Genomic DNA, 113,106 nt, shown 5'->3' on the forward strand with positions numbered 1-113,106 from the left:
TAAAAACGCAGGAATATGTGTTACTATGTATTTTTTCCGCTGCAGCATGGCCACACCGCACAGCAGTTGGCGCTGCCCACACTCCGTCGGCTGACCACGGTCAGAGGGCGGCTTCTCCAGCCTCTGGCCCCCGTGGCGCCCGCTCCCGAGCCACAGCCCGCTCCCCCGTGAGCCTGCGGCCTCTCCTCCCACGCCCTGAGCTCACAGGCATCCACCGCAGCCACACCAGGAGGGAAATGGTGCCGCCGTGCCTGGGCTGACCGGAGGGAGAGGGCGCCGCGGGGAAGGCTCTCTCCTGGAGGCGGGCTGCTGGACTCAGCAAGAGCCCCTGACGCTGAGACGCGCCGGGCCGGCGTCACTGGTCCAGCTCGTTTTCGTTCTGCAGCGTCTTCATCGCCAGCCCCCACAGCGTCATGCTGGAGAAGAACTGGCCTTCCGAGTTCCTGCAGGCCGTGGCCGCTGCCCGGCCGCCCGGGGGGTCGCCGCAGTGGTTGTCCAAAACAGCCAGAGAGGAGCGGACTGCGGCCACGCCGTCGGCTGGCGGCGGCCCAGCGCTGGCGGAAGTGTCTGTGGCCGCGTAAGCAAAGGCCTGGTGCTGCACGGGTGGTCCCGGCGCCTTAGCGAGTTTGCCAGGGTCCAGACCGAGCTTCTCCCGGCCGCTGGCTCCGTGAGGCTGGGTCGAGGGCCGGAACTTACAGCAGGAGCCGGCAGGGTGGCCGTCTAGCTCCGCCACCGAGTCTTCCACCGGGGCGCCAGGAAGCTTGGCAGACGCGGGTACCACAGGCACAGACGCGTCTTGGGAAAACGAGTCGGACAGCGGGGCCCTGTCGAGGTCGGAGGTCTCGAAGGCGTGCGCGAGCTCCTGCAGCGCGTCCGGGCCCTCGTCGTCGTCGGGCCGGCAGTGCATCCGCCGGTGCCGCCGCAGCACGGCTGAGCGGGTGAAGCACTTGTCACAGATCTCACACGTGTACGGCTTCTCCCCGGTGTGAGTGCGGACGTGCCTGCGGAGGTCCCCGGAGCCCCCGAAACACTTCCCTGGACAGAGGAAGAGGGGCCTTTTCAGGAGCGGTGTCGGGAGGACCCCCGCCCCTCCCAGAACGCGGAGGAGCTTGCGTTGATGGGGCGGAGTCGGGCCCGCCACCACCCACTCACTCTGGAAGCGCCCCCCCCCCCCCCCCCTGCAGCCTCGTGGCTTGGGCGTCTCCGTGGGACTCCGCCTCCTTGCACAGGAGCACCTGGCCAGGTGAGCCGGCTGCCCGCCCTGCCGGCCCTGGGGCCGGGAAAGCTGGCCAGTTTCATTTACATCTTTGCAAATCCAGCACAGCCACTCTCCCACGTAGAAACAGCTTTTCTGAAGGCACTTGTGTGTTCAGCTGTGAACATAACTTTACACATATTTCTCCTGGCTCTGTTTCCTCTCTCTGTGGGTATGGCGGAGGCAGGAGACATCTCCACGATTGGAGAGGTAAGGGGAGCGGAGGGGAAAACCCGTCAGTGACTTTACGGAAGTCACGATGTGTTTATGAAGCAGTGAGAACGGCCCAGTTTCTGCACATACACGTAGTTCACGCCCCCTCACTGTGCATCAGTCATTTGAGCCCTCCGCTCTCCAGCCCTGGTCAGCACGGTGGGCTAGCCAAACAGCACAGCCCGTGGGGCCTGCAGTCCCCGGGAGCATGGAACGGGAGTGTTTCCACCAGGACAAGGGACACGGTGGCCGGAGGGCTGACCTGGAGCCCCTCTACATCCAGTGTTAAGTGGACTGGAAGAGTGTCCACTGAGACCCCAACAGAGGGTCTCAGAGGAAACTGCTGCGACACTGTGGGCTGGAGGAAAACAGCGGGAAGGGCATGAGATGCCAGGGAGGGGGCGGGGAGAGGGGAGGAGAGAAAGGCTATAAACATGCAAAGCCCAGAACGTGAGGCCATCTTAAAAATGGAACCTGTCCTTTGAACTTAAGGAAGTGAAAACACACCCACACATAAAGCTGTACACGAGTGTTCGCTGTAGATCTGCTAAGTGAAGGAAGTCAGCTACAAAACACCACGCGGGGTGTGACTCCCTTCCCAGGAAACGTCTGGAGTAGGCGACCCCCAGAGACGGAGCGAGGCTGATGGTCAGCCTGGGCAGGGGTGCGAATGGGGGGGATGCCAGTGAGTGCGGCATTTCTCTGGGGCCACGGGTGCTCTGTGACCTGCGGGGAAGGCTGCACAGCTCTGCACCGGGCACACGCCCTCTGAATGGCTCACTCTACACGGGCGCGTGTTATGGCACGGGGCTTCTACTTCAATGAAGCTGTGCCTGGCCATCTGGACCTGCCACGCAGGAACACCCTTGCACTCCCTCCCGCCCCAGCTGACAGCGAGGTGGGGAAGGGGTGGAGGCGGACGGTGGGTGGGGAGAGAAGGTCCTGCTTTGCCCTCTCCTGCAGGGCCCTCGGCCTGCAGCAGGTCCCCGCTGGGGAGCGAAGGGACAATGTAATCTGGAGTCAGGTGGATGGTGGTAACGACGATGTGGGACTGACACTGTGCAGCAGCCACTAGATACTGCATTTGTGACAGACAGTGACACAGTTCTGCTTCTTGAGAGTGACCGGAACAGTCACGGAGCTGCCTGCATCTGGACCCGGGAGACCTGCACGCACTGAGTGGGGACAGAAACAAAGTCGTTCTGCGGTCGCACCGGGCCCCGCCCTGCTCAGGTCCCCATGATGACCGGAACCAGCCACACTGAACAGTCCCCCATTCCAGGCTTCCCACAGCTGGCCTCGGAGCATTCCCCGCATTTGTTCCCTTTGTACACGGTCAGGTACTCCTTGTCACAGATGTGTCACAGGTGTGCAAACACACACGTCCCCAGATCGTCAGAGGCCGGAACATGCTGCGATCACGGGTTTCGTGGTCTGCACAATCAAGGACCTGGACACGGAGGGCTGTCGGCTTTCCCTCTCCGCCCTGGATGACTCCACTGACCTGTCACATGCCCATGGGAATGACCTTCGCCCCGTAACACTCGATCCCAAGAGGCCCTCCCTGTCGACCCCGGCGTGAGCTCTGATGCTGCAGAGGCCAGACCAGCTGGCTGGCTGCCCCCCCGCCCTACTCCCCGGGCGCTGCGCTCGGGCACCGGCTGCTGCACACCACACCCCCCCATACTCGCCACCGTCCACACCCCCGGCCCCGGCCCAGGAGCACAGCCCTGGGGCCCTGTCTCAGTCATCTGGAACCTGGAGCATCTCAGCGGAGTTCCGGACACCCGGGACACTCAGGGAATGTCTGGGACATGTGAACACAGGAAGGGGAGAGGAGACCACGTGAGACGCCAAAGAAACAGCAGGGCCACCAGTGTACCCGAGAGGGAGGGACGCCGACCCGCGACGCCGGCACAGCCCAGCGCCGAGGCCGGCAGACACCCACCGCAGGCCGCGCAGCTGTAGGGCCGCTCCCCGGTGTGCCGGACGCGGTGCTTCACCAGCTTCCTCTGCATGTTGAAGGACTTCCCGCACTCGTCGCAGGTGAACACCTTCTCGGCCGTGTGCGTCTTCTTGTGCTCCTTCAGGTTGCTGAAGTTGCTGAACCCTGGGGGGGCCGGCACAGGGGTCAGCGGGGGCCGCGGCGCTCCGGCCGGGCCCCCTCGCACACGGGGAGGACAACGTGCAGCCATACCTCGGCCGCAGATGTCGCACAGGTGCGGCTTCTCCCCGGAGTGAATGACGATGTGGCGCTGCACGTCCCCGGAGGCCGCGAACCTGTAACGCAACGTGGAGACGCGGTCAGAGCCCTTCCTCGCCGCCACCGCCGCGTGTCCTCCTGATGCGGGCCGGGCCCACACTGACCTCTTGCCGCAGACTTCGCAGATGTACGGCTTCTCCCCAGAATGCCGACGCAAGTGAGTCTGCAGGTTACCTGCCTGCAAAACAGGAGAACAAAAGCACACCAATAATGAAAGGGTTTTTAAAAAAGTTACACGCATTCAAACGGAGAACTGACAGATCCGCCAGGTTCCCGTCCAACTGCCAAAGCAAGACTCGATGCGCATGCCTCGGAAGGAGCCTCAGCGAGACGAAGGGCCGCCCGGTCCCAGTGTGGGGGGGTCCCCGCCTGGCGTCTGCTGGCCCCGGCTGGCTCTCGACTGTGCTCCCGGGCCAGGGCTGCCTGTGAGCCCCCGCCAGCCCCACCGCAGGCCTGCCCTGTGCGGCTTCTCTCTTACAGGGGGCAGCACACAGTACCGGCTGGTGGGCGTCACTGAGCTTGTACTGTAAACAGACCTTGATGTATCATTTGAAATATTTCTGAAGTTGGACGATCTATATGCAAGGATCACTTGGGGGAAAGGTAGCACTTGCACGTGGTTATTTCATGTTAATTGTTTAGTCCTAAAAACATGCTTTTGTTCATAAAGGCAAGACACTTCTGAACAGCATTTCCTCCGCAGTACCAAGCTGTCCTGCCTGACCGGCTTGAGGTTTTGCCCTGTGTGCAAAAATGCAAATCGGGAGTCACGAGAGTCCTCAGCTGCAGGGACTCCATGTCCCTGACTCTGGCAGTCGCAGGACTTTAGGAAGATCAACTCATTTAAATGGAGGTCACAGAATGGACTTCCAAGTACTGATCGATAGGAAATCAATGTTAAATTGCCTAAAGCAGTGAACTTGAGACTTGCAAGTGCCTCCGAGAATGAAACCGCTCCTGTCTAATGCTTCGCATTAGGGTTTGGAGACAACGTCTTCCCTGCTGTAATTTAAGTTAATAGTCTCAATCTGTCATACCCGTTTGATTTTTATAGTGTTCCATTAAAAAACCACACACTGAATTGAGCAAATGTACCCAAGTGTAGTAAAGCACAGGCATTACGCACAAAATAAGCCAAAAGCAGGGAGACTGAACAGCAGTGCCCAACCAACACACCTGGCTATATAAATTTGCAAACTGTGTTTTCAATAAAATGCAAAGATAGTTCATGGCTCTGGGTCTGAATGAAGATGGGTCTGAAGTCCATGTGTGGGCGGAAACGTATGGGAATGAAAAGTGTGGCCTGGGTTTCCTGTCACGACGTGGAAGATCCTGTGTGTCCATCGGACTCTGGGAAACTCTGCATTCGATGTCACCTTTCAGAATACAGTGCACAGTATCCGGCACAAATAACACCCCCTTTCATTACCAAATCTTTTATCACAAACCACACGCATGTAATTCCGTAAGGTAACAATGTCACACACTCAAGCACACCCTATGACATTACAGGTGAAATGTTCAAATTAAAACTATAAATTATTACACCTGTGTCATTACCCTACCAACCACACTCCAGCAGGCCTTACTTCTGCCAGCTCCTGTATATGGTTTAGACAAAAAAAAACCCTCAGGCTTATTTTAGGTAGCCAAAAAGAAAGAACTTGGCAAAATATTGGGAAGTGTTTTGATAGAACAGCTGTGAACCACATAGTTAACAGAGCAACAAGTGTCAGTAGCAATATGCATGTGGTTTGTGGCCTTCACACGCCCCGCCCCCCCAGCATCCCCAGTCACCGGTACTGAAACCTCTGTTCCCTGGGCCGAAAGCGGACATTTGGACACAGCGGCCGTGGCTCCGGTCACACGGCTGGGCCGGGAGCTAGCGCTGGTCTGTGCGGGTCTGAGGGCCGCCCCACCTGAGGGGAGACACGGAGCGCGCGTGCGTTTCTGTGCGTGAACTAGCTTGTGCTCGACTGTCAGTGCAATGACGAGGCACGCTGCCCCCGGGACAACGGGGTACGGCACGCTGGGATCACGACAACGCACCGCTGGCGGCTTTCCATCAGCCACTCCCGACTTTCAGGAGAGCTCACCGGTCACACAGCAGCTCAGATGCCACCACCTGCTCAACCGGTCAGTCGGACCCCTTGTTCCAAGTCCTGCTGTAGAGACTGTGCCTCACGAGGGGGATTCGGCCTCCGAGTCAGCCCTGAGCGGCGCTGCCCGTCTCCCTTCAGAGTGAAGCACAGCCGTGACGTGTCTTCCGCGCAGTGTAATCGGACGGGCTTCTGCTCAACGCTACAGCGAGCAGTAGTAAAAACTTTATAGTGTTTCCGTAACTATTTAATAGTGGTCATAAGTAATGGAAATAGTGATCTTTCCCCACATAGAGGAGCACATATCAGTTTCATATATGATATAAAAGTAGGTTAAATAATGGAAAAATTCTGGCAAAAAAGTCCAATCATGCATTCAGATCATTTATACCAAATTACATGGCAAACAGGGCCCAGACTGTTTAACCTTTACTAACCTTTACTTGTGTTTTGGTTTTGGTAAACTTGGCTTTGCTCTAGTTATGTGCTAAGTTCACAGATCAGGCCCTAGGGGTTGCTCATATCGTTGGATCCATGAAGAGCTCTAGCAAGCGGCAGGAACAACAGTGGCCGTCAAGGACTAAGACGCCACTTTGAACCACGGCTGACCTGACTGACCACCGCCACGTCCGCACACAGCAGCACGGCTCGCGCGGCACAGACGGGCAGATCTGGCAGGGGAGTCAGCCCCGCCGACAGCGGGCCGCAGACCCTAGCCGAGGTGGGTGTGCCGACGGCCCGGCCCGGCCGCTGCGGAGCAGACTGGCTGCACCGCAGAGTGTCGGCGGCAGGAAGGGGCCCTCTTCCTAAGCACATGCACTGTCACACAAGGGTGCGGGTGTCAGAGTTTTGAACAGACACACTGCACTGTAGAAAAGGACTCGGATTCGCTGAGTGATTTTTAGAATGCTCGGAGCCCCTTCTAGCGTGCCCTGGAACAGCAGTGCCCGAACAGGGGCGGACCAAGCGCGTCACTCTCTACCGGAGCGCCCTGCTGACGGCAGCTGACTGTCCGTACGGACCAGCCAGTCAGGAAGTCACAGAACTTTAGAGATAACAGGGGTCCCAGATCTCACAAGTCACCTAGTTCGGTTTTAGGACTTCAGGGTTTCACAAAGTGATAAAAAGGGAAAAACCTGGCGATTAACACTCGAGTCACCTACACAAAAATGATCGTCACACTGATAAAGGGCATTTGACACCAGAAGTGTGGGAACTGCCCTAGAAGAGCTGAAAATTGTGTAACGTGGGAAAAGTTCATCAAACTACGGTCCTCTTATTTTTGCATGTTCACCATGGATGGAATGAAACTTTGTCGCCTCTGGCGTGTGGCCACATCAGTGCCCGGGGACCACTGATCTAGGCAGCCTCCCAGAGGGGGCTGTGGCCCTGAACAGGGACCCTGCAGCCACACGCTCCTGGACGGCTCAGTGGGCGGGGGCCGCTGAGCCTCCCGACACCTGCCTTGCCACCCAGCTGCTTCCCGGAGAGGCACGCGCTCTGCTCCTCCCCCGCAGACAGCTGAACGCACCCAGTGCGCTCCAGACCGTCACTCACACCACCGCAGCCTCCTTCTGGGGCGGCGCCCGACGTCCAGCTTCCGCTCCGCACAGGAGACCCCTCGCTCCCAGGGGAGACTGGTTCTCACTCTCCAGTGGGCCTCCCACTTCCTCCCTGAGACCCGGGCAGGCAGAGTCCAGGATTCAGTCATACGTACGTACGTACTGCTGAGGCCTGATCTAGGATTATAGCAGTTTCCTAAAGCCAATGTCTAATACTGCTTGCTGATTAATCATTAACATTGTGGTTGACTTTTTTTCAAACTAACCCTGCTAAATACTAAATGGAGCAAACAGCAAAAAGGATCAATTCTCACTGATAAACCTATTTTCTAACGTTCGAATCTTCCAGAAGGGAAACCATTTACAAAGTCACTTCTCCCAAGCAAATGCTCTGGCCCTGCTCGGGACCCTCCCAGTCTGCCGCAAGCCCAGACCCGTATCCCAGGTCGTTATGAGAAGCAGTGCTGGCTCGAGGGGCAGGGCGGCCGGTGGGCATCCCTCACTGAGCCTCTCTACGTAAACGACGCAGCCGCTCTCCTGGCCTGCAAGGCCAGACTTCCAAGCTTATCCAATGCCTCCTTGTCTTCGAGGCCGCCCTAAGCAGTCCCTCGACCTGCTTCGTGTCCCCACCACCACAAACAACACGCCGTTCGCGCACAGAGGACCGCCCTCTCTTCCACATGCTGTTCCCTGCCCAGCCCCGTCACGGGGCTTCTGAAGTCTCACTGTGCTGCACGGTGTACACGTCTGCCCCTTCCTCTGGGCTCCGTGAAGCCTCCCTCATCTCTGCCCCCCGCCCAGAGCTCCCTGGGCACGGGAGGCTTGCAACGGACACATATGGAATGAAGTCTTTGTCCACAAAAATCTCATCATTTCACTATGAAATAAAACAACCTGCATCTGAAAACTGGAACTACACATAACTCTATATCCATAAAAATCTGATAAAAATACAGACACCAGCAGAGAAAATGATTTCTGTCATGCCCACCAGACAGACTGCCAGGGGAGGACTCAAGAGGGAAGGGCAGGATGAGGTCTACGGCGTGGGCCTCGGCCCTACTGCGCACCGAAACCCGCCCCCCGCCGCCCGGGCAGACAGAGCCGGAGTGGCTGAGGGCCGCCGGGCACGACGCCAGGGGAGAAGGCTGGGGCAGGACGAGAGGTGCCTGGACGTCTGCGTGCACCTCACAGGGTCAGCGACAGGAGCTGCGGAAGGGGTCCAAGCAGGAAGGGGACAGAACTGAAACGATCCGAGCTTGAATGAACAGAGGGCTTGCCAGTCCATTTTCTCACTTACCCCTAAACCACTCCCCTGACATAGCATTACCCTCACTTTAAGGATGACTAAAGTGAGGCCGACGCAGCTGTGGCTGCTAATAGTCGCCGGTCACTCTCCCGGGTCTCGGCTGCCCCACCGCACGGAAGCGGCGAGAGTGACCGGCGTGCGGGGCTGCGAGCGCAGACGGACTGACGAGGAGAGAGGAGGTGCTGGCGACGGGGCAGGGCATGGCGTTTCCTGGGCGCCAAGCGTGGGCCGGGCTCTAAGCACTTGATCTTATCAACCCATTCGCTCCTCACACTCGGGCCAGTGGGGTCAGCCCTTGTTCCACAGATGAGGAAACGGAAATGCCAAGAGGCGGGTAGCCTGGCCGAGGTCACAGAGCAAGCCACTGGCAGGGTTCGGATCCAGGCTGTCGGGCGCTGGAGCCCAGCTCTGAACCCCAGGAGAGGCTGATAGGGAGGAGCCCCAACCAGAACGGCAGCCAGAGGAACCATCACTCCGTCCAAGCACCGGACTTCCTGCACACCTAGCGGGTGCCCGGCACGTCCCTGGACGGTAAATGAGACACGGCCTCGCTGTGACCAATGACCTGAAGGGAGAGGATGAGACTTGCTGAACCACCGCACGCAGGGCACAGGCGACTGAAAGCTGTTAGGATCGCGGGTCTGGCTCCGTGGGGGAGGCGGCAAAGATGGCGCTGCTCTGGCTGTTGCCGTGGCTCAGCGGGGCCCACCTCCCGACTCTCACCAGACCAGCGGTGTCTGGTCCCGATCAAGGCCCAGCCCGACATCCTTTCCCCAGGAGAACAGCCTGCACGTGCTGCTGCCACAGGATGTACCCGCCGTGTGTCAGAGCAGCCGTGTGTCAGAGCAGCCATGTCAGAGCAGCCGTGTGTCAGAGCAGCTGTGCAGGGGCTGTGCCCTGGCAGGACTGTGCCCCCGGGCCCCACGAGCAGCCGCTGTCTCATTCACCTCTGGAACTGACCATGGGGCCCGGTATGGGGGGAGCGCAGTTTCCTTCCGTCTCAGGAGGAAAAAGCTGTTCCCACAGGCCTGCATCCAGAATTTTCTCTAGAACAGTCCATCTCTAGGTTCCTTTGGGTCTCGCACCCAGATCAGCACAATGCCCACTGGAGGGCACGGTGAGTGTCGACTGCAAGGCGAGAATGAATGCAGCTGTCTTAACGGAGGTCAGCGAAAGACAGCAAAAGCAGGGAATGAAAATTGGTCTGTTTCTAACGCCCTAATATTTATATCACCCCAGCAAGAACTAGAGGACACCCGTCTGCACGTGGCCCGGCACAGTCTGCAGCCTCAGGCAGAGTGCTACATGGTCTGCTTCACTCACGAGACAACACGCTGGGACTGGACCCGCTGCGGGGTGGACGGGGTGAGTGCGGGAGTTCTCACACTCACAGAAAACGGTATTACCCCCCCCCCCCCCCCCCGTGAGCCAGAAATTTGTTTTCTTGAAAATCATCTTCTCCCGCTAGAGTCTGAAGTCTTTTGAATCACAGACACCCTCAGAGGCTTCTCTCACAACCCCCAAGCATGTCTTATTCGTACTAAAAACCAACCCTGGGTTTCAGGGTCCCAATTATTAACAATAAATAAAAGTATTCCCACCTGAGAGAAATGTTTCCCACAAATGTTACATTCAAAAGGTTTCTCACCTAAAACAAAACAGAAAGTAACTTGTAAGATCAGTCACACTATTTGCACAGCATAGTTTCCTGTTTACAGTGTTTAGATCACCCGTGAACGGCCATTGGCAGCAGAGACTGCGCAGGGGAGACCCTGCACCGTGGAGAGCAGAGCAGGAACGCAGGAGTCCCCACGCCCCCTTCCCCGTCCCTCTTGTCCTTGGGCGGGAAGCAGAGGTGACGACTCACCTCTAAAACATCAAACTGTTCTCCAAATACAAACCTGTATCTGACTTACGTTGAAGTCAGACTGACTTATTTGCAGTCAGACCCTGCCTAGGTTTTGGAGTCTTTCCCTTCAGTTGTGAGTCAAATGTGAGTTTTCTCACCGAATGGCACGACCCCATTCCCGGGTCCTCTGGCCCGACCCCTCACTTCACCTTGAATTCCCCCCAGAGCCAGGGCCTCGTTCACACCGCACTCGGTGCAGATCCACGACAGCCCCAGACAGGGAGGGACCTCCTGACGGTGGGTCACGGAACAGCCCCTCACCCTGCCTTTTAGCCTTGGCTGAACACACTAACAGTCCGGGAGCAAGGTAACACCGTGCGAGCCACCTCTGGCTTTAGGAACTCTGAATGATTACATTCTCGTATGGATCAGACTGTAGAGAATGGGACTCTACTACAAAGAAATCACAACAGTTACGAATCGTCTCTAGAAAACGATCGGTTTAATAATATGCCTCGAGGTACCACCTTTAATCTGGATAACGCTAATAAACAAAATTGGAAGACCAAGAGCCTTCCATTTCCCCCTTCCCCTCAAACAAGTGGTTTCATTAAGATTCTCTTTAAAAAATAACCACCTGTGACTTCCTACTGCACTGCTGGGGCGTGCAGGTCTCTGGGCTCCCGCTGGGATACTTCTACTGGGTTGGCCGAAAAGTCCCTCACGCTTTTCCATAAAATAAAAGACACATTTTTCATTTTCACCAGTAACTCTATGGATCTGGATATTTTGAGTATGCTGGCTCTCTCCCACTGTTGGCCTCTGGTGGCGAAAGGCCAGTGCTGCTGCTAAACATCTTCCAATGCATAGACAGCCCCACGGCAAAGGGTTATTTGGCCACATGTCAATAGTTCCAAGAAACTTTGCAAACCACTTTTGACGTGTTTGATCCGTCACTGCACCTTCTCCGCACACTGCACAGATCTTTTTTGCGCCTCACTGGCTTTTTGACCTTTCTTAAAATAATGAAGTATAATATGCTGAAAATTTTGTGTTTTCTTCTATCTTCAATGTTAAAATGGCTACACAAAAATTCACCAGTGTTGATATTTTTTTAAATGTACGTCGATATGACAACTGTCACAATACAATTTAATAAAATTGTTTCAAATAAAGTTGAAGACAACTAAGCGCTACTAGAGCCAATTTATGGAAAAACACAAACATTTGGTCAAATTTTATGTTTTCCCCTGAAACTATTTAATGGCTTCCTCAAGGATGGGTGGGCAGAAAGCTTTTGACTCTAAATAATTATAGTTACATTAATCCTGTATTTGGGGGCCACATTTATGCCTGAAATTACTGGATAATAGATAATGTTAAGTTAAAGCGCCCCTTATGAGATCTGGGAATATGAGGAAAGAGACCACCGACCATAAGACCCCTGAGTGACCAGGAGTAACGCCCCACTCCAGTGGCCATCCCACTGTTCGCTCTCAGCAGCCCTCCACACTGAGGCCCTGAGAGCTGCGGTCTGTGTGGCCGTACCTGTGAGCATGGTCCACGTGAGAAATGAAAACCGGGCGGCTCCTAACACACGACTAGACACCGCCTTGGCCACCAGAGTGATGACAGCCATTGGCCAACTCCACTGACCACTTGCGGGAGGAGGAGGAGGAAGAGGCAAGCGACACCCTGCACCGCGATGGAGACAGCTCTGGCCTCACAGAGCCCTGGAAGCGTGTCCCCGATCCTCGGTCGAGGACTGCTGCCCTCTCAACAGAGGACTGAGGCTCAGGTGAACGCCTTCGCCGTGATGCACGACTATTGTCACCCAAAGATCTTCTCACACGATCAATAATTTTTATTTCCTTCAAAACTAAATGGGTCTCTCAAACCACAATTATAGTGATCATTAAGCTCTAAGAAATTTAAAGCTAATAGAATGACCCAAATTAAGTTTTTTTCAGGGCAGAACTGAGTCCGTGATACTGCCTTCACACGGAGCACACTTCTGAACTACTAGTGACGATACTGGTGGTGCTCTACACGCAAACACACCACAAAGGGCTTTCGCAAACACTGACCAAGCCTCTCACCGTGCGCGGAGGCAGTAAACACCCAGGCCCACCAGGCACCAGAGCGACAACAGTGTCACACCAGTAACTGCAGTTACGCAAGCACCGTAAAAGCAGTTCTTCTGGAAGCACCTTGGGAAGCCTATTACTTCTCTTGCCTATGAGGTAACTGGCGTTCATTTGTAATGTGCATTAGAGTCCTCATGTTTGAATGTAGGGAAAAAAGTTACACATATTGTATAATGGAATGTATATATGCTGTATAACACTTAAAAAAAATCTTTGTGCAAGGGAAACATCGATCGATTGCCTCTGGAAAGTCCCCACCTGGGGACCTGGCCTGTAGCCCAGGCATGTGCCCAACTGGGAATCCAATTGGCAACCTTTCCATCTACAGGCCAGTACTCGGCCCACTGAGCCACACCAGCCAGGGCCACTTTTTAGAAAGCTTTTAGAAAAAACATACTTTTTGGAAAGGCGAGGGAGGAGGTATGACTCAAGGTAATAAAACTTTGAAAAGTCAATGTTCAAAAAAGAAGAACTTCCATTTGAAAATATCAAATGGTTAAAACTGATCCTTATTAAAAAGTTTACTACCTTCCCAGCCAGGGTACATTCCTGGGTTGCAGGCCATAACCCCCAGCAACCGCACATTGATGTTTCTCTCTATCTCTCTGCCTCTATCTCTATCTCCCTCCCTTCCCTCTCTAAAAATAAATAAATAAAATCTTAAAAAAAATAAAGTTTACTACCTCCTACCTCCCAAATCACAATTTAAAAAATCTGATATTCAAATTACTCTACAGAGAACTTTTAGAATTACTCAAACTAAATTATTTTAGTCTGAATTAACCTATGTTATGCTTTTAAAGAATAAACTTAAAATAAAGGAATAAACAATCTAATTCTAAAGAGACAACTAAACTATAGCTTATCTGTTTCAGCACTTGAAAATTTCAATACATAAAAATAATATATTATACGTCTTTAGAGATGGAAAGTTTATCATATAAAAACATAATGAAGCCCTGACTGGTGTGGCCGTTGGTTGGTTGGCCGTTGTTCTGCAAACTGAAAGGTCGCTGGTTCACTCCCGGTCAGGGCGCATGTCTGGGCCGCGGGTCTGGTCCCCAGCAGGGGCGTGTGCGAGAGGCAACCATGAGAGGCAGCGGATCAATGTTTCTCTCACAGTGATGTTTCTCTTCCTCTCTAACCCTAACAACTCTCCCTTACCCTGTCTTTCTTGTTCCCTTCCTCTTCCTCTAAATAAATAAAACCTTAAAAAACACAATGTAATAAAAATAAAAAATGTGACATCTTTTAAAACTGGCTCTATAAAAGCATCTCTAGAACTTTAAGAGTCACCACCAAAAATGTCAATGACGTCATCAAGCGATAGCAAAACTTCTTACAAAAAAGAGGGGCAGGCCATGGTGTGTGGTCGTCTGCATCCTGTCCTTCCCTTTGCCTGCGGGTACTGAATCAGTGTACCTGTATGAGACCGTTTGTGAAGCTCCAAATTGCTCGGGTGTTTAAAAGGTTTCCCACACAAGTCGCATGCGTATTGTCTCTGGGACTGCAGCATCTGGGACTGGTCTTCCAGCGCCACAAGCTCTCGAGGCCTCTCTTCAGTTTCATTCATGCAACTGAAATTCTCGGAGCTGACCAGTTCTTCGCTGCCTCTGTCTTCAGCACTCCGACTGCTGGCCTTCTCGCCAGTGCTTTCGCTAGCAGGGTCCATCCTCTTTGCTACACCCTCATCCGACTCGGGTGCAGAGGTTTGCTCTGCAGATTTCTGTGACTTCAGGAAATTGAGCTTCCTAAGGTGAATGGCCTTTTTGAGCCTCATCTGCTTGGTGGGCTGCTGGAACGTGTCCTCTGGCGCAGGGCCCGGGGCAGGTTCACTCAGGGGCTGGGCCAGGAAGTGGGCGGGTAAGTGCTCTGAGGACGGCATGGCACATGGCAGGGCACAGTCGGAATGGCTCGCTGCAGGAGGCTGGATTTCCTCGGCTGTCGGGTCCGGGGACGGGCTGACGGTGAAAGGCTGCTCGACTGTCCTCTCGTGGCTGGGACAAGTGGCTTGTCTGTAGTACTGCTTGCTGTACAAGTTCCTGAGTTTGTGGTAGTAACTCGGCTGTTTGAACGGCAGCTCTGTGCAGCTGCCGTCTAAAGCTTCGGGGGCTTGTTTGGCTGCTGCACCTGCAGGGCGGTGAAGGAGAACGGGCGGCGGAGCCCGAGAGTGCGGCCCGTCCAAGGCCTCGCCGTGCGGGGGGCCGTCTGCCGCGCACCCCTGCAGTGAGTGAGGGGAGTAGTGCTCGCCCACGACGCAGCTGGCGTCAGCAGCCAGAGTGCTCTGCGGGGAGAACGCACCGTCACAAGGCGTGCCAGGGGGCTGCTCCCCGGCGGCTGACTTCAAAAACGTGTGGCACAGATTGAGGACGTTCTGGACCTGCAGACACTGCGCTATGTCCAGCATCACCTGCACGTTGTCCTGGGTGAGATCCAGGTGAGACGTGTACATGAAGTCCAGGATCTGCCCGATGCCGCTCACATTTTTAATGTCCAGGTGGAAGACATCGTTCTTCTGGCCCGAGGAGTTCTGGAAGAGGCTCCTGGGAACAGAAGAGACATCTGTTTACAGGACAGCAGTTCACACTGCTGGTACTTTTTCTTATAAATAAATAACACTCATGTCAGTATTCAAAATCACTATCCTTTTATAAATGCCAGGATTTTAAAATTAAGTATGCGTTAACCTTTTTTAAAAATTGGCAAGGCATCCAATAAAGCAATTCAGATCAATGAAATTAGTGTGTTGAATGCCCAAAGTTCCAAGTAGATCTCAAAGTAAAATTCTGCAACATACTCGCGGCTCTTTTTTCAGCCGTAATTACCATAATGGGTATTAATTACCCATAGAGTGCAGAAAACTAAAGGACACGCATTTTTAACTGTTTCACGTTTAGTCTGACAAATCACGTATTTTGGGCCATAAAACACATATAATATTTCCATATCTAAGTGCCTTAAAAATCTAAAACTAAAAAATGGCTGTACTAAACCAACCCTTGATACACACTTTTTTATCTTAAATTTTAATTGTGGCAAAACATGCCTAATCTTAAACCCTGAAGTGCGTGGGCAACCATCACCCCTATCCACGCCTACAACCTCTTCGTCACCCAGAGTCCCTGTCCCCACGAGGCGCTAACTCCTACTCTCCCTCCCCTCCGCCCCGGCAGCCACCGGTCCACTCTCCGTCTCCGTGGAGGCGGCTGCTCCAGGACCCTGACCCGTGCCCATGCTGCCCTCGTCGCTCCTCGGGCCGTCAGAGGCTGTCTGTGAGCCGGCCCGAAGGCCTTAAACCAGCAGTGAGGAGAGCCCGAGGAGGCCCCGAGGGGAGAGGCACCCTGCCATGAAGGCCACACGCTCTCCTCTGGGCACCAGGCAGACCTGCCGTGAAGGAGCCTGTGCCGTGTAAACGCCACACTGGGTCAGGTAGACTGTCCTCAATGCTGCTGAAGACGTTTTACAGGCGCAGTCACCTGCTTCCCCAGACAGCCTCCGATTCTGCTTTTTCTTAAGGAAAGTACGAGTTAGAAGCGGGGCTGGGAAGACACCACACCGTCAATGTATCACAACACTCAAACCCAAGGGCCCTGGGCGGACGGGGAGAAAGGCGGAGCCTGGCTCTCGCCCAAGGACGGAACGTGCCGCCCGCCTCGGTGCGCTGTGTCCTTACGGCACACGCTGCGGCTGAGCTCTGGCCTGGTGACTCGGGTGACTGAGCAGGGACTGAAGCCTGTTCCGTGGGCTGTCACCAGAGCGGTGCGCATTCCAGGGGAAAAGGTACTGGACACGAGCTCCAGTGCTCACAGAGAGCTGAATCCAGCTCCTCAGGACATGTGCGGAGGGCACTTAACTGGAAGTTAAAAATGAAACACTGTTGCCTGACGTTCCCATTCACAAGCAGATCTTTCATGTGGGCAAATATGATTACGGGGGTCAGCCAACGGGGTGGGAAACTGTTCTTAGTCAAATGAGAAACAAAAAGTAAAATGTTTTCATTTAAAAAAAAAACAGTACATAGGCTGTTTCCCCTCTCTGATTTCTCATCACAGAAAAGTTTTTACCAGAAATTTTATTCCTCAATCTTTTCATCCTGAAGGGATACAAAGTATATATAAAAGACTGACACGAATTAGAATGATTAACATCGAAGTACTAAAACGCGTTCAATCACCCCAAGTAGATGTATTTTTGTTCAGAGGCCCTGTCGCTCTGAGGGCGCTGTAAACACGAGAGCGAACCACCCACAGTGCTGGGCGCGGAACTCACGATACGTGGATGACGTGTTACAGGGCTGTGACCTGAAGCCTGCGTACTTTCATCAGTCCACGTCACCCCATAAACTCAGTGAAGGAAACCCCACAAGGCACCACAAAAGAAGAGGAGAGTGAGGTCCAAGGAGCAAGTAAAGCTGGGTGAAAGCGCCCCCGCCCGAGAAGCGCCCCTTCCGCGCAGTGAGGACAGCGCCCGCCGCACCTGAAGCACTGGCTGAAGGCCGCCAGGACGTTCTTGTGTGCTTTGAAGCAGACGCCCCTCACCACCAGCGTGCAGTCGCAGAGCAGGCCCTGGATGCGCTGCTCGTGCAGCTGCTGCAGCAGGTGGCAGCCGTGAGCGGCCACGGGGTCCATGCTCCCGCGCAGGACACCTGCAACGAAGAGTGCAGACGAAACTGTGGGTCTCGTGGCAACGTGGGCACTAAAGGGCGCCTAACCCCCGGACTGATCTGAGGCTCACTGCCACAGTTCCCTGCCACAGCAGTTTACAAACAAACAGGCGAGCAAACAGAAGCAGTTTCTGAAGCATCTCGATCAGTGCTGTTCAACAGAACCACCTGCAATGACAACAGTGTCCCATACCCGCACTGTCAGCCACACGTGGCCACTGAGCACTTGGAATGTGGCTTGTGCAATCAAGGAACTGAACTTTTAACTTAATTTAATTTATGCTTAAACAGTCCTATATATAAACACTTATGGGTTGGAAGAAAGCCAACTGGAAAAGATCAACTCAGCATGTGCTGAGCACTGGTACGAGGGCACGGAGCTGGAAGTTGGGGGAAGCCTGGAGCTTGGGGGGAGGGAGGGGCGAGGGAGAGAAGAGGGTCATGTAGGGCCTTGTGGGCCCTTCCAAGAACCCTGAATGAGATGGGAAGTCATTATGTGGATACAGAGAGTTCATCACCCACCATCTATTACCTGGCTGACCGCCGGGTGCCAGGTCCTGGGGTGACAACAACGCACAGAGCACATCAGGTCCCCGCCCCCGAGAAGCTTCAGTTGTAGGGCTGGGAGCACGCCCACAAGCACACGACACCCAGCCAAACACAATGGTCTGAGCTGGACACCTGCACACACGGGCGATTGACAACATGGGCTCCGCTGGCCAGGAGCTCCGTGCAGTAAGAGACGGTGCACGGCAGGGGAACACGGCACACCTCCTTGTACCGTGCTTCACCAGGCTGCGCTCCACGGGCGCTGCATGTTCTATGAACCGGAGGCAGGCAAGGCCCTCCTCCACCAGCAACAAGACTGCTGCTCACTTTACTGCGGTGGCCTGGACTCAAACCCACAGTGTCCCCGAGGTGTGCCTGCAGTGGGGAGAAACGGAGTCAGACAGGGGTCAGACTGTGGAGGTTAATATGGCAGTTTGCTGCACCAAAAACCTAAGAAGTCACTATCCGCTTTGTTTTCATTTTCAGTGCAAAGCCATTACTGAAAAATGTCACTAAACCAAGAGGCCCAAATCTAAGCTTTTTAACAGGGCCCCTTCTTCTTCTTCTGTTGTTGTTGTTATTATTATTATTGTTGCTGCTGCCTTACGCCCCATGACTCCGAGATGTGCCAGCTCCACCAAAACAAACAGGTGGTGTTCTCGGCCTGGGCTGGAGCCCTGGCCCACTCTCCCTTGCCATGTGACTCTGGGCAAACGACTTCCCCATGCCCTACTCTCCTCATCCCCTCTCACAGGCTCCTGAGATGAACGCGAGAACCCAGGAGAACACCGAGAACAGCAACGGGCAGATGTAAGCACTCAGCAAATGCCGCTGGTAAGGAACGCCTGGGCAGCCTGTTAAAAATGCAGGCTCCTGGACACCGTCCCAGGGCTTTGTTCCGCTGACCTAGCAGGCGGCCCAGGCATCTGCACTACAAGCACCTGGGGATTCTGAAGCAGGTAGACTGGGGACCCTGGCCTCGCTCTCTCCCCCAAAAGCCTCTGGTTCTGGTAATTCCTGTCCTGGAAGAACTTTACTTCCTTTGGACTCTCCCGCCTTCCCCATCAGGGCCAGCCGAGCTGTCACTGACCCTGGGAAGCCTTTTCTGCCATTCATAACACGCTCCCTCTTCCCCACTGTGCCTCCCCCAGTCCGACTCCGGGGCACCCCGCTAGGATCTCACAGCCCCCCATACACACTGCCATAGGGGTGCTTGTTGTTGTGTTCTGCTGCCTCTCTCTCTGACTCTGCTGTGAGCTCTGCGGGCACCACCTCACTCCTCTTGCCCGGCACACAGAACACGCTCAGCCAGGAAACCCATGCTGGCTAACCGCTGCTGATAACGAGTGGTGGGCAGTGGTTTCATCCACGTCTTCTGACCCCTCCGCATTCCCCGGAAGAGTTCTCCTACATCCTCTGCACTCTCTCCATTCTCACCACACCTGTCTCCCTCGCTCACAGAAATGACCGGGACTTCACAAGGGGGCTGAGCTGACGGATAGATAACCCGACACAACCGGAGTGCCTTCCGTTTCCTTTGTTTCACATTTCCCACTGCCCTCCCCCAGCCCCTCCAGCTTCACGGGATGAGGCGTGCCCCCTCCTTTCCACAGCAAACTCCCTGCTCCCTACTGCCTCCCCAGGGTTTTGCTCGTCCCCTCCTCCCCCTTCTCACTGCTTCCCTCTGCCCTGCACTGGTTCACTGGATTTTACAAACACACCAGGATCACCCCACGCTGAAACAGAACAAGACAGCACAACACAACACACCGACTAGGTACAACTATTCACCTCAGCCTCTCATACAGTTTCTTTTTAGCAGAGTCGGGGAGAGAGGATGAGAGAGGCAAGGAAACATGGATGTGAGAGAGAAACGTCGACTGGTTGCCTTTAGTGGATGCCCCGACCGGGGACCAAACCCGCAACCCAGGCATGTGCTCTGACCGGGGAACTGAAGCAATGATGCTTCGGTTTGTGGTACGGCACCCAACCGAGTGAGCCACACGGGCCAGGGCACCCCTCATCACTTTCGAAAGAGCAGTCTACACATCCCGCTCCACTCAGGACTCCCTGCTGACCTTGCAGCCTTGCCGCCATCCCCACTGTGCTGAGGCAGGCTTGCCCACACTGTTCTGTCCCCCGCTGCATCCGCCACAGCCTTCCCGCAGCAGGTGCAAGTGCGGTCCGCCCACCCCCTCCGAAGTCCTCCATCCCCAGCACACATCTGCTCCTGTCACTGCAGCCCTGACCCGCTCTGCTTCTTCCTCTGCGAGACCCCCAAAGGTCAACGTCCCTTAACACTCCGCGCCTGCTCTTCCCCTTCATAAGCACATCTGTTCTGGGCCTTCATCTGTTCTAGGCAGACAAGCCCTAAACTTGAAACTTTAGTTCCGAACACCAGTCCTGAGTGTCCAGCTGTCTGCTAAGCATCTCTACCTGTATGCCCCTCAACTGAGAATCTCTGAAACGTATCCCCCCATCGCCTCACCCTCAGCCCCACACCTTTTCTGACCCCCCATTTCTCTATGGGAGCTCAGTTTCTGGGGTGTGGGGTTTGGTGATGGCACGACCTCCTGGCTCGGGTTGGGGTGGGATTCAGCAGCGGTGTCCCCAGCACCAGGAGTTCACAGTCACCGGAAAGGAGAGCAGGGGAAGGGAAGCATTCCGACAGGCGGCGGGGCGCTGTCCCCAGTGCTGAATCCTCCGAGCCCCAAACAGCCTGAGGACGGAGTAAGTTACCTGCGCCACCTTACTGGCTACCCGAACAGAAGAGGTCTTTTGGTTTGTCGTTACCAGCTATCGTTTACTGACTGCCCACCACAGGCTGGGCACTGTGCTCAGCATGGTGTCTACATTACAGTGCTGTAAGACCCTCCATATTACCACTTCACAAGGAAATTAAGAACGAGGGAGTTTACAGTCTGGTGTGGCTCAGCGGACTGAGGGCCGGCCTGCGAGCCGGAGGGTCACCAGTCTGATGCCTGGGTCGCAGGCCAGGTCCCCAGTGGAGGTGTGCGTGAGGCAGCCAGCCGAAGTGTCTTTCACACAGCAATGTTTCTCTCTCTCTTTCTCCTACCTTCTCCCTTTCTCTGAAAATAAGTAAAATCTTTTTTAAAAAGCCAGGATTTAAATAAATCCTGCTTCCTAAACCCTGCAGTCTATGCTTTAAGCTATGCTATCTCCCATGAGAAAAAAAATGTTGGAAAACACAAACAAAACCTTCCTCCACAGACTTAAGTGGCAAAATGCAGCAAATATTCTCTACCTGCATTAGACATTTTCAGCTATATAAGAGTGATAAAGGGAAAGATTCTTTGGAATGACCCTTAGAGTCATGATGACATGCAAAGTTACGAATCATTCCAAAATTTACTTTGACAATAAAGAGTATGACTAATCTGTATTTTCTAGTGTAATTCTCTAATTGCTTCATGACATTAATCCTGTAAGTCCCTTATGAAAAAGCCTCTAGAAAAACATTGGCTACTTATGTTTCTTATGTGTCCTATGCATAACAAGTGTAAATAATAATGCACATAACTAATACAAGTAACAATAACAAATACGTACCAAATGTTTCCCAAACGCTATCAGACACTGTTCTAAACCTTTTACACGTTAACTCACTTAATTACGGAACGACGGTAAGACAGGTGCAGCTATGAATCTCATTTCCTAGATGAGGACAACGAGACAAGGATGAGAGGCGCCTGGCAGACCACAGACGGCCACAACTTCTCTGATGCTCCCCCCAGAGGGAAGAGGGCCGGTCTCCCCCCCTCGAATCTGGGTGGCCTCTGCCACACTCAGCAGAACAGGTGAGAGCAAGGGCCCATCCCCGGGCCGGGGCGGCGGTGCAGCTGTAAGACGCCCGTGAGGAGAACACACGAAGGGGGAGAAGGGTTCTGCGAGCCCAGCCGACCAGCCATCCTTCTCAGGCACCAGATAGGGCAGCAAAGCCACCGTAAACTCCCCAGACCAGCCCCGCCACAAGCGACACCAGTCTCAGCTGACACCACAGGGAGCTGAAGAACTGCCCAGCACAGCCCTGCCTGAATTCCGGGCCCATACCAATGTGAGGTAAAATAAACCAGTTCAAGTCACTAAGTTTAGGGTAATTTGCTGCACAGCGATAGATAACCTGACCAGGTACAGAGAGGATGGTCACAGGGTTAATAAGTAACAGGTGATCAATATGGGGCAAAGCTGTAATTTAAACCCAGGAAATCTGACCTGAAAGCCCACAGCTTAACTCCTACTCCGGGGTGTGTGTGACAGATCAAAGGCCTTCCCTGGATCACACCGGCTGCCTCTGCACTCTGCTGCTAGCCTGAGTGTGCAGGTGGCCCACACACAAGCACACACTTGAGGACCAGCGCACACAACACCGGGCGCTGTGCTGTGACACAGGAGCACGGCGCTCCCTCCCGCCTTCGCGGCGAAGTCCCTCTGTGACAAGGAGCAGGCTCTCCTTGGTGAGAACATGGACATCTGTCTTACTGCTCAGTGCATCTCTCCTACCGAGACGAGGCCCTGGACACAGCAGGTGCTCGATACACAGTTTCTGGATTGCTGTGCAGGCTTCAGTTCTTTCATCTGCAAAAATGAAGGGGTCCCCCACTGGGTTAATCTCTCAAGTTTCTTCCTGTTCTAAATGCTAAAACTCTATACTGAGAACGTGATGGGGGGAGACGAACTGAACCGCACAGTCAGTCAACCGATGTAAGGAAAGGGAAAGGTGAGAAGAGAGAACGAGAAGAACACAAGAGGAAGCTCGGGCAGATGGAGACGAAGGTGGCTGCTACAGGGACAGGAGCCGGGACGGAGTTTCACCCCACAGAGATGGCTCCCGGAGACAAGGCCCTTCTGTTTGGTAGGACGGCCGACCCACCAGCCAGAAGAATGGTCTTGTGGAGGGTTGCCCGGTGGGGCCATTAACTGAGAACTCCCCCAGGGTCCACTGCCCTGCGCCCCCCCGCCCCCCCCCATTGCCTCACAGCGCCCTGCCTTCCTCTTTGGCCGCCATGCTTTTCAAGTGGCGCATTCCCGCCCTTCACTCCAACTCCAACGACAAAGGTCCTGGCTCTAAGCAAACCAGCCTGGAGTCCTGTCCTAGCTCCACACGACTCCACAATGCTGCATGGGCCAGTTCAGTTAAGCCAGTGTTGCGGGCCTACTATGTGCAGGACAGCGGCGTGAGGATGGAAAGCTGATAAACCGAACGGGGTGCACTCCGGGACCTCCACAGGCCACGTCTCAGTGTTCACTGAACTTCGCAAAGTGTCCACTCTGCACCGGGCACCGAGGGCACAACGGGGAACCACTGGGACACGGTCCTCCACGCCTCGGGGCAGAGTCTGTCTAGCGGGAGACGAAAGTGTAGACACCGCAGGGAGGAAGCACGAAGCTAACTTGGGGCAGGAGGGCTGGGGAGGCTTCCTTGAGGGAGAGGCGTCCCGAGAAACCTGGAGACCCTCTGGCTGTGCCAGAGGGGGGGGGACGGGAGCTCACCCCAGCCACCAAGGGAGGCGCAGGAGACGCTGCAGCAGCGAGCGCAGACAAGGAGGCGCCCACCCGCGCGCCCTGCCTCCAAACCTCCTGGCCGCCCTGCCCCTTCTCCAGGGGACTGTCCCCCTCCTGGTCCATCCCAGCGAACTCCTGCCCTGGGCTGACACGCGTCCCCCCCAAATTCCTGTGCTGACTCCCCAGGACCTCACAACGTGGCTATGCCTCTAAAGGGGTGATTAAGTTAAAACCCAATCCAGTGACGCCAAAACCCGAACCCAGTCTGACTGCTGCCCTTCTGAGAAGAGGACCTCGGACGCTGAGACCGCGGGGACGCTCGTGCAGAGGAAGGGCCCCGCGAGGACGCAGCGGGAAGGCGGCGCCCACGGGCCAGGAGGGGCCGCCCGGGGGGAGACAACCACACGGCCGACCCCTCGGTCTCGGACTTCTCCCTTGCAGAACTGGGAGCAAATGAGCGGCCGCGGTGCAGGCCGGCCAGTGCGCGGCGTTTCGCCAGGGCAGCCGGAGCAGGGGCGCGCGCACCCCCTGCTCAGGCCCAGCACGGCTCCCCGCAGAGCGAAGCCCACACACGCCCCCTCGGGGGCCGGCTCTCACCCCGCTGCGCTCACCCCACCCCCCCGACCCCGCGCAAACGCCGGTCACTCACCCACGTCCCGAACGCCGGGTGCCCGCCGCGGTGGGCCCGACTCGGCGGCAGGCCCCGGGCCGGGCGCCTGACTCCCGCCTGCCCCTGCGAGCACCGGACCAGGCAGGGGCCGCTACCGTCCTCCCCCGCAGGAGGGGCGGGCCCCGGGGCTCACCGGGTCCTGGACCGAGCGGGGCTCCGCGCTCAGCGACAGGGAGACCGGGAGGCCCGGCAGACGGGAGCCGAGAGCCGGAAGCGCAGGGCGGCGGGGCCCGAGCCGGAGGCCGGGTGGGGTTTCCAGGCCGAGGGGGCTAGGCGAGGGCGAAGGCCCCGCTGCAGGGGCCGGATCGGGTGTTCGTGTCCCCAAGCCGGAGCTCGGCGCCGCCTCTGGTTAACGCCGCACGACCCGGCGGCTCTCCGCCACCCTCGGGGTGTCCCGGGAGGCGGGGGCGGGGGCGGCGGCGGCGGCGGCGGGTCCCAGCCCCGTCCGGCCCTCAGGCGCCGGCCCCCACTCGGGGCCGCTCCCGCGGCGCGGGACCCGCACACCCTCGCCAGGCCAGTCTCCGGGCCCGGCGGGCACCTTACCCCCGGACGCCGCTCTCCGACCCGCCGCCGTCTGGTCACCCGCGGCCCTCAGCGGAGCTCGCGGAGCTCGGCCGGCGGCGGAACCGGCCGGACAACGCCCCCTCGGCCGGCCGGGCCCGCCCCCTCGCTTCCGCAACGTCACTTCCGCCGGCGCGCTGTGTGGTCGCCGTGCGCGTGCGCGCGGGCAGCTGAGAAACGAATTTTGCGCCGCGAAGCTGTGCCGGGAGGTGGTGGCTGCGCTGGGTCGGCGGTCGCGGCGACTCCACGTGCTCCCCGCGGCCGGTTTCAACCGTTGGCGGACGCGGGCTGAAGGGTGAGGAGCGGCGGCTCAGAGGTCCGACCCGGGAGGCTGGGCTAGAGCGGGAGGAGGGGAGGGCGGCGGGGCTGATGCCTGCGTTTCCACCGAGCGGGTCCCTCTGCTTGTCGCACATGGAAGGAGAAAATCCATTCAGATCTGTTTGTGCTCTGGGTAGGTGAAAGGAGTTCTGGACTTAGAGTGACCAGTTCTTCTCGATTTTAAAATGGAAAGGTTCTTGTGCAGGAAATCCTCCCTGTCCTGGGCGAAGCAGGACAGTGGGTCACCGCCGGGCTGCAGTGCTGGGGACAGGGCTCTCGTTTTCTCTGGGACTTGGGGAGCTCGGTCCTTGCGGAGGAGGCCTGAGGGCATGGGGGTTGGTTGAGAGCACGGACTTAGGGGCACGTGTGAGTCCAGGCTTGCCACCAACCGGACGTGTGACCACCTTAACGTTTTTGTGCCTCAGTTTCCTCGACTCTCCAAGGGGAATGATGCAGAACCTAAGTCAGGACTGTCGTGAGGGTTACAGGAGCACAGATGTGTTAACCACCTATGACAGGGCTTGGCACATAGTAAGTGCTCAATAAAAGTCAGGATGCTCCTACCGTTGGGGAGACAGGTGGGGGAAGGAAGTGGACTGTATTTGCAAGGCTGACCTTCCTGCAGAGAGGCCCCACTTGGGACTGGTTCACACAGCACCCCTGTCCCCACGTCTAGCATAGAGCCTGGCCGGTGGCTGGCTTCCTCAGAGGGTTGTTCAACCAGAGAAGGGATGTTGTTTAAGACATAGGGGCTGAGGTCGGGTTGACTTCTCCCAGCCTTAGTTTGCTCATCTGTTAAGTGGAGATGGATGTACTATCTTCTCGCGGGGTTTGCAGAGCGCAAGGGGGTGGTCCTGTGTGAATGCACGTCAGAGCCTCCCGGGTTTAGGTGGGATGGTGGACCCGTGTGTCCTTCCCTGCAGAGTACCTATGGTTTCTTGGAACTGTACCACTGAAGGAAAGGGCTGGTCTGGTTGGCCTGACCCCTTGTTTCATAGGGGAGAACTGGAAGTTCAGTGACTACCTTGTGGTCAGAGTGCTCACCGGGGACTGTGCCGACATTGCCAGCCTGGCCTGTCAGATGGACTCTTTGGGTGGTCGTGGTGGTGATGGGGTTTAGATCTGTGTGTATATGTGCTTGAGAATGTTCTAAGAATAGTGAATGCAATTTTTGTAAGAAAAAAAACATAGAGGGAGGGAGGCAAAAAAAATCACTCCAAATCCCAGTCCTGGAACTAAACCTGGGGGTCATGTTCTCAGGGAACATGGCGCTAGGGTAGCACCCCTGGTGGGGCGCCAGAGGAGACCGGAGTGAGTTTTTGAAGATGGGTTGAAGGTTCTATTTGAAGAAGAATGGGGTTGGGTGGGCACTGGGTGTCATAACATTGATGTGCAGATTCATAGGGTACAGGACATTCTACCATCGGGTAAGGACGAAGCTTCCATATTGTGCCTCTTATTTAACCTTTGGCACAGTGCTCTAAGACTCATTTATAGGTAAACGGATTCCAGTTAGGGTACCTTGAGGTGGTTTAGTTTGCAGTTGATAGATGTGGGCTCCAGCTCAGATCTTCCGGCCCGGCATCCAGGCCCAGTTCAACAGAACGTGGCTACTGTCTTTATAAGTTCCTCACAGTTCCCAGCCCCCCACTGATTCTGTCTCTGCCCCTCAACTGAGCATCACTTTCCAGAACCTGACATCCTCCTCCGCTGGGACACAGGTGGTTTGGCACAGTGTGGGCTGGCCTGAGAATTAAGACGTGGGTCCTCATGTTTTCAAATGGAAGCTCACTTGTACAGCCTTTGAGTTTTTCTGGATGAGGGGCTCAAGATCCTAGATGCCAAGTCACGGCCAGGGACACGACAAGTCAAGACGGGAGGCAGGGCGGGAGCTTCAGCGTGCCGCCTGGCTGTCGGGCTGCCCCTGCCACGGAGCGTGCCTCCAGGCAGGTCGCCTGCCCTCGCCGAGTGTGGGTGCCTGTGTGGTCAGACCTCTTCGGGGGTGTCAGTGCAGTTGTGGTCCTAGGTGTAGAATGGTTCTGTGGACAGCTAATGCTCATGTTCTGTCCGTCTTCATCCTTTCCTCGGGTTAGGGCGAGTGGTGAGAACTCAGCAAATTGATCAGACAGCTGGCAGCTCATGCAGAGGACCCAGCTGACTTTGGGGGCGGGCACCTGGGTGTACCTGCATCCCAGTGCACACTTGGCATCCAGCCAGGGTCTGCCGAATGGAACCACAGTGACTTACTCGGGACTGGAACCCGCATGTGCTCTCTGCCAGTCTGGAAACACTGCTTTCTGTTCACCATTCCCTGCTCTCACATGCCCGCATCTCTGGGAGGGAGGACCCACGGAATCTCTGTGCCTCATGGGGACCCAGCCTTGGGCACCGAGACTGAGGAGCCAGGGAGGGAAATGGGGGCTCTGATTTAGGTTCAGCCCCTAAAGAACGCCGTCTCTTTACACTTGGGGCCGAACGCCGAATGACGCCGGAGCCCAGCGGACGGTGTCCTGAGCCTGCAGGTAGCACGCTTCCAGCCCTCCTCTGGTCCAAAGGGGAGATGTCACACGTTTCCACACACATCATCTGGAGGTTTAATTGTTTACATTTCTTTCACATTTAGTCTCGTGAAATTTTAATAAGTTTAATTTTTTGTTTTAGGCAATGCTTGCTATCTTCACTTGGAGGGACTGATGTCACGTGGTGTGTTTTTGTAAGTTTTGTTGCATTTGCACTTCTGAGATGGTTAAGCCTGCACTAAGACTTGGAATGCCTCTCTGCTGTGCATTTAGGATGGTTTTCAGCTTACTGTTCTTTGCGGCCCACCCCCCAGACAGACACACACACACACACACACACACACACACGTTTCCCCAGGGGGCTGGGTCAGCTGTGAGGCCCAATCAGGGTGACCCTCAGCTGGTGCGGGGTAGCCTCTGGGCTCTGAATACGTGATCAGTGAGCTCCTCACGGGCCTTGCTTATCTCATCAGCCAGCAGGCAGCCGCGTGTTCCGTTTGGCATCAAGGGTAAAGTCGCACGCAGGCTGTGAAGCCTGCGGCAGGCACTGAGGGACCGAGTCCGACTCCCTGGGCACGCTGCCCTTTCCGAGTGGGAAAGACAGTGCGCCCACTTCTACACGTGGATGTTTGCTGTATGAGACTGAATGAAAGGGTTGGGGGCGCCTTTCCTGTGGACATGAGGTCAAATTCCAGCCCTCGCCTAGCTGATGTTGACACTCTGCGGGTAATCCCTGGAGGGGTGACGTGTCCTGCACAGATATTCCCACATCTTCTTTGTCAACATCGCTGGCTCCTGTCAGTCCGTACGTCTTGTTTCCGCCTGCCCTTCCCAGGCCTTTCATTCCAGACCTCCTGTGGCAGCCGAGTCTCCCCAGGGGGTCTCGAAGCTTGCTGACGCCGCCGCCTCTTCCCTCGTCCCCCTCACCCAGGAAACAGAGTAAACTTGAACGAGGAAGGCCAGGAAGCTCTAGGGCCCAGGGGTGTCCAGCCTGTGGCCCGCGGGCCACATGCAGCCCAGGTTGACTGTGAACGTGGCCCAACACAAACCGTAAATCACTTAAAACACTCTGAGATTTTCTTTCTTTGTGATTGTGTGTTGCAGCGTATTTAATGTGTGGCCCAAGACAACTCCTACTCCAGTGTGGCCCAGAGACCCCAGCAGGTTGGAAACCCCTGCCTAGGCCATGGCCTAACCCTGAGGGCATATTTGTCATTGTGGAATTGCATCACCAACGTACTTAGCACATTCTTCAGCAGATAATGTGACTTCCCGCAGCTGCTTCTGCTGTGTGTGTGCGCGGCGGCACGCCCTCTGTGTCTTGGTGACGCGTTGACGGTCGGCCCTTGCTCTCGTACCAAAGTGCCCCCTCCCCCGGTGTATTTTTCATCGTGCTGCTGGCTCTTGGTTCAGCCTTCGTTGCCCCTGAGAGGCCAGTCAGCCACTGTCCTTGCTGCCCGTCACTGACTGAGCACCCTCCTGCCCTGTGCAGAATGCCAAGCTTGGAGGGAGCTGGGTCGTGGTTCCCGTGGGGCCCACCCCCCAGGACTTGCGCCAGCCTCACCCACCTTCGCCGCACCCAGGGCGGGAGACGGCGTGGTTGCTGCACGCCCAGAGCACACAGACGTGTTGCTTTCCTTCGGATTCTGTGCGAGGCTGTGGTCGACCGCACGCCCTTCCTCGCTCACCTACCCTGATGGCGAGTGGGGGTGCGGGGGGCCTGGGCCAGGGCCTGCGTTTGCACACAGCCCAGCAGGCAGGCTCCTGTCCAGCAATGCTCTGAAGGGCCAGAGGCCCCCACGAGACACCGGCTGGGCCTTCGTAACCCAGGAGCTGCAGCAGGACATGCATTTCCATTCAAGGCCGAGTGGCCGGGAGCAGCCCTGGTCTCTGCCCTGCCTGGGCGTGAGCTCTCCGGCAGTGACCCGGAGGGAGTGGTTCAGGCACAAGCCTGCTCTGGGCACCGAGGGGCCCTCGTCTGTGCCGAAGGGCTTGGGGGTGAAGTCTCACCTGAAGCAGACTGCCCCAGTTTCCTTGATCCTTGCCCCAGTTTCCTGGGTGAGCAAACGAGTGCTGGGTCAGACAGTTCTGGTGGTTTTGCTGTGACACTTATTTTACTATAAAACAATACTCTTTAAGAATCTAGTGATTAAAAGGTTACATAAGCATGGAAAGTTACTGTGACTTCTGTCACACTTTAGACAAATCTGCATTTATTTATTTATTTATTTTAGCACAGTAGCAGCCCGGTGGGTTTTTAAACGGTGCTTATGTATCTGTGCGGCCCTGTGTAATGCCGACCCCGTGCTGGGCACAGGTGGGTCTGTGCGCCCGCCCGTAACTCAGCCCCCGGCAGGGAGGACAGCCGCAGCGGCCCCCGTTTACTGCGCCGGCAGGAGCCCACGGAGGAGGCCCCTCACCTGTTCCCTCTCCGCTGGGCCCGAGGGCACGGCCTCCTGTGTTCGCACCTGAGGGCACACGGTAAAGCCTGCACGGAAGTTGCTCGTGCTCACAGGGATTGTGGGCGGGGCGCTTCTGTACTTTCTAAAGCGCCCTCATCCGCCTCATTGTGTCCTTGTTGGGTCCGTATTTGGGGGCCTGAAATGCTTTGCAGTACTCGCCTAAGGTGAGAGAGAGATTGGTGGGAGGTGGAGAAAGGAGAGAGAGAGTTACTAGAAAAGGTAAGATATTTCACTTAATGCCCCCCTAACTTGTCATGTTCGGAGCCTGCTACCATGTTTCAATCCTGGTCCTGCTACTGTGTGACCCTGGGCAAGTCACCTGCTCGCCCTGTGCTTCCGTAGCTCGTGTAGACGGAGCGATAGTCCCCCCTCGGGTGTTGCTGTGAGGATTCCCGTTAACGTGGGTGGAGCTCTGAGAGGCCCAGAGTGGAGAGCGAGCCCCCCCACAGATGGCAGGCATCGGTGTCGTGGTCGGTCACAGTTTTGCTCCCGTGGTGGCAGCGGTGTGTGGAGATCGCTGACCGGCTCGGACTCTGTTGTTTGTAGTTACCTTCGTGTGAAGTTCCAGTTGGAAGGTTAGCCGTGTGATTGTTTATTGAGAATGAACGTTTCACATTACAATGATAATTATCTCTTTTTTCCTTTATTTTTAATTTCTCTTAGGACAGGACTCACAGTCTCTCTCGCATAGAGCCTATCGCGGCGCTCAGCGAAACATGGTGTTTTTCACCTGCAACGCGTGCGGCGAGTCCGTGAAGAAGGCGCAGGTGGAGAAGCACCTGGCCGTGTGCCGCGGCTGCGAGTGCCTCTCCTGCATCGACTGCGGCGCCGACTTCTGGTGAGTCCCGCGGGGCTCGCGTGGGCCCGGCGCGGGCCCGGGCTGGTCTGAGGGGCCGTTTGCACCGAGTTGTGGAAAACAGGCATGCTGGAAGGAAGACAGACATTGTGGAAAAGGTGGGAGTGGGTGCAGGACCGTTCGCCCTGGGTGGACGAGTTAAGGAGAAGACGGGAGGAGGGGAGCTGTGGCGGTGCGGCGGGAGTGCCTGACCCTGCCGTGCGGCCGTTTCATCAGCCCGTCTCCAGAGCCTGGGCAGGGGCCGCCGAGTAAGGCTTCGGGGACCGGAGCCCCGCCCGGACTGGAGAGAGGGCTCACACGCCAGAAAAGGGGGGCCCTGCTTCACAGTGGGGGGGGTCTGAGAGGGGAGGCCAGGCCCTGCCAGGAGATCAGAGGTGGGAAGGGGCTCCTACTCCCGGAGTGTCTCCGATGCTTCCACTCGGGGTGGGGGGCAGGGCAGACCCTGCGTGTCCACCCACGGTATCTTCAGGGGGCGTGTCCTCAGGAGGGCGTCTGCGGCTGGCTGACTCCGCCGCCTCACCCCCGCAGCCTCAGAGGCTCCAGTGAAGGGGCGGCTGTGCTGCCTGTGCCCGCTGTCCTCTGCGGCGTTTGGGTGCTGTTTGCCAACAGCGCATTTTACTTTTATGCTAGAGCAGTGATAGTTTAAAAAAAAAACATTTGAAAACTGCTGCAGTCCTTGTTCGTACCTAATGCTAGGAAGAAGCTTGATATGGAACACAGGTGAAACTGGGGTCTTTCTCACTGGGGGTTTTGCCCCTGACCTTGTCCCACACATTTCCCTGGAGGCCCACACAACCTCCAAAAGACTGAGACAGAATTGAGATTTTCTCTCTTCCCAAGACTCTGAGATCCAGAACTTTTAATGATCTAACACCATTTCTTTTTTTAAAAATTATTTTTATTGAGGTATAATTAATATAACGTTATATTAGTTTCATGTGTATGTTATGATTCAATATCTGTATACATTGCAAAAGTGGTCACAAAGTCTGGTTGACACCCGTCCCCGTGCATAGCCACAGAAAGTTTTTTCTCTTGTGACGGGGCCTCGCAGCTCTAATCCCTCGGCCACTTGCAGACACGCAGCCTTACCAACTGTGTAGGCGCCATGCTGTGCGGGGCACCCTCGTGCCTTTTCAACCCGGTTTAACTTTTTATTGTTTGTATTGAGGTGTATTGATGTGCAACATTCCTTTAGTTCTGGTACCACATTTTATACCAGCTTTTAACTTACATTCCAACTAATTATTGATTGCCAGCTATGTTACCTGGCAGTCTTACAGGTCTTGCAACTTAAGACACAGCCACCTGTTGCAGAGGATTTTTTTAATTCAGTGTGGAGGCACTTACCACTAACAAGTACTGCTCATCAGTGTGGTTGAAGGCATTAGGGTGTAAAGCGGGTGGGGAGTTTGGAGGCGGGTGCCGCTGTGGCGGGTTTGGCGGAGGGAAGCCGTGGCGGAGCAGCGGGTCGTGAGCAGAGTGAGGGAAGGGCAGGGGGCGGCAGGCGGGCCGGTGAGGAGCAGCACCCGGCTAGCACGCGACAGCCTCCGCTCTGGGTGTCATCTGACGGCGGGACCTCTGTCACCTCACAGGGGCGATGACTATAAAAGCCACGTGAAATGCATAAGTGAAGATCAGAAGTACGGTGGCAAAGGCTATGAGGGTAAAACCCACAAAGGCGACCTCAAACAGCAGGCGTGGATTCAGGTAAGGTCTGGTGCATCTAGTAGCGCCACCTGTCACCTTCCACGTTTCTCCGCAGCCTGGGACACCGAGAGGGAGCGCATTGTCCGTGCCGACTGGAGCCGGAAACAGCGCGTCTTAGCGTAGACCACGGTTGGGCAGCTGAGCCTGGCAGAAGAGTTCTGTGTTTCTCTGTTGATGATTGCAGTGTCGTTTGTCTTTAATTCGTATGGTTTGTAGATTTCATGCAAAAATATTTTAGAATTCTCACTAGCAAGTCTTCCAGTCCACGAACATTTCCATTTATTTGTGTCTTCTTTTTCCGGCAGTGTTTTGTAGTTTTCAATAGATGTCTTTCATGAACTCCTTGGTTCTGTTTGTGCCTGAGCAGTTTATTCATGCTCTTGTGAATGGGATTGTTTTCTGAATTTCTGTTGCAGGTTGTTATTTTGTACAAATGCTCCTTGACCCTTGAGGGTCAGTTCTGCAGGTCTGCTGACCTTGCTCCATGGGTCCAAAGGTTCTTTGTGCGGAGTCTTCAGGGTGCCCCACACGTGGGAAGGACCGTGTTGGCTGCGAACAGAAATCATTTCCCTTTTTTCTGATTTGGATGCCTTTTATTTCTTTGTCTTACCTGACGGCCCTGGCTAGGATCTCTGATACTAATATGTGGAGTTTGTAAGCATAGACATTAATACAGAATCTGGACTTGAAATGTGAATTCTGTAGCCGTGGCTACAAGACACTGATGTATCAGTTTATTGCTTTTGTTTTATTTTCCTTTTTTTCCAGAAAGTTAATGAATTAATAAAAAGACCCAATGTCAGCCCCAAAGTGAGAGAACTTTTAGAGCAAATTAGTGGTTTTGACAACATCCCCAGGAAAAAGGCAAAATTTCAGGTACGTGGTTGACGGGGCTTCCCTGGCCGGCGGGGACGGGCCCGCCAGTGACAGCCTGTGGGCCCTGTGGGATGGGGTGCACGTTCTCGTATGTCTCTCTGTTCCTTGTAGAACTGGATGAAGAACAGTTTAAAGGTTCACAATGAGTCGGTCCTGGAGCAGGTGTGGGATATCTTTTCTGAAGCTTCCAGCAGCGTAAGTCCGATCTCATTTCCGAGTCTCAGTGTGGCAGAGTGCTTAGGAACGATGCAGTGGGAATGTCTTCGTTTTGGAGGTCAAGACCGCCTTCTTTTTCAGAGAGCCTCTGCGGGCCTTCGTTTATGGGAAGGAGTAAACTGAGTGCCTTGCAGAGAAGAGTTCCTTATTGTGCGCAGAAAGGTATTTTACCTCAATGTTTGGTGGCGGTGGCGGCCCGCATGGAGTGATTGACTTAGAGGTCAGGCAGCGGGCACATTGGAGGGGACAGGAGCTCTGGGTGTCTGACAGACCTGGGCTGAGTCCCTGCTGCTCCCTGCCAAACGTTCGGTCTTGGGCACGTTAATTAACGTCTCTGAGCCGCAGTTTCCTGCACTTTAAAAAGTGGATCGTCATATTCATTCATTCATTCATTCGTTCGTTCGTTCAGTACTGACTGAGTGCCTGATCCGTGCCAGGACGTGAACAAACCACAAACCACCTCGTGTGGTGAGAGTGCCGTGAAGGGAGGCAAACAAGGCGGGGCCACGGAGTGAGCGGGGGGTCTGTTAGGAAAGGGGAACAGGGTCCCAAGGGCCCCTCGATGTGCTGCAGTTTTGAAACAGGTGAGACCTCGGGAGTGTTCCCCCTGGTGCCCAGCCCTCAGCCGGCACTCGGCACTCGGTGAGCGTCTCTCTCTCCCCTCCTCGGAGGGAGGATGCCCCGGGGTCCGGCGGTCCGCCGCCTGCCGGTCAGAGTGGGTCTGTGGGTGAGTTCCCAGGTGCGGGCGCGCCTGCGGAGAGTGCTGGTGTGCCGTCCTGCAGCCGCACTGTGGGTTACATTGTTGACTTGATTTTTTTTTCACATGAATTCAGTCGCACTCTCTTCCTGTTTGGATCTTACATCCTGTTTGGAGACTTGTATCAGTAGTAGTTTAAAAAACAGTGGGTCTGGCTGGTCTTTTATTCTGGTCACGTTGTTAGGAGTTGATTTGCTTTACATACAGAGAATATTTAAATGATGTATTTATTTTGTAAAGGATTTTATTTATTTATTTTTAGAGAAAGGGGAAGGGAGAGAGAGAAATATCAATGTGTGGTTGCCTCTTGTGCACCCCCTACTGGGGACCTGACATGGCCTGTGACCAAGGCATGTTCCCTGACTGGGAACTGAACCTGTGACCCTTTGGTTTGCAGGCTGGCATTCACTCACTCCACTGAGCCATACCAGCCAGGGCTAGAGAGAATATTTTAGACAGCAAATTGAGATATCTAGCATTTGTCTCAAAATATCAGATTGGCCCTTGAAACCCTATAACCAATCATTTAATTGGCCTTTATATGGCACCTATTTTGGAAAGGTTATTTCCATTGCTTTTACTAAGAATCAAAGATTTGAAATGATTTAGTTCAATTACAGAGTTGTTTTTTTTCTTTAAAGTTCTTGCAATCTCCCTTTTGAAGCGGTGGACTTTGTGAGACTGCAGTGCAGTGGTCAGCGAGGGGCTCGGGGTGAGCCCTCACGTGTTGTCGAGTTGCCTGTGCCCTGTGGCCTCCGCGGCGAGTCCCCGTGCCTGGCGCGGAGCGTGGGTCCTGAGGCCCCCTTCGCGCTCGCGCCAGTGCGTGTGTGTGGCGTCAGCCCTCCCTCTGCTCTGTGCCGGGCTGTGGGGGGCAGCCTTCTCTGCCCTGCCGGTTGCTTTCTGCACCAGCACCGCCGGCACCTGGTCCGGGCCCCCAGGCCTGCCTCGTGCAGCTGCGTCCGAGAGGGGGCGACAGACAACTGCGTCAGGTCGCCGGGACGGGATTGAAGGCGGGAGGGTCAGGGAGCCCAGGAGGGTGCTCGGGTGGGTAGGAGTCGGCGAAGGTGGAGGGGGGGGAGGCCATGGTGGAGGAGACCCCGGAGTGGAGTAGAGGGAGATGGGGAATGGATTCACCACTCCCTGTGGAGTGGCTGCTGGTGGGGTAGAAGCATGTCCCTGCCTCCCTCGCTCTCCCTTCCCTCCTGCAGGGGTGGGTGGGGAGGCAGGGCACCAGCTAGAGACTTGTTCTGACCTGGGTGGACAGTGGGCCGAGGTCTGTGGCCCTTGGTGGTTATAATAACTGACACGCAATGAGAACAACATCGTGGGGTAGATGGGAAGCTTCTTTGCCCCCTTCTTCCTCCTGAGTCTGTTCTGGACTCCTTCTCTGCTTCCCCCGCACACACCTGGTCTGCTTTATCTCCCTGAGCTGCAGCTGAGAAAGCCCCACCCCTTTAGTTCACACCTGTTTCCTAGATGCTGCGCCTTCCGCCAGCGGCTGTGCGCCGGTGTCAGAGCGAGGCCTGCCTGCGCGGTGTTCTCGTACTCGAGTTAAAGCCGGTCTTTCTGCATCTGGTCCACCTTGAGGGGCAGTGGCTCCCTGCTTGGGACCTAGTCTCTGGAGTGGGGGACGGAGGTGACTGGTTGGGGCCAGCTGGCTGGTCACTTACAGGGACGAAAGCTGGGTGAGGGCTGCGGGAGCATCAGTGCAGTGACTCCCTGGAGCTGCTGCTGCCACTGACGCAGCTGGCCCTGCCGCCAGGCGTCCCTGGGCCCACGGCAGTTCCACCGGCGTCCCGGCCCGTGAGCAGGGCCAGCGTAGTGGCGCCCAGCGCATCCTGAGACCAGGAGTGCAGTGGGCACTGGGCCGAGCTGTGCCGAAGTCATTTTTAGAGGCAGGATGCGTGTGCTGATTGAGTGAGGGCGTGCGTGCAGTAGGCGGGAAGGTGCTCTCACCCAGGCCGTGTAGCTGCCCAGTTTCCGTGACGACGAGGCTCCGCCTCCGTCTGGCATGTGGTGGTTCACAGAGCCCTTCACGTGCTTCAGCCCGGTGAGCCGAGCGCCCTCGGCACTGGGCCCGTGACGTTTCTCTTCTCGTTTTATTTGCACACCAGCTGTATGAGAAGGGGTCGCTACCTTCACTGTACAGACTGGGAGACAGGTGTGGACAGATGAATGACTTGCCCTAGTCATTGTCAGAGCTGGGACTTGAACCCAGGTCTGCAGACACATAAACCTTCTGGTTTCTGCCACACATAAATACTCCCCTTTCGTTGAAAACAAGGTGAACAGTGAGCCAAAAATGACGGTCTGTGAAGCGATCTAAGGGTTCCCCCCTCTCCCAGGGGAATGGACAGGTTTGTGGCGTGCAGAGAGGGCATGGACGTGGGCAGTCCCCCCCAGTCTGTGTGTTTCTGCCGCGTGCTAACTGCGGGGTGGTCGCGGCTCTAAGTGGTAAGTAGTGAAGACGGTCTTTTCGTGGAACAGGGTGAGCAGTAGATACACTCAGTGAGTGAACAGGTGTGCCTGGAATGAGTACTTACCGTGTTTCTCGGTTTTGCTTAATAATAAGGAACCAGTCAGTAAAGGGCACGATCAACAGCCACTCAACCAAGCGGCAAAGCCGCCTGCAGAAGTCTCCACCAGGGCGGCACCTTCCAAAGCACATGACACCGCGGAAGGGCAAGTAGAGGCGAAGAAAAATAAGAGAGAAAGGAAGGAGGAGCGGCAGAAGAGCAGGAAAAAAGAAAAGAAAGAACTAAAATTAGAAAACCACCAAGAGAATTCGAAGAGCCAGAAGACTAAAAAGCGAAAAATGAGACAGGAGGCGGAGCCAGAGGCCGGAGCAGGGGATGCCCCCGAGGCTGCCGGCCCCGTGGGGAAGAAGGGCCACAGGAAGAAGAACAAGGGCCAGCGCGCGGAGGACGGGGCAGCGGATGGAGCCTCGGACCAGGCCCAGGCCCGTCCCGGAAAGAGGAAGCGGAAGCTCTCCGAAGGTGCGTGGTTAGCTCATGCTGTGAGGCTTGTTAAAAACTAGTGCTGTGGACTTGGGGTGTGTAAGATCTGGTAGACCTTGCGTTTCTTTCAAACCAGGTAAGACAAAGAGCATAAGCTTTGGGGTCAGGCCAAGCTGGGCTCTCAGCTCCCCGTGCGCCCCCACCCTAGAGGAGAAACCCCACGTGCTGGGGTGCCCGGGGGGCCAGCGCAGGGATGGATGGGTGTGCAGCTGATGTCATAATCTCTCTTTTTTAAAAACCCTTGTTTAGTTGAAGCAGATTCCAAGAAGAAAAAGATAAAGCTCCCAGGACATTCTGAGGGCGGAGAACCAGAAAACCACGAAGCTACTCCTGCAAAAGGTACCGCTTCTGGCTCCAGGCGGGTGGGCCGGTTCGCCGGAGCCCCATCCCGCCCGCCGACAGCTGTGGTTCAGTTCCTGGTCGGGGCACTGACCTGGGTTGCAGGTCCTATTGCCGGTCAGGGCACACGGGGAGGTGACCAGTCAGTGTTTCTCTCTCAGATCTCTCTCTCCCTCCTTCCCTTCCTCTCTTTTCCATACCACCTCTGGCCCTCACCCCCAGAAGAAGATTAAAACTAAGGAAGGTATGGCTTCCGTCATTTGGAAAGCTCTGTGCTCTTTAGGTTGGGGGAGGGGACAGTGAACCAGGGCCTTTTGGCAGGTCATGCCCTCCAGAGGCGTGTGGGAGAATTTGAAGCTAAGGTGTGACCCCACAGTCACGGATGAGAACCGTGCGCGTCACGCCTGCCGTGTCTGTCGTGCTGTGAGGATAGGGGAGAGCAGCCGGGCCCGGGAAGAAGCGTGATCTCTGGAACTGACAAGAAGCCCAGCACTGCTCTCCGAGACCCGCCTCCCTTCCCTCCTTCCTTCCAGCCAGACCTGGCTGCTCCCCTTCTTATCTCAGGGTTCGTCCCTGGTGTCCCCTTGCTTGGAACCCCGTGGCCACCCCTCTTCCTCAGCCAGAGCGTGTACTTGTCAGAACCCAGGCCCTGGCCTTTAAGGCTCCCGTTCAGAGCAGCCCCTTCCACAAAGCGGCCCCTGTTCCTCAGGCCCGAAGCTCCCCGGGTCCTGCCGGTTCGGAAGAGATGCAAGGACTCAGGGGGAATTGAGGCTTTGTTAGTGCAGGTTCCATGACTGCCCACCCCAGTCGGGTTAGGTCTCTGAGCTCGGAACCCAGCCTCCAACTTCCTGTATGTACACGAGGCTTTTACAAAACGGTTTTGAGGTCATTGCAGATTCTCCTGAAACTGTAGGGTGAGTCTTAGCCCACAGCAGTGGTATCTGGGGCTGTCCTCTCGCGTCCTAAGTGACGCTCCGTTGCGCATCTCCGGCGCGTTGTGCTTCGCTCCCTGGTCTTGGTGGTGCTCAGCCTCGCTGAGGTCCTTCAGCGCAGCTGTGTCTGTTTACGGGGATCGGTAGCGGTGACAGTGTTTGTGACACTTGAGTGACCTGCTCGCTTGGAGAACAGGGACGGTGAAGGGTGGCCGGGCTTGCGGGCCATGTGCCCATGCAGGACCGGCTCCCGTCCCGGGAGGAGATGGATGTGCGGAGGTCATTTCTTCACCCTCCTGGTAGCGGGTAGCATGACAGAACAGAATGTCTTACATGTTGTTCTTTGTACTGCAGGTAAATTCAACTGGAAGGGGACGATTAAAGCAATTCTGAAGCAGGCACCAGACAATGAAATAGCAATCAAAAAATTAAGGAAAAAGGTATGGCCCGTGAACCCAGATACATAAGCTGGGGAGAATGAGTTCTTTATTTTAACATGTACAGTGTTTAGAACTACCTAGAATACTGTGAACTTGCGTGTGTGCGTCTCAGCGGCTTCCACGTTGCTCTGGCCATCCGTCTGGGCTGGTGGGGCCGGGACACCCGAGCCCTGTGACCCCTCTGCAGCCGGAGCAGGGTCTGTGTTCCTTGGAGATTGTTCTAGATGGTTTGCTGACTTGTGATCTCTCCAGAGCAACGGTTTCTTCTCTGTTTTTAACTCTGCATCGACGTGTGGCCCACTGGCAGCCAGCCAGGTGCTCGCACACGCGCGGCTGCCTGGGTTTTTACAGGCAGAGCCCGTGGGACCGGCACTGGGCCTCTTGCTTCTCGCTGCTGCCCCCTCTGGGTTGGAGGGAGAGCGCGTGAGGCCGGTTCCGGGACGGGAACCCTCGTCTGACAGCTGTTCTCCCCCGTGAAGGTTTTGGCTCAGTATCACGCGGTGGCAGATGAACGGCACCGGTCCGAAGAGGAGCTCCTGGTCATCCTCAATAAGAAAATCAGCAAGAACCCCACCTTCAAGTTACTGAAGGACAAGGTCAAGCTTCTGAAATGAACATTTTTATATTTATAAATTGAGTATATTCTGTTGATTTCTCCTTTTCACTGCTGTTTGTAAAACATGTAATGAATAATAACAACTTACGTTTTGCTTTCCTAACCTGGACTTTTAAGTTAAGAAGAATATATATTTTTGGTAGAACTTTTATGAGAAAATAAACTATATTGTCCAAAATACTAAATCTGTGCTGGTGAAAGTAATTAATAGACTCCTGTGTGGAAAGTATTTTTAAATGTCACAAGTCAAAAAATCCCCCCTCCTTTGCTCAGACTAAAACGTATTTGTTTTGACTACACCCTTTCTGCGAGAGGTTATTTGTGGGTGTGTCAGTGTTGGTGAGTGGTGTGTTCGAATCACAGAGGTCCTGCAGGCGCGTGTGCACAGCTGTTGTGCGGGGTGACCCTTCCCTGGCCCGGGGCGCTGCTCTTGGAGGGGGGTGTCCACTCTGCAGAGCCCCCGGTCTCTCAGCCGAAGACGGATGTGTCAGCAACCAGACCCAGGTGTGGCTCCAGTCCCCTGGCCGGACTGCAGTGCATTCAGAGACGCCGCTCCAAGGCCTAGCCTGCTGTGCCGGAGAGCTGTGCTGTGCCGCTTTCCCTATCTGAATAGGTTTGGGCCACAAGTCCCTTAAAGGTGGAATTGCCCTTTTATGCAGTGCTGGCTTGTAGTCAGCACCTCATCCTGCAGGGGTGAGCAGGAATAGGACGTGGGTGCTCTTGGAACCTCTGCTCGGGGTGGGCCCGAGGAGCCAGCTGCTGCCCTGCACGTGCCGGCCGAGCCCAGCAGCTCTGTGGTCAGTCCCGATTGGAGCCGTGCCGCTGGGGAGTGACGGGCGGGCTCCAGGGGCACAGTGTCCAGGTGGGTGAAGGCCGAGGCCTCCAAGCCAGGCCTGCCGTCAGGCCCTGGCTGGTCCCTGGACGGCTAACCTCTCTGAAGCTTGCCTGTTCCACCTGGACGGGGGATGGAGGTCCCCCACCGAGGGGTGAGGGAACGCACTAGTGTGTGTAGAGTACACAGCACCGTCCCTGAAACCTGGCGGAGACGAGTTCAGGGGTTACCGCTGCCGTCTTCAGTGACAGTGCTCAAGAGCTGTGGACACTCCGTAAACTGGTGGAGGGAGTCCTGACCCAGAGCGTGTGGTCAGGGACGAGGGCAGAGCCCACTGGGACTCCAGAGGCCAGTCCAGGACGTGCTTCCACCCCTGTGCACAGTGGGGTGCGGGCCACCCCCTAAGGGTCACATTGACTGACAACACCTTAGCTTTGCGAGATTTGTGTTGATCATATTTTTTGGTCAGTTTTACTGTGATGCTGTAAGGCAAAATCTGGCAAAAGGAAGGGTCATACACTGATAGGGTCCTCATTTCTGTCACCCCTGCCAGCCACGGTCCTCAAGGCTTCAAACGTGCCGGCAGCACAGGGCACACACGGGGTCGGCTGCACAGGAAAGTTAGCGCAGCAACTGCACGTTGGGGCTGGAGGTGGTGGCCTCTCGGTTCCCAATGAGGACGAGGATGAGGATGAGGAAGCAAGGCCAGGGGACAGTTCCGATGGGCAGTCTCCGGAGGTCTCTGCTGGAAGCGGCAGCTGGAGGCAGGAGGAGCCCAGGGGCTCTGGCCGCAGAGCAGGACCCGCAGCCACCCCGGTCTGGCACAGGGACTGCCCTTGGGCTCTGGCAGCTGGCCGCCCCTCGCAGACTCGAACGCACAGCACTGGAGCTCCGGGGGTTTGGGAGCTGGTCCGGCGGTGCTTGGGGCAGGCTTGACCACTCCATCTTCATCTAAGGTGAACGTGAGATTGAACTCTTCCACATTCCGCCTCTCCCAGCGCAGGTCTAGTGGGCCTGGCGCTTGGGTGTCTCCAGATCTGCCAGAGACCCATCTGACACCCACCCTGGTTTTCTCACCTGCCACCTTTCCGGCATCCCTGGCATTGGTCACTGTGCCCTGGCCATTGTCCGTGATGCTGCTCACAGGCAGGATTGGGGGACAGTGGGCTGCATGTTGCCTTCCAAGTGATGAAGACGCGTGACAGGCTGGGGCCTTCATGTCAGGTGCGCCCAGCGTTTTGCAGTCCAGTGTGGCAACCGAGGCTCAGAACGGGGAGGCCATGCAGGAGTGAGCCCTGGGCCACCTTCCCTCCGACCAGCTGTGACGACCAGACTCGGGCTGATGGCAGAAGTCCAAGAATGCAGCTCCTGAGGGCAGAGGGCGTCTGCCCGGAGGGCTCTCTGTGCCAGTGCTGGGGGGGCGAGAGGGTACCCTAACACCAGATCTTCTAGCCTCGTCAGAGCCCTGATGCAGGGATCCAGAAGGTGCCCCCCCCGCCCCACAGCCATGCAGTCTGCTCTCTGTTGCCATTGCCAGTCTTGAGAGGCAGGGGTTTTCTCCCTCCTGTTTTGTTTGTTTGTCTGTTTGTTTTAACTTGAGGCCTGTAAGTGTCCTCAAGAGCTGTTTGTGGTACCGGGGATGACGTTCAGGGGGCACTTAGAGCCCCAGGGACGCTCTGCATGCAGGGCTCTGCCCTCCAGGGACCTTGGGAAGCCTGGGTCTTCCTGAGGCTGGCCGGGGAATTTCCCCACCGGCTCTCTTCAAGACGTGCGTGGGTGCGTGTCTGCCTCTGCGATTTCAGGGCATCTAGACGAGCCATGTGCGGCGGCTTCTAAGGAAGGATGCAGATTCTTACTGGCATAAGAGCTTGCATTTCTCTACTGTCGCCTGGCCTGCCCTGAGCCCTCAGCTGGGGAGAGCAAACAGATTTTATCTGACCCATCACTCTAGTCAATCAACACTGATTATCCGGCTGTTCTTCGGGATTTGGAGGCCCTGCTCCCGCTCTTAGGAAGGGGAAGACGTGCCGTGATCGATTAGCAATGTCTGCCAGGGCCTGGGTGGGAAACGGCCAACGGGGCAGCCAAGTCACCGTGTAGTCCCTTCCTGGCTTCCCCCCGACCTGGCGGTCCAGCACTGGGGGGCCAGCACTCAGCACGAATGAGCCTGCACGCAGACTTTTCTGCAGCTTGGGTCCTGAGAGGCTCTGCATCAGCAGAGGCCGCGTGCAGCCTGGCAGCTCCGAGGCCAAGTCCACCTGGGCTCCAACCCCAGCTCCACTCTGCTAGCTGTGAGGTTACGGGCAGAGACCTGCGCGGGGACCAGCCTTTCAACTCCCAGAAAACGAGGTACTCACTCTGCAATTAAACTATCAAGCAGCCAGTTTAATCACTTACATCCAGGGGATAAATGAAAGCTTCCTCAGATGCCATAATAAAAAAAGTCTGTGCCTCAGTTTCCTCGTGTGCAAAATGGTAATCGCGATAGTCACTGCATCATACGGTTGCTATGAGGATTAAGTAGTTGCCACACCAGGGGTAGGGTGCTCCGAGAAGGACGGCCATTGTTTGCAGCATCATCAAACCCCGCCCCCTTCTGTAGCCTAAGCTCCTCCCCCTGGCACCAGCCCACCGCTTCCTGGCTGTAGTGCCCAGACCTGGGCTGCTCTGCGGGCACTGACCACGTGCACCGCAGGACTGCCTTTCCCACTGCCGAGACTCCACTTCCCTGGCCACGACGTCCTCGTAGTTCCCTTCTGCGGAGGGCTTCCTCTGTGCAAGGCGCGGCGCCAAGCCCCTTCCTTACACACACCGCGCGCGCCCTCCCGCAGCTCCGGGAGGGTGATGTCATCGTGCCGGTTTCCTGGGTGAGGCAGCGCAGAGCGCTGACGCGACTCGCCCCCGGGTCACACGGGAAGCAGTAGCATCAGGGTTTGAACTCGGGTGTCTCCTTGGTAACTTGGGTTTCTCCTCTTGGCCTTTGATCAGGACCTCCATCCTTGTTTCCACTTTCTTACCACTGATGATTTTTAGACCATTATTATGGAGATACTCCAGGTAGAGCTTTTAAAGAAAAATGGCCGACGCGAGGATTCCAAGTACGGTCCACGATGGGTCATGTGACCAGGAAGCCCTTTTCAAGGTTTCATCCAACATGAGATAGTTCGAATCATACACTAACCGACACGGCAGAGCCCGTGGTTGGTGCACGTGCTGCGGCCTCTCCTGCCCACTGCCCAGGGGGTGCCGGGCAGATCGGGGCGTCTTCCTTTTGGAGCTGGTTTGAACAGAGCAGTCAAAGCCTTTAAAATGCTTAGGTCCGTTCACGGAGCACCCCCAACTGCACAGCTTTGGCAGTGAGGTGGCGCTGTGTAGAGACACATTTCATTGCATTGTCACATAATGGAAGGCTTGCTTCTTAGAACGAAGGGTGGTATCCCAGGTGAGATACATTAACGTTTACGAGCACTTTCCATACGGCAGGTGCTTTTCTAAGGGCTTTACCTGTGTGAACTCACTTCTGGAGGGACCCACAGTCCAGCCGGGGACCACTGGGGCAGCCACGGGGCACAGTGACAGACAGGGCTGCTTTGGTCTGGCCCCAGGGTTGCAAGTAGCAGAAAACAAGTCAAGTTGGCACTGATTTTTTTTTAGACAACCCTTTTTTGCGGGGGGGGGGGGGGGGGGACTGAGAAATCTGTGCGGACTCAACAATGGAGTAACCACAGGTAAGGTGAATTGAGAGCTTTCTCTGGGCCATGCTTGTTATCAGAACTTTACATATGTTAATGTAATTTTGACATAGTCCTGTGGGGTAGGTGCTATTCTTAACCCTGTTTGGCAAGCGAGGAAACTAAGGCAAAGGAGAAGATAGGAGGCCTTCCCAAGGCTGAAAGGGCCAGTAATGACAGAGCCACCAGGCAGCCAGCCCCCGCGCTCACCTCCTCACCTAAGTGAATTAGAGCTTGGCTGGGTTCAGGAGTTGAGACGACGCTACTGAGACCTCTTGGCTTGGCTCGCATCCCAAAGCTTCCTTCCTGGTGGGCTCCCTCCCTGACTCCATGGTGGCAGCCCCAAGCCCACACGGACCTCACGCCCCACCAACAGCTCACCAGTCCTGGGGGCTGACAGATCTGGGTACAGCCCGGAGCCCTCTCCTAGCCTCCTGAGAACTCTGTGGGGCTACTGCAGAAAGCAGGAGAAGCGGTTTCTCAGAGGAAGGGACGCTGGGCAGACACACGTGTGGCCACACGGCCAGCTAAGGCCTTGTGGGATCCCTGTGGGGTCCGGGGCCACAGTGCAGACCAGGCAGTGGAGCTCCTGTTACGTGCCAGCTGTTTGCAAGGCGCCAGGGAGATGCCGAGACATGGTGGTGGCCCCCGTTGACTAAGGAGAGAAGCGGCAAAGGAAAACTGCAGCAGCGAGTAACTGGAGCCCGAGGGGAAGGGAACACCTGACTGAGAGGCGAGCAGGAGCTGGAAGGCCTGGCGAGCCCTGCTAACTAGTAATGAATAGTAACTACATACTGAGTTCACATACTGTGTAGTTACTATTGAACACAGACTGTGTTCACATACTTGAACACATACTGGGTGCCAGGCACTATGCTAAGCAACTGGGATACATTTATCTTCACTCCGGTACCTGCTGTGTCATAGATGAAGAAATGAAAACTTTTAGAACAATGAAGCAACTTGCCCAAGACCCCACAGTGATGGAGCCCCATTGAATAGTCTAAAACTGTGCTAGAGTTAAGCATGCTGCTAAGGGGAGGCCAGCCAAGGTCACAGTCCAGTTCATCACCACCACCAGCACCCACCCTGCACCTCCCCCGCCAAGTAGTCCACACTGCATTTGAGAATGTCTTGGTGGCTAGCACGCAGATATCATGTATCTGTCATGAAGGCGCACAGAGCACACATTTAAGAACTTGAAGACGTAGTCATTAGACACTGGATTTTTCCCAGCCTGCTTTTAAGTATCATCAGTATGGTATTCAAGTAGTGCCCTTTAAAATACCAAGGGAAAAAATGCTGGACAGTTTCCAGAGCCAAATACAAAGACCCTGAAACCACCAAAGGGGAAACCGGATCTGACTGGAACATACTACGTGTGGAGACCCTGGGATTGCTGCAGTGTTCTGGGAATATTCAGTTACAGGGGAGACCCAGCACTGACCTTTTTGGAAGGACCTCCTTGCAAAAATACAGTCTTCTGTTGATTGTTTTCTGTTGAGACAATTAACAGAAGACTGTATTTGATAGGAGGAATTCACTTCCTGTTAACAAGCCTTCTGACCCTATACAAGAGAGAGAGAGAAGAAAGGAGGGCACAGACCCCAGATGGCTTTGAAGGGATGAACTGTGGTTCTTTAGGAGTCTGAAAAGAAAAAACAAAACAGAACAAGAAAGAGGAGGTATTGTGTAGAAAGGCCATATGATCCAACCCGCTGTTAAATCCTTTGCTCCAGTGGGTTGGCTAGAAAGGCTGAAGAAATGACAGAAACCAACCACTAGACACTTGACATTCTTACTACATTTCTTCTGCAAATACCCATGACATAGAAGATCTAAAGAGCGCCAACTGAGCAAGTTAAATTTTACTTTCTGGGTGGCTTTCTGGGCTGCCCACTTCTGTATCTGACACACTTCAAGCCACTGCCCCTGCTCCCCACACCTCCCCCGCAGAATGCACAGGCCTTTATTCTGTGCTGGAGTAACCCTATATACAGTGTTTCCATACATTGTATTGAAATCATCTCCTCCACAAGATTCTAACTTCACTCCTTCCTTGGCATTTTTAGCAGATGCAGCTGTTTGGGGAATGTCTGTTGACTTAAGAAAATGCTTCCATACATTCATAAATACCCGAACATACTGTAGTACAGCTCTGAGGTCATCTTTGGTCCAGGAGCTCCTCAAGTGTAACATCGCATCTTCTTCATCTTTCCGTTGTCTAGCACAGTGCCTAACAGTTCCAAGCAAACAGTAGGTGCTCAGTAAACGTCTGAATGGTTAAGCACACTCAACACAGGACACGGTAGGAGTGTGATAGGATTCTTGATACAGAAAACCTTGTGAGTTAGTGACACAGTGTTTTTCGATTTATGAGCATGAGTGAGGGGAGATGGCAGTTTTCTGGGAAAGTATAAATTTAGGGCCCACATTCCCAGCTGGTGAAATTGCTCAGAAGTTGGAAAAAGGGTGCTAACAGGAACAATACACAGATGCTTCGCACTTAAACCCCGCAACAAATCGAGGAGGCAGGTATAATGCCCGGGGTGCAGAAGAGGAAAGGCCCGGAGAGGTTTATTTCTTGCTCAAGTCCACCCGAATGGTCGGTCAATGCCAGGCCTGAGGCTCAACAGCTGGTGCCCACGGTCCTTTCCTCCTCCGAGGTCTCGCTGGGGAGAAGTGAGAAAGAAGCCGGGGGCTGGGAGTCGAGGCCCGCACGAGGGTACTCCTCAGCTTTGGGCACCTGCGGAGGCAGAGAGCACAGCGAGGCAGGCGGCATCCGTAATGTCGGTGCTCCGGAAAAATGGGATATTTTCGGCCGTGAGAGGATCATCATTTTGAAACAAATCATTTAGCGGATCTGAGGGCGCTGATTGCGAAGCCAACTCTGCCCTAGACTCTCACCAACTGAAACCTTAGAAGCAATACCCTCTCCGGCGCTCACAGAAAGAAACCCGTCCATCCGGAAGTCGATACCGGCGGTTCCGGGGGTTGACGTCACTTCCGTCGCGTTTCCTAGGACGCCAAGATGGACGCCAAGATGGACGCCCTCCGGGCCCGGGAGCAGTTACGGAGACGATACCTGTTCGCGCTCGACGCCGAGGCGTCGCTGGACGGCGAAGGCTTCGCCAGGCAGGGTGAGGCGCTCTTGCGGGCGCGCCTCGAAGCGCGCCGAGGTTCGCGGGGCCGAGGCGCCCCGAAACAGCCGGCTTTGCGGGTCTCCCGCAGCCCTGCCGGGTCAGGAGGGGCGGGTTTCGTTTGTCGAGGCTTACCAGTAGTTTGCAAGGAGGCTATTGAGTGTCCTAAAAGATCCTTAGAGATCACGTAGTCCCGCGCATCTTCATCCCAGGCAGCGCTTTAGGATCCCCAGAAATGACGATCTAACCCCATTAAAAATACTCACCGGTTCTATTTCTAAGAATAGGCCAAACATACTTGTACGGGTAACCCAGGACGTATGAGCCAAGTGTCTCACCTCAGCATTGCTGGTAATAGCCGACAGCTGCCTGAAGACTCGCAGGCAGGTAGACTTTTGTCTACCGACGTGGGTGATTTTCAAAGGGCGGCTCAGAACAGTGGTGGTATGTCGCCCTTTGGATACAGACGGGTCTGGGATGCTGTGCGCTGTGTGTTTTCCTGTAGATGCGGAGAGCGTAGAAGAACCCAGAAGGGGATACTGGCGGTTGCTTCTGGGCAGGGGAACTGGGAGAGGTGGATTTCATTTTAGACCTTCTTGCCCTGTATGTTGTAAACCATTTGCATTTAATACCTTTCTAAAACAGAAAACATGTCCAGGCATTCTGGGTTATAAAATTTGAGGGTATTATCTCCCGGAATTTGTATTAGGAACAGGCTTCTTAGGAATCCTAAAGGTTGAGAGCCTCCAATGTATACCAGGGGCATGTCAGTCACCTGGGAGCTTGACCCAGCCCCGGCTGCAGGCTCTTTCATATTGGGCCCCAGGACTAGATCCAGCATGCCCTCTCCACTTTTGAGCTGCCTTAACAGCTGTGTTTGTTTAAAATAAATAGTTATGAGTAGTATTTTTGGAAAATCACAGGTCCATTTTGTGCTCTAACATTTGCCTTTTGCATTTGCCTTAATAGGACTGATTACTTTCCTAAATGAAACATGAAACATAATGTTAAAATTCTTACACTACCAGATGTCATCATTCTTTCTGAAAGACTGAATATGTAAATTTGATTTCAAAATTCATGGAGAGGAAAAAGGTTGACTATATAGAACATGTTTTATAGTGCATGCCTAGTAATTATTTCTGCAAATATAAGGTCATATTGGTGGTTTCACAGAAAAAATTAATGCTATGCTGGGAGAGAATCTGGTTTTTAGAAAGCCCTAGAAAATTTTCTTTCTTGGCTTAAAACAGGTTCATTTGTCCCCAGGAACTTGTGGTAATTTGATAAGTAGAAATCTCCCTTACTTGCAGGAGCCTCTGCAGCTGTTGAGAAAAAGCAGAAACCTCTTCCAAGACTTAACATCCATTCTGGGTTTTGGATATTGGCCTCCATTGTTGTGACCTATTATGCTGACTTCTTTAAAACTATTAAAGAAAACTTTCACACCAGTAGGTAAGAAAATGTTGCTGGTTCATACGTTAAACACCCTTGTCTTATTTTTCATGTTTTATTTTGTCCGTTGAAGTCTTCAAACGCTTAGCAGGTACCTGGTGTCTGCTAGGCCCGGCGCTGGGAGGTGCTCATGATAGCTAGGTGAGTCAGCGCATGCTCGGGGCGTGTGCCGCAGAGTGGGTGAGACGGGAGTTACTTCCTTGTGCCTTTCAGCACAGGTGTGTTGTTGGATGGGAAAGGTGGTAAATGAGAGAAGGCAGTCACGGGAGGAGAAAGTAGAGACGGAGGTCTTTGCAAAGATAAAGCTCAGGAGCTCTAGGAGGAGGGACTGAGAACTGTGGTGTGGAGAGGTCTCTGAAGGCCCCTCAAAAGGAGAGTGGAAATACTTGACCTGGAGAGAAAGGACATCAGTGGCATAAGGGGCTTGAAGCGCTGTCCTGGGCATGATTTCCTTTTCGCAGCTGTTTGTGCGTAAACACCGTCAGTACGTCTGAAGCACGCCGCAGTGCCCTGATTGGCCCCGAGTCACAAAGCTGGTCATGCCAGAGCTGAATTCAGACTCGGGTGTTCAAGATTGTGTTCCTAACCACTGCATCCTGCCTCCCACAGTTCTCTAGTCCAGAGTTGCATCATCATAAAAGCGATCTAGAACCTTGCCATTGTTGGACGTCCACTCAGTACCTGTGAACTTGATGACAGTTCCAGCGCCCTGTGCCCCCTCTGTCTACTACATGGAATGCCAGTCTTCTCCCCATGGAGAAGCAAATGATAAATGGGGGTATTGGGTGGAGTTGGGGGACTGGCTGGGAAAGGGACTCTGTTCCCCGAACCTGGCCTCCTCCCATGACCAGCAGGGGCCAGAAGGAAGAGGTCAGTGGGGTCACACACACTGAGTTGGGTCTTGGGTACAATTGGAAGCGAGAAGGAAGACATTGCCTCTTGGAGGATCATTGGAAATCTTCCAAAAATGTGAGGGCTTCACTTAGCAATCTTTTATGAGAGACACCATGAACTAACCATCTTCCAAATTGACTTTCAGCATTCTAAGAAACCCTACCTGGAGGAGTTAACAGTGCCTGTTATTACTGTCACACTCAAAAGTTCAGAAACAAACAGAAAGCCGCTCTCTTTCCTGTATTCTTAAAGAAAACGTGTCTCCATAACCAGGGGTCTGTTTTGCCTGGTTGGTGTATGAAAGTACATACGCACACCTGTATCTAAAGTCGCACTTTTCTGTCCTGCCGTGGGTCCCAGGCTCATCCCTTCTCCCCTTGTCTCCCAGGAGGTGGAGACTTTCTGAGGTCGGGGATCGCGGAGCTGTGGGTCCCTGTGTTCCTTTTTTCAATTGTTGCGCTCGCAGAAATGGAGTTTTAGGCGGTCAGTGAAAACCTGTATGGTGTCTGCTGATTCGCTAAGCGCCGTCAACCCTGACATCGTCTTTGTCTCCACAGCTGGTTCCTCGTTGGGGGCGCCCTGCTGCTTCTCAGCCTGTCCATTGCGCTCTTCTGCATTCTCTACCTGGAGTGGTACCGCGGGATCGGGGACTACGATGCCCAGTACCCGGCCCTGATACCCCTCACGACCGCTGCCTTTATCGCAGCGGGGATCTGGTGAGTTCACGGGGACATGGCTGACAGGAGCAGAAATTCTGTTGCTCGGGCGCTGTTGTACGTGGTGCGAATTTCAGAGCAAAAAAAGGAATAACGGGAAAATAGTTCCCCTGTCATTTCTAGTCTCTGGTTCCCCTTTTCAGTAATACCTTTCTTCGTGTGTTCAGTTATTTAAAACACAAATGGTGAACTCGAACAATTTAAAAACAGAGCCAAAACCTCCCCAACAAATGGTGACAATGCTATATATGCATATATTCTGCAACTTGCTTTTTAAATCATCTTCACTGTGAAGCATAATGCACACAGAAAGTAGGAAAAACGAAATCTCACAACTGAGTGAACCATGAAAGGGGCTTTGAGGTAACTGCCCCCACCCCGGGGCTAGAAGGAGACTCAGGCCCACCCCCCACAGCCCCTTTCTCCCTCCGCAGCCGCTGCCCCACCCGTCTGGCCACAGGAAAACGCCACCCCGGCCTCAGTGCCGATTGCTTCCTTTTGCATCTCTTGCATACTCTATTTTTGTTTGGTTTGTGTTTGTAAACTATATAGAAATGTATTTTTACATATTCTTTTTTTTAAAACTTTATTTATTTATTTTTAGAGAGGGGGAAGGGAGGGAGACAAAGAGGGAGAGAGACATCAAGGTGCGGTTGCCTCCTGCACGCCCCCAACCAGGGACCTGGCTTGCAACCCAGGCACGTGCCCTGACTAGGGATGGAACTGGTGACCCTTTGGTTCATAGGCTGGCATTCAATCCACTGAGCCACACCAGCCAGGGCTACATATTCTTTTATGTTTGCTCTTTCTGTGTTGCATTATGTGTGATTTATCCATGTTGTTACGCATAACAGTTACTCATTACTGTTTAGCAGTCCAGCCTATAGCCGATTCCCAGTGCATTTTTTCTACTGTTGATAGCGTTTAGATTGCTTCCAGTTTGGTGGTGGTATTAACAATGCTATTGAGAACATGCTAGTATATGTCTCTTACGCACAGGCGCACGTTTCTGTTTAGTGTGTGTGTGTGTGTGTGTGTGTGTGTGTACATACACACATTCTCCCATACTGGTGCACCTCAGTTTTTGGTAGTTGCGTAGTCAGCGCTGCGTGGACATCACTAGCTCAGCCAGCTTCCTGTCGTTGGGCTTACAGTTGGTTTTATTCTTTTATTCCTACAACGTAAAAACACCAAAATCAGTATCCTTTTTTGTTAGTTCATAGGCACTCAGTGAAATGTCTATGAAAGTGTACTTGCTCACTGAAGAGAAATCTGTTAATTACAGAAAGTGCAGAGGAAATAAATCCCACGGTGCCACCAGTCCGGGAGAAAAGCCACTCTCCATGCACAGGGAGTTCTCACTCAGTGTCGCCTTCAGGTTCTTGATTTTGGAAAAGGCATGTACTTTTGTACATACTCCGTTTAAATCTGTTTTTTAATGACTTTCTGTAGTTGAAGTTGAAGGGTGGTTGACGTGGTACGTTGGGACGTGGCTGTCATTAACCCTCCAGGAATGTGGGTCGACAGGTGTGTTAATTTGCATTTTCTTGTAAGGCCCCTGTCGCCCTCAGAAATGTCATTTTATTCTTCAGAAGAGGATAATTATAGCTATTTGAAGGTCCTGCTTACTAAAGCATTACATATTAAAATCCATAACTACCTGAAGCGTTGAATTGACGATCGTCTTCCCTCGTTAACTTCTGCTCTTCTAAGTTCGGCCCACAAAACCCCGGCACGCCCGGAAGGTGTTGGTTCTTCCCCTGGTGACAGGGGTGGTGCTTCCCTCCGTGGGAAATGCGATAGAAAGTCACGGATGGTCACTTTTTCCCTCCTGGTGCTGCCAGGGAAATGCCTTTACCATCTTGTTACCGCGACCGTTTGTGCGTGAGGCCAGGCTGTGGCCATTTCAGTCCGTGTCCCACTGGAGACACCGGCTTTCAGAGGCTCCAGTCCCTAGGAAGCCAGCTCTCATTAGAGGACCGTTAGTGATCCCAGTTCCAAGTCCTTTTGGGAGAGATTGTGATACTTCCGATGTTTGAGAAATCACATCTCTGAGAAAATATACATATAATGTTGTTGGCCAAATGAACTGTCCCAAACTGAGTAAAAAAGTGAGTTCTTTAAATCTGGATTCTGTTATAAAATATACAAAGAAGGATGACTCCCGCCCCCCCCCGCCCAAAAAACCCCTGGAATTTATTTATAAAAAAGTATGTACATATTCTTGTAAGAATGCTTAAATGTCAGTCACCTTCAAAAAGTGCTCTCCATTTGATGCAATGCACCTATCGAGACGTTTTTCCACTGCTCAGAACAGTTTCTGAACTTGTCAGTTTTGATGCCTTTTAGAGCTTCTGCCGTTTTTTTGTTTTACTTCTTCCACACTGGCAAAACATTTCCCTTTGAGGACTTTCTCATGTAGGGAAACAAACAAACAAAAATCGTTCAGGTGAGACCAGATGAATAGGGGGGTGGGGCATGGAGGTCGTGCGAGTCTGGTCAGAAACTGCTGAACACTCAGGGCGGTATGGGCGGGTGCGTGAGTCACCTGTCGTGAAACGGGCAGACGCATGGAAAGAGTCTTCAGAAAAACTCACTGAAGCTGAACGCAGCCTCTCACAACGATGCCAGCTGGTACGTGGATACGGCTGGGTTCCTAGAACACTCACCCAGCGGAGGAAGCCCGCCCCACAAGGGGCCCGCCCTCCAGAAGATAGTTCTGAGGGGGGTTTTGGTTGCCCCCTCACACGTGGGTGGATTCCAGCAGGAGTTGTCAGCCGTGTGTTTTTTGACTTTTCCTTTCAGCTTCAACATCGCTTTATGGCCCGTGTGGTCATTTTTCACTCCGCCGCTGCTGTTCACCCAGTTTATGGGAGTTGTGATGTTGATCTCACTCCTCGGGTGACTTGGAAAGGTAAGGTCTCTGGGATGGTGGTGCTAATTCTGGGCCCCTTCGGGAAGGGCCTTCAGACAGTTCCAGGTGGCGCAGCAGTAGCAGAGGGCCTGTGACCTCGCTCCCCCGTGTTTGCACCGGAGCTGTTCGCCCCCTGAATGCAGATCGCAGGGACCGAGACCCCTCCCTCCCTCCCTCCCTCCGGTGCTCGAGTGCGGACTGCCCGGTGGAGGTGGCACGCCGCCCTGCGAAGGCCTGGCGAGTGCAGTGCCCAATGTAAATGAGTTCGCAGAGTAGACCCTTTTCTTTTTTACTGCAGTCAGCTTACATACGAGTGAGTATTGGCTAGATAGTCCTTAAGGATTGGAATTTGGGGAAAGTAAGGAATTTTACCCATTTGGGGGAAGAAATTCTGTCATGTTCTAACTCTTCTGGCTGCATCATCAAAATCTGGTGGACATGGTGTGAGCCTTTTCCCTCCAGTCAGTGGTGGAACTCCCGCCTCCCCACAGGCCCCGCCCCCTCCCCGGCCTGCCGCTCTGCGCAGGCCTGTTTGCTGAGTGTCGTGTAACTCATTTGTTCACGCCGTGTAGGTCGAAAGTGCTCACTCTGTGTGCTTGGGGGCGTGGTGGGAAAGACAGAGGTGGTCTCCGCCTTCACGTCGCTAGCAGCAGCACGTGGTTTATGCTCACACGCTGGTTTTGGGGGGGGGGGGGGGGGGGGGGACTGCGTCCAGCGAAGTGAGAGTTAATACGCTGAGAAAGTCGCTGGGGCGGGAAGGCAAACCGGCATTCCAGCTAACAGACCGCACGCCCTCCCCTCGGAGCCCTACAGGGAAGCTCCTGTGAGCACAGTGGAGGAGAAGGATGTCACCCGGTGCCGCCAGGCTGAAGAGCTGCTGGCGCACTCGTGACCTTGCTGCCGCGTGGGGCCCCCTGCGCACACGCGCCTGCAGAGGGGCCGCCAGGCTCTCAGTGCGCCCCTCACCCCGTCCGCGGGTGTCCCCACAAGCACCTGCCCTCGGCTGGCCACGGCTCCTGCTTCTCCCCCTCCCCCGGGTGCACCCTCGTAACAGGGCCGAGTTTTTGCACGTGTGGGGGGCTTTTGACCTAGTGCTGACGTGGATTTGTGGTTGGTGGCGGGGAGACAGGTGGTGTCGTGGGCTTTTTAGCATTGTATCCAATGACGCAGTATGCATTATCTCACGTGGGGCATAAATGCCGGCTTTCTTTCAGGTTCAAGGGCAGGAGTATGTGAAGTGGATGATCAAGCATCCAGCTAGCTGAAAGCATCCCAAACGTGGAAGAGCTACAGTGTCTTTTTGCACCTTGAAGTGAGTGGCTTTCTGGGAAAAATGGCCACTTCATCGAATCGTGGTTGAAATCGAAGTAAACTATCTCTTTTGAGCTTTCTCAAACCCAAGTGATGATTGGCTCCTCACTCCGTGGGGGAGGGGCGGCCGTCTGTTTGGAGGGCAGCTGGGTGCGCGCCTGCGCCTTCCACGGGTCTCAGCGCGCAGCCCAGGCCCCGCCTTTCTGGTGCCTCCTCTGGCGGGAGGGCCAGCGGGGCGTGTCCTATGCATTGCCTTGTGCATTCCTGGTGATAACACTTTAGGTCTTATCATCGTGTAAATGATGGGTCTTAGCATGTCTAACACATGAACTTTGAGTGATTTTAGGTATGTATGATTGTTCCTGAACATTTAAATAAAATATTTTTGTAGCTTTCTTCTGGGTCTGGTGAGTACACACACTCTGGCATGGTTTCTGTGTTCAGCTACTGGCGCTTCGAATCAGCCGTGGGAACGCGGCCTCTTTTCACAGCAGGCCACCCTGCTCCTCAGAGACCGCGTGAGGACAGTGTTCGCGCTTCCACGCGCAAATGTGTTCACCCGGAACCCACACGCCGGGAGCGTGGTGGCACAGAAAGTACCGGTGTCGGTTCTCCTCCCCGTGAAGCGGGGGGTCCGGCCTTCCGGCGTCTCTGCGCCACACTGGAAGAAGAAGGGTTGTTGTGGGCCACATGTTAGCTGCATTGCGACACGTAATCACAAAAACAGTCGATGATTTTGTGTTGGGTCACAGTCACAGCCATCCTGAGCCGCGTGCGGCCCACGGGACTCTTAGTAAAAGGGGCTCCCAGACATGATCTGATTCAGTCCCCGCTCCTGTCCGGCTCGGGTCACACCCTGCGCCTCCAGCTGGGAAGTGGGGGCAGTAGGGGTAATGCTGATGAGACGCCTGCTGCGGGCCTGGCACACAGTAGGTGCCCACTCGGTGAAGGCAGTGGAGAGGGAAAGAGAGAGCAGACCCGGAGCGGGAGCGGGCAGGCCCGGTCGGCACACAGGACCCAGCCCAGTTCGTGTGCACCTGCACATGAGGGTGTGGGGAGAGTTGCATTTAAAGGCAAGGGCAGGGGCAGGCAGGAGTCAGCCAGAGATGTGGTGGTGGGAGGGGGTGGGCAGTGCCAGGCCGAGGCTGCGGACCCTGGCAGGCAGGGTTACAAAGCGCTAGTTCAAACCCATAGCAGGGAACTGGGGTGGGGCCAAAGGTCAGTGCCCAGTGATGACGCCCACAAATTCTGTACCTGTCTGCCTGTCTGGGTAGGTTATGCAAAGGGACAGTTATCCGTGGACAGGTCCTGCAGAGGAATAGACTATGCGTCCATTCGTCCACCTGTCCACCTGTATATCTGTCCGTCTACCGCTCTGTCCTTTCTCACTAGGCACTTTCACTGCTCAGATAGAAATCCAAGACCAGGATTTCCTGACTAATACAGCTTGTTAAGATCCAGTTAGCCAAATGCCGATACTGCGGTCACCTAGGATGGTCAGGTGACTCTCTTCCTTAAAAAGAGACCTTTTGATACATCTTCAAACAGGATCATGGCTGGCCCTTATTTCTGTTAAATAGCCATTCTACAGGTTACTTACGGGCCTTTTCCTAGTATTTTAACTTTTCAGTAAATAAAAACAGTGTCAAGCAGTAATGCTATTGCTTCCAAACAAGCACCCACTCCTAAGAATAATAACTAAAGCAAGGGTCAGTGGTCAGTTGCAAACCCTTCCCATGGAAGTCACACAGACAGTGGGAGATGTGTACTCTCAGAGCCACCAGGTTTTGAACCCGGCTGGCACCTGAGTTGCTCAGGCCCTAAGTGACCGGTGCGTAAGTTCAGTTCAGTGCCTGACAGGTAGTAGGTGCTCAGTAAACAACGAAGTGTCTCAGGTACGGTGTGTTTGGCAGGCGCTTCCCAAAGTGCATCACATGTATCGTGTAGGAGCTCACTGTATCCTCGTAGACACGGGTTAAAATGGTTACTATTAAGAGCTCCGTTTTACAGCTGCTGACATGGAGGCCTGGTGGGGCTCAGTGACTTGTCCCGCGCCACACAGCGGTAAGGGACGGAGGTGGGAATCAAAGCTCCCAGCCGGCTTCAGAACCCACCCGCTGAACCACCACCCAGTACTGCCTTCCCCCCAAAACTCCACGTGGGCTGGAGCTGGTTTGTGAAACAGGCAGCGCACGTGAATGTGGGTGGTAAAACCGCCAAGTGGACTGAACGCAGAGGGCATTGCTACGGCAGCCTGGGCGTTCACGGAGCCCCTGCCGCCTGCAGGCACGCAGCTCTCCCTCTCCCGCTCCCTCCCAGGTTCCTGTGGCACCGGGCGCAGGCTCTCTGCCGCACCCTGTCCCCAGGTCTGACCCCATACCTGGCACGTGGGCAGGGCTCAGCACACAGTTCTCCGTGGATTGGAAACAATGCTGGGTGCTAGAGAGAACAATGATTCAGATGTAATTCTTGCCTTTAGGGAGCTCAGAATTGAAAAACAGTTAAAACTTGATTAGGATGCAGGTCATAGAGGGATGGGGAGGTGGACCAGCCTGCAGGGGGCCACCTCAAGCCCCAGAAACGTGTGGTCTCACGACTGTCAAGACCAGAAGTCCAGGGCCACGCTGTCGGTCAGGCTGGTTCCTTCTGAGGGCTGTGAGGGGGCGCTCTGTTTCAGGCCTGGCTCCTGCTCCTGGCAGGCTCAGGGGCCCCTCGGGTCACAGATGGCATCTCCCTGTGTCTTCACATCACCTTCATGTCAACTGTGTCTGTCTTCGAATGTCCCCTTGAAAGGACACAGTCCTGTTGGGTCCGGGCCCACCCCCACGGCCTCCACCTGATCATTTGCAAAGACTTTGTTTCCAAATGACATCACACACACCAGTGCTGGGGGCAGGGACTTCAACATCTTTAGGGGGGGGGCGACTGTTCACATTTACTGAATACCTACTATGTGCTGGCCACCCCTGTTCCATGTCCTGGACAATACAGCCGTGGGCAGAACCGGCCACATCCTCCTCCTGGCAGTGGGAGAGGCAGGCCACAGGTGTGTGCACGGTGCAGGTGAGGACGTGTGCTACAAGGAATGCAAATAAGGTGAGGGGCCAGAGCACGGGGGACAGGACGGGCCACGGGGTCCTGCACCCTCACTGGTCTCCGGAGGAGGTGAGGTCTCCTCGCTCATTCACACGGCATCCGCCCGTTTGTGCACCTGGCGACCCTCGGGTGTGTTTACTGAGCGTCCACCTGTGTGTCTCGGGGGACATCAAGGTGATGCACACGGTCCCTGGCCACCACTTCCTCGTCACCCCCATTTCCGTGCACATGCTGCATCCTCTCTCTGGAACAACCTCCCACCCTCTGGCCCCACCCTGCCCCATGTCGCCTGGCCAGCTCCTCCTCCATGCTACAAAGACAGCAAGTGCAGGCACCCCCTCCTCCAGGAAGTCCTCACCCTCCCTGGCAGACTGGGGACTCACCCACGCATCTCCTCCAGGCAGCCCTGCCCACAGGGGCTGCTTGCGCCGTCTCATCCGGAGCCACGGGCTCCCAAGGCGGGGCAGACAGAGCCTCACACGGATGCTCTCCCGCTTCCCAGGGAGCACCGGCCTGCTGAGTGTGCCTCCACCGGGCGTCAGCCCTTCACTGACTGCCCAGGGCCTAGAACAGGGCCTGGCAGACGACCCGGAAGTGAAGAAACGCTGACCCCATGTGGGCACGGATGAAGTGAAAAGTGCAGGCCAGGTCCCCTGGTGCACTGCCTCCTGGCCCCGGGCTGCCCAGCAGCCAGGAACCTCTGGCAGTCAGCACGGACTATGTAATTTGCTGCATCCACTGCAGAATCAAAGCACGGGTCCCCTGCTCAGAAACCAAGCATTTCGGGATAGCAAAAACAAAGTGTTAAGCCAAGGGGAGAGGGTGTCTCCTGCACGCAGAGCCTGGCCTTGCCACCCAGGTGGCTGCCCACGAAGCTGCCGGTTCCTTCCCCAGCACCTCCCAGCTCATGCACCAGCTCTTAGGACACTCGCAGAAACCTCCCAGGCCCTCCCCTTAGCGGCATCTCAGCGGGCACTCAGGAGAACGGCTTCCAGCAGGCTGGGGACTGAGGGAGAGGCTCTGAGGGAGAACCCGGGGCACCCCACCCCGCAGGTGCAGAAGCAGCTCCTCATGCCCTTGCAGGAGGGAGGGAGGGAGGGAGGGAGAGCATCTCTGTTCTTGGGAAGTGGCTCTTGTCTTGGTCGCATCTGGGCATCTCCCAGCAGACACGCAAGCACAGCAGACACACACAGACACAAAAAGACACGCCCTCCCCTATTCATATAGATCTAGGGACAAGCGACGCGCCTTGAAGACAGCCGGCCAGACAGAGACGCACAGAGAAAACGTACCGCAAGGACAGACAGACTGACAGGCGGAAACAGTGCACGGACGCTCCTAGGCTCACCTGGACCTCCGCACGCGCGGTCCGAAACCCAGACGCGCGGGTACAGCCCCGGAGAGGGCACGCCCCCGCGGAGCCGGGGCGCAGGCCTCGGCCGCAGCCACGCCCCCCGCGCCCACTCCTGCTGCGGCTCAAGGCGACCCCCGCGCAGCCCCCAGTCCAGGAGCCGGCGGGAGGCACCTCTCGCTACCCGGGGCTTCCCGGGACACCGGGCCGGGGCCCTGGGACGGGAGGAGGAAGACGTAGGGGCGTCGGGGAAGGGAATGGGGCTGGGGACAGCGGGCGGATCCTGGCACCCAAGGACCGAGCAGGAGGACGCGCGGGCGTCAGGGCAGGGCTGGCTGCGGTCTGAAGCCTCAGGGGCGGGGCGCGGCCCGCGGGGATCGTGGAGGGCGTGGGAAGGCTGCCTGGGGCACCGCAAGGTGAGGAGAAGCAGGCAGTGCTGATCCGGAGCGCAACACAGCCGGGGTCAGCCCGGGTCAGCCGGGTGGGGGCGGTAGTACTGGGTGGGTACCTTGGCCGAGGGCAGACGGACGGGAGAGGGGAAAGCCGGCATCGGAGGGGCATCCGAAGAGGGGAGCTAATTGGGAGAGGGCGTGGGGGCAAGGGCCGAGTCAGGGGCAGCAGGTGGGAGCCAGCCCGGGACTAGACTCCCCGTGGGCCACTCAACGATGCCCGAGGACCAGGGGGCGCCTGCCTCTCCCCTGGAGGCGCGGAGCTCCCCGGACAGAAGTTCGCCGGCGCCCGCAGCCAGCCCGCAGCCCCAGATTCTGGCCCCGGGGTCCCCTGTCCCCCGGCGGGGCGCCGTCCGCGCCAGCGTCCCGCAGAAGCTGGCCGAGGCGCTGAGCAGCCAGTACGGGCTGAACGTGTTCGTGGCGGGGCTGCTGCTCCTGCTGGCCTGGGCCGTGCACGCCTCGGGCGTGGGCAAGAGCGACCTGCTGTGCGTGCTGACCGCGCTCATGCTGCTGCAGCTGCTCTGGATGCTGTGGTACGTGGGCCGCAGCGCCGCGCACCGCCGCCTCACCCGGCCCAAGGACACGCACGCCGGCGCGCGCTGGCTCCGCGGTGAGTCCCGAGCGGCCGGGCCGTCTTCCACCGCCTCTTTCCCGGCTCTCCCCTCCTGCCCTCGGTTCTTTCTCTTCCACCCCTAAACCCGCAAGCGGACGGGAGCCTCCTCTCTCTGCGCTGCGGCCAGTCCACACCTCGCCTTGGCTCGCCGCCCTGCGGGGGTTCCACTGACCCCCGCATGGAGCCCGTATTCCCTATCTCGGCGCCCCAGGCCTTCCGAGATCTGGCCCCAGACGGCCTCCTTAGTTGTATCCCCTCGCCCTGCGCTCCAGTCAAGGCTTTTCGCTCCCGTCAGAGTTATTTCGTGTTTCCTTGACTTTGCATATTCTGTTCCTCCCTCCCCAGAGTGCCTTTCACCTGCTCTGCTTTCCGAAACTGGGCTCGGCCCCTCCCCCCAACCCCTCCCCCACCCTCCCTGGTGATGGTTCCCAGCCAGGGTAGACTCTGCTGTACTTGTTGACGCTTCTGTCCCCTCTGCCAGAGGGGAGGTCTGTGACGCTGCCGCCTTGGGGCCTGGCTCCTAGCAGGTGTTAAGACAATGCGGTTGAGATGAATGAAGACCTGAACGAGCAGGTCAACAATGGTCAGGCAGTGGGGGGTAGGCGCCTGTGCTAGGTGCTCACAACATGCCGGATTGAAACATCGTGAGGACAGGGACCCACCCCATCCCCTCAGGGTGCTTCCACCCGTGGAAGGGCGCTGGGCAGACACAGGTCAGAGGGAGGAGGCAGCGGGTGGCGGAGAAGGCCGTTGTTTGAGAAACCTTCCTGGGAGAGGCCAGGTGCAGATGCGGCTCGCGCCTCCGTGCCACTCATGTTTAAACTGGAACTTAAAGTCTCGCTTAGAGTGTGGCCTTCACTCTCCTTGCATGGCCTCGAGCAGGCCCCTTAGTCTGCCCACCCACGAGTAGGGTGCGGGAATCACGCTTAGCGGGACCCATGATGGCCGTGCACAGGTGGGCGCCCAGCACATTCTCCTCTCCTTCCCGCCCGCATTCCCTCCGCGTGCCTGCCCCTGTGCCGCCTTCGCCCCCTGCCCGCCCCGAGGGTCACCCCGGCTCTGTGGCGGGCTCTCTCGGTGCTTGCCCATTTCTGTCCTGTGTCACGACTTGCTGGGTGTGAGGCTTGTTGCCCGGATGTGATTTGAGGTTTCTTAGGCTCAGGGGCCATGCCCAGTTCATCTCGCCTTTGGAGAAAACAGGGCGCAGCTCCAGGACGGCCCAGACACCCCCTCTGGAGCGGTCGTTTCGGGGAGGCCCATGGTCTTGTGAGTCTGTGAGTGGCAGATGTCCAGTCCCGCGTCAAACAGACGGAAAGAAAATGTGTTTATTGACTTACACAGGCCAGAGCAATGTTAGAAGCCCCCTGGGCTTCCTGGAGGGGAAGGATCCTTTCTTTGTCCTTCCCTCCCTCCCTGCCTCCCCCCTCCTTCCGTTCTTCCTCCCCTTCTTTTTCCCTTCTTCCTCCTCATCCATTTCTTCCTTTCTCCTTCAGCCTCCCCCCACCTCCCCTCGCCCTCTCTCCTCCCTTCCTTCCTCTGTCCCCTGTTTTTTCTTCACTTTCTCCCTCCTTCCTGGAAGGCTCCACGCACCGGGGCCTGAATAGGTGGGTGAATGGTGTGGCCATTTGTGAAGACTGGGAAGCCGGGGGGGGGGGGAGCGGCGTGGGGATGCAGGGTTCAGGCTGCCGTCCGAGATACCTGCCGGGCACCAGGTCGTGGCAGAACGTGCGAGGCAGTAGAGAGAGGGCACGTAGTCAGCGTTCACCAAACGGTGGCTGTTTAGACACTCAGCAGGTTGGGCCATGGACATGGTGCTGGCCGTGGAAGGCATGACTTGCAGTCTCGACTCTGTCACTGTCACCTTTCTGAGTCCCAGTTTCTTCATCAGCAGAATAAGAATCCTGACTGTGTCTCAGGGAGGGGTGTTTGCAAAGCACCGTCCATCCCTCGAAATAAGCTGTGGCTCATCAGAGAAGCAAGAGGCCAATTATCCCCAAAGAATGTCAGGATGTCCTGGCTGGTGTAGCTCAGTGGATTGAGCACGGGCTGCGAACCAAAGTGTCGCAGGTTCGATTCCCAGCCAGGGTACATACATGCCTGGGTTGCAGGCCACGGCCCCCAGCAACCACACATTGATGTTTCTCTCTCTCTCTCTCTCTCTCTCCCCCTCCCTTCTCTCTCTAAAAATAAATAAATAAATCTTTTTAAAAAAACCTCCTTTTAAAAAAAAAGAATGTTGGGATGCCATGGTGTCAGGGGACGTGCCTCCTGCCCTGGCGGAGACTGAGGTTTTCCTGGACTCCCGGCTGGAAAGACAGGTCTCATTCAGCTCTGCCCTGGCTTCTGGGACGGGCTTAGAAGTCTGCGGCTCTGAGAAGGAGCCGCCCTGTGGAATTCTGGGCTCGGAGGGTTTTGGAGAAGGGTTTGCGGTCGTGGTGTGGGTCGTGGGCTTTGCTCAGAGCCGGAACCATTCTGCCCCACCTGCTGGGTAGTGAGCCGGTGACGACCTCTGTGGGCTGGGCGCAAGGTGGTGTCAGGAGGCTCCGGCTGGAATAAGTCACCAAGATTTATTTGAGGGTCTCAGAGTTTTCGAACTCAGAACGCAGGCAGGCAAAAACCCAGAGGTGTTCCAAAGAAGGAAGGCAGGTTCGCAGCTCTCGAAGGAAAAGTCAGGTCCTTGAGAATAACCGGTCCTGCGCTGTTAGCCCTGGAGGCGGCACGGGGCGGCTGTCAGTTGGGATGCCAGGTGGTTTGGAGGTGGGTGGGTGGTGGGAGGTCGGGTTGCCTCCTGAGTCCTTGATGGGGGGGCTACCTGAAGGTGTAGTGTGGACACACAACAGAGCCCTGGCCAGGTAGCTCAGTGGTTGGAGCATCGCCCTGATAGACCAGTGTTTTGGGCTTGATCCCCGGTCAGGGCACCTACAGGAGTCAGCCAGTGAGCACATGGATAATTAAAACGAGACACAGCGGACTGGTGTACATACATCCTGGAATTAATGCAACACTGGGGAGTTCAAAAGTTTCATTTCTCAGGCTACGTAAGACAACAAAAAGAATTGTTTCTTCATCCCTCACCGTTCATATGGCTAATATTTTAGCAGCTTGATTAAAAGGACTCCGTTTTACACGTGCCCTATCTTCACTCTTTTCACACTTCCTTTGGAACAACAACAAAAAAAATCGACCTGTTTTTAACACTGTGGTAGACACGGTGGGTTAGGAATCCAGCTCCTCTGTTTGCCAAGAGGCCGATTTCTTTTGCAACAAACAACAGTCGCCCGGACTCCTCCCGCCAGCCCGGCGCGTGTGGTGAAGGAAAGCCACCAAAGAGCCGCTTCACCCCCGTAACACGCAGGCCCCGTTTCTGCTCTGCTTCCAGTCTCCTGGAGGACGGCGGCGGTAAAGGCCGCCTTTTCTTTCCGCTTGTTGCTGTCCCGTCTCAGGCCCACAGAAGTGTTATGGACACAAAGTTACGGGAATGCCCACGACCAGAATAACGGCTGCGTTTGTTGCACGCCTTTGGCGTGCCGCCGCCTTGGGAGCGCTGGCCCACTTATTCGTCACGGCGGCTCCCGCTTTGTGCGCGGTCAGCTGTTCACACAGAGCTTTTTTCTTAGAATGGGGCACGCCCCCGCGCGCCGCACAGGGGCTCTCTGTGCAGCTGCCGCCCGGCGGGTCGTGGGCTGCGCAGATCACTCCGCCCACCGTCCCGCAGGGCCCCGGAAGCCGCGGGGCAGAGTGCACTGCCTATAGGTCAGCCTGCGTGGTGGCCTTGTGCGCTGTGGCGATGGAGGAGGAACACAGAGTCTGTCTCCATGGGTGAGAAGGTGCAGGTGGCTGAAGGAGCTGTGTCTGGGTGTAGGTGGGAAGAGGAGCAGAGCGTGGGGGGGCATGGTGGCAGAGACCAGGTGGAGGGACAGGGGATTGGGGGGCGGGGCGCGGACAAAGGCTGCAGGACACAAAGACGCAGCAGTCCCTGCGCTCAGGGAGCCCGCAGCCTGGCTGCGCAGCCAGGACGGGTGAGAAACTGCTCGGCAGGCATCCGGGCAGATGCAGCAAGTTCACGGACGCCGGCCTGGGCTCCACTTTGTTTTTTCTCCTGAGAGCGCATGCTCATTTTACTGAGACAGCCTAGCCCTGCTCCGCCCCTCCCCCCTGTTTCCTCCGCTGCAGCAAGCCCGACGTCAGTGTGTCCCGGCCACGATCGGTTCTCTTTTTCGAAAAGAGCTTGGTTGAGACATGGTCAATATAGGCTCTACGATTCGCCCCTGTAGAGCACACTGTGACTCAATGGCTTTTAGTTTATTCACAGTTACGGGCGACCATCCATCACCACGGCCAATTTCGGAACATTCTCGTCATCTCAAAAGGTACCCTCGTCATCTCGGCTGTACCCTTCAGCCGACGCCCCCATACCTCCGTTCCCCACGAGCCCCAGGCAACCACGGATCTACTTTTGTTCCCTGGAGTCGCCTGGTCTGCACATTTCCTGTGCATGGAATCATAGGACGTGCCACCTTAGTGACTAGCGTGGTGGTTTCGATCTCATGCAGTTCCCGAGGAGGGTGTCGTCACCCCCGTTTACCAGACCCGGAGCTGAAAGGGCTTCCGAAGGCGGGTGGAGGCCCCCCACCCCGGCAGTATTCGAGCAGAGTGGGAAAGGGGCGGGTGGCATGGTATTAACAGGTGACAGAGAGGGCTCGGCCCCCTCCTTTCATCTCGCTCTGTCTTCTCCGTGCACAGAAGGCTCTTTGGAACTTGCAGGGAGCGAGACAGAAGGGCACTGAGCCCCGCGGCATGGAGACGTCTGCAGTGGCTGAGCACACACTGGGGTCTGGTTCTGTTCAGCCGCCTGGACTGAGCTCCCGTCCCGTGGGATGCCAGGCGCGGGCTGGGCCGTGGTGGTGGTGGCAGATGATCCCGCAGGGCCCTGCACCCAAGGAGAAGGCGTGGATGACGCAGACGGTGTGGGGCAGCCCAGGCAGGGCGTGGGAGACCCTGGCTTCCGGCTCTGGGTCCTCCCACTTCCTCTCTAGTCCAATGAGATAAGACCTTTGGAAGTGGCTTGCGTCGTGTCCTCCTTTTGCTCCTGTTGTCCCCGGGACCCTTCTCTTTACCAGGAGACCTCCGGAAGGTTTTCCACCTCTGCTTCCCGCCCAGTCCGACTCCAGTTTACCCGGCATCACAGGTCTTTGCAGAGCGTGTGAACCACGCATTTCTGGACAGTTTATCTCCCTCCACGGGGGTTGGATGTCTCCTGTCCTGTTTTCTCTCCTGTTAGCTTGCCGGTCTATCTCCTGGACCCTCCGTGCATCCGTCTTTCTCCCCCCTCTGTCCCTCCCTCCCTCCTTCCTTTCCCTCCTTCTCTCCCTCCATTGTATATCCATCCGTAGCTACTAGTTGTTTGGTTAAAGCCCTTGGTCAGGTGCGTTACGTGGGTGAAATTTTTCTCTGACCCCGAGTCCTTTCTGACCACCCATTGTCAACCTCGACCCTCTCCCTTGCTCCGCCTTCTTCGTGGACTTAGCACTTGCTGACTCCTCTCTAGCGATTTGTGTGTTTTTCTGCCTTCCCCACTGGAACGGGAAACTCACTGAAGGCAGCTACTTTCTTTCACGGGCCCTTTTCTAGCCCCAGTGCAGGTGCCTGTGCTTGGACCCTAGTTGGTGCTCGACAAATGGGTGTTGAACGAATTATATTTTGCCTGTCTTCAAATACCCTTCTAAGCCCTGGCTGGCGTAGCTCAGTGGATTGAGCGCGGGCTTGCGAACCAAAGTGTCACAGGTTCGATTTCCAGCCAGGGTACATGCCTGGGTTGCAGGCTATAACCCCCAGCAACCGCACAGTGATGTTTCTCTCTCTATCTCTATCTCCCTCACTTCCCTCTCCAAACATAAATAAATAAAATAAAAAAAAAATACCCTTCTGTCTTTGGCCCAGACAAGTGGGTGACACCTTGGCTGGGAATGGGTTCTCGAGCGGCAGTCCCTTCCTTGCCGGGGACTCTAGCTGCTCCTTCTAGGGCTTCTGGTGTCCCAGGCTGCGGACAAGAAGTCGGCTGCCAGCTCACCCCTCTGTATCCTGTGCACACCCCGACTGACGCAATATTATACCCGTGTTTGTTTCCCTGGGAATCTTGTTGGCGAACCTTGGAGCCCCTGGCAAATGACTCCTGCACAAGGGGAGTCTCCGAAATATATATTTGTTGTGTCACTATATGTGGATGAATGAGTCCACGGGCGGTGGGTGGAGGAAGGAAGAAAGGGCTTCGAGAGTATGAGTGGGTGCCCAGTGTATCTGCCACGGCCCTTGCAATGTCACTGACAGAGACCAGTGGTTATCCAGGTGGGCTCCCAGACCGACAGAGTCAGCCCTACCTGGCAACTTATTAGAGATGCAAATTCGGGGGCTCCGCCTCACACCCGGGGGTGGAGCCCTGCTCTCCCAGTGTTTTGACAAGACGAGGGGCTGATTCTGATGCCTGATCCCCCGTGAGAACCACAGCTGTGGACCAGTCTCACTCTGTAGATGGGAAAGCTGAGGGTGGGAGCAGGGAGGCGACTCGCCGGAGCTCCCTGGACCGGTGCCTGGGTCCCCGCAGCTCCAGCCTGTGACCCTGCCACTGCAACCACCTGCCTCGCCTCCTCTTGCTGTGTCTCTTTGTAACCAGCACGAACCACGCCTTTGTCCGGCGATTTCAAAGCCCGGGGATTGAATCTCCCCTCTTACAAAGATTCTGCTTTCACTGGGGGTTTTCCAGGATTTAAAAAAAAATGTGACTTAAAGCTATTTCTATAAGACTTTGAGGGAAGGCCCGGAGCCAGGTGATTGCATTACCGTGCACAGGAGGCCTCTGGGCGGGGCTGAAAGGTTATAGCTTGCTGTTCTGGCCCCGCCCTTCGCTCTCCCACGCCGTGAACCCTGTCACTCGCGATCCAGCTTCCTCCCACTCCTGGGAGAGACCGTGTAATCAGCGGTCCGTGCTGGCCCAGAAGGGGGATCAGGAAGTTTGACGTGGATCAAGTCCCCATTCTTGCTATTTTTTCCTCTGTTACAAGCTTATGTATTTTGTGCCTTCCTTTTCAGTCTTTTTCTTATATGCATATTTTTGGTTTGTATTTATTTTGTGGCCCAAACCGTGCTGGATAGACCACTCAAGGAAGTTTCCTTTTTCATGGCACGCACTAAAGACTCTCTCTACGGCATTCCTATAGAGCCCTAACCTCTCGTTTGAAAAATAAGCTGTCTGCTCTAGAAAAGTTTCAGACTTACAGAAGAGCCGCATAGACAGTGCAGTGGGTTCCTGCACACCTATATGCCCCCCCGCCCCCCCAGCCCCCCGCCTTTGTTCTGCGGAGGACAGGATTTCAGGGCTGGAGACCTGAGATTTCGGAGCAGAACAGTGACTCTTACATTGACGGGTTTTGGGGGGTGGGGCGGGGAGGAGCGTCTGGAGGCGTCCGGTGCATCAGCCGGTCTGTTGCGTATGTATCGTGTGTCAGACCCTGGGACATGCAGGGGTGGGCACAGTGACAGACGGGACACCATACTGCCTTCTAGCTTCAGCTTATTAGGCCAAGGGTAGAATTTATCATATGCATTATTTTTAATTGCGGTAAAATATACATGACAAAACTTACCAACTGGATCATGTTTAAGTGTTGGATTTAGGAGTGTAAGTACATTCACACTGTGCAGTTAATCTCCAGAATTCTTTCATCTCGCAAAGCCCTGCACTCACTAAGCCACGGCTCCCCACTCCCTCTGCGCCCCAGCCACTGGCCACCACCACCATGCTGCTTTCTGTCTCTCTGAATTTAACCACTTCAGGGAACCGCGTACCAGGGGAGTCACACAGTTTTCGTCTTTGTGACTGGCTTGCTTCACTCGGCATAATGTCCCCAGGGTCATCTGTGTTGTTGCCTGTGTCAGAATGGCCTTCCCCCTCGAGGATGGACCTACCACATGGGTGGACCACCTTCGGTTTATCCACCCATTCATCTGTCGTTGGGCACGTGGTGTGCTTCCACCTCTTGGCTGTCGTGAATGATGCCGCGTGAATGCGAGTGCAGAAACAGCCCTTCGCATCCCCGCTTTCAGTCCTCTTAGGTGTGCACCCAGGAGTGGAATTGCTGGATCACCTGGAAATACTAGTTTTATACACTATTTCCCACAGCGTCTGCACTGTTGTACATTCACGTCAAAAGCGCACAAGGGTTCCAATTTCTCCACGTCATTGCCGACCTTGTTATCCCCCACCCCTACCCCGTGTGTGTGTGTGTGTGTCTCTCTCTCTATCTCTCTCTCTCTCTCTCTCTGCTAGCAGTCACCTTGCATGGGAGCTGGTTTTCATTTGCATTTCCCTCCTGGTTAGTGATGTTGAGCATCTTTTCATGAGTTAATTAGCCACTCGTTTTCTTTGGAGAAACATCTACTCAAGTCCTTTGCTCCATTCTTAATTGGGTTGTATTTTAAATTGTATTTTTAAGATAGATGCTGGGTACTAACACTTTATCGGATATGATTGTTAAATACTTGATGGCGTCCTCTGATGGACGAGGTATTTTTTTATTTTGATACAGTTCAATGTGTCTGTTTTTATTTTTGCTGCCGGTGCTTCTGGTGCCACAGCCCATAAATGATCGCCAAGCCCAACATTGTAAAGATTCCCCTCCCCCACCCCGCGCCTTGTCCTGAGAGTGTCACAGCGTTAGGTTTTGAGTTCAGGTCTCCGGTTCCTTTTGAGTTAACGTTTGCATGCAGTGAAAGGGGCGGGTCCAGCTGGTCCCTCTGCAGGTGGAGGTCCGGTTTCCCCATCGTCATAGGTTGTTGAGACGACTGTCTCTCTCCATCCAATGGCCCGGTCATCCTCGTCGGAAATCACGTGACCACCCACGTGAGGGTTTAAAGTGACCTGCTTTGAAGTGGTCTCAGGAAACAGCGATGCTGACGTGTCCCCCCGCCCCCCCTGCTCCCTCCATCCAGGCAGCATCGCGCTGTTTGCTTTCATCACCGTCATCCTGGGAGGCCTGAAGGTCGGCTACTTCATTGGATTTTCCGCGTGCCTCTCGGTCACCGAAGGAGTGTTCCCGGTCACACACACGGTCCACACGCTGGTGCAGGTAGGCCACGCGGTGTTTGTTTGTGCAGCCAGGGGCCCGAGGGGCCCGGGTGGGATCAGTGGGGCAGCCTGGGGGAGCCTCCCTCCGCCTCTGTGACCAGGCTCCGTTCTTGTGAAACTGGCGCCCGCGTCCCTTGGCTGTCGCCGTGGGAACCATGCAAGGCAGAGCTTGTGCATTGAGGAGTTGAGGAGTCGGAAATCCTGCCCAGCCAGCCTCCCCCAGGAGAGGCCGGGGCCCTTCCGACCTGGGCGTTTCATTGATCTGCGTAATGATTCACACTCCTTACAGGTCGCCCACGGAAAGCCTACGGTTTAGTGGTTTGGGGTATTCGTGGGCATGTGCAGCTGTCCCCACATCCAGTTTTGAACAATCTCATCGCCCCCGGAAGGAACTCTCAGCGGCCACGGTCACACCTGGGGGCCGTGGAAATCCTTGTATTTTGTTTGCCTCCTTGTGGGCTAAAAGCTTTTGGAAACGTGCGAGAGGTTCTTTCTCCGCATCAGTCAACCCGGTGTGGCTCAGAAGTGTAGGCAGTGAAGGCCGTGTAAACGTATAGCTTCGAGCCAGAGAAGTGCCACGTTGGAGAGGAGCTCGGAGGGGCCCTCGTGTGCCCTGCATCCTAAGCAGAAGCCCCTGGTGACGGCTGTCAGAGGCCGGGTCCCTGTGACTCTGATAGTAAAAGCAGTGATTAAGATTTCTAAAGAAATTTCGGGCCTCAAAGTGCCGTTCCTCTGTCCCTTCCTGTGGCACATCCACAAGGCCAGGTGTGGGACCACCCTGCTCACTTCCCAGGAAGGGGCTGGGGGCGCCGAGGACCAATGACTTGCCCAAAGTGACAGCCACGTCACAGTGATGATTCTCCTTCTCCATGCACGTTACCCTGTGAGACCGTGAACTTGGCCCAGGGATGCTGTCATCGCTCAGAAGATTTCTGGGCTCCCAGTTGAAGAGTGTCCTTCAGGACTGAGTTTCCACCTGCAGAATGCCAACACCACCAGTTCGAAACGCTTTCGTCCAGAGCGGTCTCCAGTTTGGACACGCCCATGACGTCACATGCTTCTTGGGACTGAGCACGTCTCACGAGGGAAGCTCTCTGAGAGGGTGGGCCGGACATGTGCGACATTGGCCTGGCCCTGGGTGCTGGTGGGATAGGGCTTCCTGGGGACCAGTGTGAAGGGGTCACCTCCCGAACCTCAGAATGTGGCTATAGGTGGAGAGAGGGTCTTGACAGAGGCAATTTAGGCTAAATGTGGTCATAGGGGTGGCCCCTGACCAAGTGTGGCTGGTGTCCCTATCAGAAGAGAAGACTGGGACACAGACACACACAGAGGGATGACCAGGAGAGGACCCTGGAGGAAGATGGCCACTACGCACCAAGGAGAGAGGCCTCAGAAGGCCCCCGCCTGCCAACCTTGATCTCGGACTTCTGGCCTCTAGGACTGTGAGAAAATAGATTTCTGTTGAAGCCACCTGGGCTGTGCTGCCATGTTATGGAAACCCCAGAAATGTGGGAGTTCACCGGCTGTTCATCCTGGGGCATCAAGTTCCCTCACGACAGTCTCAGAGTGATGCCCCTGACATTTGGGAAGCCCTCCTGAGACCGGAAAGAGCTTCCTTCTCCCCTCCCTCCCCCTTCCTTTCCTCCCTCCCTCCCTCCCCCTTCCTTTCCTCCCTCCCTCCCTCCCCCTTCCTTTCCTCCCTCCCTCCCTCCCCCTTCCTTTCCTCCCTCCCTCCCTCCCCCTTCCTTTCCTCCCTCCCTCCTTCCCCCTTCCCTTCCTCCCTGCCTTCTCTCCTCCTTCCCCCTCACAAAAGCAGCAGTCAGGTAGCTGTCTAGCTTAGAGTTCAGTGATAATTACGAATTGACTTAACTGTTTCACTGTTGTTTTAAATTGTCAGAAATTTCAAGAGTCATGCCCTGAATGTTTTTCCTAAGCAGGATAGTCAACCTCAAGGAAAACAGTGTGGAAGAGATAGCATGCATAAATGTTTTTTTTCCTTTTGTGCCATCTGATTTTCTTTTTAGAGCACTGAATAGCAAAATGAAGATTAAAAAGACAAGTTGGTAAAGTGCCCACCCGTGTTTGGCACAGAACAGATGCTAGGCATGCGCTCATTTCTTTTCTTTTTTTTTAAGATTTTATTTATTTATTTTCAGAGAGGGAAGGGAGGGAGAAAGAGAGAGAGATAGAAACATCAATGCACGGTTGCTGGGGGCCGTGGCCTGCAACCTAGGTATGTGGCCTGACTGGGAATCGAACCTGCGACACTTTGGTTCGCAGCCCACGCTCAATCCACCGAGCTACGCCAGCCAGGGCTGCACGCGCTCGTTTCTAAAAGGAGGCCCAGGCCCTGGCGGGAGCTCAGTCAGGCCCGGTAGGTGGCTGCCGCGGAGCGAGCTGGCTGTCGGCAACGCTCGCTGGAAATGCACCCGCTCCAGCCGCTGCTCCACGCAGTTGACCGGGGTCATCTCATTGAATCCCCCACCACACCCTCCGAGGGGGTTCGGACTCACCCCCGCTTCGCAGGTGGGAAGACACACGCAGGAAGGTCCCCGACTCGCCAAGGTCAGGGTTTGCGCACAGGTCCAGCCAGCCCACTCAGCCTCTCCCCTGTATCTGCCAGTGGCCGTGTGGCCAGGGGACGGACAGCGGATGGAATGGACTGAAAGGACCAGCCCGGTGGAGTCTGTCCCACATTTGAAGGGCTCAGCCTTTGGTGCCCAGCCACTGGCCTAGTAACTAACTGTTCGGAGGGCGGCATAGCAGGTTACCGGGGGTGACGACAGGCAGGCTGCCGGTCCCCAGAGACCCTAAGTCATCACGACCCCGTTTCCCCCTAAACCCGAGGGCACCCCTCTGATGCTCACAGCCGTGCTCCGTGACCCCTGTCCCCACCAGGGAGTGGCACTGCCACCCCAGATGAGCACAGGGACTTGCCATTCTTGGGGTGGGAGGTCACGGATGCCCCCAGCATTCACCGCACCTTTTCCTTACGTTTTAGAGTTTCGGACACGTGCGGAGACAGCGCCAGTTTCCCACTGATGCATCTTTCTCTTCTTCCCTGTTTCCGTCCAGGTGTATTTCCTGTGGGTGCACGCAAAGGACATCATCCAGTCCTTCAAAACCCTGGAAAGGTAAAGACCACGGCTCCTCGCTTTACGTGCTGGATGTGGCGTTCCTTTAGAGCAAACGAAACCCATCAGTGCCGTCCTGCTTGGGCTGCACGTAGGAGGCCAGCTCTCCCCTGCATCCCGACAAGCAGATCCTCCCTCCGCGCATGCCCAGAGAGGCGGCCCGCTGACCAGCAGTCCCTTCCTGGGGACAGCCCTGGAAGGGTGGTGATGTGGGTCTGAATTTTGGCTCCACCTCCTTAGACACTTCCCCTTCATGACCCTCGGTGTTCCTCACCGGTGAACTGGAGAAGGTGGCAAAGCCCGAGTCCCCGGGCTGAGTGAGGCCGTGGCTGCAGCGCCAGCGCCTTGCACATGCGCGGAAGCGCTCAGTAAGGGTCGGGTCCGGTAACAGGCGGGTCCTCCCTGCTCTCCAGGGAGAGCGTCCCTGGGAGGGCGGGGCGGATAAAGCAGGTGTTGTTATCATGTAGGAGAGCCTCTGTGCACACACACGGGTGGATGTAGGCAATGGCATTTGCTTTATTCAGAGACCCCTCGTCACGTACGTGGTCAGTGCGGGACGGAAAACTCCCCCAGCCCTGCTAATTCAAAAGATTGATCTATGTGTGACGGCTGGACGGAACTATTTTAATAGACTATTGAAGTAGAAGAAACTCACACCAACCTCATTACGCACAAAGGATGGGCTCCAACAGGCGGCTAGGCACTTAGGGAGCCCCTACTGTGCGCCGGGCCTGCCGCGCGCACTGTTGGGACATCCCGGGGGGGCCTGCGGCTCAGCCCCTGGAGTCGTGCGCTGACTGGCAGCCTGCGTTATCCCCTGTGCGGCCCCACGCGGTGGCCTTGGCTGTGATCTTTCACACAAGAGCCCCACCTCCTGCAGGGGGCGGAGCAAGGGAGGGAGGGAGGGGAGGGGCAAAAGTGGGAGGGGAATGGGTAAGTGAGGCCACATGCACAAGTTAGGGACAAAGGAGTCTGGGCCCCAGGGACCCAGAGAAGATGGCTTTATTGGTCCCTTCAGGCAGGACAAAGACCCCCTCCCACCCTCACCTTTAATCCCTTTGTGGCTCTGTGGGGGTAACTATGGTAACTCCGGGGAGGCAGCAGGTTCCAGCAGGTGAGGGGCCTTCCCCCTGCTCCGTGTCCCAGCCCCAGTTTGTCCTGGCTCTTCTGCGGGGGAGGGAGGAAGGCGAGGGTGCCCCCTGCCGTCCCCTCCGCTGGCAGGCTGGGCTCTGCCCAGGGCTCGAGAACACCTGGGATTTGGTTCCAGGTCGTGGGTTTGGCTTCGTCTACTCCACAGTTATCCTCTGAAAAGTGTGCTATATTATTTCCCTGATAAAACTGGGAGGGTTAGAGTAGAATTTAAAATCACCATGGTGCCACTGTTATGGACCAAAGGCACGTGTCCCTCAGGGCGTGGGTCGGAGCCCTGCACCCCAGCCTTCTGTGCTTGGAGGTGCGACCTTTGGGAGGGGATTTGGTGAGGATGAGGTCATGAGAGTGGGGCCCCCACGGAGGACTTAGTGTCATTATACATAGAAGGGGAGGGGGCACCAGAGCTCCCTCTGTGTCCGTGCGCCCCGAGGAAAGGCCTCGTGAGCACAGGGGGAGAAGGTGACCGTCTGCAGGCGAGGGCAGAGCCCTCACAGGAGCCAGCCCGGCCGGCACCTTGGCCCTGGACTTCCAGCCCCTGGAACTGTGAGAAGGACACGCCTGTTGTTTTGTTGTAGCAGCCGGAGCTGACTGGGGCAGCCACTACCCAGAGGTTACCGCTGGGGACGTCTGGGTCCGTGTCCTGCCAGTCTTTTTTCCCTCGAGAATAGATACATCTTGTTCCTTTCTTCTTTTTACAGACGTGGTCCTGCTCCTCTTGCTCTGCTTCTTCGTTTCAGTTCGCTGCCAACCTTCCCTCCTTCCCCCACCCCTGTCAGCCTTTCTTGACCCCATGACCTTACTGACTGCTCAGCACGCCACTGCCATAGGTCACCTAATCGCCACCCCGAGGTGCCGGCCAGCTTGGTCGTAATGGTGTCACAGACTGGGGGCTGCAGCAGCAGAAACTCATCATGTCACAGGTCTGGAGGCTGGAAGGCCAAGGTGAAGGTGCCAGCAGGGTTGGTTTCCGATGAGGCTCCTCTTGGTGGCTGGCAAATGGCCACCTTCTCCTGGCATCTCCACACGGCCTTTGTTCTAGGCAGGGAGAGAGACAGAGGGGGCAGAACGCTGGTGTCTCTTCTTCTTCCAAGGACACCGGTCCTGTTGAATCAGGGCCCCTCCTTGTGACCTCACTTCACCTTAAGGGCCTCCTTCGAGGCCTCGTCTCCAAGTGCAGTCCCATTAGGGCTTCACCGTGTGAACTTGGAGGGACACCATCCATCACACCTGTAGTTGGACCACTAATCTTTCTGAATGGCCGGTCATTATTACAAACAGGGCTGGGACGAACATCTCCAGTCAGAGGTATTTCTGAACGTCCCTGGTGATTTGCGTGGGTCCAGTCCCTGGAGGCGGGATCGTTGGGGAAAAGGCGGGGTGTGTTTGGCAAATGCGTGCTGAGCCCCCGTCTGGCCCCGGGCACTTGTGGCTGGAGACAATGAACTTCCCCGCCCACCGAGCGTGTTCTTTCATGCGTGTTACGTAGGAGGTCCTCCCTCACGGTCGTCCTGTTGGTTACGGACCGTAGGGGTGGTCGCAATCCCATGCAGCAGATGAGGAAACTGAGGCTCAGACGGTGAAACAAGTCCAAGGTCAGGCAGCCCAGCCTGCCTGTGCCTCGCTGGGCGGGACCTGAATGTTGACCGCCACTTCCAGGGCGGCACAGCGACTTCAGGGGCGGCCGGTTTGCTGGGCGAAGCCTTTCTCTTGGCTGTAGTCACTTATTTAACCGCAGCCTCAGGACACTTGGGTCCGTTCCCCTCCGAGCAGAAGGGGGTCTTTGTGTTTGCTTCCTGGACCTGGGCTGTCCTGGACAGCAGCCGCCAGCCGCTAGCCGCCAGCTGCACACAGGCGGCTGCAGGGCACTTGGACTGCGGCCGGTTCAGACCGAGATGTGCTGGGACTGTACACCACACGACGCCTTAGGGACCAGCATGGCCAACAGAACATGAACTACCTCCGGAGGACTTTTTTGGTATTATATGATGACATCATAGTATCTTAGATGTATGGGGTTTAACAAGATACTGTTAACATTATTTTCACTTGTTCCTTTCTGCTGGTGTTTCATGTGGCCGCTAGGAAGCGGAGAACTACACGTGTGGGTCTTGGACTGTCTGTGTTTGGACAGTGCTGCTCTAGGCCGTGCACCCAGGCGTGGAGCCCCAGGGGCCTCCATCCGAGGGGCTCTGGGGGGCAGGACACAGTCCCGCTCGGCCTGGCTCGTGCAGTGCCTGGAAACAGTCTCTGCCTGCCTCTGGGTCTTGTCCCTAAACTGGACAGTAAGTGGCTTGAACCCGGGACGCATGCGGCGTGAGGTACCCTGTTTTGCTTGAAGGGCCAAGTGTTACACATTTTCGAGTTACTTTTCACCTGTAGGGGTAGGTTCAGACTTTCCTAGAAACAGTGGAGGATTTGGCAATGCCACGTGGGTGTGGTGACGGAGAGCTACAGCGGAGTGGGAGTTGTGCCTCTAGCGGCTCCTTGTCCTCCCCGTTTGCCACAGTCCTCACCACTCCCTGATGCCACCCTATACCTGCTTTCTCCATCGACATGTCTGGCCAAGCCCTGAAGGCTCAGGAACCTGCCCAACCTGGATTTACTGTCTTCTTCTAGTTGTTCGAAACAGTGTCCCACGACCCCGTACTCTAAGTACATGTATGGACTTTGTCCCGATCCAAGAATTCCTCTTTCTGCTTGCAATTGTTTTCTCCCCCCAAGGGTGAGGTGGGTGGAACAGTCGTTTTGAAAGTGGAGCTGAAAATACAAATTGAGGTCAGAAATGGCTCCCGGAAGCCTTCCCTTTTCTGTGGTCTGGGGTTACTGGGCCCAGGCATGGGAAGGGCAGCCTGGCATGAGGAAATGCCGTTCTCCCCGGGCTTGGAGGACAGTTCCCGGATCAAACCTGTAGGAGGGTGGTCACTTGCGGGGAGCTCACAGGCAGGACAGTCTGCAGCCACGGGTGGCCCCCTCGTGCCCTCCTCGGGCTCAGTGGGTCTGGACTTGGAGAGCCGCCACTGGGACCAGGAAAGGGGAGAAGAAAGGGGAGCTGTGTGCATTATGAGGAAAAGAAAGCCAGCCAGCCTGCGGCAATGGCATTGTGTGCGTTTGTGAAAGACTCCACACAATGCCTCCCAGACACTCCCGCGGAGGCTGGCCACAGTCTATAGCAACTTGGCAAGGGAGGGGCCCACAGGTGGGCAAACACTGGCCCAGGAACCGCTGGGAGGCTGCTTCCTTCCCCGGCGGTGCCCGGACAATGCGCAGCTGGCAAAGGAAGCAAGGATTTGCCTGCAGGGGAGTAGGCTGGGGTGAAAACGGAGAGGAGAGACAAGGTCAGGGTTGAGGACCCATGTGCACCGTTTTCCTGCAGACCGATCATGGACAAGGGTGTTTTCCATTGGACAGGGAGGGGGCGTGTTTCCTCTGGGCCTCTGCTCTCCTACTGAGGAGCGATCAGTTGCAAGGAATGCCCCTCAAAGCTCCAGTATTTGCTGCACCTGCTACAGGCAAGGCCCGTTGTTAACTACCCTGGCAGCTACCAACGTGCATAGGTCTTAAACCAGCCGGCAGGGGGAGACTTCGCAGGTTTTGAAACGTGCAGTGACCCCCTTGGAACCATATTCCCTACATATCGCCCCTCTGTTCCCCAGAGTCCAGGGTCCACCTTCCACCTCACCCCTTTTCTTCTTCAGGAGGCCACATGGCATGGAGGCGAGGGCAGGACCCTGGGGTTAGACTAACACAGCCCTGCCACTTACTAACTCTTCCAACCCCCCATCACTGCTTCCTCTATCCGGGACCATGGCCTCACTTCTGAGTCTGTCCGAGACTGCAGAAGCTCAACAATGTCACAGAACAGACATTTTGTGTTTGCACCCTGCCATCCTCAGGGGCTTAGGGTTTCATCCCATACTGGTTGCTTCATAGTCACATTATAGCTGTCAATGCTCCAGCATTCATGCCTGCATCCAAGGCTGGAAAAAAAGGAAGAATGACAGTATGCTGGCTTTTCCTTTTCTTATCTCATTCATTAAGAAAGCAAAGGCTTCTCGGTACCTCATGTCCCACTGGCCACAGTGGCCACACCTAGCTGCAAGGGATGCCAGACAGCAAGTCTCTGGCTTGACTCTGTGTCTTTCAAGGTAAGCAGCAAGGCAGAAGGGGTGAGGATGGTTTTCGGGTTGGCCAACCGATGGTAAGGGCACACCCAACTGTCCAGATTTCCAGCGTAGCCCTTTCCTCATTCCTTCATTGATCTCTTCCTTTCCAGAAGACAAGATTTCGGGTATGGTGGGGTTGGTTGCCTGCTTTAAACAAATTTTCATCCTGGGTCCCTGATTTCCAGATCCAGTTTCTTTTCGTCCCATAGACAATGAGTTTGAATACTGGCACGTTCAAGGTTAAGGCAGAATGCCACAACCGTGGTTTTGATAGTCCCCACGCAACTGCCCTTCCCAGCCAGAGGACCCACCTGGGGACTGAGCTGCCAGATGAATGAAACCAGGATCGTGACTGAGAAGGAGGCGTGTGTGTGTGTGTGTGTGTGTGTGTTGTGTGTGTGTGCGTGCAGTGCCTCTGTCTCGCCTCACGGGGCTGGGAGCTCGCCAGGGCTGCTCGGGAGCCGAGACCTCATGTTTTCCAGGTTTGGAGTCATCCACTCGGTGTTCACCAACCTGCTTCTGTGGGCCAACAGTGTCCTCAATGAGTCAAAGCACCAGCTGAACGAGCACAAGGAGCGGCTCATCACCCTGGGCTTTGGGAACATCACGATAGGTGAGTGGTGGGGGGCGCCCTGCCACCACGCTGGAGCATCCTGGGGACGCAGGGACCGACTGGAGCAGTCAGAGGTGAGGGCGCGGGTCCCAAAGAGCCGCAGAGGCCCTCTGGCTCAGCGCGGGCCAGACAGTCTGCTGCTGCCGAAGGCCTGTGAAAGCACCCCCCCCCCCCCCGTGCCATAAGTAGGGTGTGCCGGGCATAATTACAGGTTCCTTCCGTGACTCGGGGGCTTGTCGTACCCCAGAGTTCTCATCAGGATCACCCTTTGCTCGGCCCCGGGTTAGCACGGAAATGAACGTCTTCTTTGTTTACAACTATGCAAGATTGACAGTTGTTTCTGACTGGGCTTCATTAAGCCCTTATTAAACCAGTTCTTTCTCCTCAAAGTATAGCTTTTAAGAATCCCTCGGCATCTAATGGTAGGTTTTGCTCAGTTGGTTTCAGTTCATCTGACGTTTTCATTTAACTCTACTCTGCTGATCAGGTCGGCCCCGTGTGAGAGCCTTTAGCTCTAAGCTTCCCATTTTCCTCCAAAGTCCTTGGGCACGGGTGACCTGTCCCTTCTCCACTGGGACACTGGGGTTGAGAGGAGTGTCGGGTAGGGGACAGCACAACGTCCTGGGAACTGGATGTCCCGGGTTTGTGTCTTATTCCCATCCCATGTGAGCTGTGTGGCCTTTGGAAGCCATTCAACCTCTCTGATCCTCCCTTCCAAAGTGAGGGCACCCTCACCACGTGCTGTCAAAGGGCCCCTCCAGGCTCACTGCGCCACGCATCTACACCAGCCGTGGCGTGGGCGTGATGCAACCGGCGCCCACACTCATTTCCTCAGCCCCCCAGCCAGCAGCCCCCTCTCAGGAGGGCCCTGCTCTCTTCCGGCCTCATTGCCTCGCTGGTATCAATGGCAGCAACGACAATGACAACTATAACAGAAACAAAGTTTGGTTAAGCACCTGCTGAGTGCCTGGACTGTTCTAGGCGCTTGGCCGTGTGCGGCTCACTAATTCTTGCCCCTATGCTCCGAGGTAGGCAGGGCGGACCTTGTGGGTGGACGAAGCCGTTCGGTCCCAGGGAAGTTAAGCAACTGGCCCAGGACCACACCATGAGTAAGCAGTCAGGCCGGGATTTGGACCCTCGCAGTCTGGCCCCAGATACCTCTGTGAAAGAGGGGTTCAGGCAGTTTTTAGAGAGGACCCCGTCAGCTCTAACACTCTGTGAGCCTGAACCCGTCCTCCCCGTTTCTTCCCTGGTATCTGTGTTGTACCACATTGCCTCTCGGAGAAGGGCAGTGTTCCACGAAAGTGGAGGGCGTGAATGCTCCCCCAGAGCTTCTCCATCTGATTTGATACATAATAGGTGTGTGTCGTAAGTCACAACAATGACAAAATGCGTGGAAATAGATCCACAGGGATACCTACCCAGAAGCTCAGTTGAAGGCAGTTGCCATTTGGCTGTTTCTTTGTAGTGTGCTCTTTATTTATTTATAGTTGAGATCACACGGAATGTATTTAAGCTTTATGTGGACTACAACCTATGGTAAGAAACAAACTTTACACTGTAACCCAAATGCACACACACCTGTACGTGCACACACACACATGTACTGTGGAGTAGTAATATTTCAGAGACACTCTGAAAGTTCTAATGTACTTACTTCCATTCATTCTGCCTTATTCTATCCCATTACAACTCTATTCTGTTAAAAAACTGGTGGCTACTTTCTAAATTGATTTTACAATGGAATGCTGGATTGTGATATGCAGTAAAAATATTGGACATAGGATTTGTTCTTACGTTTTCTCACCATTATTGTAACATGATTATTTTCCTGTATCGCTGAAGCACCCCTTAATTAACTCCCACTCCTTTGTACAGATGTACCAGAATCCACTCAATGTCTAAATTGTTGCACATGGAGGTATCTCTCTCTCTCACGCACACGCACACACACATACACACACACTTTACGAAAAGCACAATATTAAGTGTTAATTTTATCTCAACAAAGCAGGGGAAAGGTACACATAAATGTGTCCTTTACTGAAAAAAAAAATAGCAAAGAAAAATCAGCTGCCACTTTTCCTCCCAGAGGTGACCACTGTTCATATTTTCGCTTACGTCTTCCCAGACATTTCCGTGTCTGTCTGTCTGTCTCTCCACCATCTGCAAATCTGTAATTTACAAGCACGGAGTGGTGCTCTGCCCCTTTGGCAACAAGCTGCTTTGGTTCAACAGTGTCTTGTTCACATTGTTGTATGTCGATAAGTACATTTCTGCCTACCACACCCTTTACAATGCTTTATAATGTAATAGTCCAATGTGTGCACAGAATATGACTCATGTAATTAATTCTCTTTTGGCCTTATTGGTGGCTGTCCATTTAGCCACGATGTTAACCATGATAGCAGCCATGAAATAAAGCTCTTAATTCTATGGGAAAAGCCAAGCGTGAGCCCACAGTGAAAATATGTCTTTGTGCTTCTCCGTGTGCCCGCGGCCCGCCTCCCCGCCCCAGTGCTGGACGACCACACGCCTCCGTGCAACTGCAGCCCCCCCGCCCTCTGCGCAGCCATCTCCCACGGCGTCTACTACCTCTACCCCTTCAACATCGAGTACCAGATCCTGGCTTCCACGATGCTCTACGTCCTGTGGAAGAACATCGGGCGCAGAGTGGACGGTCGTCGGCACCCGAAGATACGGTTCAAGTTTCGCGGGCTCACGGCGGGCTCAGCCCTGGGCCTGGCCGCCCTGGCCGCCACGATCGGGGTGGTGGCAGTGTACCTCATCCAGATCGGGCGCTCCAGAACCAAGAGCGAGTCGGCGCTCACCATGTTCTACCTGTGCGCCACCACCCTGCTGGCGCTCATGGGGGCCGCGGGCCTGGTCGGGATCCGGATCTACCGGCTCAGCGAGCAGTCGCTGGATGAGTCCAAGAACCCGGCCCGCAGGCTGGACGCGGACCTCTTGGTGGCCACCGCCTCGGGCTCCTGGCTGCTCTCCTGGGGCTCCCTCCTGGCCATGCTCTGCGCCAAGGCCCGCCCTGCCTACACCTGGTACAACCTGCCCTACTCCGTCCTGGTCATCGTCGAGAAATACATCCAGAACCTTTTCATCATCGAGTCCACCTACCGAGAGCCTGGGGAGCTCTCCGACGACATCAGGACCCTGCGGGTGGTCACCGTCTGCAACGGCAGCGACGCACCCCTGGCTTCTTCCGGCCTCAAGGGCGGAGCTGCAGCTGGGAAGGATGTGGCTCCCCGGGACGGCCGGATGCCACCTGCAGCCGATGGAAGTATGTGCCTGAGAGAAGGCAGTGGCGAAGGGGACGCGGGGCCGAGCTGGGAAGGGGCCCGGGGCCCGGCCGGCCGGCAGCATTTCCTGCAGGGTAACGTCAAGAGGAGCATCTTGAGGAATGTCGCAGCCTTCTTGTTCCTCTGCAACATTTCGGTAATCTGCACCAAGTTACTTACTGTTTAAACACATCAGTGAATGTATTTAGTTTTGCCCTTTTCCAATAAGGAATGGAGGCAGGTTGTAATCAAAATAAGTTGCTGTAAGGTTGAAAAACGAGGTCGGAATGCAGGCCCATAGTCTACATGCCCATATACTGAATATCTGTCATGCACTGGGAGCTGGGGTGGGGGCTAAAGATTACAGGTGAGAAGGTGTAACCTCTTTCCTCAGAAAGGTCACAGTATGGTGGTGGAGGGAGAAAGAATGCAGTACAGCAAGTATGGCAAGTGCTGGGGCAGGGTGTGCGCAGGGAGTAATAGGAGCAGGGGTGCAGGGAGGGGCTTGGACGAGTAGGGGCTGGAGGGGAGGCCCAGTGCTGATAAGAAGTGCTCCTTGCTGCAAAGTGTGGAAAGCTTGACCAGCAGTATCCTTAGTCTTTGAGACAAGAATTCTGGAGGTGGGCTCCTGGGGTTGCCTGGTCATCTGGGATCCAGGCGCTGTTCACCTTTCTACCTGACCCTGTTGGGTGTGGTGCTTGTTGCCATGTGGTCACATAATGGCTGCAGCGGCACCGGGCATCACGTCTGGTCTGAAGACAGGAAGGAGGAGGAAATAACTGGTGCCAGGCAGTGTCTTCTGCGTGGCCGCTCTGAGCTGCAAGGGAGGCTGGGGGCTGGGTGGTTTGCCCTCCTGCGTCTGTGCTGGAAGGCAGCGAGGTAAAGGGGAGCTGCGGTTAGTCACTTGATACCATCCGCTTCAGCCTCGAGGAACGGTTGGAAGCGCTCCAGGTAGTCAGGGCCAGGAAAAGCCTTTTGGGCAGAGGGCACAGAATGTGCAAAGCCACAGAGGCGAAAGAACACATGGCCCAGCTGGGGAGCACCGACTAGTTTAGCCTGAATCCCACACATGTGACACACAGCAGCAGGGTGAGAACTAGGACGGAGTGTCCATCAGGGGATCGGCTCCGTAAGCCCGGCCGAGTGTGGTCTGCATGCTGGGCGCCCTTTCGTTTCGTGTTTTGGAGGCATGCCCCATGTGCGGGCAGGATGGGGGGAAGCGAGACCAGAGGCAGGAGCCTGGGTCAGAGGCCCCTGCAGCTGCCAGAGAGGAAACGGCAAGAGCCTGAACCAGGGCAGTGGTGGCGGGGCTGGAGAGACGACGGAGGAATGCACAGCATCGTGCGTGGTTGGGTTTCGATCTGGAGAGCGTGGGAGGGTGCAGGGCTTGGCGAAAAGGAGGGGAAGCCGCCATCGGCGCCCCACAGGCCTCTGCGGTGACTGGCTGCTGGAGGGGGCGGAGCCTGCTCTCCTCGCTGTCATTGCTCTGCTCTGCAGAGCTGCCGCCGTCGCCGGCATGCTCTCTACCCTTTTCCGATCCTGCAAAACCGAGGTTCTGTCTTCAGAAAGCAGCCCTCTGTCCCCCCCACCCCAGCCACCAGCCTCCTTTCGGCCTCTGAGGTCAGTGACTCCGTGCAGCTCACGTCGGTGGGACCACACGGGACTCGCCGCTTTGTGACTGGCTCATGTACTTAGCGCCGTGCCCAGCAGGGTCCTCCCCGCTGGAACACGTGAAGGGAGGGAGGTGTCTGGAATGATGCCCCCATTCTGACTTGGGCTCCTGGGGAGCTGCTGGTGCCATTGATGGGGGGACTGGGGACCCTGCAGGGGCGGCAGGCTCGGGAGGGGCTGCAGGCGGAGGAAGATGGGAGCTTAGCGCTGGACCCGTTCCGGCGTGAGACATCCAGTGGGCGTGGCCAACGGGCAGCTGTTTGGGTTTCCTGCTGCCGAGTAACCGATGATCCCAAATGTGTGAGCGCACGGCAGCCACTTTGTTGTGTCTTAGGACCTTGTGGGTCGGGAGTTCCGGCAGGGCTTGGCTGGGAAACACTCCAGGTCCTGCTGGTGTCCACCGAAGCTGGTGGAATGGCTAGGCTAGAGGCCCGAGATCTGGTGCCTTGGGTGGGGGTGGGGAAAGGCTGCACTCCGCCTGGACCCCCGGCCGGGGCATCTGCCCGTAGACTCTCCAGCAGGCGGTCTCGGGGAAGGTGCACTTCTTACGCGGTGGCCCAGGGCCCCAGAGCCAACCCTCTAGGAGACTGGGGTGCCAGTCTCTGAGGCCTGGGTGTGGACATTGCCCAGCATCAGTTCTGCCATATTTGGTGGCTCGAGCAGTGACAGGGTCCATGACATCCGAGGGAAGGGAGGTGGACGCGTTTCCCTCTGGGGTGAGGAGCACATTGAGGCCTACGTGACGGCAGATAGAAAGATCTGGGCTTCAGGAACGAGGCCCGGTGGTCTCCCCTTCCTTTCTCCACGTCCCTCCCTTCCTCCCTCCCTCCTGCTGAGTGCCTGCTGGGGGCCAGGCACAGCTGTGGCTGATGGCATAAGGACTAGTCAGAGACGGGGCCACAGAGCTCACAGCCCAGACCTGCGTGGCCGGGGTCTCCCAGCACCGTTTTACAGAATGGCGGGTGTGGCAGACAGGCAACCTCTCGGCAGGCTGACACGGTGGGCCTGGGCACACAGAGCGAGTCCCTGCCCAGACTGGTTAGGTCAAGGAGGGCATCCTGGGAGTGGGTGGTGTCTCGGTGTTAACAGGAGAAACCCAGTTCTTCTTGCCAGTGCAGCAAAGACTTACAGAGGAGCAAGACTGTTAACCAGCAGACAAAGTTTATTGGTGCTGAGTTCTAGTGGGAGAGCAAAAGGAAGGGTGGAAAGAGCCGGTGGCCAGAGGCTGAGTGGTCAAGGGCCCCCCTTGTGGCACAAGGGCGAAGAGAGAGTCCTTTGTTCTGGGGACTTACCCAGTGGGCGGGAAGGGGTGAGGGAGGGACACATTGATTGACAGGTAAAGATGGTGCCTGCTTTCCCCCGGGAGACGTGACCGCCCAAACACAGGCGTGCATGGGGGTCTGTTAGCCCGAATCCTTCTTTGCTCCAGACCCCATTTGTTCGTTTTGTGTAGGAGACGTGAAGGAAAGCAATTAAGCAAAGCTGTTTCATGTGCTTTTTCTTTGGGCACTGTGGGCCCCCGCCCCTTCCCCTCCCAGGCCTTGGGGTGAATAATACACGGTCTCAAAGTTTCCTTTTCCCAGCTGGTGGAGACGGCACACACAGACTTCCAAGGGCTTCCCCCACCACCCCCTGCACTATCATGGTTTTGCTTGTGTTGTTCGGATGCTTGGCAGCCCTGGCGGACCAGGCTCAGGACCGCTCAGTCAGTGCGTGAGACAGGTCTCCCTCCTCCTCCCTGCCTTGGTTTTCCTATGTATCCTACCTAAGTGCTCAAAGGCGTTGCCTGGCAACCAGGATGCTAGCCGCTGGCCAGCCAGAGCAGTGCAGTCTCAGAGTCCTTCCTGTGCTGTCCCCTGTGTCATCAGGACTCGGAGGAGGCAGGATTTAGTAGAGGGAAGCCGGGGCGTCCCTGCTAGGGGACGAGGCAGGAGCCGAGCCCTGGAGACGCGGGACAGACAGGCACCCTTGGGGACTGTACACAGCCTCTGGTGCAGAGGCTGCTCATCGCTGTGACAGGTGTGACCCAGTCTCCCTGTCCAGGAGGGCCCCTGGGATCTGTCGGGGCCTCCCAGGCGGTAGCACGGACGGTCTCCCTTCTCTTACAGCTGTGGATCCCGCCCGCCTTCGGCTGCCGCCCCGAGTACGACAACGGACTGGAGGAAACCGTCTTTGGCTTTGAACCCTGGATCATTGTGGTCAACCTGGCCATGCCCTTCTCTATTTTCTACCGCATGCACGCAGCTGCCTCCCTCTTTGAGGTCTATTGTAAGATATAGTCCCGTCCACGCCCGAGGCCGGGAGTGAGCTGACGAGAGGACTCCCGGGGGCCGCCTGGGGACGAGTGGCCGGGCTGGGCAAACACGGTCTCACCAGTGTGAGGAGGCCTGCCCTTTGTCCGCGGCGCTCGGGTTTCCTGTGTGCTAGCATCGCCCGTCCCCCCTGGACGCATGTGGACAAGTTAGGTCGGACTCAGTGCGGGGGCTGAACTCCCTCCCGGTGAGTTAGTTCTCGTCAAACCAACCCAATGATTTTATCTCCTTCTACCTGGAGTCCTCTGGTTTGGAAGAGTGTGATCCCAGTTTGGAAAATTTTTTTTTTACCCAGTTTGCTTTTCATAAAAAGCCTTTTCTGTGCTCAGTTTATCGTGTTACTGCACTCGGACTCTGACCCCTCGCGTGGGCTAATCACCCCTAGATTGTATCCTGCCCAGAGCTGGCGAATGTGGATGTGATCCCATGTGGTGTATACAGCACTCTCTGAGTGTGTTTCCTTTCTGAACGGTTATTGTTATTATTTGGGTGGAAATGGGTGCATAGATCAATATAGAGACATATTTCCTACCTGTGGTTTTGGAACATTTTTTTTGTTTGTGGGCATTTTGGAGTTTTAAAAAATATGCATTTTACTCTTTTACTCCTCTCTCTCTGATCGTAAGTGCATACATGCTTTCTGCAGAAAACGTGGACATTCCAGAAGAGTAGAGAGAACAGACTCTCCCAGGATGCCAGCAGTGAACCACCTTCTGACATCCTGGTGCATCTTCGTTCAGCCGCGTGGTGTGTGCGCCCGGGTCTCTCCGTCCTGGTTGTGCTTACACTCGCCAGGGGCGAGGAGACCGCACCGGATTGTGTGGGTTCCCCCCACTCAGCAGCAAACTGCCATCAACCCGCCTCCCACGTTGCTATACCTTCTTTGTAAATATCATTTTAATGCGGTATTGTAGTCTACCGAGTGAACGTGTCATCGTTAACTTGGCTTCCTGTCGTTGGCTTTAGAGCGCCTCTCACTTCTTGTTTTTTTGTGAGTGGCCCTGTGCAAGTCAGCCGTGTTTGTAGAGCACTTTCCGTACTGAGAACTGCTTCTGTGAGAGGCGCCCTTGAGGTCAGCATGCCTGTACGAAAGGCCGGAAATATTTTAGAGCCTCTTAAGGAATGTTGGCACTTGGGAGGCCTTTGTATAGGTTTTTTATAGTCACTCTAACATCATAATAAAGTTAGTTTACTTACTAGAAATACTAATCGTTTTTTATCTGAGTGTTTCTCCTCCCTGCCCCCCCCCCGCCCCGCCCTGACAGCATAGGCAATGAGACATTGAGAAACACTGAATTTGTACATGACTAAAACACTTCATGTTCATTTTAGGTAAAAACCTAAAAAAATGGGCAGATAGATGAAAAACAAAGTCGAGCATCACCCTGCATCTCTTCCGTGTAAGGTAGTGTGGCTTGCTCCCCAGGAGAAAGAGGGTGACGTTGGCAGACATTTCCCATGGCCACCACTAGGGGGTGCTACTGAAATGCGGCTGAAGATCTACCACGCACAGGCGCGCCCCTACCACAGAGAATTGATCTGGCCCCAAATGTTGAAAGTGCCGAGACTGAGAAATTGCTGTTAATTTTGGGTACCTAGGTACCTGCTAGTACACACACACATACAGACGAATGGATTGTTTATATATACACTGGATTTGCATGTAACCTGCCTTTTCCCCCCCTTACTACACCAGCGTGCTCCTTAACTATATTAAGGTCCCGGGGACATGGATTCTGACACTTCTGTGTGCATAAGACTCATCTAGAGAGCTGTTAGGATCGCTGCCCTCCCACCCATAAGTTCAGCTTCCAAGGGGCCTGAGTGAGACCGGACCTCGACTCCTCTCCCCGTGAGCTCTCCATTGCAGGGGCCGATGCCCCGGGCACCCAGCCTGTCAGGAAAACCTCGCACTCAAGTGTTGCAGGTTTGATTCCCAGTCAGGGCACGTGCCTGGGTTGCAGGCCATGACCCCCAGCAACCACACATTGATGTTTCTCTCTCTCTCTCCCTCCCTTCCCTCTCTAAAAATAAATAAATAAAATCTTTTAAAAACCCCCTAAACCTCGCACTCACCTGCAGCGACCTGGCCAGAAGGAGCCTGTGCATCTGGCAGTCTGAGCTCATCCATCCCCCACCTGCCGTCAAGCCAGGATCCACCCTGTGTTTTTTGGGTACCAGGAGGGGCAAGGGTGTTGCAGGTGGACACCCAGGGCCACGACCAGCCCCGGGGGCCCCCGGGTGTGCATGAGAAAAGGCACCCTTCCCACAGGACATGTCACACACCCTTGGACTAACCCCTACCAGCACCCCCTCCGAGCCCACGCCTGGCAGCCGCTGGGACTCCTTGTCTCTCCACTGAAAGCGTCAGCCATTAAAGCCAGCCGGAGCAATTCCTGCCGCCTGACCTCACCGCATGACCCTTGCACCCCAGGGCCTGCCTCTAGGGAGGCCCAGCTCCGTGCTGGCCTGGGCAGGTCAGCGTCCCTACCAGTCCCGAGCCTCTGGACAGCACCATTGGGTATCTTTAAAACTCGTTGCCTTTCCTCTCTGTTGTCTTTAAAAGAAAGCCAGCGTGGTAAAAACACCCATCAAACAATCACTTGAGGATATGCACACAGAACAGCCCAACAGCTGACAGAAGATTTCATTTTTCACCCAGTTATAAAATGTTGCACGTGGCTTGCAGAAAACAGCCCGGGTTTCTGCCCTGAAGGTACGAAGCTTTGCTGTGGAAGAGCAGGGCCAGCAGGGGGCGCTGGTGCCCGTCCTTCTGAGTCCTCACCTGAGCTTTCAGGTCAAACGAGGCCCAGTGGTGGTGGACCTGAGGGTAACCCATGGGGGAGGGGTGCCCTGTGTCGGGCTGCATTCCGGCCACGGCTCTGGACCCCTGTAGTGGGAGTCGGAGATGGCCGTCCCCGCTTCCAGGTGAGGGCGGACAGGATTCCGAGCTCCCACAGGAAAGCTGAGATCAGCCAGGATGGTCCCCCCACCTGCCCCCAGGCCTCCCCCTGCTGACTCCCTGTGCGGTGGCATCCTCACCCCCTCTGGAGGCTCTGGAGGAACCTGGTGGCTGCTGGAATCCCCAGCTGGAGGCTGGGGTGGACTTGGTGCCCACCCTAGGGGCAGCTGGCAGGGAGGGCCCTTCCGCAGGGTGTGATGGGGAGTGACTGTGACATTAGCCCCGCTCAGGGCAGGCCCTGGGGGGCCACGGGGTGGGGACAGGAGAAGGACACCTGCCTGCAGGGTTTTCATGCTGCAAAGGGATGGAGATTCTGCTGTGGCGTTTCAGCCACATGAATAACAGACGAAACAGCGCAACACAGGTAATAATGCTAGCTGTCTAAAACATGTAAAGTAAATCAGGTCACCGCTAACATCCCTGTAATGGCTGCCTGTTGCTTTTGGAAGGAAGTGTTCCACCGGGATCTTCATGATCCGGCCTCTGGTGCTTCGTCGTCTCCTCATGCCCATCCCTTCCTATGCCCCCCCTTCCCCAGGCTCCCCCCACGGGCACGGCTGCTGCAGCCATGCGTGCCTCCCTTCACTGTCTTGAGGACGCCGAACTCTTCGGCACCCCAGGACCTTTGCATGTGCTACTTTCTCTCGGGAATGTGATTCTGTGGCCCCTTGAAACAGATCTGTCCCTTTCTCATCCTTTAGGCCATGGGGAGTGGCCCCTGCACAGCGAGGCGAGCCCCTGTCATCTGTATAAACGTGCTCATTGTTATGCTTCCCCGTGGCCCCCATTGCCAGAGTTTGTTTGTCTGTGCTCATCCCTCCCGGAGAGCACTCTCTGCCTTGTGAAGGTGGGGACTTTGCCTCTTCCTCTCCCAGGCCCTCACCACACGGGTCGCGTGAACACGGGTCGCTGTCCTCCCAACACCACCAGACTGGTGCAGGGCGTGGGGACACGCCAGGGACACGTGAGCACCATGATAGGGGTGCTTCCTGGGCGGTTTTTAGGACCTGGGCAGGGGCTCTGCCTGCTTCTCCATTCTCCTTTCACCCCCATTCACCTTTAAGGCACGAGGTGGCCCTTTAAGGCTCATCGGTAACCGAGTTCGGAAGAGCATGAATCAGGATGTCCGCCCCTCTGCTCGCCCTGGATCATGACGAGGGGAGCAGTGGGAGCCAGCTCTGCAGAGGCTTGCAGGGGGGCCATGCCCCTCCCCCCGAGGCAGGGAGGAACCAGCCGCCATTGGCTCCTTCCCGCAGTGACAGAAAGTGGAGACCTGTCCACAGAAAGCGCCCACATGGCTCTGGCAGGCGTTTCTGGAACTCCAGTTTCGGGTAATGGGTCTAAGCAGAGCATAACCAACCCACTCCACCTTTGCCGGAGGTGGTTTTAGAGGTGGGCACGGGAATAGTTCTAGACCAGGTGTTGAGAAACTGTGGCCCCTGAGCCAAGAACGGCTTTCACATCTTTAGAACATTGGGGAATAAAAATCACAGCAGAGATATCATACGCTGCAAAGATGAAATATGGCCCATAAAACCTATATTGTTTGCTCTTTGGCTTTTTATAGAAAACGGTTGCTGCTCTGACAGGGGGAGGTAAGGAGGGCCTCTGTCTGCCGGGGAGCCCGGGAGGGTTTTGAACGAGACCAGGTCTGCCTGTCTTCCTGCCAGAACCTGGTGATGGGATGCAGCCGAGCCCGTGGGAGGCGAGCGGTGGCTCCCAAGGGTGCCCTTGCCCTGACGCCTGCAACCTGTGACTCCGTCTGTCGCCTTCCGTGGCAGGAGGACTCTGCAGATGTGATTGAGCCCAGGATCTGGAAGGGGAGAGATTCTCCTGGATTGTCTGGGTGGGTCCCATGTCACCCAAGTGTCCTTGGGGAAGGAAGGCACAGGGGTGGGCAGTGTGACCACAGAGGCAGAGATGGGAGTGGTGCGGCCACAGGCCGGGGAATGCCAGTAGGTGCCAGGAGCCAGTGGAGGCGGGGCTCAGGTTCTCCCCGCATCCCCACTCTCTGCGGATGGCCCTGCAAACACCTTGATTTATGGCAAGTTCAGTAAGACTCATTTTGGACTTGGCACCTCCAGAACAGTAAGGTAAATTTGAGTGGTTTTCAGCCATTGAAACAAACTATACAAACTTTTTTTTTAATAAAGAATCTTTTATATATTTTTAAAGATTTTATTTATTTATTTTTAGAGAGGGAAGGGAGGGAGATAGAGAGAGAGAGAGACAGAGAAACTTCAATGTGCAGTTGCTGGGGGTTATGGCCTGCAACCCAGGCATGTACCCTGGCTGGGAATCGAACCTGGGACACTTTGGTTCCCAGCCCGCGCTCAATCCACTGAGCTACGCCAGCCAGGGCAAACTATACAAACTTCATCTCGGCTCCCTCTGCTGTTCCCCACTCCCACCCCACCGCCCTGCTTCAAGTCACTGCCATCTCCTGATGGGTCGTTGCTCCGACTCATCTGCTGCCCTGCCCCCCCCCAAGCCCCTCCTACCTCTGCTGTGGCTAGAGTGGCATTTGAGAAAGGCGAGTGTGCTCATGTCCCCTTCCCTGCTCTGCCCCGCCAGTGGCTTCTCCTTGCTGATGGGACGGAGGACAGAATCTGACCTCGGCCCCTGGGGTCCTGCGTGGCCCTTCTCATCCACCTCTGCGGCCTCACCCCCCGATCACCCTGTGCTTCCCCTTCCTCTGGGCACCTTGCACCGACCAGCTTCTCCGTGCTGCTCATGCCGTGCTCCTTTCCTCCGGCCCCAGGGCCTTGGCCCCAGCTGCGCCTGCTTCCTTCCGCCCTCCATCTCCCTCTGAACAGGTGTCTCAGGGAAGCCGCACTGGCCTGCAGGGCAGGCCCCCCGTGCCTGTGAGGAGCTCTCACGACACCACCGAGCTCTCCTCCAAGGAGGCTGCTCTTCCTTTCAACCACGCAGATACCTGTGAAGTGGCCTGAGGAGCAGTCGTTCTAATTTTTCTTTCTTTTTTTTTTTTTTTTTTTGCTGCTGTTGTTGATGTGAAATTTTTTTAAATGATTTAAAAATTTTATTTTTAGAGAGGGAATGGAGGGAGAAAGAGAGAGAAACATCCATGTGTGGTTGCTGGGGGTCATGGCCTGCAACCCAGGGATGTACCCTGACTGGGACTCGAACCTGCGATGCTTTGGTTCACAGCCCACACTCAATCCACTGAGCTACGCCAGCCAGGTTAATGTTTCTTTTTTTTTTTTTTTAAGTTGAATTCTTTTTTTTTTTTTTTTTTTTTAGATTTTTATTTATTTATTTTTAGAAAGGGAAGGGAGGGAGAGAGAGAGAGAGAAACATCAATGTGCGGCTGCTGGGGGTCATGGCCTGCAACCCAGGAATGTACCCTGGCTGGGAATCGAACCTGGGACACTTTGGTTCCCAGCCCGCGCTCAATCCACTGAGCTATGCCAGCCAGGTTAATGTTTCTTTTGTTTTTACCACTTAACTGGAAGCCTCAAGAGGGCGAGACAATGTCTGCTTCCTTCCCCAAGTGCGTCCCCACTGCACGCAGGGGAAGAACTCCACCCAAGGTCCTCGCTGAGCGAATGAATGAATAGGTGGGGAGTTAAAGGCCTTCTGAGATAAAAAAGGGGAGCTGAGAAATGGTGTCAGTACCATGGAAAGCTCGGTCAAAACACACGAATTCATTTACTCTTTGGCTGTGTGGGTTAAAAGTGATCCACCCATATTTTGCTGTGTATAATGCCCACCCATGTTTTTGGTCCAAACTTTCAGGGGGAAAAAAATCTTTTAATTTCTGAATTCAACTTTTATTTATTTATATTTAGATACTTGTTTTTTTTTTGTATTATATAGGCATTTTAGCATTTATTTTTGGACATATCATGGTACAAGAAATTTTATATAAGAAATACAAAACAAAAGGTATGAGGTACAAGAAATTTCATGTACCGGTAACAATTGATGATATTTATGCATCATAGAAGGCCACGGACTCTTCATCACTGTCAACTTCAGAAATTATTGCATTAGCCCTGGCTGGTGTAACTAAGTGGATTGAGCTCGGGCTTTGAACCAAAGTGTCGCAGGTTCGATTCCCAGTCAGGGCACATGCATGGGTTGCAGGCCATGGCCCCCAGCAACCACACATTGATGTTTCTCTCTTTCTCCCTCCCTTCCCTCTCTAAAAATAAATAAATAAATAAATGAAATCTTTAAAAAAGTTATTGCTTTTAACACACAAACATAAATAAAAGAATTAAAAGCGCTTCTATAGATACGGAATTAGTACTTATTTTTCCCTCAAAAATGTGGTCAAAAAGGTGCACCTTATACACAGCAAAATGCTTGGTTTTGGAAAGGCTCTGCCCCCTGCGGCCGCCTTCCCCCCGCGCTCCACCCTAACCGAGCTCTGGAGGGACATGGTGGTCTCCGCAGGGGGGCAGAGGTCTGCAGAGTGGCGGGACCGCCCGGGGACACAGACCGTGACCTCCGGGGGTGGGTGCCGCGTCTTCACCCCCAGGATTCCGACCGTGGGCTGGGGCTCGGCCGGCGCAGGAATGCGCCGGGACTAACTACCGCACGCCCTGTCCCCCGCCTTCCTGCGGCGACTCCTTCGCTCGCTGAGAAACCCCTGCTTTCGGTTGGAGACCAAGGCACCCCGTCTCAGGGCATGAATCACGTTTGTTTAAGCCCAGCCCGGGCGTTCTGGGTGCCCTTTTGCCTCGGACTCCAAACGGTTTACAGCCGGCCTGCAGCCAGGCCCGGCTGTGTGATTCACTTCTGGCTCGGGAGACATAGGTCCTCCGGAGGTTTTCCTCCCCGGTGACAGGCGAGACACGCCTGAAGAAAAGTCCCCGTGACGTAGCTCTCCCTCACTGTGCTCCTAGAGGTTGAACTTCGCCATGGTGACCGGGACTGTGACGGCCATCCCGTGACCGTGGGGCTCCAAGGGCACAGAGCCACAACGTGGGTGAAGGCAGAGCATTTGGGTGGACAGAGGGCAGAGTGGGAAGAACCCGGGTCCTCAGTCACATGGCTGAGTGTTTGCGCCCCGCCCCCTTGCCTGCTCCCTCTTAAGATCTTAATTAATTGTTTTCCTTGCAGATGCCACGAGCAGGGGGGTGTTCTGGTCCAGCTGAATGCATTCCTAATCAATACATGTATTTAAAGTTTCTCTTACTCTACCCAGCTGGCGTAGCTCAGTGGCTTGAGCGCGGGCTGTGAACCAAAGTGTCACAGGTTCGATTCCCAGTCAGGGCACATTCCTGGGTTGCAGGCCCTGACCCGTAGCAACTGCACATTAATGTTTCTCTCTCTCTCTTTCTTTCTCCCTCCAGTCCCTCTCTAAAAATAAACAAATAAAATCTTTAAAAAATTTTTCTTTTATTCTGAAGTCATGTCAAACTCAGAGAAGATTCGTATGACAAAGAACTGTGGCTCCTGCCCTGCACCCCAGTTAAGAGCAAGCCCAGGGGACCCCCGGCGTGGGAATGAGAACCATGAGCCACCAGAACCCGACCCACCATCCGGGGCGAAGCTTTCCCAGCCGACCGCAGGCCGCCAGAGAGAACCGACGTCTGCTTGTTTACGCCGTTAAGACCGTGGGGGGGGGCTGTTTGCTACTCAGGATCGCGGTAACCAAGCCGGCGGGCTGACACCGACTTCCTGTTTCCGAAATACAGCGTGCCACTTATTTATAATATCTCTGCATAGTGTCCCTGTTAGCATTTAAACGCTTCCCAGTTTCAACGACAGCTGACATCCGGTATTATTTTGTCCTGGTTTCAGGTGTACAGCATGGTGGTTGGGCAGTGATGCAGTTCGCACGGTGGCCCTCGTGACAACTCAGGTACCCCCCCCCCCCCCCCCGGCACCATTACTGCAGTGTGACAGCATTACTGGCTATGCTCCCTGTGCTGCACTTGACGGCCCTGTGACTGTTTCCTGACCACCCATCTGTCCTTCTTCACCCCTTTGCCTTCTTCACCCGCTCCTCCCACGCCCCCCCTTCAATGTCACCATTTCTGAGATAAGGAGACTCAGGCTCAGAGAGGTTAAGAAACTTGCTCGAGGTCGTCCCAGAGCTAGTGAGCCAGAGAGGAGGGATTCGAACCCAGGACCGTCTGACGTGCAAGCCCGCCCTCCTTCCTCCATCCACCCACCAGTGCTGACTTCTGGCTGAGTGATCTCATCCTGCCCGAAGGGGCTGCCTTTCGCTTCCCGTGTTTCCGTGTCTGGGAGAGGGCGGGGACCCAGGCCCTGACCTTTGGGTCTGGAGAGGCCTCAGCCCTGTGTGTGGGCGGGAGGCAGCTTCCCCGGCCGCAGGGATGGGTGCTGACGGAGCGCCGGCGCTATCTGTCTGGGCTCCGATAAGCCACGCCAAGTGTGTCAGCGGGGCCGTGCCCGGCCAGCCGCGAGCCAGGCCTGCCTCGGGGTGGGCTGGCCTGCCCTCTGTCCATAGCGGCCGGGGTAGGAGCGGCTGCTGACCCTGCTGTGGTCTCTGGACTGAACCACGGGTCTCGGGAAAACAAATCCTGTGAACCCCTATCTTCAGAAGAAAAAGGATCAATGAGTTTAGATAGAAGCATATTTGGATCAGGAAACCGTGGTGTGCTAAGAAGTTCCTAGAAAATCCTCAGAGTGTGATGTTGCAGGAGCTGAACTCGAGTGAGGATCCCTCCCTCCGAGGAAGGGCAGGGTTCTGGCCGGGATCAGATAAGAGCCACAGAGTTTATGGTGAGCGGAGTTGATTAGCCGTCCCGGAGGAGCCGGCAGAGTCCGAGCTGACCGAGGCCGGGCTCAGGGGTTGGCTGGAGGCACTCCTTGGTGTTCAGCTGATTGCTCTGCCCAGCTCTTCCCAGAAGTGCGGAGAAGAGCCTGGGGCAGAAGGGGCAGCCCGCGCTTGCACTAGACCGTCGTCCCCAGCAGACCGGCTGCGGCAGGAGACCCGCCCGGGACAGAGGAGGAGGGGGTGTGAGCCGCAGCTACCTGCTGGCTGTGCGTTGTTGCCTCTGGGTGTGCCTAAGGTCTTACCGATACAGAGAAGACCTGGGATGACAGAGGAAGAGTCCCAGGGTTCTGAGGATCTAGCCTTTCACACACGCAGCCTCACGCCTCTGAGCCTTTGCACATGCTGTTCCACTGTGCAGCTTCCCCCTTGCTGCCCACCCGAGACAGACAGCCGCCCCACCCCAGACAGCCACCCCACCCCGCCGTTCTCACGCCACCACCTGGCTCACACACCTTGCTTATTTTTTGTGCTAGGCAGGGCTTTTTCAGTCCCAGGTGAGGAGGGAAACTCCACTCAGACACATGTTAGCCAAAAGGCAGTTTACTGGCTTTTGTACCTGCAGGGACCAGGCTGTGCCCGGAGCCAGAGGTTCAATACCGCGCTTTTCTCTCCGAATGAGACCCAGTTCCTTGATGGAAGAAGTTCAGCGTCGAGAGGACCCGACGGCCATGCGTGGCAACGAATGGCAACAGCACAGCGTCACAATCGCTGCGAGAGTAGGCAACACCGGGGTCCCCGGGGCACAGGACCTACTTGGTCCAGAGGGTCGGGTGGGCCCCTGGTCTCTGCTTGCCGGCACACCGGCTTCCTCCCCTCCTCGCGTCACTTCCACCCGGAGCGTTAAGTCTTGGAGCCTCTCTCCGCACTTGGCTCCTTCTGCTCCTTGTTACCAAGGCAAACATGGCCTCTTCCTCCTGGGACCGCTCATTCCTCCTGCAGCCTCTCCGGTCCAAAGACGCGTCCACTTTCTGACTCCCCATCCCAGAGCCGGGGCAGAAGCCTCCTTGGAGGGCAGCCCCGGCAGAGAGGGGCACAGGTGCAGCCGGGGGAAGGGCAGAGGCTTGGAGCCCCCCCCCACCGCCTGTAGAGGGCCTACGTGGGTCTCCTCATACCTGCCTGCTAAACCGCTGTGATGAACCCATTTTGCAGGTGAGGAAACAGAGGCCCGAAGATATCATGTAACTCGCCCAAGATCCCTGTTCCTGCCGGCCATGCCGTTCCCTCTCTGTTTTCCCGCTTGTCCACTTCACCGTGATTCTGACCCAAAGAGGGACTTCCCCAGGGAAGCGCTCCTTACAGATCTCCCCCGGGGCCATCCCTCGTGATGCTCTGTGTACCGCTTCTTCCTAGCACGCGGAACCACGGTCAGTATCTCTGGACAGTCCTCAGGTCAAAGTCTGTCTCCGGCGCTAGACGGTGACCTCGACGAGGGAAAGGACAGCACACATATTTTTATGCACTCTCGCGTGTCCCGTGACCAAAACAGCCTTTGGGACACAACCGGTGCTCAGCAACTGTTTGCTGAATGAGAGACTAAGGAACCGAGATCCAAACCCCTGTCTCCAAAAGCCAAGCCGTTTACAGGCCTCGCGAGCTGGTGTTCTCCGGCACGGGCGGGGAAGGTGCTCACCCGGGGTGAGGAATTCCCTCCCACGAGACCCATCAGGGAAATGACAGTGTGTGTGTGTGTGGAGGGGGATGGGTAGTGGCTGGACTCCAGGCTGTCTCTAGACAAGGAGGGGTAGTAACAGCCAAAGAAGCAGGGGCAGTGAGCGAGGGCATGATGACCGGACACTTGCAGGGCCTTGCAGGACTGCCTGAGGCTCAGGGGCCGCGGGGAGCGCCTGAGGGCTCTCTGTGTGTGTGTGTGGGGGGGTGACACGATTGTAGGTGCATTTGACAAGAAGGGTCACTGTGCCTGCCATCGAGTGGAGGGTGGACAGAGGCTCGCAGCCGACTCCCTGGTGCTGGAGTGCACCGCCCCAGGGGAGCGTCGCCGTCGGCCAGGGTGGGGAAGCCCTGGGCCGGGACATCCGTGGCAGAGAGGAGAGGTCCAGCTCCGGGAGATGGGGAGGCAGGTGGCGATGTGACTCTCCGGTTCTGAGTGCAGACATTTGGGCAGACGGCCTTGCCCACTCGGACAACAGAAAGCAGGGTTGGGGGGAGAAGGGGGGATGGGGAGGGGCTGTTGAAGGCTGAGCAGGTAGAGCCTGAGAGCCGCTGGGACCTTCAGGTGTTGCCCGGGGGCAGGCGGGTCTGATTTGGAGGGACAAGAATCCAGCCCCTGCATCTGGGCCCCACAGAAGGTTTCAGACGGAACCTCGGAGCAAGATGGTGCCTCCTCCATCTCCCCCAGCTGCCTTCCGCTGAGCTTAACACCAGCGCGAGACCTGGCGGTTCACAGACACAACTTACCAGCTGGGGAGGCGTGGTGAGATCCTGGAACACCTTCCTGGTGCTTTCCCACCATTAAAAAAAAAAAAAAGATAATTCAGGCTTTGGGCCATCCATTCAAGCCTGTTCCCTCTTCTGTCACGCACCGAGGTGGTACGAGGCCGCCCCTCCCAAGGCCGCGACAGCCCTGCCGGGAGGAGGCTCCCACTGCTGGGGGCTCCCTTCCTCTTCCTCGCGTCTCCCGGGTTCAGGGCAATGATCCCCCAAAGGACAAACGGCTCCAGGGTTGGGGTGGTGGTGGGGAAGCGGACTCTCCCAAGAGGTCAGGTGAAGGCCTGGAATCTTAGACTGTGGAGGGGACTTTGGGAGAGGGTCCCAGGAGCCCTGCCTCCCGTGCAGGTGGGGGGCGGGGGCGGGGCGGTGGAATGGGGCAGGTGGGGCTCCGCTGCATGACTTCCCCCAGCCCTCCCACCACCCGGAGGGGTGGGCATCGTTACCTCTTCTTGTGGGTGAGAAAACCAAGGCCCAGGGTAGTTCGGTTCAGACTCAAGGTCGCACAGCCAGGAAATCAAGTTTGAATTGGGACCCAGGTCTGTGAGAAATCCAGAGTCGCCCCCTTTCCCCTACCTACAAGCGCTCCCGCGGTCCACCCCCCCCCCCCCCCCGCCCCGCCCAGTCTAGAAGCCAGCGCTTCCCCCCGGCTCCCCACCCCTACCCTCCCTCCCTTTCTAGTGCCCAAACGCCGCCAGGGCCAAGGCCGCGCGCACCGGGGCTGGGCCGGACCTCTTTATCTTACTGGGGCGTGTTCTCCCCAGCTCGCCGCACGGATCTGCCACTGGAGCGCCTCTAGGACCTGCGGGTTCGCCCCAGACTCCACCGGGCAGAGCGCGGACAGGGAAAGCGCCCAGGCACCGGTGGGGCGGGTGCGCTGGAGAGCGGGGAGCGTGGAGGCGAGTGGGCGGGAGCGCGGGCCCCCCGGGAGCAGCCCGGGACCCACGCAGCGCTCGCCCGTGCCTGCCGCTCCCGGCCCCCGCCCCCTCGGTGGTGGCTAGCTCTTCGCTTCTCCGGCTCCGAACCCGACACAGTCTCCACGGCTTCCCGGCGCCGCCGCGCGTTGCGGGCTCCCGCTGCTTCCTGTCCCCAGCGCCGGCACTGAAGGGGCGCAACGCGGCCACCAACCCGGAGGCGCTTGAGGCGAGAGGGGTCCCCGCGCGATCTGGGGCCCCGGCGCAGCTCACGGTGAGCGTCCCCCAGGGCTTGAGGACCCCTTAGCCACGGGTACCCTCGCGCTACCCCCGGGTGCCCGATGGGGCCGCCCGGGGGGCACAGGGCTGAAGTTGGGAGCGCACGCAGCTCACCCCCGCTGCGGAGTCCGACATGCTGCTGCCGGGGCGCAACGGCACCGAGTGGTTCGGGCAGCAGCAGCCAGCTCCGGGAGGCGCCCTGGGGGGCTCGGAGGAGGCGGCACCACTGAGACCCGCGCAGGTGGTCACCGCCTGCCTCCTGACCCTGCTCATCATATGGACCCTGCTGGGCAACGTGCTGGTGTGCGCGGCCGTCGTGCGCAGCCGCCACTTGCGCGCCAGGATGACCAACGTTTTCATCGTGTCTCTGGCGGTGTCCGACCTCTTCGTGGCGCTGCTGGTCATGCCCTGGAAGGCTGTCGCTGAGGTGGCCGGCCACTGGCCCTTTGGGGCCTTCTGCGACATCTGGGTGGCCTTCGACATCATGTGCTCCACCGCCTCCATCCTGAACCTGTGCGTCATCAGCGTGGACCGCTACTGGGCCATCTCGAGGCCCTTCCACTACCAGCGCAAAATGACCCAGCGCGTGGCCTTGGTCATGGTCGGCCTGGTCTGGACCCTGTCCGTCCTCATCTCCTTCATCCCAGTCCAGCTCCATTGGCACAGGGACAAGACAGGCTCCTGGGGCGAGGTGGACCCGCCGCCCACCCTGGCCAATGGGACGCCCTGGGAGGAGGCGGGCGAGCCGGAGGTGCAGGCAGAGAACTGCGACTCCAGCCTGAACCGGACGTACGCCATCGCCTCCTCGCTCATCAGCTTCTACATCCCCGTGGCCATCATGATCGCGACCTACACGCGCATCTACCGCATCGCCCGGATGCAGATCCGCAGGATTTCCTCCCTGGAGAGGGCCGCGGAGCATGCGCGGAGCTGCCGCAGCCCCGAGGTCTCTACGCCCGGTGCCAGCCTGCGGGTATCGATCAACGCGGAGACCAAGGTCCTTAAGACCCTGTCCGTGATCATGGGGGTCTTCGTGTGCTGCTGGCTGCCCTTCTTCATCCTGAACTGCCTGGTCCCCTTCTGCAGCGCACACCCGGGGGGCCCCGGGAGGAGGTTCCCCTGCGTCAGCGAGACCACCTTCGACGTCTTCGTCTGGTTCGGCTGGGCCAACTCCTCCCTCAACCCCATCATCTACGCCTTCAACGCCGACTTCCGGAAGGTGTTCGCCCAGCTCCTGGGCTGCGGCCGCCTCTGCTCCCGCACCCAGGTGGAGACGGTGAACCTCAGCATGGAGTTCATCTCCTCCAACCAGGACACTGTCCCCCACGCGGAGAGGGCAGCTGCCCACAGCCACATGATCCCCAGCGCGGTGACCCTGGGGGACAGGGAGGTGGACGAGGCCAAGGGGGGCCCTCTGGATCGCCTGGCCCAGATCTCCCAGGCGCCCCCGGACGGTGACCCTGCAGCCAGGTCTGCCTGGGAGCTGGACAGTGCAGGGGAGATTTCATTAGGCAAAACAATGCCTTTCACCCCCGGTGGATCCCATTAAACGACGGAAGACACGCCCTCCGTGGATCTGCGGAACCGCACAGACCGTAAGGAGCATGCGGAACTCGGCCGTGGCCGGGTGCCACGGCTGGTTAGAGCGCCCTCCCGTGGGCCAGGGTTGCAGGCCCCATTCCGGTCAGGGCGTGCACATGGGAAACATTCATTGTCATGAATGCATCGTATGCGGAGCAACACAGCCATGTTTCTCTCTCTCTCTCTCAAGTCAATTAAAGAAACTGTTAAAAAAAGGAGCATGTGGAGCACACGCACACGCGTGTGCCGTGTTGCTCATCTTCCCCCCCCCCCCCCCCCCCCCCCCCCCGGCGTCGGTCGGAGCCTCTGTGCTCAGAAACCTCCCCCACTTGGTGTGCGGCTGAAGGAATCGGCAGGCGCCGTTGTTGCGAACTCAGTCACACGCACCTCGGCCTGCCAGCTGCGGACCAATGGTCCTTTCAGAGGTACTGTCTGGTTCTTAAAAAGAAAAAGAAGGAAAAGTGGGACTCGGTCTTTACAAACTATACTCTCCCCTCCCCTTTTAAGCGAACGGATGGCTTTTCCAGCCGTGGGTTCCGCATGCGGTGCTGATGGGGCTGGTGGCTCTCCCCTCCCTCGCCCTCCGAGGCCCGAGTGCACGCAGCATCCGCTCTGCGTGCCTCGCCCAGGGCCAAGGCACCCTTCCTGACCCGTTCTGGGTGCAATAAACACAAACTGTGCGTGCGATGGGCTGATGACCTCTGCTTTGGCCAGGCCGGCTTGGAGGCTGGCTGCCGGAGGAGTCACGAAGCGTGATCCTTCCGAAGCTGGGAAGGTGTCCTGGAAACACACATTTATTTTCCTTAGAGACAGCTAGGCCCTTACGGTGCCCTCGGGGCCGAGGGACCTCGGAGAGCTTTCGATGTCTCAGAATGTTTTTTTATGAGACGTGTACATCCTGAGTCTCTGCTGAAAGCAGCTTCAGGGCCGTGGCGTCAACTGTGGACGCGGCAAGGCTGGGCTTCTAATGCTTTTTTTTTTTTCCTGGTTTGGCAGCTTCTTTTTAAAATGATACAGCGCAGAACCACTCTTTGATTCCCATGCAGTTTCTGTCAGTTCCGTGAGAAGACGGCATGGAATGATAACCAGACCTTTCTCAGCCTCGTCTGCCGTGTTGTTGAGTTACGTGGCTTTTGATTAACCACGCTTCCTGAAGGACTTTGACGTGTGTGTGCCGATAAGCTTTAGGCAACAAAACCTGTTTTTTATATGGGAGCTTTTATTTGTAGACAATAAGAAATGAGGGGACGCATTGTAACGAAAAAGGAGGAGGTAGAGGTGACATGTGGGTGAACTGAGAACTGGAAGATGGGTTGAGTGAGGTGCTCCCCTGAATGCACTTCCTTCCGGAGCCCTGCCCGCTGAGCGCGGCTCGCGCCCATGAGACCTAAATGCGAGCGTTGTTAATGGAAGTGCACGAAATGTTGACCGTGGAATTTCTTGCAGGCAGCGCGTACTTTGGAGCAGGCTCATCAAGGGCAGCTCGCTCCATCTGGCTCTCTTTCAGGATAACTTTATTGCCTGGCTCCTGAGCAGCTGTGTCCTATTCACTGGGAAATGCGCGGTGCCCGGCCCCTAATGCCTAATAAGTATTTGCTGAATGAACAGCTGACTATTTCTGGAATGGGGAGGGGGAAAGCAAACCCCATTTGGTACCTTGGTTTCCGTAAATGACTCGGTCAGACTGACGTGGGAGTCTGAGGTCTGTGTTCAGCGTTTGGCCTCTTGCGAACCGATGGCTGAGTGCACCATTAGGGAAGCACGCGGCCAGCGCCCAGCGCCCTGCTCCACGTTTCAGGAGACGGCTGTGTGACCTTGAATGACTCGGCCAGTCTCTTTGGGCCTCAGGTTCTGCCTGCGTCTGCAAACTGAAAGACCCTGTGCATTTCCCCCATTGTGCTCCCCTCTGCAGCTGCTAAGGGTGGGCCTGGGGCGGCACAAGGGGCACGGTGTCTGTTTTCTCCACGGGCCTTCTCGGAGCTTTCCCTGTGCGTCATGAAACCACAAGCGGGAGGCAATTCTGCATTGTTTCCCCGATGTCTTTGACCTTGCGAACCCTTGTTAAAGGTGGACTTCCTTCTTCCTGGCTCCCAGGAGGCCGCAATGTCAGGGAACACAGCCCAAGAAATCCCCGTCGATCAGGAAGTCTCTGAAATGCAGCCGTTCCAGAGAGGCTGTGAGAAGTAAAGTCTTTTGTGGGAATGTTCCAGACCCCAGTTCAGATAATCTCTGTGCCAGGAACGATGGGTCAGGGGAGGACTTGGGAGACCCCTTCTGCAAAGTATCATTCTTTACGGTTATTTACAGCTACTACGTGCTGGGCGTTCGTCACACACTCTGGTGTGTTGGAACTTCCCTTTTAGTGGGGGGACAAGCAGAGGCACCCCGCTCTGCTACGGAGTCTGGGGTGTCCCGTCAGGCGGTAATAGCCGAGAGCCGCTGGCCCAGGAATAAACCCCGGGGTTACAGCTAGGTGAGTGTAGTGATGAAGCTGCTATTTATTTAGGGTGGTCCAGGAGGGCCTCTCAGAAGAGGTGTGATGAAGAGAGACCCAGAGGAAGAAGCAGGGGTTGGAGCAAAGCTTGTGTCCAGGCAGAGGGAATGGCGTGTGCCAAGGCCTGGGGTGGGACCGGGTTTGGCATGCCCAGGGGAAGAGAAAGGCAGCCTGTGTGGCCAGAGGGCTGTGCGAGGTCGGTGCTGAAACAGCAGGCTCTCTGCAGACCCCTCCTGTGCTGGGTGGCCCTCCCGTGCCGGGTGCCCCTCCTGTCCTGGGTGGCCCTCCCGTGCCGGGTGCCCCTCCTGTGCTGGGTGCTGCTTCTGTGCCACGTGGCTTATGCTCGCAGCCCCGGGTGCAGGCATTCTGATCACCCCATCCCACAGGTGAGGAAACGGAGGCAGCAGGAGGCTCAGTCACCAACCTGGGGTCACAGAGCTCATGAGGGGCTGAGCTGGACTTGAACCTGGGCAGCCTGGCCATGGAGTCTTTAAGCTGCCCAGCGGTGGTGAGAGGGGGGCTGCCCTGGCACCCCCAGGCAGCAAGTGCAGAGTGCCTGGGCCAGAATGTTCCTCGTTCACGGGTTAGCTAGCTGGTTACTGTGGTGTTCCTCTGTCCGCAGGGGAGCCCGCCTTCTCTGTGCACCTGCACCGAGCGCCCCTTTGTGGGGAGCACAGGCAGCAGAGGGCCGTGGGTAAGAGCCCGGGGCCTGAGCGCCCTTCCGTGGTGGCTAAACGCTGTCCTGATTCTTGTTGGGTCCTCACGTGTCAACCTCAGGTGCCATTATTTTTCCATTTTGCAGATGAGGACAGGGGGGTTCTGGGAGGGTAAGTAGCTTGCCCAGTGTCCCAGCACTAGGAGGTGGTGGAAGCAGGGGTTACACCTAGGCCGGTGGTTCTCAGGTGGGGTGATTTGGGCCCCCCGGGGACATTTGGCCATTTTGGGTTGTCACAGCCGAGTGTGGGACGCTCCTGCCATCTAGTGAGTAGTGGCCGGGGGTGCTGCCAGACGTCCCGCTGTGCCCTGAGAGGGCTTGAGCCAGGTGGACGGAGTCCAGGCCCCCGCTGCCTGTCCACAAAGCCGCACTGCCCGGGCTTGGAGACTCCACAGCCCCGCAAGTGAACACCACGATGAGATCCTGCCTCGCGCCTGTCGGGATGGCGCCCTCAGTAAGCCAACAAGCAAGTGCTGGCGAGGACGCGGAGAAAGGGGACCCTGGTGCACGGTTGGTGGGAACGCAGGCGGGTGCAGCCAGCGTGGAAAGCAGTATGGAGTTAACCTCAAGACATTAAACATGAAACTGCCTTTTCAGGCAGTGATTCCACTTCTGGAAATACATCCAAAGAAACCCAAAACGCTAATTCGAAAGAATGCATGCGCCCCTTTGTTCATTGCAGCATTATTTCCAAAGCCAAGATTTGGGAGCAGCCCAAGTGTCCTTCGGCAGACGAGTGGATACAAAATCTGTGGTGTGTTTGCACAAGGGACTAGGACTCAGCCGTAAAAAAGAAGGAAATCTTCCCCTTTGTGGCAGCATGGACGGACATGCAGAGCGTTATGCTAAGTGAAAAAAGCCGGTCAGAGAAAGACAGGTACCGTGTGATTTCACTCGTATGTGGGACCTAAAGAACAGAATGAACTAACAAGCAAACTAGAGACAGACCCACTGACAGAGAGCAGGCTGGCCACTGTTGAGGAGGGTGGTGGTGTGGAGGGGTTGAGCAAAAAAGAAAACGGAGAAAGAATTCACGGACACAGACGACAGTGTGGTATTTGCTTCGGGGGGGGGGGGGTAGGTGGAGGGGGAGGGGGAGGAGACATAAAGGTGATGGGCGGAGACTTGACCTGAGTGGGCGGGCACACAGCGCAGTGTGCAGAGGGCGTGCTGTCGGATCGAGCACCTGAAACCTGCGTGATTCTGTGCACTACTAAAACCCAAACTCCACAGCCCCAAGCTCAAGTGTGAGCCCTCCCTGCCCCCTAGTTTTAGCGGAACGTGGGCACCTCTCTGGCTTCAGTTCCTTCCGCTGAGAAGTACACACGCCAGCCCCACAGGTTTGGGCGAAGAGTCAAAGTGAATATAACCCTGAGGTTAATTTTGTGTGGGTCTCTTTTATTCTTTTTCCTTTCTTTTTTTTTTTCCTTTTAAAAGATCTCTCTGGTCTGACACGTTTGAAGAAGGCTCCGGGGTTCCTGAGCTTGGGTAGAGCTACCTTGTCCTGGAAGCTGATGGCTGTGACAGCCGAGACGCGTCTCACCTCCTCTGTCCCCTCTGCTGTCCCCTCCGCCTTGAGCAGTGGTGTCTGGCACGGAGTAGGTGCTCACTAAACGTCAGTCTCTTCACCTTGACATGCCACACACACACACACACACACACACACACACTCACACACACAAACACCTTTTAGGTGCTGCAATTGAGTGAGCGTGTGCCAGGGTGGCATTGCCCATTGGCCTGGTGCAGCGGGGCAGTCCTCACATTTGGGGTGACCAAGGCCTGCAGGGCTGAAAGCCACACAGGATGTGTGATCATCACGGAGCACACGCCAACGCTCCGTTATACCCAGCAAAGCGTGTGTGATCATCACGGAGCACACGCCAACGCTCCGTTATACCCAGCAAAGCGTGTCCCCGGTCTTCCCTGGAGCTCTCAGCGCCCACGAGGACCTGCCAGGCTGTCGGGTAAAGAGAAGAGACCGTTGACCATGAGCGGGATCCAGAGGCTCAGCCAAGTCCCTGAGCCAGAGAGAGTCACCCTGAATTTGGAGGTGGCCTTCACGCCTGTGTCCTCTCTGCCACACCGGGCCCAGGAGAGACGGGACAACCGGTGAGCAGGGAAGTGCTTCCTCAAACCCGAGTCCCACTCCCCTCGTCTGTGCCTGGCTCTGGGTGATGGCAGGGACGACCTGTCCCCACCTGCGGAAGGCCCACAGCCTGGTTGGGGAGGCATGGAGTGGCGGTGAAAAAATGACCCTTTGTCTCCGGGGAACAGCAAGAACCCCTCAGCTGCGTCCACCTCTCAGAGGTCTCCCACACAGTCCCACCAGCACGGTGGCGTCAGGGCAGGTGCACTTCTTACACAGTGGCTCAGAGCACACGGGTGTGAGCCCCGAGACAGGGAGGCCCAGGGGGGCGCGGAGCTTCCTCTGCGACCTGGCCTCCACGAACCACAGGGACTCGGGGACTCCTGAGTCCACCAGGGAGAGCGGACCTTGCCTTCTGGGTGGGAAGGGTGTCAAGGAGTCTGCAGGAGAGATGTTTTACAGTTTTTGTGTATTAAAAAATTATTTTGACGTAATTTCAGGCTTAGAGAAAACTTGCCAAATATGACAAAAGAATTCCCAAATACCCTTGATTCAGGTCTCCCAACCATTACCGTTTTACTGAGTTATTTATTCTCTCTCCATTTAAGACACGAGGCCCACTCACCTCTGAATACCTCACACTTCAGAGCCCTTTTTCCCATAGGCAAGGGATTTCTTATCTAACCCACATGCCTCATTCAGATCTAACCCGCACGCCTGGTCACCAGGGCCACAGGAAGGGATTTGCCAGGAGGAATGCTCAAGAATGCACACGCCCCTCCCTCTACCCCCGCCTTTTATCTCCTTCCACAACTCCGGGCCAAGTTCATGATCTCTGTCCCCGAAGGGCCTCAGGGGCAAGGAGAGAGAGCGCCCTGGGCAGGGGAGCCCTGATAATGCACTCGCCGGGTACACGCTGCACACACCGGCTTAGTGCCGTTTCGTGTTCACACGCGAATCCAGGGGCAGGCGGGCTGGGCAGCGCTGCTGTGCAGATGACAAGGCGGAGACTCGCCCAAGGTCGCACAGCGAGTGTGGCAGATTGGAGATGCGGACCCAGCCAGGACCCCGGAGCCCGCCGTCCCCCTCCCCACCTGCCACCTGCCTGGGGTGGCTATGTGACTCGGGCTTCTGTGGGGGAGGGGCGAATCCCCCTTCTCCTCCTGGTCCTTATGGCTGGTAGAGTCATCAAAATAACGTAAAGCAGATGCACTGGAGAAAAATCAGATCTGCTGCATGTGCCCCGGGAATTCACACAGACTTGAAGAATCACAGAGACAGCGTACCTTGCAAAGGTAAGAGGAGGTCCCTGCGTCACTCTGGACCAAGAAGGAAGTGAGACGATTCAGTTACAGGGAAACGAGAAGAGTTAATGTTTAATAAACAAATGTTTGCAGGGCCGTTTGGAGAAAGTGGGTCAGGAGAGGACTTTGCCCGAAGAGGCCCCTCCCATCGGCCACACCTGGTGCGGGTGAGACCGCTCTGAGGTGCTAGCTCCTTCCGGCGGGGCGCCCGGCCTGCTCACATGCCTGTGGGCAGCGAGAGGGGCGGTCAGACGTCCTTCCCCAGACTTCCGCCCTGTGAAAACAGCCGCCCTCAAAGAGTCAGTATTCCAAAGGGGCACGTTTTGGGGCGGCACACTCTGCTCCCCTTCACTCCCTTAGGCCCAAGTCCTGGGGGTGCAGGGGGACCCTCAAATATTCCTTCCAGGCACGACCATCCCATCTATTCTGAGGCAGCCCTGGGCGCTCACCCTGTGAGGTTAGGAGAGCCTCTCTCTGACTTGAACACTGTCACCGGTAGCTGTCCCTGGACCACTGCCCTGCCCCACAGCTATGAGAGGCCCGTGGTCCTCGTGAGCAGGGGGTCCCCACTCATCGGAGGCACGGAGTGGAAAGTCGACCAGATGGCCCAATGGGACAAGGGTTACCTTCGGTCTCTCGGGGTGCCCCACTGGCGTCCGGCTTGCCGGCCCAGTGGTCCCCTGCACAGTGGCATGCCTTACCTTGCCACCAGTGTCGGACGGTGTCCCTGCGGTTCCGGAACCCTGACCCCCACAGGCCTGTGGGTTTGGGTGTCCGTGGTCCGGGAGGAGCGGACGCAGTGAGGAGGAGGTCGGTCTGGGGGGCGGTGGGAGCTGCCTCCTGTGGTGGGCTCGCATGCCAGTCTGAGGGGTCAGAGACGGAGGGCCCAGAGGCCTGTCCAGCAGGAACCGGTTCAGCAGTCAGAACCCTCCTGCAGGCAGACCAATGGGATAGGATGTGCAGAGGGCGAGAAAGAAGAATAAGGGTTATGGAGATGGGAGACTGTCTGCTGGCTGAATTTATTCTGTGGTGCAGCGAGTGGTGGGTGGGGGCTACTGGGTGTTAGGACTGAGAACACAAAAAGAATTGGTGGTCCAAGGCGGGGCGGCCACCAGTGCTCGCCCTGGTCCCTGGGGCAGGCTGAGGAAGGGGCCCCGGAGACAGTCACGTCCCAATTCCCAGGACTGTGAGTGCGCCTTACAGGGCAAAAGGGTGAGCGTTACCTTGTAGGTCAAAACACGTGATGAAGCCCCGGCTGGCGTGTCTCAGTGGATTGAGCGTGGGCTGCGAACCAAAGCATCACAGGTTCGATTCCCAGTCAGGGCACGTGCCTGGGTTGCAGGCCATGGCCCCCAGCAACTGCACATTGATGTTTCTCTCTCTCTCTCTTTCTCCCTCCCTTCCCTCTCTAAAAATAAATAAATAAATCTTTTAAATAAAGTAAAGAAGTTTTTAAAAAATGTGTGACAAAGATAAGGATCTTGAGGGGGCGAGGCTGTCCTGGGCTGTCCCGCAGGCCAGGCCACCACAGGGGCCGAGCCGGTGTCTGCTGGCTGGCTCCCGGCTCTGCACGCTGCTTGCCCCTGTGCTGCAGGCTGAGGGGGCGGCCTGGACGGCTGGCTTGGCCGCGGGGTCCTTCCCCACCCCTGCAGACCGACTGATCCCCCGGCCTTCTCTGCCAGGGCAGCACAGACTCTCACGGGATGAACTGAGCGATGACAACGGTGTTGTGGTCCCGGGGAAAAGTCACAACCTGCCCCGGAGAACAGCGTCGCCCCAGCTGCTCCGTTCACTTCTCCGGAGAGACCGGTGCGCACCCTTCCTGGGTGAGACGCTCCGTGCCCTGACACCCGGTCGGTCGGGAGAGTCCATGCTCCTCTCGGCTTCCACCTGCCCTGGGTGCCTCCCCCTTCATGCCCCCCTCCCACCGCCTCCGGTGGCGCCCAAGTATTTTTAGCCGGAGGAAACAGCCACTTAAACATCTATCCACGCCAGCTTCCCTTTCCACCCCTTTCCAGCCCTGTAGACGCATGCTCGCACTGCAGCGCCCGCTCGGCCTTCCCTCCCGTTGGCCTTGCGAGCCCGCAGGCACCGTGGACACGCTCCCCTGGGGACCGGCACGCGGCTCTTCCCAGAGCCCTCGCCCGTCTCCCACGGGTCCACAGGAGACAGGGCAAAACGCTCACACACACCTTAGGGGTGGCAGGCAGGAGCGGAGCAGGGCTGGACAGAGCGTGTGGGATGCGAGAAGGAAGGGCTGGGTCCCCCCGGGCGGCTGAGTGCGCAGGAGGAGGAGCCGATGAGGTTTATTCTGGTCCCCACCTTCTCTCTGGCCCTTGGGGGGGACTTTCCCCAGGGTGGGTCTGCGCACCCAGACACCAGCCTCTGTCTCCCAGGGCCGCAGCACAGAGGGGAGCCCCTGGAGCCCCCTTGGGTGCCTCAGGAAGCAGTGGGCGCGGGAGGCCCTCGTCTTTCCTCTTCTGAGGAGTGACCTCGACGTTTGTTGGGTCCCGTCTGCTGGCTTCAGGTTGGCCCGGATTCCCAGACAGATCAGAGGTGGCAGCTTCCCGATCAGTCTCAGGGTTTGCACGGCCACGGGCAGTCGCGGTCACGGCCACGGGTTCCCCCCCCCCCCCCCTGCAATCAGGGCCTGCCGAGGAGCCTGATTTTCTCCGTGGGTTATTTATAACCCAATCAAAGTGGGACTCATTATGCGAAGAGCGCTGTTCCCCTCCCGCCCCCCCCCCCCCCGGGCGTGTCAGGTGAGGCTCCGGCCACGGCAATCAGACTTAATGAGCGGACCCGAGAACCGCAAAGTGCAAGGGCGAAGGAATCTGGTTGCTCTTCTCCTGGGAGACGAGAAACCCCAGAGGCAAAGGGGGGGCTTCGAGATTTCCTAGTCTGACTCTCTCGTGTCACAGACGGAAAACTGGGGGGAGCACGAGGTGCAGTGAGCGGCTGCAGTCGGGTAGTCATGGAAGGGGCCGTGGCTTGGGAGCCTGAGCCTCCGGCTGCAGTGCAGGCTTTGTCACTGCCGACTCCTGTGATCTGGGGCTAGTGACCTGGGGTTCGGGGCCCTGAACCGTCCCTTCTGGAAAGCGGGGGGACGAGGGCCGACGCTGTGATGCTTAGAGGTGACGTGTGCAAGCAGCTGGCCTATCTGTGGCAGATGCTGCAGAAACGCTGCAGCAAGAGCTGGCGCCGGAATCGCCACCCTCTTCTCACCGCCCACGGCGCCCCGGCAGGCTCACAGCTGCGCGGGAGAGCAGGCTTCCACGTTCCCCGGCTCCCCGGGTGACGCACTTTGACTTTTCACGATGCGGAAGAGGCAGGATCACGTGGGAGTTCTGGTTCCTCTGGGCGGCCAGAAAATGCCAGCGGGAGGGAGGCACGGAGGAGTTGAGGGAGAGAGATCGCTGACCCCCAGTCTCCGTGACACCCCCTCTGCGATGTGTTCTGGTTTTAGGTAGAGTGCTCGGCAAACGCAGCTTCCGTGGCCCCTCCTCGCTGCCCCCCAGGTGTGAATTGTGTCTCCTCGACCTCGTATGTGGAAGTCCTAACCCCCGAGTGCCCCAGAATGCGAGATAGGGTCTTCACAGAGGAGCCAGCGTTAAAATAAGGTCACTAGAGTGGCTCCCAATATAACATGACTGGTGTCCTTACGAGGAAAAGGGGACATTTGGAGACAGACACGAACAGACACGAATGGAAATGCAGGGAGACCATGGCCGTCCACAGCCAAGCAGGGAGGCCTCCGGAGGAAGCAACCCTGCCAACACCTTGACCTTGGGCTTCCAGCCTCCGGAACTGTAAGACAACACATTCCGTTGTCTATGCCTGGCAGCCTATTGTCTCAGCAGCCCCAGCAGACTCCCACAATCAGTACGCTGCCTCGTGGTCCTGCGTCAGTCAGTGTCACACACACACGGAGGCTCGGGAGGCGCTTGCCCGCGGGGCTTTGCCTGTTGCCGCTGGGGGAGACCTGAATAAGACAGTGGCCCCGTCGCCCGCTGTTGCTCCAGCTGACAGCCAGCCGACCACCCGCGTGGGACGAGGCCACCCCAGACCAACCATCTCTTGGCCGATCCACCGCCTGACCACACAGGTGCACAGCAAACCCAGCCCAGATCAGCCCGGTAGAACCTTCCCCCGAGAGGCAGACTCACGAGCTAAGTAAGTAAGACTTCGGTGTGGTTTCTTGTACCGACGGCTGGTCAAGCTGCAACCTACAGAAAAAGCCAGCTCGGGGAGTGTACGGAGCTCGTCACCACCGTGGGTGCAACCCCACCGGAGACCCTGGGGGGCGCTGCGCAGACTTTCCGTCAACGCTGGGGCTGCGAGGGGCCGCGCTGCTCCCCCGCCGGTGTTGGGAGTTGCTCCCGTGGGCATGAGCGCTCCGGAACCTCTGGGCTGTGGGTCCGAGCCAGCTCCCAGGGCTCCAGATGAGGCCGAGGGAGCAGAGCGGAGAGACCAGACAGTGCGCCGGGGACTGTCCATCCGCCGGGAGCTGTCCGTCCGCGGTGGCGGGCGTCTACGGTGGCCCGGAGGGGGTGCGGGGAGCACTGGGGGCGTCCACAGCCAATGGGTCGTCGCGGTCACCGCACCGGGCAGCCCAGGCAGGGAGACGCCTCAGGAGGACGGGTCAGAGAGTGACGCGTGCCGGCCGTGTGCGTCCTCATGGTTCCTCCCCCTCCAACTCGGGACCCTCTGCAGCGCGGGCTCTGCAAGCGGAGGAGGAGCAAGCAGGGACCGCAGCAGCGGGATTGGGGCGCTGCGCCCGGGCCGCAGAGCTGGGGAGTTCTTCTCTGTCCCCCTGGGGCTGCTCGCTGACGGGGCGCCCCCTTTGCGGAGCGTGGCCCCGCACCTGCTTCTGGAAGGTCGGGCTGACATTCTCAGTGCGAGGCAGGTGCCGATCAGCCAGGCTTGTTGAGCCTGGGAGAAAGTCTCTTAAGTGGCCATTCCAGTGCACGAGCAGGGGGACGTGTGTCCACATGTGATTAGGGACAGAGGGCCCACGGATTCAAGGTTTGGGGAGACACATTTCCTGCACGGGCTGTTTTAAAAAAACTAGAATTCAAAATAAGGAGAAACGAGTTTCAGAGAAGCGGAGGCCCGTGGCGCCGACAGAGTGAGGAAAAGGCACTGCTGGGCACGCGGGCCGACCCTGGTGGCCTTCCCAGGTGCTCGGGGACAAGCCGGGGCCAGGCTTTGGAGAGGAGGGCTCTGTGGGAGGCCCGCATGTGGAGGGTGGGACAGAGCCCTGCCCCCCTGGGACAGTCACAGTGTCATCAGCATATCCATCTCCCCCAGGGGATGGGCGGGAGGGAGAGCTCTGTGATCTGGCCTAAGTCAGTTGGCCCAAAGGTGCTTGGTCACAAGACTTCACACCTGGCAGAGCCCAGGGAATGTCCCCAGGGAGATCGTGGACCGCAGGAGTTCGCGACACACTCATTTCTGTGACATGGACCTGGTCTCGGGAGTCAGAGGTTCTGGATCCTGGCCCCGGTGTGGCCCTATCCTGCTGTTTGATCTGGGTGAGGGGCCACGTGGCCTCTGTATGTTTCCATCCACCCGAGTCTTCCTGTTTCCTTATCCGAGAAGTGGGGGTTAATGGCCGTGGTGTTGTCTGAGGATTAAATATGAGCGCCACGAGTGTTGTGGCCCAGATACAAAGGCTGGGATTCGTAACTCAGACTCGTTTTCTAGCTTGCATACACGGTACAAACAGGCAAAGTATCCCTGTGTGTCCCTCGAGGTTTCCCGGAGGGACAGGTGCGTGGGCGGGGAGTCCTGGGCCTCCCGTCCTGCTGGCCCCGGTCCCTCCCCGGGCTCCGCTGTCCCTTCGCTGACTCAGGGGGCAGTGGTG

General features: G+C 56.3%; 5 protein-coding genes and 1 long non-coding RNA gene across 7 annotated transcripts; 4 read left to right on the top strand and 2 right to left on the bottom strand.

Moving 5' to 3' along the window:
• Positions 1 to 280: 280 nt before the first annotated feature.
• On the bottom strand, positions 281 to 24,746 carry ZBTB49 (zinc finger and BTB domain containing 49). The gene is made up of 8 exons (XM_028507251.2): positions 24,646 to 24,746; positions 17,174 to 17,342; positions 14,120 to 15,240; positions 10,303 to 10,349; positions 3,836 to 3,909; positions 3,666 to 3,748; positions 3,417 to 3,578; positions 281 to 1,035 (listed from the first exon to the last, which is right to left on the bottom strand). The coding sequence occupies exons 2-8, from the start codon at positions 17,323 to 17,325 to the stop codon at positions 356 to 358; spliced, it is 2,319 nt and encodes a 772-aa protein (XP_028363052.1). The 5' UTR covers positions 17,326 to 17,342; positions 24,646 to 24,746; the 3' UTR covers positions 281 to 355.
• A 39-nt stretch (positions 24,747 to 24,785) lies between these two features.
• Positions 24,786 to 39,906, top strand: LYAR (Ly1 antibody reactive). Of its 2 annotated transcripts, XM_028507294.2 has the most exons (9): positions 24,786 to 24,958; positions 30,626 to 30,800; positions 32,414 to 32,528; positions 33,297 to 33,404; positions 33,516 to 33,599; positions 36,950 to 37,373; positions 37,644 to 37,733; positions 39,020 to 39,105; positions 39,585 to 39,906. In XM_028507294.2, exons 2-9 carry the CDS (start codon positions 30,679 to 30,681, stop codon positions 39,717 to 39,719), a joined length of 1,164 nt encoding a protein of 387 aa, XP_028363095.1. In that variant the 5' UTR covers positions 24,786 to 24,958; positions 30,626 to 30,678; the 3' UTR covers positions 39,720 to 39,906. The 2 variants fall into 2 exon arrangements, with proteins under 2 accessions (XP_028363095.1, XP_035874619.1); XM_036018726.1 differs by lacking the exon at positions 24,786 to 24,958 and having other exon boundaries at positions 30,591 to 30,800.
• Positions 39,907 to 45,929: 6,023 nt separating this feature from the next.
• Positions 45,930 to 47,324, bottom strand: LOC118499048. Its single transcript, XR_004901545.1, has 2 exons — positions 46,067 to 47,324; positions 45,930 to 46,002 (listed from the first exon to the last, which is right to left on the bottom strand). It is a non-coding gene; the product is annotated as an uncharacterized LOC118499048 (long non-coding RNA).
• On the top strand, positions 47,287 to 55,110 carry TMEM128 (transmembrane protein 128). Its single transcript, XM_028507691.2, has 5 exons — positions 47,287 to 47,424; positions 48,738 to 48,879; positions 50,331 to 50,489; positions 53,295 to 53,403; positions 54,618 to 55,110. The coding sequence occupies exons 1-4, from the start codon at positions 47,316 to 47,318 to the stop codon at positions 53,392 to 53,394; spliced, it is 510 nt and encodes a 169-aa protein (XP_028363492.1). The 5' UTR covers positions 47,287 to 47,315; the 3' UTR covers positions 53,395 to 53,403; positions 54,618 to 55,110.
• Positions 55,111 to 59,167: 4,057 nt separating this feature from the next.
• Positions 59,168 to 85,741, top strand: OTOP1 (otopetrin 1). Its single transcript, XM_028505382.2, has 6 exons — positions 59,168 to 60,220; positions 69,209 to 69,345; positions 72,420 to 72,478; positions 78,276 to 78,406; positions 80,925 to 81,856; positions 85,479 to 85,741. Exons 1-6 carry the CDS (start codon positions 59,827 to 59,829, stop codon positions 85,647 to 85,649), a joined length of 1,824 nt encoding a protein of 607 aa, XP_028361183.1. The 5' UTR covers positions 59,168 to 59,826; the 3' UTR covers positions 85,650 to 85,741.
• A 13,194-nt stretch (positions 85,742 to 98,935) lies between these two features.
• Positions 98,936 to 100,648, top strand: DRD5 (dopamine receptor D5). The gene has a single exon (XM_028507897.2). The coding sequence runs from the start codon at positions 99,191 to 99,193 to the stop codon at positions 100,604 to 100,606; it is 1,416 nt and encodes a 471-aa protein (XP_028363698.1). The 5' UTR covers positions 98,936 to 99,190; the 3' UTR covers positions 100,607 to 100,648.
• The last annotated feature ends 12,458 nt before the right edge of the window (positions 100,649 to 113,106 follow it).

This window comes from Phyllostomus discolor, chromosome 1 (assembly GCF_004126475.2).
Source record: "Phyllostomus discolor isolate MPI-MPIP mPhyDis1 chromosome 1, mPhyDis1.pri.v3, whole genome shotgun sequence".
Taxonomy (NCBI): Eukaryota; Metazoa; Chordata; class Mammalia; order Chiroptera; family Phyllostomidae; genus Phyllostomus; species Phyllostomus discolor.

Coding starts and splice junctions, on each gene's coding strand:
- DRD5 (XM_028507897.2), top strand. CDS start 99,191: ATGCTGCTGCCGGGGCGCAACGGCACCGAGTGGTTCGGGCAGCAGCAG.
- ZBTB49 (XM_028507251.2), bottom strand. CDS start 17,325: ATGGACCCCGTGGCCGCTCACGGCTGCCACCTGCTGCAGCAGCTGCAC. Junction 3,910..10,302: donor GTGGGAAACATTTCTCTCAG/GTGGGAATACTT, acceptor CCTGTTTTGCAG/GCAGGTAACCTGCAGACTCA. Junction 3,749..3,835: donor TGCGAAGTCTGCGGCAAGAG/GTCAGTGTGGGC, acceptor GTTGCGTTACAG/GTTCGCGGCCTCCGGGGACG.
- TMEM128 (XM_028507691.2), top strand. CDS start 47,316: ATGGACGCCAAGATGGACGCCCTCCGGGCCCGGGAGCAGTTACGGAGA. Junction 47,425..48,737: donor CGAAGGCTTCGCCAGGCAGG/GTGAGGCGCTCT, acceptor CCTTACTTGCAG/GAGCCTCTGCAGCTGTTGAG. Junction 50,490..53,294: donor TTTATCGCAGCGGGGATCTG/GTGAGTTCACGG, acceptor TTTTCCTTTCAG/CTTCAACATCGCTTTATGGC.
- LYAR (XM_028507294.2), top strand. CDS start 30,679: ATGGTGTTTTTCACCTGCAACGCGTGCGGCGAGTCCGTGAAGAAGGCG. Junction 33,405..33,515: donor GGAAAAAGGCAAAATTTCAG/GTACGTGGTTGA, acceptor TGTTCCTTGTAG/AACTGGATGAAGAACAGTTT. Junction 37,374..37,643: donor GAAGCGGAAGCTCTCCGAAG/GTGCGTGGTTAG, acceptor ACCCTTGTTTAG/TTGAAGCAGATTCCAAGAAG.
- OTOP1 (XM_028505382.2), top strand. CDS start 59,827: ATGCCCGAGGACCAGGGGGCGCCTGCCTCTCCCCTGGAGGCGCGGAGC. Junction 60,221..69,208: donor CGGCGCGCGCTGGCTCCGCG/GTGAGTCCCGAG, acceptor CCCTCCATCCAG/GCAGCATCGCGCTGTTTGCT. Junction 81,857..85,478: donor TGTTCCTCTGCAACATTTCG/GTAATCTGCACC, acceptor CTTCTCTTACAG/CTGTGGATCCCGCCCGCCTT.